At 46.3% G+C, this 144179-nt stretch overlaps 1 protein-coding gene and 1 long non-coding RNA gene across 3 annotated transcripts; both read left to right on the forward strand.

The window, feature by feature from the left end:
• Nucleotides 1-28501: 28501 nt before the first annotated feature.
• LOC147702982 (uncharacterized) lies at nt 28502-120869 on the forward strand. 2 transcript variants are annotated; one of them, XR_015297266.1, is made up of 3 exons: nt 28518-28614; nt 29477-29646; nt 120413-120869. It is a non-coding gene; the product is annotated as an uncharacterized LOC147702982 (long non-coding RNA). The 2 variants fall into 2 exon arrangements; XR_015297267.1 differs by lacking the exon at nt 29477-29646 and having other exon boundaries at nt 28502-28614.
• LOC147702983 (uncharacterized) lies at nt 37738-39453 on the forward strand. The gene has a single exon (XM_086928856.1). It carries the CDS (start codon nt 37738-37740, stop codon nt 39451-39453), a length of 1716 nt encoding a protein of 571 aa, XP_086784982.1.
• Nucleotides 120870-144179: the final 23310 nt, after the last annotated feature.

Here is a 144179-nt window from a genome sequence, read left to right on the forward strand (position 1 = left end):
TCAGTTCTTCTTTTTTCCGCGCCAGCTAGCGCAGATCCGGAAGAAGCTCTACCCCCAGTCACTTTTTGACTGAAAACTTTTTGATCTTTTTGATCCTCTATTTAGTCGATTCTCGACTATCGGTGCCAGGGATGCCCGTGTTCAAGCCTTGCTCGAAGTGCGGCCGACTCATGTCGGTCACGGACCCCCATCGCCGGTGCCTGAAGTGCTTAGGCCTCGACCACGACGATCGAACCTGCTCCGACTGCCGGGCCCTGACGTCGAAGGCTAGGCAGGAGCGGTCCCGCAAGCGTCTCGAGCTGAGGCAGTCGGCCCCGCGCCGCTCCAGGTCCCGGTCCCGGTCCCACGGGAGGTCGAGGGACAGGTCGCGAGATCGGAGTCATCGACGTTCCGGGAGTGGACACCGATCGTCTGGTTCCAAGTCCTCAGGTAAGAGGCATGAGAGGTCGGAGCGACGCCATCGGTCCTCCGACCCGCCCCGTCGCTCGCACGATGCGACCGGGGACTCGGGCGACACCGCCCACGCGGCTCCGCGGGAGTCGCAAGCGTCGCCGCCTGCCCCACACCTTCGGGTCCCTGGGCACGGCGCGTCGCAGGAGGAGGTCGAGAGGTACCTCATGGCCATGAGGGCCCTCCCTCCTCAGTCGGTTCCCGTGGCGCCTTCGGGCCGATCGGCTCCGTCTGGAGGTCCTTCCGGGTCGAGCGCTTCGGCCCCGACGACGTCGGGTGCTTCGGGCCCGGCGCCGCTGGCGACTTCGGTCCCGGCGCCGCACGACCTCGCTGGATCCGGCTCCGGATCCGGGACCTCGCCGGTCGACCTTACGACCTCGCCGGCGCCGTCCCTTCAGGTGTCGTCCCCGGCGGCCGATGTGGTTGCCGCCCCCAATGTTTCCTACGGTCCTACTCAGGAGTCGGAGGGGCGCCGCTGGGCGCCGATTCCGTCGGCCTTTGGAGACTTCTATCTCCACGAGGAGGCCCTGGCTGTTAATCCTGGTCTCCAGGAGCCAGGTGACGAGGAGCAATGGGAGGGGTCCGAGGACCCTCTGGCACGTGATTGCCAGTCGCATCAGGACTGGACATATGAGCTTGGGGAGGCCAGTGGTATTGACACCTCGCCAGACACTGGATTTACGTCGCCCCCGACTGTGGCTTCGGAGGCGGGTTCTGCTTACAGTGTAGTGTTGACGAAGGCAGCTAAGGCCTTAAACCTTCAGCTCCCCGTCGCGGCCGTGAGGACTAATCTCCTCACTGAGGTCCTCAAACAGCAGTCCGGCTCCGCGGAGCCCCTCCTGCCGTTCAATGAGGCCTTGTGTGACGTTCTTCTGGGCACTTGGTCCAAGCCCGCCACAGGCCCCCCTGTGGACAGAAACGTGGCCAGACGCTACCGCCCGGCACCGGGCGACCCTTGCTTTTTGTCCACCCACCCCACCCCCGAGAGTCTGGTCATCCAGGCCTCCAACTCCCAAACCGCATTCCCGTCGGCCCCGCCCGACAGGGAATCCAAGAGATATGAGCAGTTCGGGAAGAAGGTCTTCTCGTCTGTGAGCCTGGGGCTACGGTCAGTGAACACCAACTGTCTCTTGGGCCGCTACACCCACACTCTGTGGGACACGGTTGCGGAGGTGCTGCCACAATGCCCTGAGGAGGTCAGGGCTAAACTCAGCCAAACCCTTGCGGACGGCCGAGATGCGGCACGTTTTTCTATCTGGTGTGGGCTGGATACCACGGACTCACTGGGCAGGGCGATGGCAATGACGGTGGCGGTTCGACGCCACGCCTGGTTGAGGTCCGCCAACTTCTAGGCCGATGTCCAGGCCACCCTCCTGGACATGCCGTTTGATGGCCGTCGCCTCTTCGGTGACAAGGCAGACCATGCGCTGGAACGTTTCAAGGACTCCAGGGCCACGGCCAAGTCCTTGGGCCTTACGGCCCCACGCCAGCAATCGGGTGCCTTTCGCTCCTTTCGTGGCCACGGAAGGGGCGCCCCACCACGGACCGCCAGCCACACGCCGCAACATGTCCAGCAGCGCGGTGGCGGACGTGGGAACCGCTGTGGCGGTGGTCGGGGTCAGCGGCGAGGCCAGTCCACACCTCCCTCTGCAGCCCCCGCCTCAAAACCTTCCTAGTCCGAGTTTTCAGGCCCATGTGACGCCTGTGGGAGGCAGGGTTCGCCATCACCTCTCCCACTGGCATACAGTCACTTCGGACAGGTGGGTGCTGCAAATTGTCCGAAGGGGTTTCTCCCTCCCCTTCGAGTCTTCCCCTCCATCCATGCCACCTCAATACCACCGTGTGTCGGGGGATCACTTGCAACTTCTGCAAGAGGAAGTTTCGGCCCTCTTGGCCAAGAGGGCCATCGAGCGCGTTCCTGGGCCAGAAGTAGGACGTGGTTGTTACTCCCACTACTTTCTGGTGCCCAAGAAGGGCAAATGGGGGCCTACGCCCTATCTTGGATCTGCGGAACGTCAACGGCTTCCTCCGGACGGAGAAGTTCAAGATGCTCACTTTGGCTCAGGTCCTGGCTGCCCTGGACCCAGGAGACTGAATGGTAGCGTTGGACTTGCAGGACGCCTATTTCCACATCCCCGTCCTGCCGGCCCACCGGCGTTACCTGCGGTTCACGGTAGGCCTAGAGCACTTTCAGTTTACCGTGCTCCCCTTCGGCCTTACCAGCGCCCCACGGGTGTTCACGAAGGTGATGGCGGTGGTCGCAGCCCATCTGCGCAGGCATGGGGTATCGGTCTTCCCCTACCTCGACGACTGGTTGTTGAAGGCGGGCTCGCCCCAGACAGTCGTCAGCCACCTCCAGACTACGGCCGACCTCCTGCACTTGCTGGGGTTCTCCATCAATGTGCCGAAGTCACACCTGTGTCCCTCTCAGAAGCTCCTTTTCATCGGAGCGGTTCTCGACTCGGCGCAGTTTCGGGTTTACCCACCTGAGCAGCGGGTTCGGGATATTCAGGCTCTGATTCCTGTCTTCAGACCGTTATCCCGGGTCTCGGTCAGGTTGACGCTGCGGCTTCTGGGACTGATGGCCTCCTGCATCCTTCTGGTGCGTCACGCCAGGTGGCGGATGCGGGCTCTGCAGTGGGACCTGAAGTTTCAGTGGGCCCAGCATCAGGGCAACCTGTCCGATCATGTCCTGATCTCGGAGGGCACTGCGAGACAGCTGCAGTGGTGGATTTGGAACCGCGATTGGGTCAGCGCCAAATTCCTCTCCCTTCCCCAACCGGAGCACGTGGTTGTGATGGACGCGTCCCTCCAGGGCTGGGGAGGCCACATGGGAGAGGCGGAGATCAGAGGCCTCTGGTCTCCGGCGGAGTCCCGGCTCCACATCAACCTTCTGGAGCTGCGGGCGATTCGTCTTGCACTGAAGGCATTTCTCCCCTCTGTCAGGGGGAGCGTGGTGCAAGTGTTCACCGACAACACCACCGCCATGTGGTACTGCAACAAACAGGGCGGTGTGGGGTCGTGGACCCTTTGCCAGGAGGCTCTGCGCCTCTGGCAGTGGCTGGAACATCAGGGCGTGACCCTGGTGGTTCAACACCTGGCAGGCTCTCTGAATGCCAGGGCGGACGAACTCAGCCGCCGGTGCATGATGGATGACGAATGGCGTCTGAACTCGGACGTGGCGCAAGGTCTCTTTCGACAGTGGGGAGAGCCTTGGTTAGATCTATTCGCCACAGAAGAGAACGCGCAATGTCAGCAGTTCTGCGCGTTGGAGTTTCCAAGGCGGCACTCGCTCGGAGACGCTTTTCGTCGCGAGTGGAGCTGCGGTCTGTTGTACGGCTTTCCGCCTATACCACTTCTGCCCAGAGTGCTGAAGAAGATCAGGCGCGACCGGGCCCAGGTCGTCCTTGTGGCTCCGGACTGGGCACGAAGATACTGGTATCCCGAGCTACTCAGCATGTCAGTCGATCCCCCGATTCGTCTGCCTCTTCGGGAGGACCTTCTGTTGCAGCAGCAGGGGACGGTCCTGCACCCGAACCTGTCCAGTCTCCACCTACAAGCTTGGAGATTGAGCGGCGGCAGTTGAGGCCATTTGACTTGCCTCCCGAAGTCTGTGACATCATTCTGGCAGCCAGGCGTCCCTCCACAAAGTCGGTATACGCCTGCCGGTGGAACAGATTTGTGGCATGGTGCGCAGCAAAGGCTGTGGATCCCCTCTCTGCACCCCTTTCGGAAGTGCTGCTCTTTCTTCTTTCCCTTGCCCAGCAGGGCTCTGCTCTGGGCACTCTTAAAGGGTACCTTTCTGCTCTTTCAGCCTTCTTGAGGCTACCAGATCAGCCTTCTTTATTCAAGTCCCCTATTGTGAGTAGATTTCTGAAGGGCATCACGCACATGTTTCCTCCTGTTCCCTTCGTGATGCCCCAGTGGGACTTGAATCTGGTTCTCACCTATCTGATGTGTGCTCCCTTTGAGCCACTTCATAACTGCCCTCTTCGTCTCCTTACTCTTAAGACGGCCTTCCTGGTTGCCATCACCTCTGCCAGGAGGGTGAGTGAGCTCCAGGCTCTTTCTTCTTCTCCACCTTTTCTCTCTGTTCATCCTGATAAGGTGGTGTTGCGTACACGACCTTCCTTTCTGCCCAAGGTTGTCACGGCCTTCCACATCGGGCAGTCCATCACTTTGCCCACCTTCTTTCCGCCTCCGCATCCCTCGAAAGAGGAGGAGAGGCTCCACCGTCTGGATCCAAAACGTGCGCTCTCCTACTACCTAGATCGCACTCGCCAATTCCGGGTGGATGACCAACTCTTCGTTGGTTACGTGGGCGCGAAGAAGGGAAAGGCTGTACACAAGAGGACCATCTCCAGGTGGATCATCTTGTGTATCCAAGCATGTTACTCCATGGCGAGGAAGGAGCCCCCGGCTGGATTGCGGGCTCACTCCACTCGGGCCACGGCAACGACAACTGCCCTGGGCCGCGGTGTCCCCCTGCAGGACATCTGTCAGGCAGCCACGTGGGCCTCGCTGCACACGTTCGCAAGACACTACTGCCTGGACAGTCAAGTCCGGAGGGATGGCTTCTTTGGCCGTTCCGTCCTCCAGGACTTTCTGGTGTGATATTGGTTCGCAGACCCACCACCGGGGTTGGTATTGCTGGGGTATCTATTCTAAGGTAAGGAATCTATCACTAACGTGTCTCTTTCAGATGCACAAGTTACTACTTGTGTAACGATATATCTGTAAGAGACATTAGTTAGTGATAGATTCCTTACCGCCCACCCATCCTCCCCGTTCTGCGAACCGATATTTAGGGTTAAGGTCATCCCCTTTCAGGGCCCTAGTTTCATGGCACCAGTGTTAGTTCTATCATGGCTCTGCGTATCTGGCGCGGAAAAGCTGTGTTATCAGAACTGACATCAGCGCGCATGGGCGCCGTCTAAATACTCAGACGACGTCATCCCGGCGCTCACGACGCCGACGACGGACGCGGAGCCGCAGACGACGCCTACCAGCGCGCAGGGGTATTGCTACGCAAAAATTTCCGGATCCAGTCTGACGCCTGGGGATATTCTAAGGTAAGGAATCTATCACTAACTAATGTCTCTTACAGATATATCGTTACACAAGTAGTAACTTGTGCATCAATACCTGAAAAAACAACATAAGAAACATTATAATCCAAGATTCATAGATCTATTCTACGTAATGGTCATCCATTATTTCGGTGGAAAGATAAATGGACAGGAACTTTTAGGATTAGATCCAAGTTTGTAGGAGTAAGAGTAAGAACGAAGATACTAATGCATTCATTATCTCTTGGTTTACCCCAGTATTGGAACTTTCATAGATTCCCATGCTTTGTATCATTCCCCGTCGTCGGAATGGGAGCCTCAGTAAATAAAAAATATCATAACCATAGGTACAAAAGAGAAAACCAGGTCTAGGCCTCATCTCATTTTGTAGCATATCACCCTCTTTGTGTAAAAGAGCCCAAACTTTCTGCAACAACCAATCAGAATAGCCTCACCCCATAGAACCTTCCTGAGAGAGCCTCAGAGACTCAGATTTTTCTACCGTACATTGTGCTAGGGAGTCTCCTTTGAGCTTTGCTCAGTTTCTTTCTTTTCAACTTAAATTCTTCTACAAATTACTTCAAAATTATGATGTCGGACAAGGAGAAAAAGGCTTTGTTCAGGGCCTGTGCTGCCTGTGCTAAAAAGAGGCTTTTTGTGGAGGACAAGCATGATGACTGTATCTATTGCCTGTATCCAGACCACAAGGCCACAGATTGCAAGATCTGTAGAACTTTTTTTACAAAAACATTGAGAGACAGGGAGGGCCGTTTATTGACTTGGTCCAGCAAAATACACCTCCTCAAACCTTAGGACAGGACATGATGACCATGTCATCCTCTCTAGTATCGGATTTGCAACTGATGTTGCAAGATTATAGAAAAAAGTTTCCAACTCAACCTATAACACAACAGGAGCGCCCTTCTTCACCTGTTAGACCTCCTGCTCCGGCAATCATTGCGACAACGGTGGTCCCACGGGGTGTGCAACCGGAACCCAGAGAGGAAACTCAGGAGGTGGTGGATGATGTTTCTTCTGATGACAATGTTCAGGAAGATCCTACGCATGATCCAGATCTGGATTATGATGATAGTGGCCTTCAAGATCCAGATGTGACAGGGCAGGATACTGCTACCTCTCCGCCAGCTGACATTGTCGGATTGCATAACCTCATGGAGAGGGCATCTACAAGATTTAGTCTGCCGATCACGACTGTGCAGTCAGACTGCTTCCTGTATCACTTTAACCCCTTCGGTGCTCATGATGAGCTCAGCTCGTCATGAGGCACAGTGGAGCTGGGCTTATGATGAGCTGAGCTCGTCATAAAAAAAGGAGAATAGCAATTTCCAGCACAGGATGGGAATTGCCTTAGCAGCCAAGGTGTTAAGGAACCATACAAGAGGTCGGTCCGATCTATACCTATAATTGAGCATGTATGGTCAGAGGTGGTTAAAGTTATGCAAAATCCGGCGACAGTCATTCCTTTTCTTCCCCGGCTAGAGAAAATATATAAGGCGTGGGAAGGCAGCCCAGCATGTCTTCTGGGACAACCTAAGCCGGATTCTGTCATTTCTCAAGCGGCACAAAGCAAATCAAAAAATCCTTCAACGCCCCTTACTACGCCTCCGGACAAGGAAGGGAGGCGCTTGGACAATGTAGGCAAAAGATTCTCCTCTATGGCCAGCATCCTTGTCCGTGCTGCCAATACTCTTGCCATCCTGGGCAGGTATGATCGCCAGACCTATCTCCGTATGTGGAACAGCTTCCAGAATCAACAAGGGATGAGGCCAGGAAGGTATTGATGGAAGGAGAGAGATCTTCATCAGAGGTAATAGAATGTGCTATGGACATAGCGTCTACTACTTTTCGAGCTCTGGCTGGATCAGCTGTGCTCCGATGTCAAGGCTGGTTGCGGGCGACCTGGAATCGTCAGGAGGTCCAGAACAAGATCTTGGACTTACCATTCGATGGAGAAATGCTTTTCGGAAAGCATGTGGATGAGGCCCTTCGATGCATTAAAAAGGATACGGACACAGCAAAGCCCTTGGGTTCTTTGAATTACCGTAAGGTTCAGTTTAGAGGTGCGAGGGGAAGAGGTTTCTCCTCTTACAGGGGTGACAACCAACAAAGATATTCATCACAGTTCTCCCAATCGTACAAACCTCAGTATTCCAATTAACGTCAGGGCCAATCAGCGTCTTTCTCTCGTCAACCGCAGAGAGGACGCCAAAGTCGTCAAGGACGTGACAACTCCAATAGCGGCCTCGTGGCTCTTTCTACTGTTCCTACCCCTCCAATGACATCAGTGGGGTACAGGATATCTCATTGTCTAGACAGCTGGAGAATTATTACATCAGACCGGTGGGTCCTGAATATTGTCAAGAGTGGCCATACGTTGGAGTTTCAACATCTACCTCCCACCAGAGCTCCAGGTGCCAGTCAATCGAAACACCTGGGACTGCTATGTCTCAAAGCCCACCAGCTTTACATCAAGGGGGCAATAGAACCTGTACTTCTCTCCCAGAGAGGAAAAGGGTTTTATTCCAAGCTCTTCCTGGTTCGCAAAATGACGGAAACTTAGCGCCCCATATTAGATCTACGGGAGCTCAACACCTATCTCATCAAACTGTCCTTCAGGATGGTCACTCTCCAGGATATGCTTTGTCTTTTAAATCCAGGGGATTACATGGCGACTCTGGATTTGGAGGATGCTTATTTCCATGTGCCGATCCACCCAGCTCATAGGCAATACTTGCGCTTCACAGTAGGCAAGAGCCATTTCCAATTCAAGGTACTTCCTTTCAGTCTACGGTCTGCACCAAGGATATTTACGAAAGTATTGGCCCCAGTGGCTGCTTTCCTCAGGAAACAATCTCTGGAAGTTTTTCCCTACCTGGACGACTGGCTAGTCAAAGCTCCATCTTTCCAAGAAACTTCTAAGGCCATTACGACCTGCATACAATTGTTCAATCTCCTGGGCAACAAGAACAAGTCAGCAAGTCAGTTCTTCGACCGTCCAGGTCAGAAAAGTTTCTAGGGGCCATTCTGGACACGAAACACTGCAAGGCTTACCCAACAGACAATCGTCAAAACAAATTGATGCTCTCGGCTCGCCAATTACTCAAAAAGAAATCTCTGTCAGTACAGCTCTACAAGTCCCTGCTCGGATCCATCTCATCCTGCATACCATTAATTCCGCATTGCAGGCTGCGAATGCGTTCTCTGCAAGAGCAGCTCGTCAAACAATGGTACCAAGCAGAAGGCTCTTCCGACGACAAGATTTCAGTAACACCAGAGATGAGAAAGGCATGCAACTGGTGGTTAGTGAGGAACAACATCGCCAAGGGCTTGACTTTCATGCTTCCTCCGTCTCCCATGGTTCCCAACACGGACGCCTCTTTAGAAGGCTGGGGAGCGGTGCTCCAGGAACTACAAGTCAGTGGACACTGGGGTCCAGGTCAACGCCAGTGCCACATCAACCTGTTAGAGCTCAAAGCCATTCGATTAGCTTTACAGGCTTTTCTGCCACGAATTCGGAATCATTCAGTGCTGGTCCGGACGGACAACACGACGGCCATGCACTATATCAACAAGCAGGGGGGAACAAGATCTCAAACTCTATCCAAGGAAGCTCAACTGATTTGGGATTGGGCGATCCATCACTAGATTGATCTACTAGCAGAACACCTTGCAGGTTGGCTCAATATAACAGCGGATGCACTAAGTCGTCAGAAATCGACCAATCACGAATGGGAGTTAGACCAGACCATTCTGAAAGAGGTGTTTTCGGTCTGGGGGACCCCGACCATAGACCTGTTTGCGACTCCGGAGAACACCAAATGCCGGTTCTATGCAAGCAGGGATCACCATCCGGGAACCCTTGCTTTTAGCTGGTAGTATTTAGGTCCCCCTTACCTGCATTCTAATTGGAAATCACCGCATTTTTCGCGGGCCCGGTTCCGGGTGGTGGGGTAAGAACGGGCGCCATCTTGGAGTGGTGTGTACTCCGAGGAACACCAGCAGTGAGCGGTCTAGCGCTCCTGACGTCCAGAGGGACACCTATTTAAAGCTCCCTCCTACGCGCAGCGGACGTGCCTTCGCTGTGCCTGAGTCATGCCAGAGTCCTGCCCGTCTGCGCCCATCAGCGTTTCGGCAGCGGTTGCAGCGGCGGGGGGACTGGAGCTGTCGGACTAATTATACCGGGCACTATCATGGTCTGCTACACATCTTCGATGCTGCGGTCTTTACAAAAGGTATCGTGTGCTTGCTACAAGGTGTTTCCTGGCCGCCATAGGGGCAAGAGGAGACGCCCGGGTTGCGGCTGGTCGCCAGGCAATGCTCCACGGACACTCCCCAATCGGGGTACGGACACTGTGAAGCATCTCTGTATGCTGTTAAACACCAGGTCAGTGCGTAGTCACGCTGTAACGGGGAGGACCCGGACCCACCTGGCTTACCTATTTTACCTCTTTCCAACCAGCACACAAGAGCCTGGAGAAACACTGATATCCTCGGAGACATGGAGCCCGAAGAGAGTGGGGAGCCCTGTTTCTTTAATTGGGCGGAGCTGGATCAGGACTACGTCACCGGGCACGCCCCCGTATCCCAGGTAAAGGCAGCCCCAGAAAGCACACAGGTGTGTGTTACACCCGGAGGCGACGGAGGTGAGAGCGACGGAGAAGTGGACGAGTGCGGAGCAGAGAAGAGATCGGAGAAGAAGACGGAGGAGAGGCGGGAGCAGAGGAGCAGTGACGAGAGCGGAGCGGAGTCAGGAGGAGGAGTGGAGACCGGAGCAGGAGAGTGACCATCGGAGGAAGGAGGCGGAGTGGAGACCGGAGCAGGAGAACGATCATCGGAGGACGGAGGTGGAGAGAAACCATCAGAGGAAGGAGGCGGCGGCCGGAGAAGAGGACGGAGAGAGGAGAGGCGGAATCGGAAGACCCAGAGGAGACGAGCCCAACAAGCCAGGAGGCCAACCGGAAGGCGCATCGTCCAGCCACACTTCGCGGGAAGTGTGGCTACCAGAGGTACGATCAAGGTTTTCAAGTTGGGCTGGTTTTAAGTGGTCTAAACCCCCATAATGGCACCTTACGCCTCCCATGCACTACCCTTCCTTCACCGCCCCTAGCACTGCGGACCATAGTTGAAACTTCGTGCACGTGTGTTCCCTCACTCCCTTCCCTGTGCCACTTGGCAGAGCTACATACTAAAACGGTGCTATCTTTTCTGTCTTTCGAGCGACCTGACTACACGACATCGTGGAGGAAGAGACCCGAACCACAAGTCCCAGAAGACACCGGGACGACCGCCGGACCGCCATAGAGAAACGCCAGCACAGACTGACGGAGGAGTCCGAAAGCTCCCTGCCCTACTACCGAAAAACGATACACAGGTAACGGACATTCAAATTAATAAAGCCTGCCCTACCTAAAGTTCCTGTGTCAGTAAGTCTGTTTGAAGGGACCTTAACAGAGCATACACCGGCCCTAGCGAGCAGGGGCGACCCCGAGGTGCTACACACGCCCAGGAGCTTTTTGACCTCCTGACCACGGAAAAACCGGTGTGCCTGATGCTAACAGAGACCTGGTTAGGAGTCTCCTCCAATCCCGATATTGCTATGGCGATCCCTCCAGAATACAATATTTATAGGCAAGATAGACTGGAAGGGAGGGGTGGAGGTGTAGCACTCGTGGTGGAGAAATCTGTTGTATGTTCAATCATTCCCACGGAGGCTATCAAGGGGTCTGAATCCCTTGCCTTTTCCTTATCATTGGCGCCGCATCAGTCGGTGAAAGGGCTGCTAGTGTATAGACCCCCCGGTCCAGTTGGTTCTTTTTTCGATGAACTTCAGTCTGTTATGTCAACGCTGGTCCTGAGAGCTGACCACTGTATCTTGGCTGGAGATCTCAATTTTCACATGGATGAGGCTTCGGACCCAAATGTGATCAAACTGTCCGATAGTACGGCCCCCCTGGGCCTGGCCCCCTATCTTTTTGAACCAACGCACGATAAAGGCCATACTTTGGATCAGGTCTTCTCTACGTCTCCCATAGAGGTGACGGCTCTTTTGCCGGTCCTTTGGACTGATCATCGGTTGGTCAATTTTCATATACTGGGGAATAATAAGAAACCCCTGAGCAGTGCCCTCAGACAGCAAGGATTAGCGTTGAGGGCATTTCATCAGGTGACCCCAGAAATGTTGGCGCAGGCTCTGTGCGAACATCCATGCCCTTTCACGGGGGTTTTAGATAGGGACTTGGAGTCTCTGCAGGCCTGGCTTGTGGACAGGCTGAATGATTTGGCCCCTTTGAGGGCTCCTCGCTCGCTATCTAAGCGGGTTTCTGCTCCCTGGTTTACTGAAGCGTTGCTTGCATCTCCTAGGCAGTGCAAGGTGGCTGAAAGGGCCTGGCGGGCTCAGTACGACCCTGCAGCCAGACGTGATTATAGATTCATGGTCAAGGCCTATCACCGGGATATCCTCCTTCAGAAGAAGAGTTACTTTGCTAGGAGGATTGAGGCTGCCTCTAATTCCTGCAAAGAGATCTTCACGATTGTTAGGGAATTCATTGCCCCGCGGTCGAATGCGACCCAGACCGCCCCCATCGAGACATGGGCGTCGAACCTCGCCAGCTTTTTCACTACCAAGATCAAGCTGATTCAGGAATCTTTTCCATCGAGGCCGGCTGTTGTCTCCCCGTGCTCTGAGGACGGACCAGTCCCATCGGTCCCCCTAGTGCCAGTCCTGACAGACTTCCCGCCTATTCCAGCTCCTTCGTCATTGACACTCATGGCCAATCTTAAATCGGGTTCGCCGCTTGACCCGTGCCCAGCCAAATTTCTGGCGAAGATGGCGGCAGTGGTAAATCCGCTGGTGAATCCCCTTCTGAATCTCTCTTTGAGCCAGGGGGTGGTCCCACCGGCCTGGAAACAGGCTATGGTCATTCCCCTCATTAAGAAGCCTGGTTTAGATCCCGATGTTTTGGCCAATTATAGGCCTATTTCTCTCCTTCCCATTGGCTAAGATCGTGGAGAAGCACGTGCACACGGTGCTTTCCAATTTTCTGGAATCATACAATCTACTTCATTCTACTCAATCGGGCTTTCGCCCCAATCTAAGCACTGAGACGGCGCTGCTGGAGGTGTCTGAGGCCATCAAGGAGACGCTGGATTCGGGTGGCAGAGTCATGCTGATAATGCTTGACCTGTCGGCGACCTTTGACACCTTCCCCCATGAGGGCTTGCTCGTCAGACTTTATGAGATCGGTCTGAGGGGGACGGTGCTCAGCTGGTTTAGATCATTTTTGTCTGGCCGCCGACAAATGGTCTGGGCCTCTGGCAGCTCTGCTGGGATGCCGCCTTTGGGAGTCGGAGTCCCGCAGGGCTCTGTGTTGAGCCCGACTCTCTTTAACATCTTTATGACCCCTCTGGCGGCATTGGCTGAGTCTTTTGGGGCCCAGATCGTATCCTATGCCGACGACACCCAGCTGCTCTTTACCTGTCGGAAAGGAGAGGATTTCGATGGAGAGAGTATCCGTGAGTGCCTTGGGGCTGTTTTCGAATGGCTCCAACTGAACAGCCTCAAGTGCAACTCAGACAAATCGGAGGTACTCTTCTTCGGTTGTCAACCCGATCCAGAATGGCAGGTATGGTGGCCCGCTGATATGTCTCAGTTGGCTAAGAATTTGGGGATCAAAATTGACAATGGCTTGACTTTAGGATCTCAGATCCTTGCCCTCACTGGCACCTGTTTTGGTCTCCTCCGTATGCTTCAGAAGTTCCTTCCTTTGCTATCTGAGGACCATAGGAGGACCACGGTACAGGCCTTAATTGGCTTAAGATTGGACTACTCCAACGTCCTATACCTTGGCCTGCCGGAGTACCTCCTGCAACGGATGCAGGTGATCCAGAATGCGGCAGCGCGTGCCATTTTTGGCCTGCATAGGCGAGCCAGAGTTTCTGGCTTGTTGCAGTCGCTCCATTGGCTGCCTATCCGGAAGCGGATAGTTTTCAAAGCCCTAACTCTTGCACACAGGGCCCTCTATGCCGGGGGGGCTAAATACCTTCAAAGGAGGCTCGCTTTCTATCGTCCGTCACGATCTCTGAGATCAGAGTCGATGTTTCTTGCCATTGTTCCTCGTGTGAAGAAGGCCCGTATTGGAGGTCGCTCCTTTGTGTCTCGGGCTCCACAACTCTGGACCTCTCTGCCCCTGACACTGCGCAGTACTTATTGGCCTTCAGGAAGGGCTTGAAAACTTGGCTTTTTACTTCTTAGACTTCCTTTATTCTGCTGACTCAGTTTTCTTTATCTTTGTGTTGTGTTTGTCTTTTTCAGGCTGTCAATAAAGCGCCGGGACACTCTTTTGAGTAGCCGAGCGCTATAAAAGACCCAATTAACATAACATAGCATTACATAACATAACATACTTGGGGAACGCGCTTTCGATTGCCTGGTACGGCGCATTCTTTTACGCTTTTCCAACGATACCCCTAATTCCGACGTTAATCAGGAAAATCAAGGCAGGACCGTGCAAAATGATCTTGATTGCACCGGCGTGGCCCCGGCAGTTCTGGTACACGGAGCTCCTATTGCTCTCTCAGGATCATCCAATTTGCCTGCAACTGGTTCCTTCCCTGTCGTCGAGGTCTCAGGGTCAAGTGCTCCATCGGGATCCGAGCTCGCTTCACTTAACAGCGTGGCTCCTGAATACAGGGAGTTCCGACATCTGAACCTTCCCAAGGAGTGTAGGGACGTGTTGTCTCAGGCTCGAGCTCCAAGCTCTAACAAGACTTATAAGGCAAAATGGAAGAGATTCTATCTATGGTGTCTGAAGCAACATCTCCATCCTTACACTTCATCTCCAATCAGATTTTACCGTATATCCTGTTACTGGCTAAATCTGGGTTGGCTCATTCTTCTGTGAAAGTTCATCCGGCAGCCATCTCAAGATTCAGACGGACATCTTCAGGTCCTTCTCTTTGGTCCGCTAGGATTGTCAAGCAGTTTTTAAAAGGCCTGTTTCGGATGTATCCCCCAGTCCGTCCTCCGCCTCCAATTTGGCAGCATAATTTGGTGTTAGCTCAGCTAATGAAAGCTCCATTTGAACGCATCCACAAGGCGGACCTTAAATACCTATCATGGAAGCTGGCTCTTCTGTTGGCTCTGACACCTCCCAGGAGAGTTAGTGAGCTTCAGGCGCTGTCAATAGTGGAACCTTTTCTGCAGTTCAAGCGGGATGTCTTAATCCTTCGGACGAATCCAAAGTTCATCCCAAAGGTTCCATCTGAATTCCATCTGAATGAACCTTTGATTTTGAAGTCATTATTTCCACGACCTACTACTCCAGCAGAAAGATCCTTGCATTCTTTGGACGTTCAAAGGTGTTTAAAGTTCTATTAGGAGCGCACAAAATCTTTTAGGAAATCATCACAACTGTTTGTGTCTTACAGTTCTTTGCGGAAGGGATTTCCGCTAACCAAGAGCAACATTTCCCAATTGCTCTCCAGTGCTATTCAGTTCTGCCACCAAGGAGCGGGCAAACCACTTGCAACAAAAGTTTGTGCACATTCCACAAGATCAGTGGCATCTTCAGTGGCTCTGTTTTCTGGAGTCCCTATTAAAGACATCTGCAGGGCAGCGACGTGGAGCAGTACACATACCTTCACGAAGCACTATTGCTGAGAGTCTACAGTGAAGGATGACGCTGCTGTTGGACAAGCAGTCCTCAGGAATCTTTTTCAATGAGAGGTGAGCTTTCCCTACAATCCCTCCTTCTTGTATGGCACATTTTGTATCTATTATCGTGTTCTTTCTAGGATAACATTTTATGATTTGTTTCCTATGAGTATAAATATATTGTCATGTCATAAGATTCATGTAACAAAATGTGCTTTTATGGCTTACTGCTAGCTACTCTGATACAAAGCATGGGAATCTATGAAAGTTCCAATACTGGGGTAAGAAAACAAGTTACTTACCTTTAACATTGGTTCCCCAGTATTGGAAACTTTCATAGATTCCCATGCCCCCACCCTCCTCCCCTGGGAAAGCTCGGCTTTTTTACTGAAGTAGTGGCTGTTTGCACAATGGCTATGAAAATTGGAGGCTCTGAGGCTCTCTCAGGAAGTTTCTATGGGGTGAGGCTATTCTGATTGGTTGTTGTGGAAAGTTTGGGCTCTTTTACACAAAGAGGGTGATATGCTACAAAATTAGATGAGGCCTGGGCCTGGTTTTCTCTTTTGTACCTATGTTTATGATATTTTTTATTTACCGAGGCTCCCATTTCGACGACAGGGAATGATACAAAGCATGGGAATCTATGAAAGTTACCAACACTGGGTAACCAAAGTTACAGGTAAGTAACTTGTTTTCTTTCCCCTCACTGTACCTACCAACTGAATATGTCAGGCCAAAGTCACAGAGGAAGAGAAGGATTCCTCGTGTTTCTGACCCCCTGCTAATAGGCAAAATGAAAACAGCATAGAATTGCTCTAGTAATAGATTCCTTTGTGTGTCCTTCATTGGATTCTGAATAAACTCCAAGGACAACAAACGGAATGTCTTGTCCTTGTGTAGATCAACCTCAATCAAGAAACAGAATTTAGGAAAGTATCAAGGACAAGTAATACAAAAAATAACAGAAGATGGAGGGGTTCTCCTCACCCCAATGTATTGTTAACCAAATGTATAATTATCCGAATGGTATTGCCAGCCCATTGAAGCCTAATTATTACACACTCTTTCACAAGGATTGAGTCTCAGCTAAGACACTACTATCTGCTGCTGAATAACACCGCAAAAGTTGCAGAGTAAAGACTCCACCCCGAGATCAGCTGATCTCGAACTTTGAATGCCAATGCGTTCTTAACACTAAATCAAATGTTCAACAGCAGCTTATACTGATCCCATATCAAAAAGTAAACAACATCACAGAAGGGACTCTAGCACTTGTAATCCCATATCAAGTGTGTAAGAGTACACTGTTACCAGAGAACACACAGAACGGTGCAAGAAACCTAACCGCACCGAAGCCTCACTCCGCAGCTCCGCTTCCACACGCTGCTCGAAAATAATCTGCAGTGAGGGGACCGCGGACATCCCTCCTATGGTTCCGGCCAGTCCTGCCGCCAATAGCAATCGGGAAGAAACAGGAAGTACAATGCAGGAACCATGGGTGATATAGTTTTAAGACCCTCATCTGGGTTTCGTTTCTTCGTATTTTTTACAAGAACCGAATGACAGTGTGAAGCCCAGGAGGTAAGGCACGTAACAGTCAGCGGTGGATTCTCCGTTGGGGCGGTGGAGCGTTGTCCCACTAATAATTATTAAACCAGGGCCAGTGGCGTCACTCACGTCACAGCCGAGCGGCACACACTCGACTGTCAGCAAATAATAAGTAGCAATGCAGCACGACGGCAGTGCGCATGTTGGGTTTGGCCAGCTGCCTTCCCAAGCCAGGAACCCAACATGCGCATAAAGTTTTTTTGCGGCATGCACATCAGTGTCTAGGGCTTGCCCAAAATAGCAGACCCCAATAGTCACCAAATGAGCCGCAAGTTTTCCTGCTCACCCCAATCCTGGCACTGCTCTCTATAGGAGAGCAGCTTCTGTATTGGCTGCTGCATGTAGAGCACGGTTCGGGGTTTGATAGTCTAGTCTCGCACAGCAGGAGGCAGCAGCAGCCGCAGGCAGGCCTTACTTGGCACTGCGGGGTTGGGAGGGCCCGGCCCAATGTATCAATGGCCAATCAGTGGAATGGCTTATTGTTAAACTATGAAGTGATTGGTCTTTCGGTTTTTGCTGGGCAAATCGGACAGTAACCTTTACTAGTCTGCACAAGAAGAGAGAGAGTAAGTGATTTAGCACATAGTAGACATTTGTCCGGTGGCTGTGGCAGCATCATCGACGTCCTGGATAGGTGTCCCTCCTCTCTCCTTCATAAACTTCAAGTTAGTCATCCACCCCTGCATTTTAAAACATTCACTGACTCCCTGTCACAAAAATAATCCATTATGAGATTGCTTGTGTGGCAAATATTGAGCGATTTTCAAGCAGGGCCTTGCTTTTGTGTTGTCCTTAATTAAAAGTTATGATATGAAAGGGGTACGTCGTGGCACAAAACCTTCAGGACCTGCAGGACCTCTTTGCGGCTGAGCTTGTCTGACTGCCCTTTTTAGATCGAGCCTAGACAGCGCATTCACTGTCGCAAGACCTGTAGTAAATACAATATCGAGGGTAATTTCTCCTGCCGCTTGCCATTGGTTAACTGTGGCATTGCTCTTGTTAGCTGGCCTATTATTGGCTGTTGTTGCGATACGTCAGTTCCATTTATCCTGGAAGCAGCACTATCTAACTACAGTATGAGCACGATGGACTGGGGATCTCAAGTACCCCCTCACGTTTCAAATGCAAGAAAAATACACACCAAATGAGAATCTTTGGTTTACAGGAATAGATCATGTGCCTGTTCATCCAAGGGGTGGTAACCGGGAACTCACACTGAGAAAAAAGGAGGCTGGATGGATATGTAAATTACGGAGTATAGAGCTAGGTCATAACAATGATGATGAGATGCATTATATTTTGTCAAGACCATGTGCTTCACACGTTCTGATACCTGCTGCTTATAACCATCTTGTCCAAAAGAGGCTTTTGTACTGAGACTGTTTAATTCTGTGTTAGAAGAACCCTGATTTATTTTGTGGAATATGTAACAAATGTTATAACTGAACTAGACAACTGTTTTCTGTAGACCTCCATCAGTTGGGCCCATGATGACATTCTGACCAAATTTGGCTTCTGTACTAAGACTGCTTGATTTGGTATTAGGAACACTGGATTTATTGTGTAAAAAAATCTTTGTTTTACGTTATAATTAAATCTGATATTTGTTTTCTTTAGACCTGATCGTGCTTACCAGCTAGGTCCAGTACTACTGATTATATTCCGCTCACTGCAATGCATACATCTTCGATTCCAAAATTATCTTTATATACTTCTCATTATGTTTGTATAATGATATTTAGCACAAATTGTTGCCACTTCTGTCCCTATGGTTGCTCACAAACAAGGATCCTTGGCAAAATATATTGCACCTGTTCAGATTACCTTCTATGTACTTATTTTTTTAGTATTTCTATTTTTCTTATATCTGTTTTTCTCAAGGCAATTCCCCCAATATCCTTACGAACCTGGGTTGAAATGTCGGCTATAGTGGACATTCTCTGTCCCTACCGTTTGGCTGTAACTAGTAAGCGAAAACATGAATCTCATGTCGTTTCGGGTATCGGAGTGACATATGGCTCCCTTAACTTAGGGCGTATATTTATTTCTATTCAATTTCCCTGTAATTATATTATATTTTCGTACTTCGTTTGACATTGGACAATGGTATTGCATACATCTATGCAAAGATAGTAATGACATGATCAAAACTCTATATCTGTCTATCAGACAAGTACATTTTTTTATCTGTTTCAAATCTCATAAACTTTTGACCATTTACATTTTACCTATCGCCTTGTCTCATTGCATTGGGCTTTTGGCCTGGTCAGTTTATGGCTCATATATCAGACATAATAAGACTATATCGGATATTCCAAGATGGCCGCGTTTTTTTAAGGATTTAGTCACGTGACTATGTTTGTTGACATAAGTTCACAGTCACTCATGACCTTTAGGCTTTGGGATATATACCCATTTCCTTGCTCTATTTATCTCATTATATTAGGTTTTACTTTTAATTTGCAATATTGACTTTCGATGAAGGCTCTACTCCGTGTATGTGGCTTATGTCATATTTTCCCAAAACGATCTTTTTGGAATGGTCACATCTGTGCTTTTTATTCACGTGACTTGCAGCCTTTGGCCACCTTAACTTTGTTTTTCATCTTGCCTCACTTTGTCGACGGTGGACGTCCAGCTTGATTGATCTATGGCTTATATATTGGACATTAAAAGACCATCTCAGATATTCCAGAGATGGCAGCGCGCATTTATGAATCTAGTCACGTGACTTCGCTTGTTGACATGAGGCCATGGTTATCCACGGCCTTCGGGATTTAGGATATATGCTTAATTCCCTGTTCTACTCATCTCATCACATCACTTTTGCTCTCTATTTTGTGGTTTCTGTACATTATTAACTCATGCATTTGTATACAGGCTTCATTTTACACTTTTGTCTTTTGTCATAATTCCCAAATCCACTAGTTAACAAGGCCGCCTCTGCTGCATTTCAAATACACGTTATCCCAGCCTCGAACGTCCTTTACAGGTGTGCTCAATCACCTTTAAACATAAGCGCGCTATTTAAAGTTGGTACCTTCAATGTCTCAAGTAGCTGCTGGACGGACCCCAGTACCTTTTGGCGCCTGTGACGACCGTTCTTTGGCCGTGATTATCCAGTTACCGTAAGCAATGTTATTTGGCAGTGATTTCCCCTACACTGGGAGCGAGGTTTGTTGTCGCAACTCTCTTTGCATATTTACTAGGTCTGTCCAGTACGGAGCCGAGTATTTTTGGCATCCGTGAAGACTGTGTCTTTAGTTGCGATTATTCAGTTTCGGTAAGCGATGCTATCTGTTAGTGATTGCCGTTAGATTGGGAGCCTTGGTTGTTGTAGTAATTTTTTTAGCCCACTATGTAAACTCGTCCAGGTTTGTATGTTCATTTCTACGAGTATTGGGGTGGGGGGAACTGGGTTAGTTACTTGGAGAAGGGGGTTAGTGTTACCTTCTTTGATCATAACTCGAGATTCGCATCTTTAATTATATTCTTTCACGTGCTCTGGAGATATTTGCATATGTACAACTTGAGTTTCGTATCTGAAGCTATACTTTTTCATTCGCTCTGGAGACTTTTCTCCCTATTGATTCCCTTATACTCATACCAGGCCTTCTTTATCTTTCTTTGTCCATTAGAGTCCAATGGTGTTGCCTGATGGGGCATTCACTTTCCATGTCTAATGTAACTCAAGTATTACTTGTCTAGGTAAGATTTTATTTGTTTAAATAGTGCACAGTTTTTTTTAATATGCTTCCTGTGCCTTATAGCATATCTACTTAGAAACTCCGTTTCCATATTTGTAACGGGGGCCTCACACCGTAGTCTTGAATCTAGTATAATGAGGATCACATGATTTATGTGATACTCATCTTATATATGTGTTTTTTCTTCTTGCTCCTACATCAGAATTCTTCATAATCAGTCGTAACTTCACAAGCCTTCATTTTTCTGTGACATCACCATTGGACTAATCGACTGGATCATTGTGCATCTGCCACCTCATTCCTGCCTATATATTGTAAGTAAGATCCTGGGGTGGCCTTTTGTTGTCGTATTCTATGTTCAACATTGATCTATCTCCTATAGATAGATCAAGGTTGAACATAGTGTCTAAATCGGATAATAGAGAAGAGTTACTATAAAAAAAACAAATTTAAGACAGTAGAAACCGCCTTTTTGATTTGGCGATCTATTAAAAAGAAATTTTGGATTAGTACCAACTTAAATCGGTATATCCCTCTGCAGAATTGTTCTATTCTTCCAGGAATATTTAATGACGGGGTAATGCATAAATGGAACATTCTAGGTATCAGGAAACTAGGAGATTTATTCATAGATAACAATTTTGTTTCTTTTGATCATTTATTGAATACCTATCAAGTACCCCGTGCTGATTTTTTTAAGTATCTTCAGGTACGCAGCTTTTGTTTATATAAAATTTCAAATTCCTTAATTTTTTTTTAGGGAGTATTGATTTCTTGAAGCAATTAAAAAGCGACAAAGAATAGGACCTCTATATCAATTAATTTTGGAACAAAGGGAGGATGATTTGGAGGCCATAACGATTAAATGGCAGAACAAAATGAATACCCATAGTGTAAATATAGAGAGAAGCTTAGTAATTGCCTAAAATGTTTTACTGAATGGTTCACTCATCAGCCAGCATTATATGTCTGTATTTGGGCTGTATTATACACCAGGGAAGCTAGTAAAATGGAGCTCTGGGCGTGGGACAATGTGCAGCCGCTGTAATTTACATGGGGCTGATGCTGTACACATGTTTTTTGACTGCCTGAAACTGGTGCGATTTATTGCAGAGATAGAGCATTTTTTTGCAGTAGAACTGCTTATTCAAGTTAAACTAACAGCATCAATGGTAATTTTAAGATGGGATGAAAATGCGGCAAATGTAACCTCTGATACAGATATAGGATTTATGTTTGTCTGTATGTCTGCATACCGCTTCTGCATAACATCATGCTGGCTTGATGTAGAACCACCTAACTTCATTATGTGGCGAACTAAGCTGTTGTCAATGTATTATTTAGAAGCTGCATTGTATAAAATGAAAGGTATTACTAAGAAAACATTTGGGCGTAAATTATGGTCTCCAATCGCAAAATGGACTGGAAAGTGAGAGGTCTTAACATTTAATTCCTTGATATTGCATGAATAAGCACCAAGAAGAGTAGTACTCTCTTAAGCTCGCTCTGTTTTGGTTTTTGTTGAGTATTGTATTGTTACTTTATGTACTGCTGCCAATTGAAAATTCAATAAAAAAAATTAAAAAAAATAAAACGTTGATCTATCTCCTTATGCCTATACCTGTTTTTTTTAGTTTTTTTTATAGATTTGGACCTATATGTTTACAAGACCTCACGTGAAGTTAGACCATTTTTCCATCTTCTAAGAGTTATTTACTTATTTATTGGCGCCCTGAGAGCATTGGACTTCCTCTCTCATAGTAAGGATAGGTCTTTGGGATTATGGATTTTAATAATTGTTTGTTATATGTTTGCTCTCTAATTCCGTTCTTCCTTCTTTATAGATTTATGTGGAGGACTCCAAGATGAGCCATTATGTGTTTTTTTAGCCCACTATGTAAACTCGTCCAGGTTTGTATGTTCATTTCTACGAGTATTGGGGTGGGGGAACTGGGTTAGTTACTTGGAGAAGGGGGTTAGTGTTACCTTCTTTGATCATAACTCGAGATTCGCATCTTTAATTATATTCTTTCACGTGCTCTGGAGATATTTGCATATGTACAACTTGAGTTTCGTATCTGAAGCTATACTTTTTCATTCGCTCTGGAGACTTTTCTCCCTATTGATTCCCTTATACTCATACCAGGCCTTCTTTATCTTTCTTTGTCCATTAGAGTCCAATGGTGTTGCCTGATGGGGCATTCACTTTCCATGTCTAATGTAACTCAAGTATTACTTGTCTAGGTAAGATTTTATTTGTTTAAATAGTGCACAGTTTTTTTTAATATGCTTCCTGTGCCTTATAGCATATCTACTTAGAAACCCCGTTTCCATATTTGTAATGGGGGCCTCACACCGTAGTCTTGAATCTAGTATAATGAGGATCACATGATTTATGTGATACTCATCTTATATATGTGTTTTTTCTTCTTGCTCCTACATCAGAATTCTTCATAATCAGTCGTAACTTCACAAGCCTTCATTTTTCTGTGACATCACCATTGGACTAATCGACTGGATCATTGTGCATCTGCCACCTCATTCCTGCCTATATATTGTAAGTAAGATCCTGGAGTGGCCTTTTGTTGTTGTATTCTATGTTCAACATTGATCTATCTCCTATAGATAGATCAAGGTTGAACATAGTGTCTAAATCGGATAATAGAGAAGAGTTACTATAAAAAAAAAAAATTTAAGACAGTAGAAACCGCCTTTTTGATTTGGCGATCTATTAAAAAGAAATTTTGGATTAGTACCAACTTAAATCGGTATATCCCTCTACAGAATTGTTTTATTCTTCCAGGGATATTTAATGACGGGGTAATGCATAAATGGAACATTCTAGGTATCAGGAAACTAGGAGATTTATTCATAGATAACAATTTTGTTTCTTTTGATCATTTATTGAATACCTATCAAGTACCCCGTGCTGATTTTTTTAAGTATCTTCAGGTACGCAGCTTTTGTTTATATAAAATTTCAAATTCCTTAATTTTTTTATAGGGAGTATTGATTTCTTGAAGCAATTAAAAAGCGACAAAGAATAGGACCTCTATATCAATTAATTTTGGAACAAAGGGAGGATGATTTGGAGGCCATAACGATTAAATGGCAGAACAAAATGAATACCCATAGTGTAAATATAGAGAGAAGCTTAGTAATTGCCTAAAATGTTTTACTGAATGGTTCACTCATCAGCCAGCATTATATGTCTGTATTTGGGCTGTATTATACACCAGGGAAGCTAGTAAAATGGAGCTCTGGGCGTGGGACAATGTGCAGCCGCTGTAATTTACATGGGGCTGATGCTGTACACATGTTTTTTGACTGCCTGAAACTGGTGCGATTTATTGCAGAGATAGAGCATTTTTTTGCAGTAGAACTGCTTATTCAAGTTAAACTAACAGCATCAATGGTAATTTTAAGATGGGATGAAAATGCGGCAAATGTAACCTCTGATACGGATATAGGATTTATGTTTGTCTGTATGTCTGCATACCGCTTCTGCATAGCATCATGCTGGCTTGATGTAGAACCACCTAACTTCATTATGTGGCGAACTAAGCTGTTGTCAATGTATTATTTAGAAGCTGCATTGTATAAAATGAAAGGTATTACTAAGAAAACATTTGGGCGTAAATTATGGTCTCCAATCGTAAAATGGACTGGAAAGTGAGAGGTCTTAACATTTAATTCCTTGATATTGCATGAATAAGCACCAAGAAGAGTAGTACTCTCTTAAGCTCGCTCTGTTTTGGTTTTTGTTGAGTATTGTATTGTTACTTTATGTACTGCTGCCAATTGAAAATTCAATAAAAAAATTTAAAAAAAATAAAACGTTGATCTATCTCCTTATGCATATACCTGTTTTTTTTATTTTTTTTTATAGATTTGGACCTATATGTTTACAAGACCTCACGTGAAGTTAGACCATTTTTCCATCTTCTAAGAGTTATTTACTTATTTATTGGCGCCCTGAGAGCATTGGACTTCCTCTCTCATAGTAAGGATAGGTCTTTGGGATTATGGATTTTAATAATTGTTTGTTATATGTTTGCTCTCTAATTCCGTTCTTCCTTCTTTATAGATTTATGTGGAGGACTCCAAGATGAGCCATTATGTGTTTTCATTACAGTCTCGATAGAAATATGATGCACAACATTTAAATTGGTAGGTATTTCGTAGTTGGTCCATGAGATTTTTCGTTCTTGGGTGCTGTTACTGAACGCCATTTCTTGAGCTTGTCGTATATTGGGCCTTGCCATTGCCTACTACACATCTGTTTTTGCTTGCTTTCTTTTTCTTATCTCTGCTACCCTTCTTAGTGCATATATCTTGCCCGCAGATAGTTCGTGAGACACATAAAGGTAATATTCACAATAAATTACTTTCTAATGAAGCAACAAAATGTTTTAGAAATTAGACCTACTGACCTTTGACCTCTGTAGTACATAGCTCCTCAATGTACTGTTGATGAAACTCTAACAAATGAAGTATGTTTATTAGCATATTTTGTCTGATTATAAATGGATTGTGTATCCTTGTTTTTAACTGTATGTCTGTTACAATGTTGAGTACAGTGGTGGACATTCTTTTAAATGTATGTCTATATGTTTGTATTTGAACAGCCCTGAAGAAGTCCCAAGTTGGGACGAAACGCGTCGGCTGAACTGTATTTTCTACCTCACAACAGAATAAAGAAATTGAAACTGAGGAGCCTTTCTTTGATGTTATTACTAGGAGTTATTTCATATTCACTAATGATATTCTGTGGTGCACCTGTGCTTTTGTTAAAACATAAATAATATATATACACGTCTTATTCCTAAAACTCCCATTTGGTGTTTTTATTTGATAAAATGCAATTAGTGTTAGTCCTTTAGATGTGCCAAGGCAAACTTTCAGTGGGGACCAGACTGCGTGGGACCCTCATCCAGATAGTTCGCATGCGGTGCCAAGGTTGACCTGTCCATAAGAGCTTGGCGGGTGTGATAGATGAACTTAGCAAAATTGGCCATATTTTTCACTGTGTCCAGCAAATATAACTGAAGAACAGCCTCATTTGCCGTCCGCGTGCCCAGTTGTAGGAGAATGGGCCTTAGATGGATTTGGCGGACTGGCAACAGGGCAGGACAGCATAGTAAGATGTGAGCCAGCGATTGACGCTTGTAATAGCAGAGACGGCACTCCATAACGGCTGATCTTACTTTCACTGAAGGATACAGATATTTTAGAGGCAGCAAATGTAGTCTGGCTGCAAGAATCCTTTGCAGGGCTTGCCTCCCCACCGGCTGTGTAAGATGTGGATAAAGGACATATAATGTATGAGGGGAGCTTTGGGTATCATGGAAGCCTCTAGTTGCCAGAGTTTTGATGTCCAATATATGAGAGCATGATCTTACTTTCCTTTTTTACTGATGTTTTGATAGTGGTATACTTAATTATATTCTCTATGGCTAGTTTCAAGAGTTCTTTGGCTGAGGCAAGACCAGTTGACCACGGGTTGCCCGGTTGTTGGAATATTTTGTTTATAACAGTCTACATTTAATTCTCTGGAGCCACGGTGGTTAAATAAAAATATTTTACCAAACTCGCCAGTTCTTCCAAAGGTTGTCAATTAAGGTTGAATTCCAGGCGAATTAAAGTATTCCTCGTGCATGCTGGAAGACAGATTAACTTTTTGTAAGCTGCACAGTGGATCTTTTCAAGGTCCTGTCAAATTTGCCTCGGAACGCCTGTATCACATAATTGAGGGAAGGTAATAATTTTGCCCTTAGGACTCGTTGAATGGCCGTAGTTGTTGGACTTTCTAAAATGGCATGTACTAAGTATGATAGGGAAATTAAATTATCTAAGGTGGAACCTCCTGAACGGAACCTGGTCTGGTAGAAAGGGAGCAGATCTTCCTTGCTGACACAGTCGCTAGTTCCATCAGAAAAGTGCTTGCATAAGCCTTGCCCTCAATGTCCAATAAGGTGATCATACGGTAGTTCCTAGGGTCCGTGCTTGGCCCTTTTTTGTAAATTGGATGTAGTAGTGATCCCCTCCAGGAATCTGGGACATCCTCCAAAAGCCTACACTCGGGATACAACTGTGTCAAATTCTCAGCCCAGAAGTTGATGTCTTCCCTAAAGAAGGAGCCAGGCAGGCCATTAGGTCCAGGAGCTCCATTATGGCATATTTCTTTCAGAATAGTTTGTATTGCCTGTTTTTCTGAGGGGGTGGCAACAGCCAAAAGATCCATAGAGTGAGGGAGGGCTCAACAAGAATCGTGAGAGTGAAAGTGTTCACTTTGAAGCTACGTAGGGGGTGGTGGCCTAATAAAAAATATGAATAAGCTGGTCAGTAGGCCAGCATTTATTTTTAATTTTAACCAGTTCATAGTTAGACTCTCTGCTCCCTTCTCATGGGACGAGCATGTGTCTTATTATCAACTGTCCGAGTTGCCTTTAGGGTTGTAGTGCAATTTGCTGTTAGGTTGCAAAATAACAATTGTGGGCCGTTATAATATGTGGTTTCTTTACCTCAGAGTTGTCCTAAAATTGTGCATGTCTGTAAAGTATCCAGCAGGGCCTTTAAATCCCGTAAGCACAAAGTAGTTTACGATCCACAGAAAAAGGAAAGGCTGGCTTTTTACCTCGCAGAAAGGAGATGTGCTGTTTTAATGCTGTTTTTATTTGTCATCGAGGCTGTGGGAATTACACACCATAATTAAACAAAGAGTGGCGTGCCCTGGGAGGTGGCAGAGGGGGAAGGGCACTACACAGGCCAAAAGTCGCGGGCCACGGGAGTTGGTGGCAGGGGAAGAGCACCGCATGGACAAAGAGTGGAGTGTCATGGGTGGTGGTAGAGGAGCCACGGCACGGGAAGATACATAGCAAGAGCAGGTGCAGAAGACAGGAGCTCAGCTTGTAGTGTAGGGAAGGGCAGCATAAAGAAAAAGAGTTCTGCCAAATAACAGATAAGCCCTGAAAATGTAAGGAAACTGTACTTGGCTGGTGCTCCGCTGCCTTCAAAGGAACTGATGTATGGGATGTAGGACCCAATTAGGAGCCAGGAACTTAAAGCAACGGAGGACTTAACCAATGGCAACCAGCAGGCGTGATTACTTTCCTGATTCTGTTTACAGCATTTCTTCTAGACAGCGCATGCGCGCTGCCTAAGCTTGCCCTCAAACACAAGTGCCCACATCAAATGCACAGGTTCTTTGTCTCAAGGCCAAGCGCTACTATGTACTGTCATCAGTCCTTGGTAAAGGCATCGGAAACACAAGCATTGGCAGTATGTGGCCAGATAATTAGGTCTTGTGCATTGTGCTATCAACATATCCTCAGGTTGTGCCATCCTTTGCCCAGGTAGTGCGATTGTATCCCCAGGTTTAGGTACTCTTTCATTTAATTATTTTGGGGGTATTGCTTCGTGAACCCAACTCTGAAGTGCAGGGAAGGAATGTGCACAGGCCAAAATATGTTGCTAGGGAATAAGAGTTATAGGAGCACCAACAAATGTTTAGACATGGTTGGTGATACATTTTCTGGAATTATCTCTAGAATATGGCCCACAATAGTGTTCCCGAGCACCAAGGACTTACTCAATTCACCAGCATAAGAGAACCTGGTTGACCCCAACCTCGTGGAGCCCACTGATCATTTCATGATAAAGAAGTGTATTAGGTAACAACCAGTCCTGTGAGACTCACAGGAGTAATTAGTGGACCCCAAGCTTAGACACACTCAAGAATTCACACTAAGAATGTATTTTGTGTTTTATTAGAATCAAATGCCTATCCTAGTTCACACAATATGAATAGTAGTTACTATGAAAAGGTACAAGAAAGCAATGATATTTGTCAATAGGCAAAACAACAGAAAATACTGTATGTGTCAAGGTTTGAGGCATTAGGTAGTGCGCTGACTGACATCACACAAAATACCAGGAAGTGCCTCAAAAGACTACAAATTCCAGCATGTTTGGGGACGCACATAGTGCGTGCGCCTTGAGTCACGCAAAAGCAGGAAATAAAAGACTGCTCTAACTTTGCCCTCTTGCCGATAATTCCTATGTAGTCCCGTCAGTGTTCGTCTTCTTCGTCAGCCCGCTGGTTGCGGTAAGAGTACCGTTTTCTTTTGATTATCCCCAGCATTCTGATCCTCGAGGGGGATTTTGTTTATGTTTGTAGCCTCGTTTGGTTTCTCGCAGCCTCCCTGTTGGTGAGACGGCAAAGGCTGTCTCTTGCAGGGTACGGCTGTTCTGGTTCCAGAGAGCTCACTCGACTGAGTGAGTCCATCTCACCCGTTGGCAGAGACTGGCTGGCTGCTGTCTCGTGCGGGGGAGATTTTTTGCCTTATATTAGCGCTTCCCCGTTGGATGAGACCTACTTTTCCATGGTCTCTTGCGAGTAGCCTTATTGCTTGATCACTGTCCTTTGACTATAATTCTGGGCATTGGAGTTTTGCCGTCCACACGTTGGATGTGTGCGTACATTGCCATATTGCTTACCAGCTCAGAACTGCAGCATCTTCTTTTGTGTACTATTTAATTGAATTAAACTCGAACATTTTTTCAGGCTCTGTTAAGGATCATTACCATTGCCTGTTGTTATTTGTGTTTAATCTTGGTTGTTCTCTATATATTTTCTATCCCAGGAGAGAGGTGGAAACTAGATTGTCAGATCAGTCGGGACTAAACAAACTCCAGAAACACACAGAGATTCAAGGGTAGATAGGGAGCTTATGCAAATGTATAATGGTTCTTGAGGTTAGTAGAGGTATCTTTTGTTCTCCATCAGAGTTGCAAGAACCAGATATTCACCCTACCCTCTTCTGGCAGCAAAAGAATACGTATTTTTCCTTTACAGGTAGGAAGTGTAGTCTATAGTATTTCTGGTAGAGGGAGACACGGGATATAGGAAAGACTGTTACATGAAAAGGTACTTACAGTGTGTTCCTTTCTTTTCGTGTCTTACACAGATCGCCCTCCCTGCTGTTCGCATCCTTTCCTTCCCTCACTTGATTATCCCAACAGTCGGTATATATATATATATAGTTCAGGCTTGGGGCTGTCGAGTGGTGGACCCCATTTGAGCATCAGCACATCCCGAAGATTTTGGAACGAGGAGCCTGACAGTATGAATATGACAGTAATTCAGGATTTCTCTATTTGGTTTCCCAACCCCTTCTTCTCCCAGCTAACTAAGCTTATTTTAGCATCAAAAGTGTCCTCTTTCAGTTTCGCAGAAGGCTCAATGACTAATTTGGCCTCAAGCAAACAAATAATACTAGATGCCTTTTCTATAGCCTACAGCAAGGACATGTGTTTACAGCTATTGTGCAATCCTCAGCCTAGAACCAGCCCCTCAATCGTAGTTCCTCTCTGGCTAACAAGTTTTCAATGCAGCTTATATACTCTGCCTTGAACATTGTTGAATATTTTAAAATAAACAATCACACTAGAAGCCCCCCTGGCCTTTTGCCTACTTATGTTCTGTGAAACATTGTTTAGTGTTGAGGAACAATAACTAATCAATCAAGATATCACATTCTATGACACTGTGTTGATATTTTTAGAATAATTAAAAGAAAATCAGGATATTAGACTATGCTAGAACAAAACATTAACTAATTTATTCGTGCTAGCAGAATTATGCCTTTGCATTAAAACAAATATATTAACAACAACGACAAATGTGTGTGTGTATAAGGAAAAGAGTACACCTGTATAAATACATTTGTATAATGCAAACAAAGATCACCTAAATGAAGAATATATGAAGATTATCCCAGTTGGCAGAACTAACATCAATATAGCGGCAACACTAGAGGGGGTAGACAATTATCAAGGATTGGGCGGTTGGGAATACTTAGAAAAATAACATCAATGCATTCAGTAATGTGTACAAAGGTAAAAATAGGTCAGGGGCTGGTCTAATGTGAGGTGATTGTGGCAGGAAGTGGGGGAGGTAGAGAGAACATGTGTGAGAAATGAACACCCACACTTTTAAGATCATGAAAAATGTCTGTTGTTTTACTCATGTGCCTAATTCCAGCAGAAAATAATTCTCTTTGATAGGTTCCTTGTTCAGTGTAGAGTTTTGTTTCCACCCTGTTTTTTAAGTATATTTTGTAAATATAAATTGTGTGCAGCTGAGCTCGTTCTCTGAACAGAAGGCTAGATGGAGCTCTCCTAGATAGCAATATCATTAAATACCTCTGCAGGGTCTTACTTCACTTTTTCCTTGCCGCTATATTTCTCCGTGTCTTCCACCGCAACTCATGTAGTGTAAACATAATAAATACATGTGTCTGGGGCTCGAGACTCTAGAGATTAAAGACCTCTATTTTTCAAACATCGCTTGGCCATTCTGAATATTACAACACTCATATGTCCCATGTGGCAGCTGGAAATAATGGAAACATGTTATTAGTACATAGAAATGAGAGTATTTTGTCGAAAAACGTAAAAATAGTAACAATTTGCAATCTGTAATTGTGACGTTTCGTTTGAACAGTTTAGTCCTCTTTTTTTAAATTAGAATATGATGAAAGAGATACTCTGAAAAATAAATGCTTGCCATAGTAATTTCAATTTTACTGATTATGAGTGATCAGGTATTATCTAATGGAAGATGGAAAGAGAAGAATGCCCAACTTTCTCATTAATACACACAATAATCAGTCACCTATGAAAATAAAAGACAGTAAAATCCACATCGCAGTCTCTCTCACACACCCACGCTATAACTACTGTAATTAAATGCATGATTGAACTGATGCAAGCTTAAGAACTGGGTGCCATATTTACGATGAAAGTACCCCAGTGCATGCCGCAAGACATTTGGCTGCACCAAACTGAGTCACTTTGAAAGCACGGGGATGCAATATATTTACAACAATATGCTGCATCCCTGTGCTTTCCCTTGCTCAGCCGCCATGCGCCAGCACAGGCACCTTTGCACCACTGTTCAAGGATGTCTGCGTCCTGGGGAGATTGTTTTTGTGCAGGAAGGAACACCTTCCTGCACAAACACAATCAATTGAGGTGATTTCCTTTTTCCATGCATGCTGTAGAATGCCGCCCGCATTGAAAGAGAAAAAAACTAGGGTAAATGTAAACATTTCTCCTCGTTGGGGCTTGCATTCTGTTGTATTTTTAGGTTTACGATTTAAGTCTGGAAATGCATCAGAATACATGGCTGTTCCGTGGGAACACCCACATCAACACCCATGTCATGCCCCTTACACGCAAAGTGTTGTGTGAGAAGGGGCGATATTTACAAGCACACGTTAAGCCACGCAACGTGACGCACTGGCGGCGCAAGGAGCTTGTAAATAAGTCCCTGAGTCTGCGCACTATATTTCCCATGGCACCCAGACCTTCAGGTATAGCCTGTGGGCCTGCAAAACTAGGAAAGCAGATTGGGGTACCACCAGCCCACCAGTGGGATATTTTCATGTTGGCAAGACCTTACAGAGACTGCATCAGACCAGCTAGAAACTTTACCAGGGTGTTTTAATGTGGGGCCCCTGACGTGTTTGTTATAAGTCAAGGAATATAAGTATTGTCCATCTACAAACCTTTATTAGTTATTACTCAAGTGAATAAAAATGACAAGAGACAAGATCTAGAGTATTAGCAGAGAGGAACGATATAGAACTGAGCGCTGTACCAACGTTGTACAAAAAAGAGACGACTGAAATCCAACATTATTGGTCTGTGTTGGTGGAAACCTATTGAACCCAGCACAGCACCCCATGGCTGTGTGAAGTTAATGTGGCCCTCAATATGTCAGCAGTCCAAGTTCATGGGTACATTAGCCGGTTTAACCGGCACCGAACATTCCTGGGGAACTAACAGCTAAATCACTGGCTGCTTTACATTAATGCAGGTAATACTTGTTACTCAAGATGTTCACAAGAATGAGTTGCAGTAATTATATGAATGTGAGGTATAGTGTTAGGAATGATCATTCTTTTTTGCAATGCCCTCCACACGCTAATGCATTACTAAAGATATAATAGTAGTAATAAATATTTAAACGGCATATATAAGAATTATAAATATATAACATCACTGTAATCCTGCTAGCTTTCATACCTAAAGAAATGGTAAAATAACCCAAGTTATGTTACCCTACCAAGGAATAAGAGACAAAAGTTATTGATCAGGACAGTAGAAATCAACAACAGAACCACGTGCTCTCCTTCGATTTCCTGTTCCTGCCTCTTGCTACCCTTACCCTTGCACAGGGCTGTGATGAGTTGGCGTACATCGCTGTTGGAAACATGGCAGTAGTGTGGTTGCAATCACTACTCCAGCCGATGCTGTTGTGGTTGAAAAGTTGGCTGCCTAAGATTCCTCAACTAACTTATTACTGCTCAAAACAGATCCTACAAAATTGGATTACTTGTATACTACTTCTTTAAAAACAAAAGTGAGGGAAGATTTAAATGATGATCGAGAAAATGGAAATCGCGTGATAAGAAAACCACTATTTAGAAATTATATTGAATATTAGCGTGCTCTCTTTGGATTCATGTTCTGTGTTATGTGATGTGGGACTAAATGTTGAGTTATAAGTGAGTGGGTGTTAGTTAAACAACTGAGTAGGTTAATACTAGATATAGGTGAATAGCGATTTTTGTTATTAACTATGAGAGGATAGGCATTTTTTTACCAACTTCTACAAGTTAAAAGGGAATTCCAAATAGTAAGAACAATGTTTTTCTGATGGCATGGTACAAAATATTTATGATTTGCACAAAAATAGTAAGGTTCAAAATATGAACGAACTAGGGTATAATTTCTATATTCCTTTATGTGCATGTTATCCTTTTCTTTGTGCACACAAACTTAAAAACAGCCAGAAAGGCAGGTACAAGAGGACTGCTATACAGGATCAGGCAACCCCAGTACAACAATGAAGTCACAACCATATGAAACAAACACTGAAGGACCAGGAGAAACATACATAGGAGAGCTCACAAACGTGCACTGTTACAGTAGTGAATAAGAGATATAATTTTTATTTTTTTTATTTATTTTGGAGATTTATAGAGCGCATGGCTGCCCGAGAGCGTCCCAGCGCTGACAGAATCCACTAAGATCTCCAAGGGAGGGGCCGAAGGGAAAACAAGGGATCAAGGGAACAGCCATGTCTTCAGGGATTTGCGGAATGTTAGGAGATTAGGTTGGGCCCGGAGGTCCGGTGGAAGAGTATTCCACATCTTGGATGCCTGAAATGAGAATTGTCGACCTCCGAAACGTGATTTTTTGATCTTGGGTATTTTGGTCAGGTGGGCATTGGTAGAGCGTAGGGTTCTGGTTGTCGTGTGGGGAGTTACGAGATTTTTCAGAACCAGGGGGGCTTTTCCGTGCAGGATTTTGTGGGTTAGGCACATGGCCTTGAAATGCACCCTTTGTTCCACCGGGAGCCAATGCAGTTCTTTGAGTGCAGGTTTGGCAGAGCAGCGTTTTTTGGTACCAGTGAGAATTCTGGCGGCCGCATTTTGCACCACCTGAAGCTTAGAGATGACTTTCTTTGGGGATCCAAGATATAAGGCATTGCCGTAGTCCAATCTGGACAATATGAGGCCCTGGATGACCAATTTTCTTGACTGGAATGGTAGGAGTGGAAGAATTTTGCGGATGGAGCGGAGCAAGCCAAAGCAAGTTCCTGCAGTTTTTTTGGCCTGGGTGTTGAGAGTAAGTTTGTCATCCAGCCAAATCCCCAAGCTTTTGATATCAGTTTTGGGGATTGGTGGTGGGCCCATGCTGGGCGGCCATAGAGACTCCGGGCGAAAAAGGGACTGGTTGCCTAGTACCATTAGCTCCGTTTTTTCCCCATTGAGCTTTAAATGGGAGTTGCTCATCCAGCTGACTATATTCTCCAGGCAGGAATACAGATCGATGGAGGGGGGTTCTGACTGGCTCAGAGAAACGACCAGCTGTGTGTCGTCCGCGTAGGTCAGGAGTTTGATGCCGTAGGGGACGACGATTTGTTCCAGAGGTACAAATAAACATAAACATTCACACACAGATAGTCACACATGCGGAAGTCAGCATCTGGGACATATGATTACAGATTCAAGAGAACACAGGACATCATTGTTTTTACAGATACTACTGCCAAATGTATGTCATACAGCCACACAAAGGTAAGAAGTAGTCAGGGCACAAGTAGTTAGATTGAGTTTTTCCATCAAGCGCTCAGTAGACAGGCACGTAGATCGTCTATGGCACGCTGTCAAGAGTGAGTTGAAGTCCATGGTCAAAGACCCAAAATGTTGGCTACGGGCCCCCTCACTCCTGGTTGTGCCATAGAGTCCTAAAGCTTCCCTTAGCGATCCCGAAGAACACCGGGATGGGATTAAGAAGGCAGCAATTTCAGTTTACCTTGAGGGCTCGCTATGATCTAGTTCTAAAGATCCTCTGAGGAGAATAGAGTAGAAGCAGCAGCAGAATCTGACTGAAACTTTCAAAATGACAAGATGGTGGCACCAGCACAGTGTTATTCAGCATCTTAGGCCTTGTCACCTCTGTGCTTATGTCATGTGTGCTCTGTGAAGAAACTTGAAAATAATGTTGTTTATCGCTGTAAGTGGTTGTCTAGCGATGCAGGAAATTCTGCTACAGCAAGTATGTGCACAAGCTTGCAACTTAGCCTTTTTAGTTATGCTACAGTGCAGTTATTTAAACCTCTTGACCTCCCCCATGTACCTTCAAAGGCCTTCTGTCGAAAGCTTAGCTCTTGCTGTTAAAATGTGTTTGTTATCTGCATATTGTAGCTTCAAATCTTGCCTAGGATGGCTCAGCCTTTCGTCATTCCAATGTTGATAAAATAATCGGCAATAGGATTTGTAATAAATTTGTGCACATATGTACTACACAAAGCACTTTGGCAGAAACTACATTTTATTAATATTGAAAGCCTGCAATCATACCTCGTTTGGATCTCCCACAGAGTATCCACTTGAATCTATGCATAATTATCGACTCAATGGCCATGGCATACTCATAACACCTAGAAACACCCCTGGGTTTCTCCATGTGTACTTCGATGCCATCTGCATCAGTTAGACCACGACTTTGTACCCTGGGCTGTCGTTTCATCAGCTTCAGTATGAGAAGACTGCCAAGGCCATTTGGCAAACCTTTAACACCACCTTGCTTCAGCATAATTATAAAATCCACAACAAGCTCTGACTGTAATTGCCCTTGGTTCTTCCTGAGGCCTTTTCTAATTTAGCTTCACATAGTGGGACTCCAGCTATGAGTCCACTTAGACTGTGAAGTTGTTCATCTTAAATTAGGGTTTTAAATCATGAGCTTTAATGTGCCTATCGTGGTTAGATTTTCAGCTCACTACCATGATTGGTAAATAACTACAGGTTGGCCAGTTCCCTAATTGACCTTATGGCTATCCCTGACAGTTAAGTGGATTGTGAGCTTTGGAGATACAGCCTCTCTCGTTTGAGGTAGAGTATATTTCCATATTTCCCCACAATACTGATCTCAAATATTGCTCTCTTTAGGATATTGTGACCAAAATATTTACTAATATAATATTGTAAGCATAAGTATACATATTTAAGTAAGATTTACTATACCTAACTCCACATATGTGCACCTAGATTATTGATATACGTAGATGTAGAGTGAAGAACAATAAATATATACTTACGTATGTATACTTACCTTCACCATATTGTGGTAGTCAATATTTTAGTTATAATGTTGAGGCAGGACAATTTTAGTAACTTGATATTACGACATAAAGTGGATTCCATTTCCTTGCATCCTGAATTCTGCAATCAAAGTTTTCCTGCCTCTGGACTATGGTGAGCAACTATATTTTCTGAAGTACCATAAGAAACTGAATGCATATTGCCTTGGCAAGATTCCTTTTTGGCACTTTGAGGTACATTCTATAAGGGCCAAATTCTCCTGTATTAGGGTTGTCTTTCATAGATTCACATGCCTGAATCATTCCCTGTCGTCGGAGTGGGAGTCCCACGGTACATAAAAAAGCAATAATATGCCATAATATATATAGCAAATATCATACGTACCAAACCAGGAAGTAAAGTAGCACCAGCTACAGTAGAAAAAACCTTCACACTCGTGACTATCCTAGTCATTATGTGTTAGTCCAAACTGCAGCCAATCAGGCGACAGTACCCACCAGAATGTTCTCCCCAGAGGCTCAGGCTCTCAGATTTTCTACCGCATGTCGTGTGAAGGGAGTCTCCCTGAGCTCTGCTCAGTTTTCTTCAAGATTAGTTAGTTTCTTCAAGTTTTTTAGATGACTACTTCTAAATCCCTGTTCAGGGCCTGTGATTCTTGTGGGAAGCTTAGGCTATTCAAAGAAGATCCCCACAAAAAATGTTTATATTGCCTTTATCCTGACCATAAGGCAAAGGAGTGCAAGATCTGCCGGACCTTCCCCCCTAAGACCATCAAGGACAGAGAAGGGCGAATTCTGTTGTGGCTTAACAGACTCAAGGACAAGGAGGACCCTTTGTCTGATGTAGGAAGCATTGCCTCTGGTTCTTCACTAATTTCCATTAAGAGGAAGGCTGAAACTGAAGTTTCATCTCCAAGGGCGAAGGTGGCAAAGAAGGCCCAATCCTCTCTGGATTCTTCTGGGCCTAGTGTTTCAAAAAAGACTCTTCCAACTGTTAAGATGGATAGTACGCCCTCTAAGAAGTCTGGGAAATCTGCAGTTCCCAAGAAATCTTCACAGTCTGTCCCTCCTCAGTTGCCACCTTTGACAATTTCAACATCAAAAAAGGATTGTGTTTCCTCTCATGTGGCCACGTCTACCACCTGCACGATGACTTTCTCCTCACCTAAGCTATCTCTAGTGATGTCTTCGGCCTCATCGCCTACGCTGGTCCATGTGCAGATCAGGCCTATCTCGTCGTCGAATATAGTCCCGTCGACGATGGCTAAGGTTCCGTCGACGAGCTCCTCGTCTACGAATCTAATGTCGAAGGTTGGCTCCCCGTCGACGATGAAAATTGTGCCGTCGACGATGCTCTCGTCGACGAAGCTCTCGCCGACGACGTTGCCGTCGACGATGAAATCCTCGTCGACGATAAAATCCACGTCGACGAAGCTACCGTCGACGACCTTGACGACGTCCCCGTCGACGAAGTTATCGTCGACGACCTCGTCGACGAAGATATCATCTAAAAAGTCGTCGTCGACGAAGATAGATCAATCGTTGACGATGGTACAGTCGACGAAGCAAAAAATTCAGCAGCAAAAAGCAGGTTCGTCGGCGACGGAGGTGATCCCATCGACGCCACCACTGTCAAGCTGCACTGCCTTACAAGTCTGGTCAGCACAGCCATCTGGGATACCGTTGCCATCACCTGCAACTACAGCTACGCTGTTAAAGAAACGGGCTACTAATGAGGCGATTCCTTCTACGCTGGTAGTGCCAGAGAAGCTTTTGGATTCTGATGAGGAAGGATCCTATGAGGATGAGAACTTTGGATCGGCCAGAAGCCCGTCTGACCTCCAAATTAAGATTCAAGACGGGGATACGGAGGAAGATATGCAAGAAACGGAGCCCTTATCACATGGGGGCAGGCCTGCTCCCGGCATGCAAATGCCTGAGGAATTATTTCGCAATCTACAATACATGCTCAGCGACTACTATAGGCGTTTTCCACCTTCGGAGTCAGGTGACTCTCATGTATCTACGCCAAGACCTAAAACAGCGACGCCGCTTTCAAAGCAGGCACAGCCAGTTGTTTCTGTGACGTTGGAGGAAGGACGTCCAGCATTGTCTGCGTCACAAGTCACAGCTCCTCAAACAGAGGATGAAGAGTACTCAGATATTGAGGAGCAGGAAGAAGGAGAATTAGACAATAGGCCAGAATCGTCGGAGTATGAGGATTACAATGCCAACACACCCTCTCCGGCAGAGCCTACAACATCAGAGTCACCTCCTGTGGACATTGCCTCATTCCACAAGATCATGGATAGAGCAACAAGGAGGTTCCTGATAACTATGGAGTCAAAACAAGAAGACTGCTTCTTGTATGACTTCAAGTCTTCGCCACAAAAACAGAGTTGGACCATTCCAATCATAGATTTCATATGGAAGGAAGGACTGAAGATCATGTCCAAACCAAATTCTTTGCCAGCAGTGCTCCCGAGAGTGGATAAAAAATATAGGGCGCCAAATTCATCTCCAGCGTGCCTCATTGGACAAGCGAAAGCAGACTCTGTGGTAGCACAGGCAGCGCAAAAGAGATCTACTAACCCAACATCTCAGGTCTCTGTTCCGCCAGATAAAGACGGGAGACGTCTAGATTCAATCGGGAAAAAAGTTTCTACAATTGCAGCTACAACTATTAGAGCTACTAACTCTCTAGCCATATTAGGGAGATACGATTGGCAGATATGGTCGGACATCTCGCCGTATGTGGACAAACTTCCCGAGCCAGATCGGGCTGAAGCAAAGAAAATCCTTCAGGAAGGAGAGTGCGTCTCATCTGAGATGATTGATGCTGCAGTGGACGTTGCTGCCACAGGTTTTCGTCAGCTAGCGGGTGCAGCTGTTCTCAGGAGGCAAGGATGGTTGAAGGCAACATCCTTTCGACAGGAGGTCCAAACAAGGATTATAGATATGGCATATGATGGAGAGTATTTATTTGGAAACCATGTAGACGATGCTCTGGAAGCCATCAAGAAGGATACTGAGACAGCACGTTCGCTGGGCACTTTACAATACAGGAAGTCTTCCTTTCGTGGAGCAAGAGGAAGAGGGAATTTCTCTAATAGAGGAGGCTATAACCAACAGCGTTCCTATACTTCCGCCCAGGGAAACCAAAGATACCAGCCCTATCGTCAACAGACTTACGGACAGAGAAAAGGAAATTTTTCTCAGTCTCGAGGAAAATCCAACCATCGCGGAAGAGACAATAAAAAGTGAGAAACGCATCCTGCCGCCACTTTGTCCCAACCCGAACCAAATTGGAGGAAAAATATCCCAAAATTACTTAAATTGGTCCAAGATTACCACAGACAAATGGGTTCTGGATGTGGTAGCCAGAGGTCACATTTTGGAATTCGTAAAAACTCCTCCAAACTCCCCCCCAAGAGGACCACATCCAGCACATCTCAAGGAGCTGTTTGCCCAGATCAACACTATGATTCGAAAAGGAGCAATAGAAAGGGTACCTCATCATCAGAAAGGAAAAGGCTTCTACTCAAGATTTTTCCTTATTTGCAAGAAGTCGGGGGAATGGCGACCCATCCTCGACCTGCGTGCCCTAACAAATTCCTCAAAAAACTGTCATTCAGGATGCTGACACTTCAATAAATCCTCCATTTTCTTTCGGCGGGAGAGTATATGGCAACACTAGACCTTCAGGATGCATACTTCCATGTTCCAATTTTTCCCAGGCACCGGAAGTTTCTAAGGTTCAGAGTGGCTGGCAGGGACTTCCAGTTCAAAGTTCTTCCCTTTGGACTGCGCTCAGCCCCCGAAGTGTTCACAAAGATACTGGCCCCGGTGGCAGCCCACCTTCGGTTGCAGTCAATACAGATATATCCATATCTAGACGATTGCCTTATCAAGGCCAGTTCTTTCAACATGGTAAAAACTCACATTCAAAAAACTCTGTCACTGATGCAAAGCCTGGGTTTCTCAGTGAACTTTGAGAAATCGCACCTAAGGCCAGCAAGGAGAAAGACTTTCTTGGGAGCGACACTGGACACCAAGCTCGCCCAAGTATTTATCTCAAAGGAGAGACAGGAAAAGATACAGCGGCTGGCTGCTGCACTGTTGTTAAAAAGGTGCGTTTCAGTACGCATGTTCAAGTCCTTCATAGGGATGATTTCTTCCTGTATTCTTCTCACCCCCAACTGTCGTCTTCGGATGAGGCCCTTGCAAGAGGAGCTCAGTCGCTAGTGGATACAGGTGTCGGGGTCCTTCGAGGATATCATAAAAATAACACCACGAATGCGAGAAGTGATCCAATGGTGGAGTCAAGGTTGCAACATACAAGTGGGATGCTCTTTCCTCACGGAAGTGCCCAGGTTCATAGTGACGACAGACGCTTCAATGACAGGCTGGGGTGCACACCTCCAAGGCATGACGGTCAGCGGGAACATAAACAGGCTAGAATTGCACGCCATCTTTCTAGCCCTGAAGTCCTTTCAGGCGACCCTAGAAGGTGCCACAGTCTTGGTTCGGACAGACAACACCACCTGCATGCATTACCTAAACAAGCAGGGAGGCACAAGATCAGCCCGGCTGTCGCACCAGGCACAAGAGATTTGGAGTTGGGCCCTGACTCACAATATCCATCTGTCAGCTGTCCATGTCCCGGGAATCGCGAATGTGTTAGCGGACTCTCTCAGCAGATCCACAGGTTGCACTCTCGAGTGGGAACTACATCAACCATCTCTAGACCGCATCTTTCAGACATGGGGCATCCGGATCTGGACTTGTTTGCGACGCACCAGAACCGGAAATGCCCATACTTTGCAAGCTGGGTTCCCCACAAGGACTTGTGCGGGGATGCCCTTTCGATGAGTTGGTATCAAATATTCGCTTACGCTTTTCCACCGATACCACTGATCCCGAAAGTCATCAAGAATATGAAAAAGCAACCATGCCGGTTGATACTGATTGCTCCACGATGGCCCCGGCAATACTGGTTCACCGAGCTGCTCCTTCTCTCGGAATGCAACCCTATCCAACTTCCTCGCATTCACAATCTTCTCTCTACCCACAAGGGCAGGGTGTACCATCCGGACCCGAACTCGCTGAAATTGTCGGCTTGGCTCCTCAGCACATGGAATTTGCACACTTAAACATTCCGCAGGATTGCCAGGAGGTCCTGGCGAAGGCCAAAGCTCCATCTACGATCAAGACCTACAAACTTAAGTGGAGGCGTTTCTGTGCATGGTGCCAGTCTAATGGTCTTCATCCCATTCATGCCAAGCCAGAGCAAATTCTACCCTTCTTTTTGCACTTGGCCAGATTGGGTTTGGCGAATTCTACTCTTAAGGTCTTCCTGGCTGCCATTTCCAGATTTCGTCAGGATGGATCAAATTCTTTGTTTTCCGTGCAGATTATACAGCAATTTTTCAAAGGATTGTTTCGTATGTTTCCGCCTGTGTGGAAACCTCCTCCTACATGGGATCTGAATGTCGTACTAACTCAGCTCATGCGTCACCCTTTTGAGCCGATCCATAAGGTGGGCCTGAAATTTTTAACATGGAAAGTGTCATTGTTACTGGCTTTAACATCTGCTGGAAGAGTTAGCGATATTCAGGCATTCACATCTAGATCGCCTTTCATCCAATTTACCACTGACTCAGTAGTACTACGTACTAATCCAACGTACATGCCAAAAGTGCCTTTGGATTTTCATCTGAATGAGCCGGTTGTCCTCAAGACATTCTTTCCAACCCCACAGTCTCCGGCTGAACGAGCACTGCATTCGTTGGATATTAGGAGATGCCTCAAGTTTTACCTATCAAGAACCTCTGCCATCCGCAAGACAGACCAGCTGCTCGTGGCTTATGGGCGGCAGCGCCAGGGCTGTGCAGTTTCAAAACAGACCATTGCTAGATGGGTCTCCTCTACAATTGGACTTTGTCATCAGCAGGCCGATAGACCCTTACAGGCCTTGCCAAGAGCACATTCTACAAGGGCGGTTAGCTCTTCCACTGCCCTTTTTGCTGGTGTGCCTCTTCGACAGATCTGCAGAGCTGCTACGTGGTCTAGCAGGCACACCTTTACTAGACACTACTGTCTAGATTCAGCAGACGACGCAGATGCTTCGGTTGGAAGAGCAGTGCTGCGCAATCTTTTCAAATAAGGTGAGCCTCTGTTTCCACCTCCTCCTCTATGCTCTTTAGACGGTATTTCAGATGTTGATGATTATTGTTATACATGTATACTGTATATATATATTTGATACTCTGACGTCTATGAGCGTTATGCTGGGAGTACTGCTTACTATTCTGATTCAGGCATGTGAATCTATGAAAGACACTCCTAATACTGGAGAAGAACAATAGTTACTTACCTGTAAACAGGTGGTTCTCCAGTATTGGTGTCTTTCATAGATTCACATGCAACCCGCCCGCCTCCCCCCAGAGACTCACTCAGGCATTATGGCGTTTCACTCCTGTGCGAGAAAATCTGAGAGCCTGAGCCTCTGGGGAGAACATTCTGGTGGGTACTGTCCCCTGATTGGCTGCAGTTTGGACTAACACATAATGACTAGGATAGTCACGGGTGTGAAGGTTTTTTCTACTGTAGCTGGTGCTACTTTACTTCCTGGTTTGGTACTTCTGATATTTGCTATATATAATATGACATATTATTGCTTTTTTATGTACCGTGGGACTCCCACTCCGACGACGGGGAATGATTCAGGCATATGAATCTATGAAAGATACCAATACTGGAGAACCACCTGTTTACAGGTAAGTAACTATTGTTCTTACTCCTTGATGTACAATATAAGAATATTGTAAGACACAGAGGAGATCCACAACCATATAGAAGAAGGAGACCAAAGGCCAAGTTCCTGTATAAGGTTATGGATCTCCAAAGGTGGCTTGCAATATCCTTGTCATGTACGCCAGGGGGTACTTTATGTTGTGTTATGTTAAAATATTTATAAAGCACATGGCTGCCCCAGCAGCGGGGCGTCCCAGCTCTAACTGTCTAGTATAGTGGGAGACAAAGGTAGCTTAGTGATTGGAGAAAAGTCGAGTCTTCACTGTCCTTTTAAAAACTCAATGGTCAGAAATGCTACAGATAGAAAGAGGTAGAGAGTTCCAAAGGGCAGGCCCCAGTGTCTTAAATAAATGTCCACCTGCCCTGGCCCTGCGTACCCGAGGCACTTGGGCTAGATGTAGCTTAGCGCAAGGCTGGGGTGGGTACATAAGGAGAAAACATAGCACTAGAACTAAACAAAAGAGACTGTCAGTGGTCTATGCTATAACTAGAGGCAGAATAGAAAGACTATGTGTTTGATATGATGTATGTGTCACCATCACCAGGAAATGAATCCCATCAGCCCACCCATATGGTGGAGCATCGTCATCTGCGACTCTTGTAGATAATGGTCTAGATAAGGAGACACACCTGTTGATATCGTGTGTTATTCTCCAATTTTCCAAGACCACCAGTGATGGATCCAACCAAAGGTACCAAAGAATGGGTGAAATGGTATGGGATATTAATTGCAGTGAGAAAAATGTGTAAACAAAAAACAAGTGTATAACTTAAAATTGGCTACCATGATAACAGGGAATAATTTTATTAGGGCAAAATCATGGTGTCAATGTTAAAAACGAGTGTATTGACAATTTGATGTAATAACTGCCAAAGGAAGATAGTATTGTGGTCAACATGTTTCTGCCATTTCAAGGGGACATTCCCCTACAGGCTTTCGTCAGGACCTTTTAATACACTACTGCAATAAAGTGTGCAAAACAAAACAAAGTATTTACACAAACAAAATGATACCGGATATCTTACAGTAAGCGACAAACTCCTGCGTCTTTATGTCCGGTTCAACAGCTCTTATGGATTCTTTCCCAATAATTCTTGGGAGTGAGCCTCACCTCTCCTGGCCACTGCTCAGGAAGTGGAGGCACCACTCTCTCCGTCGGTACTTCTGGCCTCGTCCTAAGCCAAGGGGGGAGGGGAAAACATAGCACTCACATTCCCCGGACACAGGCCCACAAAGATCTTATGGATAATACAGAGAGCTTTCAAATAAATTCTCTGTGCCATTGGCAGCCAGTGTAGCCGGTGGAGAAGGTCGGAGATGTGACAATGCTTGGGGAGTGCAAACAAAGCGCGGGCTGCTGCGTTCTGGGCAAGTTGGAGCCTTTGTATCACTGATTTGTTGGAGCCTAAAAGTAACAAGGTGCAATAGTCCAGTCTAGTCATGACAGTTGACTGGACGATCAACTGCCAGGTAGGGGGATCGAAAAGTCATAGGATAGGCCACATAGTAACCTGAAACAGGTGCCTGCCACTGATTTAGCATGTGCCTCAAAAGAAAGGGCACTATCTACACCTACTCCCAGGTTCTTGACCACTGATTTAGGCTGGGGGGTTAACCAAGTGCAGGGGCCACCACTGGCTACCCCAGACATGGTCACACCATCACCTTTCCCACAAAGCACTTTAAACCTTGATGCATGGCTCAATAATATGAAAGAATGAGTATGTTTACAAACATAAAGTATAAAAAAACCTCTAGTGCAAAATGAAACACATCAAAAACCTGTTAGATATTTGTTGCAAACATATATTAGTAACAGTTCAATGCAAGTCAGATTAAAAAAAACAGCTGCAATTGCTCACAATGTGTAGACATTTGCAGAAAGAGTCCAGATTTTCTCTATCTAAGGAGTGTAAAAAATTATCATATTCTTTCTGTTTGTCATTTTAAGCCATTACAATAGGGCAAAAGTAAGAAAAACAATGTTCCATTTGTTGCTTTGAATAGCCACTTTAAATATGTTCAGTGACCTGACCTGCCTTTTATCTCTGCAGCTAGTTCTCGACTTCAGGACTCAAAAGTAATACCCTTACAATAGTAGAGTTCTGACATCTTCTCTTTATAATCCACAACTTGGTTAGTCACAATTTGAGGATTATAAAGAAATGATTGACTACTGTTTATACAGATATTACAGATTCCCATGTATTATACACTCATTAGGCACCACTGTGCCCCTGGTGTGTGCCCTCCATACCCAATAAAGCAGTCTCTTCACAAGAGGCTCTGGTTCAATCAATGGGGATGTGAACCCTGACAGTAATCAAACATAACAAGTTTATATAACAATAGGATTTTAAGGTTTTCCCCACAGTAATGAGTCCTTTGTATTATATTGGGGCAGTTTGTGCGTAAAGTACCATGCACGTTTTTGCACCAAAGATCATCAGGCTAAAACTGTGCTGTTTTTCCCACATGTTGTGGATTCTAAAGACACGCAGCGTTTGTGGATTCATCTGTTGGGAAACGGGAAAGCTACAAAAACGTAGCAATTTTCTTTTTTCTAAAAATAGGGAGAAACTTCTGTGCAAGAAATTGTGAGAGTTTCTAGCCAAAAAAAAATTATCAAAAGAATCAGTGCTAAGATCACTCTCTCCTCAGCATTCAGCAACAAGCAATTTGATTTAAAAATTATTTTCTTCACTGCAGATTTTGCAGTTTTTAAGCTGTAGTCAATGTTTTCTATTTTTGTGGTTTTTCCTACATGTAGTTTGTGGGGGAAAGAGGTACCCATGAATGATCCCCTTAAGCTGTAGAACACTGAAAAGTAGACAGAATTCTGAATTAAGGAAGGGGTCATAAGTGTAAATCTCTGATGGTTTTTCCAAAGAAAATTATCATTGAAATCAAAAACTAAAGAAAAAAGTATGTAGGAAAAATAGAAACAGGTGACATTTAATCTGTAGTTTTTTGGTCCGATAGCCAATCTACAAAAGTAATAAACCATTGTGTCAGTCTGAAATTCCAGTTACAAGTATATATAGTGTTTATGTATTATTAATAGACATGCGATACTTGGAGCAATCAACTGAGCTGCAGAATACCATGATTTTTTATTGTGTGCCGGCCAAGCATCAATTTTTTTTTTGTTCGATCTGTTTATTACATTTTCACATTGAATAATACAGTTAACAAAATTATTATTGCCATATATAGTCCCAGTAGATAGTCCACAAGATAGACTGTCCAACATAACATTGCCATGGCAGGACAACCCATCCACCATCAGTTCAAACTTAGTACAGTAGATATCCTACCTCATATTTCACGTACAAATAAACTCTTACTACATGACAGCTTATCTTGGTTGCAATGCAGTATGATCATATTACACATGCATAAATTGGTTGCTTGTACACGTTTCACACGTTGTACACGAGGGGCAAGGAAGCAAACCAGGATCCCCATATGAGTGAGTAGGAAGGGAGAATCGACTCTTACTAATTTGATTTGAATTTGATTTTATTCTCATTATTAGGAGAAAAAGCATTATGAAGGAAACAAAAATTATACATCTGTTTTATCGACTTAAAAGCCGCTTTTGGTTCTGTACCCAGAAATATCCTTTGGACTAAGTTAACGAAGTGGGGTATATCAGTAACTCTTTCAAAAATGGTTTAATTATTTTACTCCAATACCTGGGTTCAGGTCAAAATTGGCGATGGTAGACACACTACCCGCCGCCTTGAAACGAATGTCGGCCTAAAACAAGGATGTGTGCTCGCCCCTTGCCTTTTTAATTTATTTCTGTCTGATCTCCCATTCCATTTTAATGATGTAAACTCGCATTCCCCTGCTGTAATGGGTAAAGAAATTAAATACCTACAGTATGCTGATGATACCTTTTTTAATTAGCCAAATTTATTAGCCTTTATATTCGTGTTGTTCCAGCTGGACTCCCCGTTCCACCGCGAGCAGTCTGCGCCCGATTGTTGTGGAGGGAGCCCATCGGTGTGACACACTGCAACACCCCTCTACTTTCGGTTGGAGGAGGTGAGCGGTCCAGCGCTCACGCCCACCTCACCTTAAAACCAGACCCTCATGACAACGCGCAGCGGACACGCGCAGCGGACACGCGGACGCGCGCAGCGGGCGCATGCGGCGCGCCAAAGGCAAGCCCGTCTGCGCCCGTCCGCGCCAGTCTGGGCCTAGGGGATACCCCCCCTGCCGGCCTACAGTCTACTAGGATATATTCCCCCCAAACACTCATCTCTCTATGTGGCCATAATCCTCCATTCGAACACCGCTTAGCTCCCGATGTTTGGTCCACCTCATTACAATCCCCCCGACTGTCTCAGCCTACACCGGCCACAGTGTCCGCCGCTAGCCTAGGTCCGGCTACTCTGCAACGTAGTGGTTCCCCTGACCCGTCTGGTTATGACAGAGATACTCTACTTTCTTGAAACAATTAAGCCAGATATACTGTTACTATCTGAAACATGGCTTACAGCCGATACCACCCCTGACATTCTGGCCGCCATTCCTGACGGCTATTATATCCTTCAGGCGAACCGGCAGCAGGGTAAGATGGGTGGTGGGGCTGCTGCTATAATTTCTCATGCTCATAAAGTTAAATCTCTCAGCATGCGCCCCATACAATCGGTGGATTACATAATTTTTAAATTTGACCTAGAAAGCTTCCCCCTCACTGTCGCTGTTTTTTATCGCCCCCCAGGACAGAAGCCCAGCTTTCTGCCCTCTTTTGGTGACATAGCTGCTGAACTGGCCATCAACCATGCGAGGACTCTTATTATAGGCGATTTCAACTATTGGCCCCAATCTCTACAGGAAAGTACCTCCTCTAGGGAGTTCATCGATCTTTTAACTAGCTTGAACTTTCTTCAATACGTTCATGTTCCCACCCATAATAAGGGCCATATTCTTGACCAGCTTTGGGCTCAAAACCAGGAAGTGTTAAACCTTCAGGTTTCTCCATGTGCTTGGTCAGACCACTCTTTCATCTCTTTCCTCGTACCTAAAGCCCCCTCTATTACATGCTGCCCCACTAAGTGCCCGCTTACTCGGAATTGGGGTAAGGTAGACGTCTCCTCACTTTGTCTTTCATTGGCCTCCACCACTCCCTCCTTTTTGGACGAGGCAGGTTTCCCCCTGTCCGTCCACACCCAGGCTGACAGAATCCATACCTGGGTTACAGACGCCCGAGACATTCTTGCTCCCTTGAAGAAACTCAGGTTCAAGCGCAAGCATGATGCTCAACGCTGGTTTAATTATGGCTGAGATACCCGCCACCCCCTCTCAACACAATCCCCAAAGGAGGGAAACCGGAAACAGTTCTTGAAGTTTTTGGAAGTGGGAGGGAGTGACCCTCCCGGCCGTATTTATTAAAACAAAAAATTAAAACATTTAAACATTAATGTACAATTTCATACCACATTGCGATGTTTGGCTAACCTTAACAGATTCTCTAATACAGAGGTTCTCCTAGCCGAACTAACATCCTACAAAAACATTTACTTGAAATATTGAAATTGTACATCCTAACGTTTAAGGGCCAACGGCAAGGTCGTAACCGGTGTCAAGATCCCTAACCAGACATACCCCCCCCACTTGGGAGGGGCGACAGCACTGAGGCGTACTCAAGTGCAACTACTACCAATTTCCCTTGACTTGACGGGGGCACTTATCAACTCGACGCCAGTTAAAGGTCGTTCGAAGACTCGTGTGAGGTATCTAGAAGGTATCGTAGACCTCCCCCCAACCCCACACAACTTACCGCATCTGCCGTCGCAGATGTCACTGGCCCCGGGAAATTCCCCAGGAGGGGGCTGTAACCCCTCCTACACAGGAAGGGGCCTTGACCGCCTTTCCTCTTCTTTCGGCGACCCATCCTTAGAAGGGACCGCCTCCCCGTTGAGGGGCCAAAGGCCACCTCCCCCGAGCGCTCCCATCCGTGTTGGGTGACGCCCACTCATAGGGATCTTCCAATTAGTGCTCACCGATCATGACCTTACCGCCCGACCAAAATAAATACGACAAATGCTAACCAAACGAAACTACATTGGCCACTATGACCGAAAAAACCTGTTTATAAATGGACCTTAAATCCGAAGTTCTTTAATCACAAACTTGTAAAATTAGACCAATCTTTATTACACATTCAATATCAATATAACACTAAAACAACCTGTAAACGAAATAGAATAATTGATCAACTTTATTAAAACAACTGGCTGTCCTCAGGGGCTGGTGGGTGGGTCAAAATTGGCTCTTCGTTCCGTCTCGAGCTCACGTGCAGCGAGGAGGTGCAGCTTCAGAGCACAGGAACAAGAGGATGTCTTCTGGTCTTGCGTCCCTTTTTATCCATCTTCAGGGCGGGCGTAAACCCGCCCCTGCCTGCCCCGAGGGCGTGGCCGGCCGCGTCAGTGTCTAGGCCAGCCCACTCTAGGGCGGGAAAAAGCGCGCCCCGGCTACGCCGCTTCGGGCATACCAGCCGAGACGCGCCTCCCGCCCAAAATGGCTTCCCGGGGGGATCGAGGCACTCTGCCATACGTTCGGGGGGACCGAGTGGTCGCCCCTTTCCATATGGCTGAGATACCCGCCACCCCCTCTCAACACAATCCCCAAAGGAGGGAAACCGGAAACAGTTCTTGAAGTTTTTGGAAGTGGGAGGGAGTGACCCTCCCGGCCGTATTTATTAAAACAAAAAATTAAAACATTTAAACATTAATGTACAATTTCATACCACATTGCGATGTTTGGCTAACCTTAACAGATTCTCTAATACAGAGGTTCTCCTAGCCGAACTAACATCCTACAAAAACATTTACTTGAAATATTGAAATTGTACATCCTAACGTTTAAGGGCCAACGGCAAGGTCGTAACCGGTGTCAAGATCCCTAACCAGACATACCCCCCCCCACTTGGGAGGGGCGACAGCACTGAGGCGTACTCAAGTGCAACTACTACCAATTTCCCTTGACTTGACGGGGGCACTTATCAACTCGACGCCAGTTAAAGGTCGTTCGAAGACTCGTGTGAGGTATCTAGAAGGTATCGTAGACCTCCCCCCAACCCCACACAACTTACCGCATCTGCCGTCGCAGATGTCACTGGCCCCGGGAAATTCCCCAGGAGGGGGCTGTAACCCCTCCTACACAGGAAGGGGCCTTGACCGCCTTTCCTCTTCTTTCGGCGACCCATCCTTAGAAGGGACCGCCTCCCCGTTGAGGGGCCAAAGGCCACCTCCCCCGAGCGCTCCCATCCGTGTTGGGTGACGCCCACTCATAGGGATCTTCCAATTAGTGCTCACCGATCATGACCTTACCGCCACAGGCCGGATAGTTGACCGGCTATCCGGACCCCCCACAAAACTCCTACCTAAAGGTCATGTTTCAACGATTTTAACCATGCTAAGAAGTCTCCTAAGAGTAACTCATTCCCCACCCAAGACAAATGCACACCATCCCCCAAATACATACTGTCATCATTAATACAGCTATGAGAAATAGAATGCAATGTCCTGGAACGGAACAACCTACTCACTTTATTGTTAAGCTTTCTAACAGAATGGTTCAAAGCAGGAATAGAGATAGCCCCCCGCCACACCTTTCGTGGAATCAAATGGGACCATGCAATCGTGCACCCCGGAACTCTCCTCGCCAACCAACTTACAGTGGAAAGCATTGCCTCCAGGAGTAGTCGTCTACCGATGGTGACCAAATCATTGCCCCCAACATGCACTATAACTATAGACGGCGGTGACCTTGTCCGCCCTAACAAACCCTCGAAAAATGTTTGAAACTGGTCAATACAGAGACCGCCCCTTCCGTAGAAAGACATCCTGTACCCGTATTCCCCAGCTACGTGAATCATGTCACCTGCTTTGAATACGTCTGCGGCACGCCTCACGTATGAGTGGCCCACGACCCACACCTCCTTTTTCACAGCCGGTGATGTCTGACCGCTGGCCCGGTGTAGGGTCGACTGCATAGTCCGCCCCGCCTCGTAGGCTTGCGTAACTGAAAACCAAACAAAAACAAGAAGCGTGAGTACATTATTACAGCTTCACAACATGTGCAACCGCACGTATCTTTTATAACAATTGGAGGACCAACGCCCCACTCGTTTTACTTGTTCAACATTAAGACCCCTGGCTGTAGCTTCCGTATCCGAAAGGAATGGGTCCCAAATTCACCCGGGTTCAAGCCCGCAGCGGCAATTGACATCGCAAGCACCCGCTGAAACTGAAATTTCGTCAGTGGGGTGGCATCAGCGTGTCTTAACAAAGTCCCCCCCCATGATGCCACCCTTCGTGCTAGGTAATCCTCTAAACACTTTACCGGACATATGGAGGACCCAGGAATCCTGCGTATGATGACGCAGTCACCCATCCCATCTTGGTCAGTCTTGGACTTTACAAAGGAGACAGTCATTGTTTCTCCCCTGATCTGAACGTGTTCTTGGCACAAACCCCCCGCCACATCCAGTTTGTTCCTTGCAACTAGTTCGCTTACCCGCATTGCTCCGTGAAATGCTAGCGTAAAAGCGGCTCGGAACAGCACCGCCTCAAACTGAGATGAACATGTGGCCGGGAGTGTGGCCAACAACTGGGACAATCTATCCAAACCTATCGGGCGCCTTTCATCTACTCTGCGACCCTCAAGGCGTTGCCACCCACGCAGCGCTTTCTGTACAACGAAAGACGCTGTTGGGTCCTGAATAGCGTGTGCTCTGGCAACAAAGGAAATGGCAGCACGATGCCTCTGGGCCGTAGCCACCGATTTCCCAGCCCTACGTAAGGACATCAGGAAATTCACTACCCATTCCTCGTGACCCCAAAGTCGCTCTCTATCACTCCCCAAAAAGGCTAAATAGGCCCGAAACGCCCCTTCGTATGCCTTCCTCGTCCTTGGTGCTAGACTCTCTCCCACGAGGTGACGAAGTTCGGGGCACCGAGAGACCAGAGAGCTTCGGGAAAGGGTGCCGGCTCTGGGTCCGCTGAGGGGAGGAAACCCGAAAAAGCCTGCATTTGAAAACGAGACAGTGCGTCAGCCGCCTGATTCATCACCCCTGGAACATGTTTTGCTCTGAATAGCACGTTCAATTGCATACACAGTAAAACAATTTCCTTAAGCAGTCTTAAAATCAGTTTACAACGTGCTGCCTGACTATTGATGCACTCGACCACGGTCATATTGTCAGACCAAAATACGACAGAGTGATCTTTGAACCCATCGGGCCATGTTCTCAAGGCCACCAAGATGGGAAACAGTTCCAGGAAAGCAATATTACTCGTCAGACCATTCTCATGCCACCATGTCGGCCATCTTTGTGCCGACCATTTCGTGCCGAAGATGGCGCCAAAACCTATGCTTCCTGCCGAATCTGTCCATAGCCCCAGCTCTTCAGAAGACACGGCTGGTTCATTCCAGACGATTCTACCATTGAAATCCGCCAAAAATGCTAACCAAATACGCATGTCCTGGCGGATCTCGGCCGATAGTCTCGTGCGATGATGGCCCTCTTTAAGGCCGACCATCGCTTGGGCAATTGAACGGGAAAAGGGGCGGGCCATTGGTATTACCCTCAAGGCAAAATTCAACTGTCCCACCACCTGCTGTAATTGTTGCAGCGTAACTTTTGATGCATTTATACACATTTGCAGCGCAGCCCTGAACTTCAACACTTTCTCAGCTGGCAAACGGAAACACCCCTCAATGGAGTCCAACTCGATCCCCAGAAACTCGAGGCAAGTCGTAGGACCCACTGTTTTACCCGGCGCCAATGGCACACCAAACTGTTTCATCAACACACGAAATTCGGCCAAGGCCCGGCCACATTCAAGACCCCCGGCTGCCCCAAGAAACAGAAAATCATCAAGGTAGTGCATTACATCTTGGAAACCCGTTTTCTTTGTGAAGACCCATTGTAGAAAACTACTGAATTTCTCGAAATAAGCACAGGATATAGAGCACCCCATTGGCATACACCTATCCATGTAATAACAACCCTGAAACATGAATCCTAGGAGACGCTGGTCGTCTGGGTGTACCGGGAGCAATCGGAACGCTGACTCGATATCTGACTTCGCCATCAGCGCCCCGGGCCCCAGGCGATTCAAAATGGCTACGGCCTCATCGAAGGATGCGTACCGCACCGAACACACTTCTGGATCGATTGCCTCATTTACGGAAAGACCTCGTGGAGCTGATAAATTATGAATCAGTCGGAACTCACCGGGGTCTTTCTTGGGGACTACCCCTAAGGGAGAACAAACAAAATTCTGGACCGGGGGTACACTAAACGGGCCGGTGACCCGACCTCGAGTCACCTCTTTCCGGATCTTATCCTGTACTACGGTCGTATGCTGCAGGACGGAAAGTTGGTTTTTACACTTATCCACACCCTGAAAGTCCCCTACCGGGATGCGGAAACCATACGAAAAACCGTTCCGCAGCACCCCAGCAGAAGTACGATCCGGGTAGTCACTGAGCCAAGGAATCATCGCCAGGGTATCAATCGGAGTGGGTAAAGGCGCCCCTCGGACTATATTAGACCTGTTTGGCACCTCCTCTCCCCCCGTTATCACCCGTTCTGGCTCTGCACGAGGCCTCAGGATGGGACGACCCACAACCACTACATTCATGTTTGAATTTACACGATCCCTGGGGTCTAGTACATTTACCTCTGTTGTAATTAAAGCAGAAACCCCTTTTTCCGGTATTGCCGGTAGGTTTCGAGTGATCGTCGGCACCCGTACCTGATCGAAAGGGCGTCCCCGCATATTGCCGGGAGGATTCGCCAACATTACTTCCCACCAACGGCATTTTCAACATTCCTGACTCCCTCATTTTATCCCAAGTCAAGGCATCATAACAATCCCAGGTTAAACTTTTATTATGCTCCTTTTCCTTTCTGAACAGATTATCGTAACAGAACCAATGATTACCCTGGTGCGATGTCGAGTACCCCATGATTCGTGATTGATAGATTGGGAACTCGGAAAGCAACTCAGGTCTACGTTCCCCCAAGATTGATGTAAAGATTCCCCAAGCATTGCCCCAATTGCCGATATTCTCATTCACTTTAAAGGCGGCCATTTTTGCGCGCCAAACACTCGGATGCATGAGATCCTTCTGACTCTTTACATGCTCCACCTCATAATGATCGACAAGCAATGAAAAAATGTTCACATACTCCCCCGCCCAAATCTTTTCCTTAATTGCCAAAGGAACATGTTGCCCCAACTTTTCTCTCCGAGAGGGTGTTGACTCATCCCTCGCGATCGGCAATGGCCGCTTACCTGCACCTGACGCTGCCTCTGTGGTCGCAATCGTCCCTGGTGTCTTGTCCCCTACTGCAGCCGGCACGGGCACCTTGGCTGCTTCCCGTTTCTCACGCAATTGCTTTATCAGCGCCTGCGCATCGACAGCCGTGGCGCCCTCGTTACCTTTACCCAACCACGCTGTCAACTGTGCTGCCAGCTCGGGCGGCATATCATCCTCGGACACGGGGGTGACCACAACGGGAATCGGATTCCCCTCCTCCGGCACGGGAGTTGGAGCCTCGAGCGGGGCACTGGGACCCGGGATGTCTTCACCCGCTGCCCCCCTCCTGGGCCTCTTGTTTTTCCCTCCCGGGGCTGCTCCCGCCAAAGGACGTTTTGGACCCCTTTCCTCATTCTTGTCCACCCTCTTCTTTAGCTCGGACATCTCCTTCATGAGAACACGCAGCATCTGGTCGGTAGTCATGCGCTTTCCCACCTTCTTCGGCATTCTCCAACAAAGTAACTGCAAAACAAACAAGAACGATTAAAACGCTCAAAATTGGCTCTTCGTTCCGTCTCGAGCTCACGTGCAGCGAGGAGGTGCAGCTTCAGAGCACAGGAACAAGAGGATGTCTTCTGGTCTTGCGTCCCTTTTTATCCATCTTCAGGGCGGGCGTAAACCCGCCCCGGCCTGCCCCGAGGGCGTGGCCGGCCGCGTCAGTGTCTAGGCCAGCCCACTCTAGGGCGGGAAAAAGCGCGCCCCGGCTACGCCGCTTCGGGCATACCAGCCGAGACGCGCCTCCCGCCCAAAATGGCTTCCCGGGGGGATCGAGGCACTCTGCCATACGTTCGGGGGGACCGAGTGGTCGCCCCTTTCCAAAATCACTTCTTGACTTAAAATTATCACTTTGTCAAACTGAGGGCAAATGGAGAGCAGACTACTGCCCATTTAGAAATCTCACATTTCTTGCAGCACTCAAAGCATATAAGCTGGCCATTCTAGAGGCCAAAACCAAATATTTTTCTGAAAAAATGCTGAACGCTACTAACAAGCGGAGATATTCTCTATTGTTGACGAGTTGGCTAAACCTGATCGGATCACCATGACCCCCTCTTTTTCACAGCCCCTCTGTGATTCCCTGAATAATTATTTTGTATAGAAGATTGCCCTAATCAAGGCCAGCATTCCCTTACCTGATGCAGGTCCATATACAGCCAGTGCTTCAGAAAACAATGCCTCATTTTCCACCATTCCCCCAATTACACTGGAAATGTTCATATCCCTCCTTAGAAAGGTTCGTTCTGGCTCCCCCGCCGACTGTTGCCCTGCTCATAGTGCCCGTGAAATCTTTCTCAGTCTCCCTGAGACTCCCCTCTCACTTCTTAATAATTCTCTCTTATTAGGGATAGTTCCCAATGCATTCAAATCTGCTGTTGTCTCACCAATTCTCAAAAAACCCGGGTCTGACCCTCAGATCTTGAGCAATTTCCGCCCAATATCTTTACTCCCTTTCTTGGGTAAACTTCTGGAAGCCTATGTAACGAACTGCCTTGGTTCTTTTGTAGAAAATTCTCAGTTCCTGAATCAACATCAGGCTGGTTTTAGACCACGCCATTCGACTGAAGCCGTTCATGAAGAACTGAAGAGGGAGCGGACAATAACATCTCTCAAGCTCTGGTGCTCCTTGATCTGTCGGCAGCTTTCGACACCGTTGACCATACCATTCTTCTTCAACGGGTCGAGAGCGCCGCATCAGGGGCACCTCACTGAGTTGGCTCACTTCCTTTTTACAGGATCGTGAGCAAGGTGTTCGCCTCGGTCTTTTCACATCTGAACCCAAAAACCTGACGTGTGGTGTCCCACAGGGCTCTTCTCTTTCCCCCTTATTATTTAATCTTACATTTTTGCCCTTATTTCTAAGTTGCAAGAGCTAACTGGGGTCGTCTTCAATTACGCAGACGACCTCCAGCTAATTTTTTATATTGATTCCTCCCCTATCTCCATTGAAAGATTTCAATCTACCATGTCGTTTATTGGTAATTGGATGAATGCAAACCAACTTAATCTGAACCCTGGAAAGACCGAGATTGTACTGACCGGGCCTCCGGCCAACCCCTGGAGTTCCAACTTCTGGCCCCCCACGTTGGGCAGTACCCCATGCCCGGTGAGTTCAGTGAAGAGTCTTGGAGTTACCATCAGTGGGGACCTGACTATGAAACCACAAATTAAATCGGTTCTCTCAGCTTGCTTTTTCCATCTTCGCCGCATTAGGAAGATCAGCAGGTTCCTCACCCATGAGGCCCTGTTCAGACCACGCTTGGGCTGGTCATGCCCCGTATTGATTACGGAAATGTGCTTTATGCGGAGATTCCCCTCTATCAATCCTGCCTTCTCCAGCTGATCCAGAACCAAGCGGCCAGGCTGGTTTTTCGCCAGCCCAGAACAAGCTCAGCAAGGCCCCTCCTGAAGCGATTGCACTGGCTCCCTGTGATCCAGCGCTGCCTCTTCAAGTTGGGCTGCCTTACTCATCAAGCCCTCGCTCAGCAAGGCCCGGCATTCATCTCATGCCGCCTTGATCGATACATTCCATCTCGAGCCCTTCGTTCCTCGAGCTCCAACTTGTTATCGGCATGTCCGTTTAAACGGAAAAGATTGGGCGGACTGAGATTTTCCTCCCAAGCGCCCCTTTTTTGGAACTCTTTGCCCCCAGGCCTCCGTCTCATCCCCTCTTATCTCAAATTCAGAAAGGCTCTGAAAACTTGGTTATTTTCTCAAGCCTTTGTTTAGCTTTTCTTTCTTCCGCTCAGGTTTCCAACTAGCAGTTTCTTCCTCTGCCATTCAAAGCGCCAAGAAGCCGTTGGTGTACGTGCGCTTAATAAATTTATTTTTTCATTTCATTCAACCATGATAGGCCTAAAAAGATTAATAAACTCATTTAATACATATGTAACTCAAAATGGCTTAACTATTAACACAAAAAAACAAAAATAATGTTAATAGGGAAAGGCAAACTAGGGGTAAAGGATTTGAATATTAATGGTTTGTCTATTGATTGTGTAATATCCTATAAATACTTGGGAATTACATTTGATGATGGACTGACGTTTAGACGGCATTTTGATAATATGGAGGCAAAAGGTACTTCACTTGCCTTCGCTTTTCGAAAACTGAGAGATAAGTTAATATGTCCCAATTATGACCACCTGCTTAAAGTCATGAAAGCAAAACGTATTCCCTCCCTGGACTATGGGCCCATAATTTAAGGGTAGAGATGTGAAAGTGCTGGAGGACATAGTGGGAAGAACATATAAATAAGTTTTTAGGATACCTAGGCAGATTCCACGTGCCAATTTAAGATTGGAATATGGTCTAAGGAATCAGCTCTTGGTGCGTCAATGTTCATTTTTAAAAACATTATTGGTCTTGTCTCGAGCCGTGGAGGGCAAGCTGGCCAATATGTGCTGCCGTGAGATTTCAAAAGGCAAATATTGCAGAAGCTGGCAGGAGTATTTAGCTGAGTGTCTCCTAAATTTTGAATGTCCTGATTTTGAGGATGAAACCAGGAGTAAAATGTGTTTTAAAAAATTTATTAATTCAACTGTTGCTTTGTTGTCTGAAGTTCTCGATAAAGATGAGTAGAGGAAAAAAACTCACTTTTGGTCTATTGCCAATTCTTTTGATAAAATGATTGCCCAACCTTATTTACACTTTCATCAAAAACCCTTAATCAAAAAGAAATTTATGTTATTAAGGTTTGGAATATATCCAATCAAGGATGGAATCCCTAAATGGGAGTCTAAATGGGCTTCAAATATTTGTAGGCTTTGTGGGCAGCATGATGAAACCTTGCTGCATATGGTAACATTATGCCCAAAAATGTTGCAGGAACGGAAAATAATTCTAAAACCTATTTTTAAGGAAAATGGAGTTAGAACCTGTAGATCCGCATTAATATTTTGCTTAAGCGGTGTCAATGTCTATATTATACTTAATTTTGTTCAATTCATTTTTAGAGTGGAAAAGAAATTTTGTAAGGCTGATACCCAAAGCATATGTTAAACTTGTTATGGCTGTGAAATGATGATGTAGCTGTTTTTAGTGAGTTGATAGATTATTTTTATGGCACTTTTTAACCATGTTATATTTGCTTGATTTTAGAATATTTTTTTTAATAATGTCCTGCTTAATATGTTTACTATTTTTATTGATTTGTGAATGTGCGCTCTATTCCCAAAAGTTGCAATTCATTATAGATTGTGTTAAAAAACTTAAATAACAATTCTTTGCTATTAGCACAAGGCACTTTAGCTGTGACAGTGAAAGACTTAATGCACCTTTTACGTTTTAGCTGATAGCACAAGCCACTTTAGTATTGACTCTGTTTTACTAGTGTATTTTAGTCAGTTAGTAATGATTCTGTCCCCCTATTGTATTTTAGCTGGTTTCAGTTTTAGATATTTGTGATACAGTTCTTTTGCTCCATAGCTTACTGCCCTTAAATATGTTTTGCTAGCCAATTGCACTTAATGCAGTGTTCACTTTTTTCTACTGAATATTTGCTGCTAGCCTATTGCACTTAATGCACGGTTTACTTTTTGACGATAACATAAGTCACTTTAGCATTGATTTTGCAATACGACAGTTACACACAATTTGTAAAAATGTTCTTTTATGATTCTTCTTTTTTTTCTACTGTTAACTGTTATTGATCTTTCGCTGCTAGCACATTGCACTTTAGCTTCGGCCTCGTAAGCACATTGCATTTTTTTGGAACTTGTATACCTGCTACTAAACCTGTGAAAATATTGGTAGCACTATAATCCCTAACTGGAAAATGTTAATCAATTATGGACAATTTTTGTTTATGGACTGTATTCGTAAATGTTCAATTAGTTATTGTGTTTGTTTTGTTTTTGTTTTCTCCTTTTATTGTAATGGTTTTAATTAATCAACAAATAAAATACTACGCTAGAGTGAGTAAAACCAGGGGGACGTTATCATGAATCAGTGCAGAATTTACTGTTCATACAATCGTGCATTGGCATAGTGTAAACCCATTACATAAACGACACTCTGAGGTATAGGAGGCAATCTATAGAGTTCAGTGCACGAGGCAAGCCATAATGCAATACAGATGAAAATCAATGGGAGATAGCGGTAGGGGTATCAGAAGGGTCTGCTGGATTTAAAACCCCTGCAGTGCGCACACCATTGCATTCCATGCCTTGGAAATAGGAAACTTCCGAAGACCCAACGTATCTTCCCTGAGTAACGATATCACCTCAGCTTTGACCCAATTCAACATAGAGTGAAACCACGCATTCAACAGCTGGGGTTCCTTTGCCTTCCACCAATTGCAAGTAATACGCCGCTTGGCTACTACTAGGCCTAGATCCAGAAACCTAGAAGAGGCTTTATGTGTTTTGCTTTGGGAAAAAATCCCTGTTATGCAGACCTCCCATGTCCACGTTAACTCCCTATCTGTACTGGTAACCAAGGCACGGATCACCCCAACCGGCCAAGCATCAATTTATTAGGTAAAATCTAATGAATGAAAATTGGTTAGGAACGAAAGCTTTGGTCCCAAGAATCTGAGTTTCAGTGGTTATTTGTGTGATATTTAATTTGGAGTTACCAACAATATCATCAAATTCAGAGGGTGTTTTGCTAACAAATATCATCTTTACATACTTTGTGTTTAAAGTTACAAATATGGACTCGAATAAATATAGAGGACCACAGTATTGTCATAAAATAGTTACGTATTAGGACATTTTAAGTATTATACGTTATGTTAACTTAAACTATTATACATTATATTACCTTTGAAATTAATATTACATTTAAAAAACATAAAATCAAATATAACACAAAAAGTATGACTTACAGCATAAAAATGCAGACTTTAAAATAATCCCAAAAATAAAAAGAATAATATTTAAAAATTGAAATGAATTAAAGAAAATATAATTATATACATCAACACTAGATATTACATTTTTCTAAAAAACAAAAAATTTAAAAACGAACAAAATGTGACTATAATTAGACTTGAAGGGGTCAAAATGTCTACTACTCCAACATAACCAACATTTGGGAAATTGTTGGAATTTAAAGTGGTCAAATTTACCATTACAACTGCAATGTACGAAAAAGTAGTGGAAGTGTTGCACTTTGAAGGGGTTACATTTATTATTGCCACTTCAGCTTTAACAAGAGTAGAGAAAGTGTTGTTCTTTGGAGTGTTCATATTTACTCTTTACACTACAACATGAGCAACAATAGGGAAAGTGTTGGACTTTGGAAGGGTTAAATATACTATTCCTACTTCAATATAAGCAAGAGTATAGAAATTGTTGAACTTTGGATGAATCAGGTTTACCATTTCTACTCCGACATAAGCAGCAGTAGAGAGAGTGCTTGACTTTGGAGGGGTCAGATTTAAATTCGCACTCCAACTGGAACAATTGTAGGAAAAGTGGGGATTACTTTGTAGATGCCAGACTTATTATTACCACACAAATGTAATCAGCAACAAGGAAAGTAAACAACTTTGAAAGGGTTAAATTTACTATTTCAACTCCAACCTCAGCAACAATATAGTAAGTGTTGTTCCTAGGAGGGATCAGATTACTATTCCTACTCCTACATAAGCAACAGTAGGGAAAGTCCGAGACTTTGGAGGGGTCGGATTTACTATTCCCATTCCAAGAGAAGCAATGTTTAGGAAGGTGTAGGATTTTGAAGTAGCCATAACTACTATTCCCACACAAGTTTACTCAATAGTAGGGAAAATGTTTAAACTTGGGAAAGCTCATATTTACTTTACTCAATCCTAATATATATATATATATTTCCTCCAAAAACGCTCCTGCTGCTTGAAAGAGCACTCCGCACTCAGGTAAGTGACAAACACTTTATTGCCACGATGAACATTGAATTTTGCTCGTAATTCTGCTCCCCAGCCAGGCTGGGGAGCAGAATTACGAGCAAAATTCAATGTTCATCGTGGCAATAAAGTGTTTGTCACTTACCTGAGTGCGGAGTGCTCTTTCAAGCAGCAGGAGCGTTTTTGGAGGAAATATATATATATATATATATATATATATATATACTAGCAGCCCATCCCAACCTTGTCCGGGAGCAACAGGCAACAGGCTTCATAGACTCCGGCCCGCCCCGACATTGTCCAGCAGCCCGGGCCCACGCCTGTCCCAACCCCCGCCTGCCCCAACATGGGTCCCCTTACCTCAGCCGCCGCTCCTCCCGCCTGTCGGCTGCTGATATACTGCTTTAAATATGTCTGTTCTTCTTTGCAGAGGTGTACAGCTGACTAATTCGTTCTAAAGAGTGTACATTGGCTGGGAAAGCTTACATCATAGCTAATCTTTTTGGCCTAGAGGTGTGTTAATGATTGCTGTTTCACCATAAAAACACGGGATCATTCTCTTTTCTCCTGTAGCCCAGTCCCCCACCCAGCCCGTCCCCCGCCTGCCCGACATGGGTCCCCTTACCCCAGCCGCCGCTCCTCCCGCCTGTCAGCTGCTCGCACCGCCGCTGGCCTGTCCGCTGCTCCTCACGTCACCGATCCTCCCCCGCGCCATGTCCGCCGCTCCCTTACCTCAGCCGCCGCTCCTCCAGCCAGTCCGCTGCTCGCACCGCCGCTGGCCTGTCCGCTGCTCCTCACATCACCGCTCCTCCCCCGCGCCATGTCCACGGCTCCTCGTCACGCTCCTGGACGCCGCTCCTCCCCGCGCTCCTGACGTGAGCACGCACGTCGCGGCCGGCGCTACTTCGGAGGGACTACTTTTTTTTTTACTGTTACTTTTTTAAATAACGTTTTTTATTTTTATTTATATAGCCTATAACCATCTACACACCCTGACGATTCCAACGGTGTATCGGGTGTGTGGATTGGCGCTGTGGTTCCCGAGTTTACCCGCCTCAAAGGCTGAAAGATCTTCCTTTATTACAGTAGTATAGATATATATATATATATATGTGTGTGTATATATATATATATATATATATATATATAGATATATATATATATATATATATATATATATATATATATATATATATATATATATATATATATTCAAGCTCCTATCGCTTCCATAAAGAAAACGTTAACGCACTCCAGGGGTAAGTGGCAAGGTTTAATTTCAGCCCACAAACAAGTGTAACAGATGCGTTTCGGACACGGAGTCCTTCGTCAATGTTTACAATCTTGACCGTCTGACAGCATAATATATACGTCATCCACATGTAACTGACAATGGACAATTACGAAAACACATGCGAATATATCGGCCATTTTAGAGGAGGTTAGTAACACATATTTCACAATACCTCCGATGTTATATTTCAATCATAAAAGCCGCTATTGCCTGTGCATGTTTGTAGATATTGCCGTGTATCGGCAGATCATCAGCATTTTACCCAGGCGCCATCGAACTGCCTATTGTGTAATATTATCAGCAAAAGAGCACAAATAATTTAGCATATATATGCGACAACCACATCAGTGGCTACAGATTTTGCAGATCATGGGCAGAGTAGATTTTACTGTGCATGATGCACAGTGAACCAATAAACTGAAAAGAAAATAAAATAAATAATGCCGTGTATCGGCTTCCTATTTAGAAAAAGGGGGTGGTGATGAACAGAGTGTCTGAGTTAAACAGACCACTCTTACCCAGTCCAAAGATCAGGGCTTGATCCATCACCATTATTTATCTCACTGCCCCATCCCAGCTCAGAACCTGGCTATATGCAAATCAGTCTGTCCCTGGCCCAGTGCATCATGGGAACAGGGCAGACTAAACTACCAAGCCAATTCTTCACCAGAAAGGAGACAAGCTACCGGGGACCGGTTTCTGGCATTTCAGCCTTCTTCGGCCCGGCTTGCTTGAATCCTGATGGAGCAGTGAGAAAGGGACTCATGTCTGAGTATACCCTGCCACACCTATAGTGGCCAAAAACGATTTAGAAAAAGGGGGTGGTGATGAACAGAGTGTCTGAGTTAAACAGACCACTCTTACCCAGTCCAAAGATCAGGGCTTGATCCATCACCATTATTTATCTCACTGCCCCATCCCAGCTCAGAACCTGGCTATATGCAAATCAGTCTGTCCCTGGCCCAGTGCATCATGGGAACAGGGCAGACTAAACTACCAAGCCAATTCTTCACCAGAAAGGAGACAAGCTACCGGGGACCGGTTTCTGGCATTTCAGCCTTCTTCGGCCCGGCTTGCTTGAATCCTGATGGAGCAGTGAGAAAGGGACTCATGTCTGAGTATACCCTGCCACACCTATAGTGGCCAAAAACGATTTAGAAAAAGGGGGTGGTGATGAACAGAGTGTCTAAGTTAAACAGACCACTCTTACCCAGTCCAAAGATCAGGGCTTGATCCATCACCATTATTTATCTCACTGCCCCATCCCAGCTCAGAACCTGGCTATATGCAAATCAGTCTGTCCCTGGCCCAGTGCATCATGGGAACAGGGCAGACTAAACTACCAAGCCAATTCTTCACCAGAAAGGAGACAAGCTACCGGGGACCGGTTTCTGGCATTTCAGCCTTCTTCGGCCCGGCTTGCTTGAATCCTGATGGAGCAGTGAGAAAGGGACTCATGTCTGAGTATACCCTGCCACACCTATAGTGGCCAAAAACGATTTAGAAAAAGGGGGTGGTGATGAACAGAGTGTCTGAGTTAAACAGACCACTCTTACCCAGTCCAAAGATCAGGGCTTGATCCATCACCATTATTTATCTCACTGCCCCATCCCAGCTCAGGACCTGGCTATATGCAAATCAGTCTGTCCCTGGCCCAGTGCATCATGGGAACAGGGCAGACTAAACTACCAAGCCAATTCTTCACCAGAAAGGAGACAAGCTACCGGGGACCGGTTTCTGGCATTTCAGCCTTCTTCGGCCCGGCTTGCTTGAATCCTGATGGAGCAGTGAGAAAGGGACTCATGTCTGAGTATACCCTGCCACACCTATAGTGGCCAAAAACGATTTAGAAAAAGGGGGTGGTGATGAACAGAGTGTCTGAGTTAAACAGACCACTCTTACCCAGTCCAAAGATCAGGGCTTGATCCATCACCATTATTTATCTCACTGCCCCATCCCAGCTCAGAACCTGGCTATATGCAAATCAGTCTGTCCCTGGCCCAGTGCATCATGGGAACAGGGCAGACTAAACTACCAAGCCAATTCTTCACCAGAAAGGAGACAAGCTACCGGGGACCGGTTTCTGGCATTTCAGTCTTCTTCGGCCCGGCTTGCTTGAATCCTGATGGAGCAGTGAGAAAGGGACTCATGTCTGAGTATACCCTGCCACACCTATAGTGGCCAAAAACGATTTAGAAAAAGGGGGTGGTGATGAACAGAGTGTCTGAGTTAAACAGACCACTCTTACCCAGTCCAAAGATCAGGGCTTGATCCATCACCATTATTTATCTCACTGCCCCATCCCAGCTCAGAACCTGGCTATATGCAAATCAGTCTGTCCCTGGCCCAGTGCATCATGGGAACAGGGCAGACTAAACTACCAAGCCAATTCTTCACCAGAAAGGAGACAAGCTACCGGGGACCGGTTTCTGGCATTTCAGCCTTCTTCGGCCCGGCTTGCTTGAATCCTGATGGAGCAGTGAGAAAGGGACTCATGTCTGAGTATACCCTGCCACACCTATAGTGGCCAAAAACGATTTAGAAAAAGGGGGTGGTGATGAACAGAGTGTCTGAGTTAAACAGACCACTCTTACCCAGTCCAAAGATCAGGGCTTGATCCATCACCATTATTTATCTCACTGCCCCATCCCAGCTCAGAACCTGGCTATATGCAAATCAGTCTGTCCCTGGCCCAGTGCATCATGGGAACAGGGCAGACTAAACTACCAAGCCAATTCTTCACCAGAAAGGAGACAAGCTACCGGGGACCGGTTTCTGGCATTTCAGCCTTCTTCGGCCCGGCTTGCTTGAATCCTGATGGAGCAGTGAGAAAGGGACTCATGTCTGAGTATACCCTGCCACACCTATAGTGGCCAAAAACGATTTAGAAAAAGGGGGTGGTGATGAACAGAGTGTCTGAGTTAAACAGACCACTCTTACCCAGTCCAAAGATCAGGGCTTGATCCATCACCATTATTTATCTCACTGCCCCATCCCAGCTCAGAACCTGGCTATATGCAAATCAGTCTGTCCCTGGCCCAGTGCATCATGGGAACAGGGCAGACTAAACTACCAAGCCAATTCTTCACCAGAAAGGAGACAAGCTACCGGGGACCGGTTTCTGGCATTTCAGCCTTCTTCGGCCCGGCTTGCTTGAATCCTGATGGAGCAGTGAGAAAGGGACTCATGTCTGAGTATACCCTGCCACACCTATAGTGGCCAAAAACGATTTAGAAAAAGGGGGTGGTGATGAACAGAGTGTCTGAGTTAAACAGACCACTCTTACCCAGTCCAAAGATCAGGGCTTGATCCATCACCATTATTTATCTCACTGCCCCATCCCAGCTCAGAACCTGGCTATATGCAAATCAGTCTGTCCCTGGCCCAGTGCATCATGGGAACAGGGCAGACTAAACTACCAAGCCAATTCTTCACCAGAAAGGAGACAAGCTACCGGGGACCGGTTTCTGGCATTTCAGCCTTCTTCGGCCCGGCTTGCTTGAATCCTGATGGAGCAGTGAGAAAGGGACTCATGTCTGAGTATACCCTGCCACACCTATAGTGGCCAAAAACGATTTAGAAAAAGGGGGTGGTGATGAACAGAGTGTCTGAGTTAAACAGACCACTCTTACCCAGTCCAAAGATCAGGGCTTGATCCATCACCATTATTTATCTCACTGCCCCATCCCAGCTCAGAACCTGGCTATATGCAAATCAGTCTGTCCCTGGCCCAGTGCATCATGGGAACAGGGCAGACTAAACTACCAAGCCAATTCTTCACCAGAAAGGAGACAAGCTACCGGGGACCGGTTTCTGGCATTTCAGCCTTCTTCGGCCCGGCTTGCTTGAATCCTGATGGAGCAGTGAGAAAGGGACTCATGTCTGAGTATACCCTGCCACACCTATAGTGGCCAAAAACGATTTAGAAAAAGGGGGTGGTGATGAACAGAGTGTCTGAGTTAAACAGACCACTCTTACCCAGTCCAAAGATCAGGGCTTGATCCATCACCATTATTTATCTCACTGCCCCATCCCAGCTCAGAACCTGGCTATATGCAAATCAGTCTGTCCCTGGCCCAGTGCATCATGGGAACAGGGCAGACTAAACTACCAAGCCAATTCTTCACCAGAAAGGAGACAAGCTACCGGGGACCGGTTTCTGGCATTTCAGCCTTCTTCGGCCCGGCTTGCTTGAATCCTGATGGAGCAGTGAGAAAGGGACTTCCTGCCACCACTCCCTACAGGGCTAGAGCGGGGGGATTAAAATTCACAATTTCATGAATTCTTACATCTCATAGTTCAGTACAAATTTGAGGGGATAAATGTTAACCATTTCATCACGATTCATTACAAATTTGAGATCCAATTCATCACCTCACATATTACATCAGATAAAATCAAATCAAATCAAATCAATTTAGCATCAATTTGGCAAAGACCATCTTCAGGAAATAAATTTACCAACACTACAGTTTAGTTTATATACATTCCTCATTTCGTAAATTTGTTTCTTATCTCCCTAGATGAACAGTGAGTTCTTCCCCACTATTAAGACCTAGCGGGTGTTTTGTCTGCATATCAATAATAGAACGAGACTCAAGTCTACGGAGACTAAGTAGTCTATCCCCCCCTCTGGGGTTTTGGGGTATGTGATCCAAACCAAAGTATTGCAACAGCTCCCTGTTACTTTGGTGTACCTTGGCAAAATGTCGAGCTACAGGATATGCAATATCTTTATTCATAATTGCTCTCTGATGTTCTAAGATACGCATTTTCACATTTTTGATCGCACTCCCGATATATTGGAGTCCACAGGGGCAGGTAAGACAATAAACAACATAAGGGGTTGTACATGTAATGAACTCCGTGATGGGCCTCGCTTGGGACATCCCTGGGATCTTATATGAGAATACCTGTTTGCTGTTATCACAGGCACGACATTTCCCACAAAGCAAAAATCCCTTCATGTCCTTGAGTGTCCCACTCACTTTTGGTTTCACTGGTGTTAGATGATTGTGAACAATTTTGTCCTTAATGGATCTCAATTTATTTTCTAAAAGTTATTAAAGGTTTCAAAGGAACATCATTCCCAATTATGGGATCAGCGCGGAGAATATGCCAGTTTTTTTAGAGTAACTTTCTTAAGTATTGGCCTGATCCGAAAAAGTCGTAATCATGCGGAACTTGTTTTTAATCTCAGAAGATTGGTCTTTCTTGTCCTTGCTCTCTTAATAGATGTTTCCTAGGAATTCTGGCTACCTTCCTATAGGTCTTTTCCAATTCTGCCTGATTGTATCCCCTTATGCGGAATCTCATGACGCACTCTTCTGCTGCTTTTACTAAATCAGAATCTTGTGAGCAGTTGCGCCTCAACCTGAGAAGTTCCCCATAGGGTAGGCTTCGAATCAGGCTGGGAGGGTGGCTACTTTTGGCATGGAGTATACTATTCCTGGCCGTGGGTTTTCTGTATAAGGCTGTCTCCAACCTCTCCCTATTCACGAAGACCCTTAAGACTAGATAGTGTACCTCTGAAGTGCTGATGTCAGTAGTGAATTTCAAGTTAAGACTATTGCTATTCAAGTCCATAATAAGTGCTTCAGCCTGTGTGGGGGAACCCCTCCACACTAAGAAGAGATCGTCGATATATCGACGCCATACCACGATGTGTTCTGCCCACTTGATGTTCGGTCCCGCTAGGGCCACCTGCTCCTCCCACCAGCCAACAAAGAGGTTCGCGTAGCTGGGGGCGAAGCAGGTTCCCATCGCAGTCCCTGAGATTTGTCTAAATAGCTCATTCTCGAACAAAAATATATTATTCATAAGACAAAACTCTAAAAGCTCAATCAACATGGTACTATGTTCTATGTACTTAGCAGGTCTTTTATTAAGGAAATACCTGACTACCTCTATCCCTTGTGTGTGCTAGCGATGTAATATGTGAGGCCATCAACAGTGCATTGTAAGAGGCGTGAATTATAGTTAGCTCAACTAACTAGAACTGCTGAATTTCACTGGTTTTGTACAAGTGAAACCTGAGGCTAACTATACCATCCCTGTAATCTTTGTTTTTATCAAAGAATTTCTAAAGAATTTTTTTTATTCAGTTCCCGAACTATAACGTCTCTGTAGCCTTCGTTTTCTCAGAGAATTTCAAAGGTTTTTTAAATGCTAATTCCTAACTATAACGTCCCTATAACCTTTGTTTTTTTTCAAGTGAATTTCAATGGTTTTTTTAACTAGTAGTTGTGTTTGTAGTGTGGTGGAGGCCTCTGACCAGCTGTCAGCAAACTTAGTGTCTGGGACTTACTGGAGGTAACAGACGGGGTTCCTGGTCCCCAAGGACCCTCTCAGCATTCAAGAGACTTCATCCCCCAACCAGCAGTGTGCCAAGCGGTGCGTTTGCAGAGTGGTGGAAAAAGGGGGCATGGCCTCTGACAACCTCTCAGCAATCCCGCTGTGTGGGAGTTACTGAAGGTAACAGGAGGGGTAGTTGGCCCCCAAGGACCCTACGCAGCCAAGGGGGCTTCATCCCCCAATCAGCGGAGCACCAGGAGGTGTGTTTGCAGAGGGGTGGAGAAAGGGGTGGAGCCTCCAAATACCTCTCAGCAATCCCACTGTGTGGGACTTACTGGAGGTAACAGCAGGTCTTGTGGTCTTCCAAGGACCATCAGCAGCCAATGGCCCCCAAGGACCCTCAGCAGCCACGGGGACTTCATTCCCCAACCAGCAGCTCACCAGGGGGTATATTTGCAGATTGGTGGAGGAAGGGGCGGGGCTTCCAGTGAGTTGTTGAGCATTTTTTTAAATGTTATTTTTTATTGGAAAGGGGGGCTGCTTTTTGGCCCCGGGGACCCTATGGCCACTAGTCTGGATTATCTTGTCCCACCCAGGGCACCCACACACTTTGTTGTGGACCGTGGGGGGAGTCTGAAGACCCCCACAGTCCCTGCCCTCTCCCTTCGTCCTGCAGAAGCCGGCATTGCTTTTGGACAGAGCGAGCTGCTGAACATGCAACTCCCTCTGTCCAAAAGCAATCCTGCTCCGCTTTCAGCAAGCAAGAACATTTTTAAGGCTCTCCCTTGCTGAAAGCAGAGCATTTGCTATGGCTTGTGGGAGTGATGAAGCTGCCGCCAAGCCATCGCAAACAGCTATGTCTTGGGACATAGCAGAAGCCGGCCCTGGTGGAGCGTCGATCCCCAGGGACATTATTGGCTCCAGGAGGTGGCATTTGCCCAAGGGAGGTGGTGGTCACCTGGTCTGCAGGTGAGGGGGGGGGGGGTGGCATGGCCCCTGGCTTTTTTCAAAATTAAAGTCCTGGGGACAGCCGCGGCCGGCAGTGGGATTACCTGCAGGTCGGTGGCGTGGGGAGGGGGAGGGGCAGGGTGGGGGGTAGTAATGTATGGATTACGGAGTTTTACAGGTAAGTAAGCATTTAAATAAATAAAACAAATTTCGTTCAGTGCACTGCATCCCAAAATGCGATGCAGTGCGCGCGACGAAATTCATTTTATTTATTTAAATGTTTACCTATAGTCTTGGTCAGGGGGTGGTATATGGATCTTTAGGCTCAATTTTTATTTGAAATAAAATAAAAAATGGCGGGGTACTCGTGCAGTACTTGTATGCGGCAATTTTTAGAGCCTTGTTTGCAAGTGCACTTTTTTTTCTTTTTCTTCAAGTTCGCCAAGCAAACCTCTCCTGATTTTAGGTATTAAATTTGCCGCTTTCTTTTCCCGGGTCATGTGTGTCATCCGGTGCTATACTTTTGTAATATATTAATAAACATATTGTATGTATATTTATTTGAAATGTAGGGTCGAGGCGCAAACGTTGATTACATACTCCGTCCAACTGCCATTTCAGTAGTTTTTCTCCGTTCATTTTATTATACTTGTATATTTTCTCTGTGATCGATGAGATTTTGTGCCACAGATACCAGGGTGTTTGTCCATGGTCTCCGATCTTATTAGACTTGGTCACACGTATAGCTAGAAACTAATTTGAAGGACTTAAGGCACAGCCATTACAACACGTGTTGGTCAACAAAAAAACATTATTAAGATTATGCATTTATCATGTGTGGTAAATGCATACTAGTTGTAAAAGCATGTGTGGAAAAGCGATATGGTGCTAATGGTTTTGTGGTGATGATCACGCGTGCTTATGAACCGGGTCTGGGCGTGGTGGAGTCTAGGGTACCAGGCGGAGCGGCACGCAGCTGCACTCATACAATATAGAAGTAATATAGGATAGGACATGTCACTGACCATGTGATGAGTGATGTAATATGCAACGTCATCAGCAGTGCATTGCGGGCGCGTGCGTTATAGTTAGCTGAACTAACTATAAAAGGGGAATTTCAATGGTTTTGTATGAGAGAAATGTCGCGCTAACTATACCATGGGTGAAACCTATGGTTTTTTCAGTGAATTTCTAAGGTTTTTTAAATGCTAATTCCTCACTATAACGTGGCAGAAACCTATGTTTTTTTCAGTGAATATATATATATATATATATATATATATATATATATATATATATATAGCTCCAAACATCCTCCAGGACTCCGCCTGTTACAGATCTGCAGCACTCACGGGGGTGGTTTTTCAAAAGGGATTTATTATAAAACCTTTAGCACATCAAGGACGCGTTTCGGCGTTTAGCCTTCGTCAATTTGCTTCACAGTTGGCGCCTCGGCCAGTCGTAATATTTATGCATCACATGGTTACAGACATGAACATAGACAGAGGACTTTCGATTTTTCTTTCAACACACCTCCATTTTGTAGGGTGCAAATTTGCCTACGAGACGCGATAAATATATATATATATATATATTAGTGAAACATAAAATAATTTTTCAGAAACATAAAGAATTTTATTTTGAATATTTTATTATTCATATAAATAATTAAAAAATAAAAACACAAACTTACCTATAAAATTAAATGCAAAATTATACTTAAAAATAATATCAATTAGAAAATAAAAAACTATATGTAATAAACTTTCAAATCTATCACCATAAAATTCCAACAAACAAAAAATCAAATGAAACTAATAGTAGAAAAAATACACTTTATTTTAAAACATAACACTATAACATTATTTGTTATGCAATAAAGTAACAATTAATATACAAATGATTAAATACAATCAAATAATACCAAAACCAATTCCCTTAGTATCAGTTAACAGTTACAAAAATAATGACTACAATGACCTATTATTGAATTAAAAAATAATTTCCATGACTATTATCAAATTAACAAACGAAATGTAGTCAATTAAAAGAATAAATATTTATAAAACGTGCCACCATTTTCCCCTACAAATCCAAAAACCTTCCAAAAAGCACATTGAAATTAAAGAAAACTAAAATGCATTACCAAATCAAAACAGTAAACTAAAAATAAATAAACATATTTAACTATAGTAAAATACCAACTTATTACCCTAAATCAACAAAACAATTACAAAACAAGATTATGTTATGTTATGTCATATAGATTTGTGTGGCGCAGCTTATCATCCATGGGGGTATCCAGGCAGTGGAGCAGGAGTGAAGGCCCAGGGGAGTTTCTAGTGGAACAACCAGGTCTTCAGCTTCTTGAGGAAGTTGAAGAGTGGGGTGGAGTGGCGGTCCTAATGTGTAGAGGGAGTTCTTTTCCAGCTTTTGGCAATGATGAAGAATTGATTCTGCAAATGCGGGGAGTTTGTGTGAGGGAGAGAGAGGTGGGGTGCAAGGTTGGTAGAGTTGGAGATGTTCTTTGAGGTAGGGTGGTCCTGCATTGTGGAGGGCTTTGTAGGGGTGGATGGGAAACATGAATTTGTGAATGCGGGGAGTTTGTGTGAGGGAGAGAGAGGTGGAGTGCAAAGTTGGTGGAGTTCGAGTTGTTCGATGAGGTAGGCTGGTCCTGCATTGTGGAGGGCTTTGTAGGGGTGGATGGAAAACATGAATCTGCAGCATTTTTGGTTGTGTAGCCAGTGCAGTTCTGAGAGGTATGGACTAATGTGCGCGCTTCTGGGGAAGTGTAGGGATAAGTCTGTAAGCGGTGTTCTGGATGGTTTGGAGATTTTGCGTGAGTTGGTTGGAGATGCTGACTTACAGTGCATTTCTGTAGTCGAGTCTGCTGGTGATGAGGGCCTAGGTGACAGGGCATCTTGTGTGCGTGGGGAGCCACTTGAAGATTTTGCTAAGCATTCTGAGGATATGGCAGCAGGATGCATTCATGGCGTAGACCAGTTTGTTCATCGAGAGCTTGTTGCCAGGGATGATACAGAGGTCTCTGGTGTGGTCTGTGGGAGTAGGCGCAGGAACAAGGTCAGGATTTCCAGGAGGAGTTTAGATTCATGCAGATCAAAATATACACTTTATTTTAAAACATAACACTATAAAATTAATTGTTATGCAATAAAGTAACAATTAATATACAAATTATTAAATACAATCAAATAATACCAAAACCAATTCCCCTAGTATCAGTTAACAGTTACAAAAATAATGACTACAATGACCTATTATAGAATTACAAAATAATTTCCATGACTATTATCAAATTAACAAACGAAATGTAGTTAATTAAAAGAATAAATATTTATAAAACGTGCCACCATTTTCCCCTACAAATCCAAAAACCTTCCAAAAAGCACATTGAAATTAAATAAAAGTAAAATGCATTACCAAATCAAAACAGTAAACTAAAAATAAATAAACGTATTTAACTTTAGTAAAATACCAACTTATTACCCTAAATCAACAAAACAATTACAAAACAAGATTATGTTATGTTATGTCATATAGATTTGTGTGGCGCAGCTTATCATCCATGGGGGTATCCAGGCAGTGGAGCAGGAGTGAAGGCCTAGGGGAGTTTCTAGTTGAACAACCAGGTCTACAGCTTCTTGAGGAAGTTGAGGAGTGGGGTGGAGTGGCAGTCCTAATGTGTAGAGGGAGTTCCTTTCCAGCTTTTGGCAATGATGAAGAATTGATTCTGCGAATGCAGGGAGTTTATGTGAGGGAGAGAGAGGTGGAGTGCAAGGTTGGTAGAGTTGGAGTTGTTCGTTGAGGTAGGCTGGTCCTGCATTATGGAGGGCTTTGTAGGGGTGGATGAGAAACATGAATTTGCAGCATTTCTGGTTGTGTAGCCAGTGCAGTTCTGAGAGGTAGAGACTAATGTGCGTGCTTCTGGGGAAGTGTAGTGATAAGTCTGGTAGCGGTGTTCTGGATGGTTTGAAGATTTTGCGTGTGTTGGTTGGAGATGCTGACTTAGAGTGCATTGCTGTAGTCGAGCCTGCTGGTGATGAAGGCCTAGGTGACTGGGCATCTTGTGTGCGTGGGGAGCCACTTGAAGATTTTGCTAAGCATTCTGAGGATATGGCAACAGGATGCATTCATGGCGTAGAGCAGTTTGTTCATCGAGAGCTTGTTGCCAGGGATGATGCAGAGGTCTCTGGTGTGGTCTGTGGAAGTAGGCGTGGGAACAAGGTCAGGATTTCCAGGAGGAGTTTAGATTCACGCAGATCAAAATCTCTGTTTTAGCCTTGTTGAGTTTAGGGTAGTTCTCTTGTATCCAGCTGGCAATGTCGACATGCAGGTGGTAAAGCTTTTTCTGGTGGTGTTGTTCGTGTTGGTAAGGGGGCGGATGAGCTGAGTGTCATCAGAGTAGGAGACAATGTTGATGCTGCAGGTTCTTATGATGCTGGCGAGATTTGCCATGTAAATGTTAAACAGACTTGGAATGAGGAGGGAGCGGTGGGGAACACAAGAAGCGTGTCTGAAAAAGTGAAAGAGGAGAACCTGGCTTGTTGGGTCCTGTTGGAGGGGAAGGAGGCGATCCAACTTTGGGCAGGTCCTTGGATTCCTGATTCCTGAATTTTGCCGATAAGGGTGCTATGGGAGACAATGTTGCGCGCTGCCGAGAGGTCAAGCAGCATAAGTGCAGCATTATATATTTGTATTATTATATAAAATACTTTATTTTTAAACACAATTCTTAACTTCAATTTCCTGTCCTATGATATTTTTGACACCATATTTGCTTCAATCAATATTCTTGACATAAGAAAATGGAATACTGTGTTTTCCTTCTTCCAAACTGACTTACACTTGGAAGCCAAAAATTGAGAAAAATGTAACCCTTCTCCTGATAAAAACAGCACATCACATGTTTGGGTAGGCCTGTCACTTGCAACACAGAATGCATTGTGTAAACATCAAAATGGTTTCTTGCATTTTCAACCTTTCTGGGGATGTTGGTAGCTGAGGTATTTGGGCCCAGGGTCAGATGTCACCCAGACAAATCTACTAATTGCACACATTTATGAAAACTAGACAGCTGGGTGACTCCAGAGTGGTGTGACTTATTTGGATCCCACCACCTATTGTTACCCAGATTACCGTCAAAACTTCAAACTTGGGGTAGCATGACAGATTTTACTCTCATTTCCCAGAGGAAAATGTCTGGATTCTGCTGAGATCAACAGAAGTCCTTCTACCTAGTGTTTTTACATTTTTCGCCATTAAAATGGTATGCAACGTGGGTGGGTCTATTCCCCCCAAACAGAAAAACTCAGAAATGCAATGTACCAAACAACTGCTGGTTGGCTTATCATACTGGAGAAAAACCTGTCAAAAAGTGGACTATATTCAGTCAATCTAGTGTTGATACAATGTTAAAAATTTTTTGTCAATTCCCGTCATGTTTTAGGCCAGCACAAACTTTTTGTGAATTCTTTTCATTTGTTTTTAGCTAAGCCATACTGGGATCAGTTTTTTCCAGAGATGTGGGAATGCAGTGTGCCATGACTTTTGTCATTGGCTGGATGTGCCCGAGATCTCTGGCAAATAATTATGGGCAATCTGGTTAAGACATTGAGCTGAGATTCACACAAGCCCATCACTCTGATTTCCCCAGGGTCTCTAGTTTTCAGAAATGCCCCAGGTTGGTAGGGTTCCCTAGGGCCAACCTAGAGCACGAATTCTGCAGCTATCTGCTGAAAGTGAATGGATATGGGCATTCCTTTGAGCACAGATTTGAGATAAGAGCTAGCTTAGAGGGGTAAAACCCCCCCATTCTGTCTTCCTCTGTGGCAGATATACTGTCAGATGCTCAGGCATATGGCCAAATATCAAGATTTTACAGATACTACTGCATTACTTTTCGAGATAAGTAGCTCTAATTTTATTGGACCTCTCTGCCGCGTTTGACACGGTGCCGCACCAACGCCTCCTCACTAGACTTGCGGACATTGGGGTTACTAGCCTTGCTTTGGACTGGCTGCGCTCCTTTCTCTCGTCTCGATCGCAACAGGTTTGGCTCCCTCCTTTTTCATCTTCGGCTAAGCCCCTCATGACTGGGGTCCCTCAGGGCTCCACCTTGATCCCTCTTCTCTTTAATGTATACCTGACCCCCTTGATTGAGCTTGCCGAACAACTGGGGGCCAAAATCATCGCCTATGCCGATGATACGCAGCTGTTGTTCCCCTGGCCCAGTGCTGTCTTAGATACCGAGCGGATTCAGATTTGTTTATCCGCGGTTTTCAACTGGTTAGCCTCCGCGCAACTGAAGTGCAACGAGGATAAGACGGAAATACTGCTCTATGGTCAATTCCCCCCTAACTTTAGAGAAGCACTTTTGCCGGCCGGATTCCCGATGCCCGGTTCAGTCAATGTCCTCGCCAAGAACCTAGGGGTTTGGTTTGGGGAAGACCTCCGGTTTGAGGGGCATATCAAGAACCTGGCAGGAGGCTGTTTCGGGACTCTTAAGGCGTTGCGGAAGTTTTTCCCCTATCTGCCTGCCTCAGCAAGAGAGTCAGTTGCGAGAGCTTTAATTCTCTCGCGACTTGACTATGCCAATGGCCTGCTGAGTGGATCCCCGGCTTATATGGTGAGACGTCTCCAGGTGATCCAAAACGCAACCGTCAGACTGTTGGGCAATATCCCCAGTCGGGTTAGCGCAAGGAATCACCTGCAGAGTCTGCACTGGCTGCCAGTTTCCCAGAGGATTACTTTTAAAATTTTGACCCTGGCCCACAAAGCTATCAATGGACAAGGTCCCGCCTACCTGATGAAACGATTTAGGCGCTACTCTCCTAAGCGACTTCTGCGCTCGGCCGCTCAACATCTGCTTCAGGTGCCGCCCTTCCGGCTTTCTCGGCTGGGAGGGCAATCAGTGGCGGTGAAGGCCGCTTTGGCTTGGAATGAGCTCCCTCTATCCTTGCGAGCTACTGTGAATTTTATTTCTTTTAAAAAAGGGTTGAAAACCCATCTGTTTCGACAAGCCTTTTAGGTTTCTGTTCTGTGTAGGGTTGGCTGTTTATTCTGTTTTTTTTTCTTCTTCGCGCCAGGATACTCCGGCAGTAATGGAGCGCGTTATAAAACAGCATATAATAATAATATAATAATAATAGCTGCACACATGTTTGTGAATAGCCCTTTGTAGTTAGTTTTGTAGTACTCGTGTAGTGCTACAAACAGGGCCACCTTTAGGGAAGTGCGACTGGTGCGGCCGCACTGGACACTGGCCTGTGGAGGGGGCGCATATCTCAGTGGAGGGTGTTTTATTTAGCAATACCTTATGATTGTAGAGATGAGAGTCACTTGTGCCCTGTGAAAGTGAGAGAATTAGAGGAGGCAATCATGGGGTGGGCGCCAGAAATTATTGTCGCACCGGGCGCCACCAGTGCTAAAGCTGGCCCTGGCTACAAACATAGTACAAAGTGCAGTTTATGAATCAGGCTGGCATTTGATCCTCTATGGGCTTTATTACGAGTTCCTCGTAATATCCTCAGGCTTGTTTAATATCCTATTTACATATAGTTCAACATTACGAGTTTGACAGTATTTAATGAGTATCGGATTAATTAAATTAATCAACATATCTTAAACTTCGGCACATAAACCTGTCAAAATTTAACAGGGGAAAATATTCGGAATTTACAGTATCATGCAGATTTTGGTGAGTTGAACACCAGAACCCGTATGTTATTCTACATGAACTCATAATAGGTGTCATATATCGCTCCCGATCAATAATGTTCCCCGTAGTATCATTATTTATGAGGGGTGATAAATTATGCCTTAGTTCGTATTTAAAATGAAAAGCCTGTTTTATATATAATATGAACCACTATTATTTATCAACTTGCAACAGCACAGAGTCTCGGATCAGGAGCAGGGGCATGACTTACTCACTATGCAGACCTAGTAAGTAACTTTTTATTGTTTAGGTTAATTAAAACCATTACAAAAAAAATACATTAAATCAATCTCCACAAGTAGAAATAAAAAAGAAAATGTAAAAGCAAGAAATTTTAGTTAAAAAGTAACATTACTAAAATCAATAAACGTGATTGGCAAATTGTTCATAGCAGCTGGTATACAGACCTGACGGCCCCCACATAAGCAGTATAGTCTGCCAGGCCAGTAGGGACAGCCTTTAGGTAATTGACACTTATTTATTTATTTATTGATTTATAAAGCTTTATATAGCGCGAACTTGATCGCGAAGGATATCAGTAATTTTGGGTGAAGAAGCCATATAAGAAACAAAATATAATAGATAAAGTGATTCTATAGAGATACAGACTTTAAAGACACTTCATACTTCATTACAATACAATACAATAAATAAATACAGCAGCAAGAGTGTGGGGCTTTTAAAAGGCGTGGAGCCGCCTGCAGAGTAATGACCCCCTGACTCTTTTTCTGACGTCCCTGTCTCACAGAATTTTTAGCCTGAACTCAGATTAAGATTAGGTAGTATATTTAAAAGAGTATGCCGGAAAGGTGGCACCGACTCTTTTTATTGGAAATCTTTTTGACTCTAATTTTTTTCACTTAAACGTCATAAAGTGGCTAATCTGATTCCTCTCGCATTTGACTCACTTAGACAGTAGCCTGATGACCTCATAAAATGATACACACGCTCTTCCTGAAAAAAAGTTTCATTATTTTCATAAAAATGCCCAGCTGGTTTATAGGTCTGTGTTGAAAGGGTTTTTGATTTAAATGACATTTGTTTGTTGTCATTTTTAAAAGATAAAGTGTTGCTGCTCCTGAAATAGAACTGAGCAATAAATAAACGCTCTGCAGGAAATTGCATCATGAGGTGGCTGCCCTGTAAGAGCATTACTCATGGCATGAGATAATGGCGCCCACATCTGATTTGTGGAGTCATATTCCAGCCCCACATGATCCTCGTCACTTCTCAGTTATTCGTGTAGTCGCTGGAGAAATCCCCTGGCCTGTCAACTACCGTTTTGTGAGTATGTTTTCAGCCTGTTCTAAGTCGCTCAAAGTACAGAACTGCGAGAAATGAAACAAACCTAAGTCCAGTCTGAGCCGGAAATGTGTGTTTCCAGTGTTATATCTAAAATAATCCTGTAGCCCATAAGGGAATGCTATGAAAGTTAACCGATTCCCTCTTATCCCCACTATATTTAAAAGTTACACCTTTGTGCTATGTTATCTGTATTTATGTAGGATATTTCTGGCCTTTGTTTGTCCTAGCAATGCCTCCCGAAGTCCATGATTTCATTTGCTTAAGGTCTGGCAGTTCTGGTGCAAGAAGGTCAGAGCGACGGGCAAATGTTGGGATTATGCTTTGCCCAGAGCAACATTGCTTATTTAAAAACCATTTCTAAAACATGACACCCTCTTCTGCTGATTTGTGGTGGTTCCCTAGGTCAGCTGTCGGATGTGGCCTTAATGAAGCTTCAGCCTACAGGTGAGGGCTCTCACTGTCAGGTGTCATTTTGTCCATTCTTCATAACATGGGTGAGATCAGTGCTGTATTTAGTGATTAGTAAAGGCTCAAAGCAGGGCACAAGAAGTATTTTCTGTTTATGCTTATTTTCTCAGTCTCAGCCATAGGTCATTGCCGTATTTTTCTTCAGTGGTGGCTCCTACGCAATACTGAAGGAGTGTTGCCCCACTGGCTCAGAGCTAACAGCTGTAAAATATAAATATATACATTTTATTAGCATTTTATTTTCAACTGCTGGTTGAGCCAGTGTGTGTGGGGATGGGTGGGGCCAGGCCATGGCAACGGGGTGGAGTTATGTGCAGTGCAATTTAAGGGACATGGTCAGGTGAAGAGAGTGAGCAGGTTGGTTAAGTTAACCATGGAGATGGTGATATAGTTATGGTTAAACCTTCAGAAGGCATTAAAAGCAATGTTTTGGGCACATCGCACAACTGTTAATTCTATAACAGGAAAGTCTCCCTTTGTGATGAACACATGCAGGTTTCAGGGGGAAAAGTTGATGCCAGCTTGGTTGTATGACAATAAATCCTGCGAAAATCAAGATATGCTGAAGAACGACCATAGAAAGTGTAGGATTTCAGAAGAGGCTTAGATCAAAGTCATGCCAGGTAGGGTAAGTCAATGTCAGTCTAAATTTAAAGAGCCATATAAGGTACATTTGGTAAGTAGAAATTGAATAATGGGAAGGCATGGAATTTAAGATGAGTGACACAGTTCCAAAAGTGTTCTGTTTGTAGAGAATCAGAAGGGGATTAGAAAGAAGGATTTAGTGGGTGGTCATTTCCGTATGATTATGTTCAGTTTATTGGAACATAAATGTTGATCTTGATTCACTGATTCTCCACCAACCTTCAATCGTTTTTCCACATGCCTCCACACTGCACAATCCAGCACCCATTTTTTATTTGATTATCTAACCGTAGTCACCAAAATCTTTATTTCAGATGCTTACTTTTTTAGAGTGTGTCCTAAGTGTCCTTCATGGGCTAAGGCCATTAACCTTGACCTAAAGTCAAAACGAGGCACGTACCTTTCACTTCTCATCATCATGTATTCATTGCACATGGATAGCTTATCTAAAACTTTATGACACCATTGAACACACTCCCCAAGGGTAGTCTCCCTTCGGTCCCCTTTCTGTATAAATAATACTATATCCAGGAAAGTGTTGTCTTCCTTCGTAGCCATCAGCCAAACCTTGCTAGATATTGTCTCCCCAAAAGCCACAATGGCATCTTCCACCTCTGCTAATATCTCTTCAGATTCAAAGTCGCAATCTTCTCCTGGCACGTCCGGCAACCGAGATAGGGAGTCAGCAAAGTGTTTTTCCAACCTGTGACATATTTGACATCATAATTGCTCAACTAAATTTTTTTAGCTAAATATGCTAGTCTGGCCAAACAGTTGTTTGTTCCAACTGGTCTTAACTCTGTCAGCAGTGATTTTGGTCGGTCCTTAATGTGGTGGCTTTCTAGTGCCTTATGGGAGCAGTTGTACAGGGGATTAGCTGTGGGGCACAACTAATGCACTTACACACTTGGTGACTGTATCGGAGATTAACCCAGAGTGGTTCACTCCCATTTATTAACTCCCAGCGGGACACGCCTGGCCGGCGGCTGGCCTGCTGATACATCCGGTGTGTAATGGCAGCAGCAAAGCCGCTGACCTACTACACTTAACACAATTTTGTTTTGCCAAATATATGTTCTAAAATGATCTGGAGCCAATGCAGTAGCTATTGCTTCCTGTTGTAGCAGTGAATAATTCTTCTTAGCTCCAGATACAGAGCGAGAACAAAATTCTATTGTGTTGACTGATTTGCCATGTTGCTGGGCAAGCACAGCTCCAATGCCGACAGCACTGGTATCCTTTGTAACAATAGTTTTTGTACCAATATGAAATAGATCCCATGCTGCAACATTAGTGGTCTGCCTTTACATCTTGAAAAGCTCTTTATTGATGTTCATCCCACTAAAACTCGTTGCTTTCACTTTCCTGACCAGTACCCTCAAAGTCTCACTTTTATGCACAAAACAATCACAAACTTGGAATGGAATAACATTTCACATGGCCCATAAATTACCGACATTGGCCATTATCATCCAGTACCACTGCATTGACTTTGGCACTCACTAGATAGGTTTTGGTCTGACTTCATCTCCTGAAATTATATATCCTAAATAGTCTACTTGTTTCACAAACGTGTACTTGTTCTAGCGAAAAGCAAGATCTGTGGTCGCAGTTCTGCCCAAGACCTGCTGTAATGCATCAGTGTGATATTCCACAGAATCCCGGAAAAAAGAAAACAAAATGTTTTAATCTAGCCATGAAATTTAACATTAGCTTCTGAAAAACACTGGCTACCTAGAAGAGTCAAACGTCAGCCCTGTAAATTGATACACTCATTCTTTTGTAATAAATGCTTTTGATTCCCCATTAACATTTTAACCGCTGTTAAGCAATCCTTACATTTAATTTGAAGAAGCGGTTTCCACTATACATTAAAATATTATGTTGTTGATATTGGGAAACTGGAAACAATCGGTAATAACATTTTAATTGAGGCTGCTGTGGTGATTGCGCCGCCCCCGATGCCAGTTGCGGCAGCAACGGTCCAGGAAAGGTTTAAAATGGCCTCGAACCTGTGACGTATCGCGTTCTAGTCTCGGGGAAGCTCTTCTACGTCCGCTTGCCTTACCTGAGTGCTTCCGAGTCATCGCGCTCTGAGAACCTCGGCTTTATGTATCGGTTGGCAAAACTTGGCATTTTGCTCCTCCACTTGCTCCCGAAGTCAGTCTTGGTGTCACATTTACGGCTGCTCTTATAATCTCCTGGAAAACTCAAACAGGAAAATAATGCATACTTGAGCATTCAGTAACAGCGCTTTTAGCGATGACACGTGAAGCTATTTTGTCATTGTATAATTATCTGTACGTTGGCCTCACGCTGTCCGAGATCCCATTTTCTATGAGTGCTTGTGCATAACCTGTAAATCTCTGCCATAGCAGGGGATGCATCTTGCATTTAAGGAGACATTATTCAAGCACGCATATTTTGCATACCTTTTTTTAATGAAAAAGAATCCGCAAAGTAGTTAGTTACTTTACCTTAGTCCTCTTGGGTTTCTCTTTATTTTTTGGGTTATTATATTTTTCTCGTTAAGTGGGTGCTTCGCAATACTTACCTTTCATTATTCGGAATACCAAATATTCTGTATGTATAAGTGTGCCTCTGTTTTTATCTTCTATAGATGACAATAAAGTCCCTATTTTCGCAGTTATTAACTTCATAGTGGAAGAGGGGAGTTAAACAGATAGTTAAGGTCTTTAGCTACAGTTATATTATACTAGCAAATAGATTACTGTTTAAGCGTTATTCACCTAATCAACATTATATATGATTTCTTTTACACACAGGGAACACATCCGATTGCTTTACCTTTTTAGCTGGGGACGCTGTGGAACATTTCTTCTTTCTCCTCCTGTGAAAGCCTGCAAAATTTCTTAAAGAGCCAACAGATCTTTTTACTAATTACTCCCAGAGAGCCATTCTGCAGCTCTAAGTGGATCTATCACTCTTTAATTCATCCCTTCCTTATGTATATAGAGATAACTCTAATCACTAGTATATACAGTAGACCTATGTACTCTAACACTCCTATGTGACTCTTCAAGTATATCCATTCCTATCCCTTCCCGATGTATATAGAGATAACTAATCACTAGTATATGCAGTACACCTTTGTACTCTTTACCATTCCTATGTGACTCTTAGAGTATATTCATTCATATCCCTTTCCTATGTATATAGAGATAACGCTAATCACTAGTATATGCAGTAGACCTTTGTACTCTCTACCATTCCTATGTGAATCTTAGAATATATCCATTCGTATCCCTTCCTTATGTATATAGAGATAACTCTAATCACTAGTATAAGCAGTAGACCTTTGTACTCTACCATTCCTATGTGACTCTTAGAGTATATCCATTCCTATCCCTTCCCTATATATATAGAGATAACTCTAATCACTAGTATATGCAGTAGACCTTTGTACTATCTACCATTCCTATGTGACTCTTAGAGTATATCCATTCGTATCCCTTCCTTGAATGACTTTACTACCTTTACATTTGCAATGTTTTTTGTATCTCTTCCTTATGTGACTTTAGAACTTGCACATTTGCAATTTTTTTTCTCTGTTTGTATCTTTTATGTAACGCATGTAATCCTAAATCCTTATGTATCGCAACTGGTTCTTATGTAAAGCGCTCTGACACCTTCGGGTAATGTTCGCGCTATATAAAATCACATTAAATAAAAATAAATAAATAAATAAAAATAAAATGAATAAATCTGATTCGAAGTAGTCTTTACTTCACATCTGATGGCCATTGTAATCCTCCTGGCCATATATCTAATTGATATAGTATCTTTTGTCAACTGAATTTTGTAGACCTATTCATTTCCCTCGCCCATCTGATTACTTTACCTTTTGAGCTGGGGATGCTGTGGAACATTTCTTCTTTCTCCTCCTGTGAAAGCCTGCAAAAATTCTTAAAGAGCCAACAGATCTTTAGGTCGAGGGACCGTTAAGCTGCGAAGCAGCTTCCGGTCAGGAGAACTAATGTCTCTCAGTAGCTCAGTAGATCCCGCCTCCTTGCCCCGTTTCTTCTCCATTGGCTGGCTTCCTAAACGGAGGCCAGCCATTGGAGGAGAGATCCATCACTCCGATGTAGCCCCGTCCTTTTCGGATTTGGGGGCATAATTTTTGCTGTTCTTTAGACAGTGACGTCGTCCGTCACTCAGTACAGCAAAACACGCCCCCAAATCCGAAAATGGCTGTGCGTTTCTCCGAGGCATTGTCTCCTTGCCTCAGAGAAACGTGGTGGTGTTTTCGGAGCCTCCCTTCCCTGCTGCTTTGAGGAGCTGCTCGGCTCCGCTCGCCTCCCCCCTCCCTCTGCCCTCCTCCGTCGCGCTCTCGCCTCTCCCCCCCCCTCCCTCTGCTGCAGCTCTCCTCCGTCGTGCTCTGCCTCTCCCCGGCCCCCACACCTCCCTCCCGCATTCGTAATCGTACCTCTGTGGAGGGGGCACCCACGGAGCCCGGGGTAGAGGGGGTAATCTTTCTCTTGCCTTAGCCTGGTGCCAATTATGCCAGTACTGCTGAAAAAGGCAGACAGCGCAGTGTTACCGGAGCTACACACACTCCACGCACTTGTAGACTTCGGAGAATCGAAAAACCTCTACCCCTTTCGGCTAAGAACGACAGACCCTTACATCTGCACAAGGCGAATTTCTACCTTCTCCCGGCCGGTCGCTTCTGTGCTCCCTGGTAGCGGCGTGTCTGCCTCTGCTCTCACACACTCCACATTTTTTCCGGCAAGCAACACTGACCTTGGCAACTGTATTTTTTATATGGGAAAATCACTTCTCGCAGCCTCCGCTGAAACCGTTCCCACCGGGAATGTGGAATCGCAGCAGCAGAGTGAAAAAAGTTGAGCAAACTTTTTCTTCGAGCGAGCGTCGTTCTTTTCCTCTTCCTCGTCTTGTGCAGGGCTCTGTTGCAGACAGAAACACACACACCCTAGACACACACACACAATGGAAAGTTAATAAGACAGAGGTAAAGACACTGGATTTATTGAAATCAAAGTGTGCGGCTGGAGGGCGGAGGGGCGAGGGGAGGACGGGGCAGTGCTCTCTCTCTCTATGCAAAACTCAACTCTCTTGCAAAACTTTTTTTTCTTTCTTCTCCTTCTTGTTAATAAGGCGGTCAATCGTAGGGGGTGAGTGAGTCACAGGCGGCTACAGTAGCCTGGTCTCCGCTCACGCAAAGAGACTGGTTCCTGGGTGTCCCGGGGAGGCAGTCTACATACAGGCGGCGCTTATGCCTTCTGTTGTGATCCGACATGTTCACCTGTCCGAATGGATTTCAAAAGGGATGGTGAAGTGCAGGATCTCGGCGTCGGGCGACCCTCTGAACAAGTGTGCCAGGCTTGTTCTTGACCTGTGAACAAGCGCCTTGCCTCCAGCACACACGGAAGTCGGCGGAAGGGAGGATCAGACATGGTGCTTCATTGCTGGGCACCAAAGAGCGGGTACCGTGCAGCTGCTGCGGCGGTACCTGTGTGAGCCCGTGTTCTAGGGCACGGAATGAGAATCTCTGATCGGTTCTCATTCCCGGAGCTGCACTTTGATGCTTTACTTTTTAAATGTATATGTATCGGCGTTAGTACAAGAGTTTCCGTGGCTCAGCGGGGCCCCCGCTGTTTCACAGAGGCAGGGACTCTTCCCTCTGTTCTTGCTTGTGCGGGCTCTCCTGGTATTGCATTTACACCCTCTCCTCAGGCTCTGCCTAAATGCTGCTTCCCCTGCTTGTCTAGTTTGTAACCACAAAAAAATGTAAACTATTCCAAATATGTAACTCCATGGGGAGTCCTTACTCCGAGCCCGCATGTCACCCATCGGTTCGTGTTTCACCTCAAGGTGGGTCCCTTTTGCAGTGTGGGGGCTAAAACACTCAATTTACTTATTTATTGTAGGATGTTTGTAAAGCGTTTACATGCCACCAAGCAGCGACTTCTGAGCGCTGTGAAGATTGGAAGCAAAGAGCAGAAAGGACGGAAAAGGCCAGCGGAGTGGGTCGATGATATTAGTAGATGGAAGGAAAGTTTAAAAAGTTTATTATGCCAAGTGGAAACAAGAAAAGAGTGAAACCCTTTGCAAAGATCGCCTTGCAGATAGCGGGTGCAATGCCCTGTGAGCGGGACCATTTACAGGTCTCACCTGGACTGGCGGCGGTTTGTTGACTTCGTACTTCCCTCAATACAAGTTGCCATGTTTCACCCGCTGCACTCCTTTTGGGTGTGAAATCTTTAGGCCCGATAATCCATCCCAGAGACACTGCGACCGCTCAGAGAGGCGCTGGGGCTTGAACACTGCTACTACCCACTATGTGCTACAATCAGGCTGGGGACCAGTTAATGCCCCCACCACAGGCACAAGAGGGACCATCATCCTTGCACCCCCATTGGACACCCCCACACCATCATCATCAGACGGTAGACAATGTCAGCATTTTGATTTCCACCAACATGGTGAAAATCTGCTCGGAAAATCAGACAGTAATTCTAGGTACAAGCAGTTATTCCTCATTTCAGGAATACCCCCACCCCGTACTCCCATTCCCCCATCCTGTATCGCCTCTGCACATTGAGCCCTGCTACCTCAGTGAAGGTGGAGGATGCTCCGTGGCCGGGCCCACAGTCTGGGTTGGGATTGTGCAGTGCTTGTTTTTACTCAGCCCCCACTCTGCATGGCCCGGGGTACTGCGAGAACTACTGAGGCAGAAGCAGTCTGCCCGCTGCCTACCTGGGTTCCGCTGGCGCCGGCTGGAGAGGCTCGGGGTCCCGGCCACACTGCCTGATGGCAGGAGCAGAGCTTAATTTGAGCCGGGGGTCCCGGTGCTCAGGCCTGCTAGTAAATAAAGACAAATTTTGAAATGGGTCCCAAACGGACCTTAGATTGATGTCCTTAACTCTAATGGCTAACCACATCGATCAGTTTGTATGAAATGTTAAGGGTTCTCCTGTCAGTGAATTAGTTACTGATTTTGTTGTTGCATTTTTATATAGCGTGGACTCAAGCCGAAGGCATTTGAGCACATTACACAAGAACACATTCATTTCTGGGTTAGGACTTGTGCCCTGTATTTCCCCACTATTCATAGAAAGGGACCATTGCATGTGCTGTTTAGTGAAGTTGTCCCCTGTCATCTGTGTGCGTCACCATCGGACATTTCTATCTTATTAGCCGACAGACACATTTCGGGGGCCTTGGGGGGGGAGGGGGAGTCTGCGCGGACAATGAGGGAGCGGAGCAGCGGCTGCTGCAGGCACTTGTGTTGTGATCTGCTGCAAATATCGGGTATGGGAGGGGCTCGCTCAGTGTGAGTCCAGGACGGCACCCCAAGGGCTCACAATCCGGAGTGCTTTATCCTAGAACAAAGGGGGCACGCCTACTCCCCAGGATTCATCAAGCAACGGATAAAGCACCCCTTTCAGACGGAAATAAGTGTTCGCACCTAATGTGTGACCTGATGCCCCCAACCTCCCTCGGTTTCCTCAGATTTCCTAAAGTGATTCTTTTGCCATCTCACATAGCTGTCTACAGGCTCAGCATCTCAGAGTATCACCAGACCGTCCCGTTCTTCAGCCTTCATCAACACCCTATGCTGAGACTTGCAGACACAAACCACAACAAGCATTTGCAATGCAATAAGTTTCACATTTTTTGTATGTTTATTGCGCGGTGGCAAAAAACACTCCAGTGTTAGCTGCACTCTAGGGCACTCTGATGTGGGGCGCATTTGCGCGGCCAGCCTCCCCTGAAGGTCTCCTGCAGCCCCTGCCACCGTCGGGACGAGGAGGCAAACTCTGGCATCAGTGCGAGGAGACATCTTTGGGACGGGATGCCAAGGGAACAGCCCGAAGATGAACAGCGCAGAGAAAGAGAATGCCCCCAACGAGGTCAACCTGCAGGAGCCGGAGGTAGGTTCATCGCCGTGCCGGCAGAGGGCGCCTCAGGTGCCGGGTATATCCAGAAGGGGCCTGCTTTTGTATGTGCGCTCCTCTGTTTCTTCTCGGCGCTCTGTGACTTTTACTCTGAAATGTTTATAGAGGGGGAGAGGTCCACTGATGGGAAGATAAGGAGCTTTGGGCAGGACAGGGCAAAGTTCAGGTGAAAGTTCATGGAAGGCAGGAAAAGCGAAATGCAGGCTCACCGACCAACCAGCGTGCCAAGTTCGTGTGTTGTCCAACAGATGTGTGTTGCAGCTTTTGGGAGCGCATCACACCAGATTCTGTGGACTTTGAAAAGTGATGTGTAAGAAAGCACATTTTTTGTCGTAGTTCAAGCGCTGTTTCTATGTCTCGGCGGGGGTTGTTATTTTCTTCCAAATCCCAGAATAAATAGCTAGCAGTATAATATTTGTTTCCACCGTCAATTTGAACGTTTGACAAGATGGCAGTGTGATAAATTCCACCTTTTGTAAATATATGCCCTGATGCAAGTTTTACAAAGGTAGTAACCCACAGCAGCTAAATTTTTAATTTTATTCCCTTGAAAAGTTAATGTTCTCCTTAACTTTCCATTGACTCCCGATCCAGTTTCCAACAATGAAGAACCACAGTCGAGTTTAGGAGTTACTGTGGGAATGTAAAACACACTGTTCACACCAAAGCCGACTCACCTGGTCACGGACGAAGGCTTAGGGTACCATGCAGTTTATGTGACTAGGTCCTCTGCCGTGAACTCTTCCTGGTTCTACAATACCTTTCATAGCTCCTAAAAAAACATCAAGCCATACTCTTAACTTGGCTTGGCACTGCACCAAAAGCAGCTGGAACTGGGAGCAGTGCTTAATTTGTAAAATAATGAGTGCTAGGGCTCTCCTCAGGAGGCCACTACAGCTTGCACCACCCTGGCTGTGCTTGCTCCCCTGCCCCCTGGCTGTGCTTGCTCCCCTGCCCCCTGGCTGTGCTTGCTCCCCTGCCCCCTGACTGTGCTTGCTCCCCTGCCCCCTGGCTGTGCTTGCTCCCCTGCCCCCCTGGCTGTGCTTGCTCTCCTGCCCCCCTGGCTGTGCTTGCTCTCCTGCCCCCTGGCTGTGCTTGCTCCCCTGCCCCCTGGCTGTGTCATCAGCCGGGAGTATTTAAACTGGCCCGGTGAAGCTATTCGTCCCCCATCCTTCCTGCCGTGATGTCTTGGCTCTTGCAGACCTGCTGACAGTCTTATACCGGTAAGCCTACTTAGGGAACATGTTGCTTTGTTTTGCTTGATGCCTGGATTTTCTAGTCTTTGATGAATTGTGTCGGGTATAATGTCTCTTGCCTGAGCGGCTACCATGTGTATGTATTTCCAAGGGGGAGATGGGCTATACTTTAACTCAGGAACACTGCCTTGATTTCATACATGATGGGTGAGACTCGAGGCTTAATGAGGAGGGCCTAGCCATATGGTCATTACATATATCTATCAGTGATGGCATTATGCCTTTAGTTAGCAGAAGCTTGGATCATAAGTGGCTCTGCCTGTGTATGGCTCTGCCTGTGTGTGGCTCTGCCTGTGTGTTGCTCTGCCTGTGTGTGGCTCTGTCTATGTGTGGCTTTGTCTGTGTGTGGCTCTGTCTGTGTGTGGCTCTGTCTGTGTGTTGCTCTGTCTCTGTGTGTGTGGCTCTGTCTGTGTGTGTGTGTGTGTGTGGCTTTGTCTGTGTGTGTGTGTGTGGCTATGTCTGTGTGTGTGTGCATGTGTGTTTTGCTCTGTGTGTGTGTGTGTGTTTGGCTCTGTGTGTGTGGCTGTGTGTGTCTGTGTGTAGCTCCGTGTGTGTGTGGCTGTATGTGTGTGTGGCTCTGTGTGTGTGTGTGGTTCTGTGTGTGTGGTTCTGTGTGTGTGTGGCTGTGTGTGTGGCTCTGTGTGTGTGTGTGGCTCTGTGTGTGTGTGTGTGTGTGTGGCTCTGTGTGTGTGCCCTGTGTGGATAGATTTTTTTGTAGGTGGCTCTATGTGTGGGTGGCTCTGTCTGTGTGAGGGTGGCTCTGTGTAGGTGGCTCTATGTGAATGACTCTGTGTAGGTGGCTCTATGTGTGTGTGGGTGGCTCTATGTGTATGTGGGTGGCTTTGTGTGGGTGGCTCTGTGTGGGTATAAATGCAATAGGTCATGCATTTGCGAGCGATTAAGCTATTGGCATTGTAAATGACAATGCCATTTATTTAACGATTAAGCTATTGTCATTGTAAATGACAATGCCATATATTTATGATTTTAAAAAGAAAGTCATGAGCAATGCCAATAGCTCTACCTTTAATAATGCAGAGACCATTGCATTGTAAATGCTTGTTTTACTAGTTACTCCCAGAGAGCCATTCTGCAGCTGTAAGTTATGTTATGTTATGTTAGAACTGTATTTCTTGAGCGCACGGCTACCCAGATCGGGTGTCCCGGCGCTTTGGCAGAGAGTCCTGAACACAACCAAGAAAAACCCAGCGGCAGAGACACTGTAGGCCCACTGGTTAGGCGGAGAAAAGGAGCGTCTTGAGCTCCTTTCTAAAGGCCAGAAGATTATTAGCCTTGCGGAGTGATAGAGGGAGCTCATTCCACAACCTGGCCGCCATAAACTGGAAAGACCGGCCTCCCATCCGCACGCGTTTGATCACTGGTATCTCCACTTTAGCCAGGTCAGCAGATCTCAAACTCCTCCGGGGAACGTAGAGAACAATCCGCTTCCTGAGGTAAGCTGGGCCAATGCAATGGAGGGCTTTAAACGCCAACGTGAGGACCTTGAAACGAATTCTGCTGGGGATAGACAGCCAATGCAGCCTGCCGCGCAGTAGAGAGGCACTGGCTCTCCGTGGAAGGCCAAAGATGGCTCTGGCCGCCGAGTTTTGGACAACTTGCAATCTGGATACCAGATATTTAGGCAGACCAGAGAAAAGTGCGTTAGCGTAATCTAAACGCGAACCCACGAGTGCTTGCACGATGTTCTTGCGATATTGAAGGGAAAGCAGTGGGAGAAATTTCCTCACCATCTTCAAGATACCGAAACATTTCCCCGCCAGGCCCGTGATGTGGGGACGAAAAGAAAGACTGTCGTCAAATACCACACCCAGATTTTTTACTTGGGCAGATGGTTTCTCAGGGGGGAACATGTCGGAAGGCCACCACGATTTCCAGCCAGGGTCCTCAGCGCAGCCAAAAAAGAGCAACTCGGACTTATCCGAGTTACATTTCAGGTTCTGGTGCTGAAACCATGAAAAAACAGCACTCAGGCAGTCTCTGATTCTGTCGCCATTAAAAACCTCTCCCTTCCTGCAGGTGAACAGGAGCTGGGTGTCGTCAGCGTATGAAATGACCCGGGCTCCAAATGCCTCCGCGACCTTCGCCAAAGGGGCCACATAGATGTTAAATATGGTGGGGCTCAGGATGGATCCTTGAGGCACCCCCACCTCTAGCGAAGGCATTTCCGCGGAGAGCGGAGGAGCCCAGATCACCTGCCGACGGTCGGTTAAGAAGGATTGAAACCAGTCCAACACCGTCCCCCGCAGACCTACCTCCCGGAGTCTTCGGAGGAGGCCGGCGTGTGGGACGGTGTCGAATGCCGCCGACAGGTCCAGCAAGACCAACATGGCCTTTCCCCCAAGATCAAGCGTTTCCCTGATGGCGTCGGTCACCTCCACAAGAGCTGTCTCCGTACTGTAATTAGCACGGAAACCAGATTGGGAGTCATGCAGCAGTTTGTTATTCTCTATAAAGGTGGTAAGAGTATGCTGAACATGTTTCTCCGCAACCTTCGCCAGGGCAGGGAGGAGGGAGATTGGTCTATAGTTGGCCCACTGTAAAGGGTCGAGCAGAGGTTTCTTAATGAGCGGGAGAATAAGAGCATGCTTCCATTCTTTAGGGACCACTCCAGAACTCAGAGACATGTTGAGCAAGGGGTTCAGCAAGTTGTTAATAGCTGGTGCCACCGAGCTCAGGCAAGTGGATCTATCACTTTTTAATTCATCCCTTCCTTATGTATATAGAGATAACTCTAATCACTAGTATATGCAGTAGACCTTTGTACTCTAACACTCCTATGTGACTCTTCGAGTATATCCATTCCTATCCCTTCCCGATGTATATAGAGATAACTAATCACTAGTATATGCAGTATACCTTTGTACTCTTTACCATTCCTATGTGACTCTTAGAGTATATCCATTCATATCCCTTTCCTATGTATATAGAGATAACTCTAATCACTAGTATATGCAGTAGACCTTTGTACTCTCTACCATTCCTATGTGAATCTTAGAGTATATCCATTCGTATCCCTTCCTTGAATGGCTTTACTACCTTTACATTTGCAATGTTTTTTGTATCTCTTCTTTGTGTGACTTTAGAACTTGTACATTTGCATTTTTTTTCTCTGTTTGTATCTTTTATGTAACACATGTAATCCTAAATCCTTATGTATCGCAACTGGTTCTTATGTAAAGCGCTCTGACACCTTCGGGTAATGTTCGCGCTATAGAAAATCGCATTAAATAAAAATAAATAAAAATAAAATAAATAAATCTGATTCTAAGTAGTCTTTACTTCACATCTGAGGGCCATTGTAATCCTCCTGGCCATATATCTAATTGATATAGTATCTTTTGTCAACTGATTTTTTGTAGACCTATTCATTTCCCTCGCCCAATCTATCTTCACTCACACTCTCCTATTTGTGAAGTAGTTCCTCCAGACCCACATCTTTAATCGCATCTCTTGATTCATTCCCCTGCTCATGGGTCTTATTATGATTTATAGTTCCTATTGAAGTATCTCTCCCAATATGGGTGGACTGGACATGGCAAAATAAACTTCAGCAGACATTTCACAATCTTGGAGCTTTGTCTGTACCCACATGTAGCCTACATCAATATACACAACGAAATACCTCTAATTCCAACAATCGGTTATTCATTTTGCCTCAGTGGTTATCTCAATTGACCCTGGGCTACCATTTATTTATGGAATAATTCAATATTTTTTAAGTGTAAAGAAGAGGTTACAATCACATGTTCTTACTCTCTGCACTTGAGGAACACCTTAACTTTATTCATATATTTCCCTAGGGCACAGGCTATATCTAAATTCCCCATTTCCACCAAAAGGTTAACAGCTTGCATTCTGTTCATTATTTTATAATTTTTAAAAATCTGACATAAAAACTCCTTACGTATATATAAAAACCTCATACAATCTAATAAAATGTGTAAAATATCGCAGGTGGTACCTAATGTACAAGTGCATTTACCATTGCATCCTATCGTAAGGTTTTGAACCCCGTTATTCGCATAGCATGGATTTATCCCAATTCGCATTTTTAAAACTTCCCGCCTTAAACTATAGCCTGGTAGCCGGTCCACATAAGGGAAATGTTGGTCAATCTCATAAAGCCAATGTCATGTGGGCCACCGAGGTTTTTTGTAAAAGGTACTCCCAATCATATATACGGGGCATATCGGACCCTAAAAGCCTTAGTTCTTTCCTACCTATTGTCATATGGCCTTGCAGCAGACCTACCGTCAGATCGAGCACCCCGTATGCATCACTTATTGATGCTCTGGTCTCTTTTGCCCAGGGTTACTCGCTAGTGGTAACTTCCTCTTTGGCCCTTTGGGAGATTTTAAAAACCTCCCCTGCTCCCAATCGCTGCCAGAAGCGTACGAGGGCCATACAAGCAGATATAGCCCAAGAGGTTATTCCCAGCTCTAGTCTTGCTGCCTGTACCATAGATGATTTAGGCAGCAGGAATACGCTTTTTAATATATTTCCCTCCTCTTTATCCCAGGAGGTCTTGCCACTTAGGTAAAGGACCTCGGCTCCATACAAGAATTGCGGGCACCATTGCTTGGTAGGCTTTTATGACCAGCCTGTCCTACATCTCTCCATAGGTACTATTGAATCTTTTTAGGCCTTTCACAGAAGCCAATGCTCTCATTTTTAAAGCTTGCAGATGTGTATACCATTTCAGGGTACCAGTAAATAATACACATTTGTTATTGACAACAGTGGTCAGTCCTATGTTCTCATCGTATAATTGGGGCTTTATTATATTCAGTACTCAATTATTTCTTAGTTCAGGTCCTAGAGAGGTCAGGGGCTTATTAGTGAAGTCTAATGCAGAGCATCAACTATTCAGCTCTAGTGTGCCTGATATGAAGCAATGTCTTCGAGTTAAGTAGGTCTCAACCTCTCTTTTTGTAAGCCAACGCGTTTCGACCTTCAGTTGATTGGATCAAAGGCAATCTTTCAAGCGAAGGTCTTCATCAGGGCGGGGCTTTGAGGTGGTAGGACTTTGAATGCCGTTTTGTGGCTCACATGGAGGAATAACATGGTATTACTATGTTCCTTTGTGTGGCATTTCAGTCAGGGCGAAATTCATCAAGTCGTAGGTTGCTGTCACTTTCTTTTGAGGGCTCTTCTTTTGCAGAGTGCGGCTCCCGGTCTGCGGTGCATTGAGGATTTGGCCGCTCAGTCCTTTATAACTCTTTGTCAATGATGTGTTATGTTGCTTTGGCATTGAATTCCCGGTCCGCAATTCACATGTAGCCTTCAACATCAATGCTTGCTCCTTGATATCCTTTCGGTTGAAAATTCTTTGGTTTCAATTTGATGCTGTCCAATTTGTTGACAAACGTGTCCATTAGGATAATCATAAACAACGAGCCAGAGTCCACAATCAATGTAAGCTCCTTGTTACCTCCTTAGCTATTGTCTTGAAAAGAGCTTTAAGTGTGTTTTTCCTTTCAAGGTGATTTTGGTTTTCTGCTTCTGCTCCATTACCTTCCAATACCTTTCACATTGAATACTCCTCAGTTGTTGTCATCAGTTTGTTCTTCCACAACTAAAACACACCTTTGCCACCAGCCCTTCACACCCTGGCAAAATGTCCTCTTTTCCACAATTGCAAAATTCCTTTCTCACAGAAAAGCAGTTCTTAGAGTCACCCAGTGAAAATTACTTCCTCGCCTAAGACAAGGCTTCACCTCTGTTTACAGTTTGGTGTTGACTGCGGTTTTGGATTTCTTAATGTAGATTTTGCTTGAGTTGACAACAGTAAGACATTGGATTATAAGTTCAGAGTGGTGGAAGCCCCACTCAAATAAAATACACAATCTTTGTCAGGGTGAACCACAAAAATCACTAAATCAAACTATGTTTAGCCCTCTTGTAGCTTGGCAAAAATAAATCAAGCTTTACTTAAAGGAAATGTGCACAATATCATTGTATTGCATAAACAGTAATACAGTGAAATCATAACACGATTAAAATTCCAAACCAATTAAGGAAAATAGAGTACATTTTAATACCTAAAATTATACCATAATGACAAGCATACAATAAGAAGCACAAAGCATTACTCGCGGTTATCTGGTCACACTAGACGGGGGAAAGTCACAAGTTCAGCCCGACCGCTATGGAGCATTGGTCGGTCTCTGGTCCCTGTGTTAGTCCCGCTGAAGTGTTACTTTCTCAAAGTCTGCTTGATGAGTACTGTTCACACTGGCAGGGCCGCGAGGAAGAGGCTACTAGAGCAAGGAGCAGGTCGAGTGTTGCAGAAGGTCACAGCTGCAGCATGAAGTGCCTGTCATCGCTGGAGCTTTGCAGCCGTTGATCGTCATGTATGGTAGTTCTCCTGTTGAATGTCAATGTAGACTGTCAATGTTGGCACAAGGAGCAGGCTTCACTGGAGCTCTGCGTTTTTGCACGTGAAGGGCTCTCTTCTTGGTGTGAAGGGGTAACTTTGCAGTAACAAGGAGCCCAAAACATCTGTAACTTCACTTTCGTCTTTAGAAGGCACTCTCTGTGATGCTTGCTAAGGGTTAAGGGCTTGGGGATCACCTTTTGGGTATTAGGAGTCAATCCAGCAGAGGTCAACAGAAGGGCTCCAGCAGGTTCTGGCAGGTCTAGTAGGTGCTGGTCAGCTGGGCAGTTGCACAGAAGCCTATGGAAGCTTGTTGTGTCTGTGTCTCACACAGTGGTCAATCAATTGACTCTTGGAGTCATTCTGGGCAGCCTGAGTTCAAGGCAAGCAGGCCCAATCTTCCGTCTTCATTTAGCAGGGCAGTCCATCTTCCTTAGACAGAAGGGCTGTCCTTCGTCTGAATCTTTCACAGGTAAAGTAGTGCTTTGATGAGAGATTCTTTAAGACCCACTTTTATACATTTGCCGGTCTTTATGTGTGGGAATTTCCTGGCCTACCACCAAAACTGGTTCCGGATAGTTCATCTCCCTCCCTTGGTCCTGGCTCCAAATTGTGTAGGGTGACAAAGGCAAGGGCAAGCCTGGTGTCAGGTTCCTTTTTATGTGCTGCAGGAAGAGCCCTTCTAGTTGTAATCAGTGCAGGGTACATCTGCCCAGACATCCTGTCTGGAAGGCCCACTCCCAGCCACACCTAGGCTTCTTTTGTCTCACTGTCGAGAAGCAATTCAAAACCCACAACAGCAGACCCATTCACAGTCAGGGAGGCGGAGGTCATCACCTATTACAGGCTCAGGAGGGAGTCCATTGTCCAACTCCTGCACCAGATTGTATCAAGGCTACAGACACCATCCCAGAGATGCACCAACATACCTCTGCAAGCCAAGCTGATGCAGTACATCATAACCTGTCATCCGGCTCATTCCGAACCACCACAGCCAGAGTGGAAGAAATATCTCAGCCATCCTTTTCTGTTTTCCTCCCCTCCATCCTCAATGCCATCATAAGCCTTACACACCAGCACCCCATGTTACCCAACACACAGCAGAAACCATGTAAAATATTGTTGTTAATGCAATGTTTTTGTTTTAAAATCACCCTCACTTTTCACGTCACGCTTGTTGTCATTTACCTGTGTGAGCACCTGAATACTATTGCTTTGAAAATAAATTAGTCATACATTGACCTACATGTTCCTCTGTATATTACTAATCGCTCATTAAAATATTAACTCTTTGTCTTCAATCTTAACATAGTGTACCCCATGAGGTCACTTTCTCTTGGACTTTTTGGCCAGATTAGAACAATTATTTCCCTAAAACATATAAACCTGCAAGTCACACATGTTAAGACCTGCTAATCCACTGTAGGCCTCACATACAAGAGACCTGCAATGCTGGAGCTTCAATTTCCATGACACTCTGTTCCCATACTGGTTGAAATGTATATGAGTCATTCAGGACATATAACAGAATGTACTAAGATGTGGGCCCATCAACAATCATGACCACTGACTGGTTGTTCCCCTCCTTTCTTTTTGTTTAAATCATTTTTGCTAACCATTTTTTGTTTTTGTTTGCTTTGCACATCATTCAGTAAAACCGTACAATCAGAACAGCATTCGTGTAACAGACAGAAAAAGAATAGGTACACTGTGACTGAGTACAACAAATCAGTGCAGAGACAGGATTACGTTATTCCTAACCAATCTTGTGACAACATCTCAAGGAGGACAATAGAATGTTGCTAGATCTATACACCAGATAGAATGCCAAGTGGTTTTAGGAACAGTGCAGTTCAAACATAACCAGGGGCATAGGATGTAACAAAATGAGGACAAAAAAAGTGAAGGAAGGGTAGGGTAGAGTCATCTGAGACCTGCCGCCCTATCTAAATTCATTAGAGGACCTCAGACACCTCCAAGTCTCAATGGTGGTAGTGGTGCATGGCGCTGGGGTGGTGGTTGTCTGAATGTTAGCGGTGTTGCACATTTACATCAACAATGAGGGGGAGGGGTTCCCTGAGTGGTGAGCCTTCTCAATGGTATCGGAGATCCCATGTCTGTGCCTGCCCCTGAGAGTCTAGAGACCATCTCATCCCATTGGAGTGCCGGGGGGATCTTTACCCTAAGGGGGGTAAAGATCCTTCGCTCCCGAAAAACTACAGACCCATATCACTGATTAATATAGACTGCAAGATCTTAGCTATGATACTCTCTGCCCGCCTTCAGAAGGTCCTTCCCCAATTAGTTCATCCGTCCCAAGCAGGGTTCCTTAAAAATAGGTTGTCCAGCGACAACACGAGGATTTTAGCACATGTATTAGAAAAGGCGAAATTAATAGACACACCCACAGTAGCTATAACGTTGGATGCCGAAAAAGCCTTCGACAAGGTAGATTGGTCCTTCCTCGAAGCAGTCCTACATAAATTCAACCTAGGTGACACCTTTACGAGATTGGTAATGTCCTTATACTGCTGCCCCTCAGCAAGGGTTCGAGCGGGTGGTTCTTTTTCCTCCTCCTTTTGTCTAAAGCAGGGCACGAGACAGGGATGCCCCCTATCTCCCTCATTGTTCTTACTAGCGATCGAACCGTTCTTGTATCACATAAGGAACGACGCTAATATAGCGGGCATTACATTTGGGGATTGTACGGTTAAATTAACAGCATACGCGGATGATGTGCTTGTCTTATCTGAGAGAGCTGATGAAGCAATTCCTGCACTTATGGCTGACATCGATGAATTCTCCAAGGTATCTGGCTACAAGCTCAATAAAGAAAAAACGGAGGTTAAACTCCTGAACAACATAGGGGACAAAGGTATCATTGGGGACTCTGGTCTTACCTGGCAGCCTCACTGTTTTAAATATCTGGGGTTGGACTTCGACAAAGATCTGGTTTCCACTCTGAAGATAAATGAGGAACTAACTTTAAAGAAGATAGCTACACTATTGGAAGGGTGGTCTCCGAAGTTCATCTCCTGGTGGGGCAGAGCGGAGACGCTCAAGATGATGACTACTCCGTTGGTCAACTATCTAGCTAGCATGCTCCCTATGTCGTTTTCGGACAATTTTATTACTAGAGTAGACAAACTGTTTGGTAACTTCCTGTGGCGTGGCAAGAAAGCCAGGATTGCACTAAAAAAGCTGCAATTAGCGAAAGATAAAGGCGGCCTGGGCCTGCCCTCTTTCAGGAATTACCAGACAGCATTCCTCTGCAAACAAGGTGCCCAATGGTTGACAAATTCCCCTCTCTATACTCCGATATGGATCAATATTGAGGAATCCTTAGTAAATCATGCCCCTCTTGCATCCTTCCTCACTATGGACCTAAAACATTTACCACACTCCAAATATATAATCCTGAATACTAGACGGGCGTTACTTAGACTAGACCTCACACACAAAACAAGGTTAACATTCACTAGGTCGTCTTTCTTGTCCTTGTGGGGAAACCCCTATCTTAAGCATAACGTAGATAGACTGGGCTGGGAATCATGGTCCGGGAAGGGCATTAACTTAGCAAAGGATTTGTATGATGATAAAGGTCCAATCCCGTTCTCGACCTTGCAACAGAAATATGACCTTACTCCGATGGAATTTTATGAATTCTTGAAAATCAAAGCTGCTCTGACCGCTCGTAACTTCTCTCCCTACACCCCTTGGTTAATACTCCATCTCCCTCGATTTATGTATGCGGGTCACTTTGTCTCTAGGGTTTATAAATTGTTATTACCTCTACCCACGAAAGCTCATAAAAAGGTGGAATTGAAATGGGAGGCTGAACCGAACCCAACGGGAATATGTTTTGATTGGGAAATAATCCATAAGGCTGCTCTTACCCATAAAGTATCTCCCATCCTATTCCAGACAAAATATATGCTTATAAACCGGGCGTTCTGGACTCCGGATAGACTCTTTAAATGTAAATTAAGAGACTCATCAACATGCTGGAACTGCCAGTCAGGTCCAGGGGATCTTGCTCACATGTTGTTTTACTGTCCTGCTCTAGGAGCTTATTGGGATAGAATATTCGACTGCATCTCTTTCGTTTTCAAGATCAAACCTGCACGGTCCTTCGTATATGTGATCTTAGGAGCCCTTGACCCGCAGCTGTCAAATGATCAAGACCGCCTGCTCCTGGACTTAATGCTTACATTGGCCTGTAAGGTGGTTCTGTGCAAGTGGAAAAGTGCGCATGAGGTGCACTTCAAAATCTGGCAGGAGTGGTTATCATTCCTGAGGGGTGCTAGCAATCCGGCACTTCAGGCATCTACATGGAGGCCATCAAATAAGAAGCTGTGGAAATCATTGGACGCCTCCTCTTTTCACTATAAGCCTCCCTGAGGCAGTTGCTGTTGTACTGTCACGTTCCCCCTGCAGTATTTGAGAAATGCTCTATTTGTTCTCCTAAGGGCCCTTGCCTCTGTATCCATGCACTGAGCGTTATATATGTACTTGTACCTCAACTTAGCAAGCAATGTCTTACTTTATTTTCATATTCTTTGCTTTTGTGTAATTGTACATCGCTAAATGTATCAGTCATCTCTGTAACAGAAGAATTATTGTACTGTGTTTCTTTTACTTTCTTCTACTTCAATAAAAATGATTTGGAGTGCCGGGGGGATGATGCATATGCCAAGTAGGTCCTCCATGTGCAATACTACTACACCCTCGCCCAATTGAGTAAGGAACTACGCCAGGCAAGGGGATGCAGCAGCAGAGGAGACTTCCTGCGCTGCGAGGCCTCCGGGTGGTTATGCACTATACAAGTGGAATTTTTCATTTCATTTCATTTCATTTCATTTCACCGCTTGGTAAACAAGCACTTGGCTGTTATGAGACCGAGATCTATAAACCATGTGATGGCTCTGTATTTCTTGTTTCTACTAAAGAGGTGCAACACAAGGGCTTCCCAGGTCTGGGGGACAGTGCGGGAGGTGCAGCTCACAAGGGTAGTGGTCACTGTGGTCCAGTAGTCAGTCATGACTGGACAACCCCAAAGCATGTGTATTAGGTCGGCATTTAGTTGTCGGCACCTGGGACAAGCTGCATCTACTCGGAGGAAGTATCTGTTAATGTGGGCTGGGGTGAGGTAGGCCTGGTGGTGTATGAAAAATTGTATCTGTCGAAATCTCTGACTCCGGGGGATGAGAGTCGGGCCGCCACGGGCAGCCAACCATTCCCTATCTGTGAACTCTCTACCCAGCGCTCCCTCCCAACGAATTCGGAGTCGGGTGAGATCTATTTCAGTGTGTTGTCCGAGCGAAGATGCGAAACACCGCGTGAGGTGTTTCCCTCTCCCCATCATGTATAGGTACTGCAGTGTGTGATATAAGGGTGGTTCCTGGGCAAGCATTCCCCATCTAGCTGTTAACGTAGCTATGAGTGCTCTGTGTAGTAGAAATTGCCCAGGATGCACATTCTCCCCTGTTATGAGTTCCTGGAATGGGATGAGAACTCCCTCCTGGAAGAGGTCTCTGACATCCTGTATCCCCTCCGAGGACCAATGTTGTAACTCCACCGCCGTCGTATAGGTGTCACCCTGCGAAGTAACCAAGAGTGGGATGGCGGGCGCGTATGGGATGGTGAACCTAGTGAGAAAAAGGCACCTCCGGAAGCATGTGCATGCGACATTGAGGAGAAAAACATCTGGGGCCCTTAGAGTAAAGCAAGGGTGGATAATCTGAAGGAGGATTGGCAACGATAAGGAAGGCTGCATAGAGGCCGTGTCTTGCAAATAGCGGGAGGACATCCATCCGGCGACCCACTGCAGTTGGGAGGCGAGATAATAATGCTCGTAATTGGGTACCGCAAGTCCACCCATCTCAGTGGGCAGATAAAGCTTTCCCATGGATACTCTATGACGTGAGGCTCCCCACATAAAATCTCGCACAATTACTTCCCATTGTTTAAAGAAAGGAGGCGAGATGATGAGGGGTAGAGAGGCAAAATAATATAAGAGACGGAGGAGGACCACCATCTTAACCAGGGCGATTCTACCCGAAATGGCCAAGGGGAGTGTAGTCCCCGCGGCGGTGGTGGCTTGCTGCGACTTCGATGGCCGTTCCCCTCATGGCGGCGCTGGGACCACAGGAGCGGCACTCCAACAAAGGATCAAAAGAACCGATGAGCCGTTCCCCTCACGGCGGCGACTGCATCAACAACAGGTAATTAAGGCCAAGGGGAGGGTTTTCCAGAACCCCATCTGAGATCGAATCGCCGTGGTTGGCTAGACAACGTTGCCGTCGAAGAGATCAGCCTTGGCGCGGTAGACCTGGACTCCTAGGTAACGAAAGGGATCGGTGCACCAGGCTACCAGTGCCCCCCCCCCCCCCAAGTCTGTAGCCCGGATCAGGGGTGTCCCCTAAGAATGGAGAGAGTATAGACTTCGTCGGGTTGACCCACAGCCCGGAAGCATATGAAAAATGACTAAGGACTTGGTCAAGGGAGGGGGAATGTCATGAAAATCTCTGGCGTATAGTAATAGGTCATCCGCATAAAGCGAAATGGTATGCACGCCCAGCTCAATCCCCATATCTACGTGAGCCCGGATGTGAGCCGCCAGCGGCTCCACTGCTAACACAAATAGTAACGGGGACAACGGGCACCCCTGCCGCATCCCTCTCCGTACTTGAACCGGATCTGAGAGATATGGGCCTGTTCTAACTCGAACTGATGGATTACAATATAACAACCGTAATAAGCCAAGGAAGTAGGGGCCAATCCCAAAGCGCGTCAGGGCAGCAAAGAGGAAATTCCAGGCCTTCTCTAGGTCTAAGATCATGCAACCAGAACGCGGCCAGACGGTTGGGGCATATTCCGCCACTCAGAAGTAGCAGCATAAGTTCAGGGCTGTGTTACACTGTGGGACGAATCCATTCTGTTCAGAATGTACCAAATCAGGGACTAGGAAGGCTAACCTTAGCCAGGATCTTATAATCCGAGTTCAAGATAGCAATCGGTCGGTAGGAGCCAGGAGATGTGGGGTCCTTACCAGGCTTCAACAAAGACACCACATTAGCCGTACGCACGGAAGGAGGCAGAGATTCTCCAAGATTGCCTCCAGGAACACTGAGTGTAATTGTGGTACCAAATGCTCCGCGCAATTTTTAAAAACTCTGTGGGGAGTCCGTCCGGTCCTGGAGTCTTACCCGAGGACAAAGCACGTAAGGCGTCCAGTATTTTGCCCTCTGTTATAGGAGCGTCCAGCTCTAGGGTCTAATCTAATGATAGAGTAGGTAACTCCACCGTGTCCAGAAAGGAGCTCACATCATGAGTGTTACCTGTCAGGGCGGTGTTGTATAGGCGGTTATAATGGTCTGTCATCAGTGTGTGAATGCCTTCCTGAGTGTTGTGTTCTCGACCAAGGTCGTCAAGGAGGAAATGTATGGGGCGCTGGGGGTGTTCTTGTCTAATCAGATAAGCCAGTAGTCTACCGGCTTTGTCTGCGGCAGAGTGAGAGCGGATCAAATGTGCCAAATAGTTATGGCAGCGTAGGCGGTCTAAAAGTGTCTCTCGTTCGGTATGGGCAGCGTTGAGGTGCCGTTGTTGTGCCGGGTCGGTGATGACCTGCGACTTGAGCTGAAGTAGTCGGTCCTCAATGGCAGTTAGGATGGTGTCTAACTGCCTGCAAATGCTCCAAGTCTTGCCCAAGAAGTAGCCCCTAATTAGCACTTTAAAGGCCTCCCATTCAGTGAGGACCGATTCTGTGGAACTTGTGTAAGTGCAAAATAAGTGGCCACTGCGGACTCCAGTGAGTTCCGGAAAAGGGGGTCCTCCAAGGCTGCCATCTGTAGGCGCCAGGTCGGAACCGGAGGTGGAGATGCCCTCCAGGCCAGGTGCATCAGCAAGGGGTTATGGTCAGAGTGTGTCCGACCAAGATAATCCGTCGCTTGTATCAAAGGGAGGAGTGCTGCGGATGCAAGTATGCGGTCAAGCCGCACATGCAGCTTATGAACTGGGAAATAGAAGGAGTACATTCTGGAGTGAGGGTGTCGCTCCCTCCAAACATCCTCCAGGGCCCAATCACTCATCCATGTGCTTAAGAGGCGAGCATTGGAGGAGGCCACAGTATTAGTGAGAGGGGGAAAGGAATGATCAAGGGAGACTTCCAGCACCGCGTTAAACCCCCACCCCACCCCAGAAGCCACGGGATGTCATTCCATAGAAGTAAAATCTCTGAGCGGTCACTCAGGAAGGTGCCCGGGGCAACATTAGGGGCGTATAGGGAACCCAGTAAAATCAGTTGGCCGTTTAGCTTGCCACTTGCCAGGATGTACCGCCCCATTGGATCTGCCAGAACCTCCTTTTCCTCCCATGGGAGCCCTGCCTTAACCCAGATCATTGCCCCTCTAGCCATGGATGAAAAATGAGTGCTATATGTTTGCCAACGCTGGCGCAAACGGGAGGCTTCCAAAGCTGTCAGATGCGTCTCTTGTAGAAATGCATACTCGTCCTGTGACGCTGTAGATAGGCATAGATGGCATATCGCTCGGAGGGTGTCTGGATGCCCTTGACATTCCATGTAAGGACATTAAGGTCCGTCATCGAGGCAGTTAAGATTAGTGTGCCCAGTCCGGGTGATGTGTGGCCCACTATGCGGGGGGGCTCCCTTGGACAGGGAAGGTGGGGAGGAGGCAGGTCTGCAGGGCTGGTGACTCAAACAGGGGGAGAAAAGAAATAAGGTGAAGACGTATGTAACCTCTTCACTGGAAAGGAGCTGTACCCCAACATGAGGAACTACCCAAACAATCACGCCAAATCATGGCTATGGAACTGTCATCGTCGTTCGACTGTGGGGGGGAAAGGAGAGTGTGACCAACGAATGAAAGTAGACAGCGCAAATCCTTCCCCATCATAGTATCATGATAACGCAGGATATGGGACATCACAGAACAAAAATTAATGGGTGGTTACTTACATACAGGCCACAAATCAGCATAATGACAGGATGTCGAGGGAGAGAAGGAGACCTGTGAAGGGAAGCAAGCAGGCATAATATGGCTCTTTCAAACACCTCTAAGAAAGTATGCTAAGAAGAGGGGTGGAAAAGGAGAGAGAGGAGGCATCGCACGAAATGCAATTAGAAAACAGGTTTGGCTAGTATCCATACAATAGTCAGTCCTTGATGTGGATTAAATATCAGATAATGCCATCCACAGTGTTGGACTTGGCCCTTAGGGCAGGTTCACCCCTAGACTTTTTGCCTTATGTGTGACCCTGTGTCAGTGATTTTTTGGGTCTCTGCGCACTTTCCCCTGAGTCCCAGAGTGAAAGTGCGTGCGTGTAGTATGGCTGGCCTGCCCTCCCATAGGAATGCATGGGGAATGTGTGTGTCCCTGGTAGTTCCTGATGCGTGGGGAGTGCAGGCTCGAGTTTAGTATGTGTAAACTCGTGAGAGTGAATGCTGCGAGATGGTGTCTGCGGCATGTATGTGTCTAGAAGGGAAGTGCTACTTCTGGACATTGAGATATGTGTGCAGTGAGGGTGCTGGAGCGTGATTGGCTGGAGCTGGCTGGCATGCCAGGCTCCAGGAAGTCTGGATGGGTCTGCCCGGTGGTGAGTGGGAGATTAGCATGAGTGATGTGTGGGAGGAGTGTACCTGTGTCCTGGATGGGCTGGGTTTTCCCCACACAATGCTGGCTCCGCCCCCCCTGTGGTGTGTCTAACGACCCTAGCCTCCCCAGTGAAAGAAGTGGGTGGTTGGGCCATCAAGAGTGCTCCAGAACCAGCTGCGACTGGTTTTCCCCCCACCCTGCACCCTGAAACAAAGGATTTGTTAGTATAAGAAGGGGCTGTGTCCCCTTGGAAAATGTTCTGCTTTTGGATCCTGCCAGAGGGGGCTATTGCTGCTGCTGGGGCCAGGAGGACCGCCACTTGGGGTGTCTCCCTGCCTGGAGACCCAGTGTGCTGGCTCTGGCCCAGCCTTGCCCCCCTGCCTGCCTCCAGCCCCTGCTGGAGCCTTGTCCTGTCCTCCAGTGCTGGGGAGCACTGAGGACTCCTTGCCTGCAGCCTGAGAGCGCTGCTCTTTGCCCTTCAGCGCTGGGGAGCGCTGAAATCCCTGCCTAGCGCTTGGAAGCGCGTGATTTTGCCCCTAGCGCTGTGAGCGCTGTATTCTGTCCTGGAGGCGCTTGGGAGCGCCTGCCCTTCGTTACTAGCGCTGCTAGCACTGGGTGTGCACAGCTGGTGCCCACCCAGCATCTGACTGCCCTGTGTGGCGAGTTGGCGGCGCGGGTGCCACCCCGCTCATTGCCGCTTTCATTGTGCCCAGGTCCGTGATTTATTGCCACGAGGAAGCCACTCCACGGATGGGAGCCCGCCTGCCTGCCTAAAAGCGAGCCGCCGCGCTGCCCGCGGCGACCCGGAAGTGGTGAGGCGGCCGACCAATCACAGCGCGGCCCCGGAGAGGCCGACCGGAAGTCCCGCCCCGCTGCCGCGACCCGGAAGTCAGGCAGGCCGGGGGCAAGACAGAGAGGCAACCGGAAGCGGACGGGAGGCCACCCCGCGCTCCGGTGAAGAGAGAAGCCGGCGTCTTCCCGTTTCCTCCCCAGGCTCCCAAAGTGAGGGAGAGCCCAGGGAGAAGTGTCCAGAGAGCCCCGAGGAGCGGGAGCTCTCGAGGAGCAGAGCCTGCCGCGTCGTGCCTGGAGCCCCGGGACGAGAGGAGAGGAGCCCCGCCCGCGGCCCAACTGATCAGCCGGTGAGTGCGAGGGCGGGTTCGGTGTGTCCTGCGAGCGGCCCCATTGAGGGAGGGCCGCTCCACTGAGAGGAGCCCGTTCTGTGTTCTGTGAGCCCGAGAGGCTCTGGGGGCATTTTCTTGTGTCCTGAGTCCCCCGTGAGGGACTCCCAGACCCCGCAGTTGCTACCGAGCCCCGAGAGGCTCGTGGCCCCCCCCTTGGCTCTAGGTCCCCCGTGAGGGACCCCCACAGCCCAGTGAGGCTGCACCTTTTTGGTTTTGAGCCCTGAGAGGCTCGAGGTGGCAGATTGCTTTGTGAGCCCAGAGAGGCTCTGAGAGGGTCATTCGCTTTGAGAGTCCAGTGAGGCTCCGCAGTGCCACAGTGGTGGTTCTTGAGCCCAGAGAGGCTCCAACGTTGCCCTAACTTTCCCTGCACCAGTTGCCCAGCACTTTGTGGGCAACTGCTACGTTTAGGCCCTGACATTGGGACACAGGGACTGTCACAGGTGGTGACTGATTTAAGTTTTGCGCAATGTTATTGCTACACCTCTGAATGTTAATGCATCATGTGTTTTGTTTTTACACCCCTACAGGTATTGTGATGTGTAGGTGGTTGTTTTCTCCCTAGTACAGGTGGTGCTAGTGAGGTCCTGTTACCAGTGATTACTGGTTGTGTGCTCTATGTTTATATTGTGTGCTACACTGATTTTACTTTCTAAAGTGCTATTTCTGAAAGTATTGCTTCTAAAAGTGCTGATACCCTTGACAGTGGTCCAAGTGGCCCTGTCCTGTACAAATATCCCTTGTAAATTCCGCCCGTGCCTGTTGGCACAGGGTAACAAGATGTGTGTTTTATCTAATGTGTTTTGGTAATACAAAGGCTATTTTTACATATAACCTTGTGTGGAGTTTCCTTTGTGGTGGGCCTTGGGTGTTGTTGCTGGGGTGCGTGCGCAAATACTTAACTTACATCGCCTCCAAGTTTAGCCTTGCTGCTCGCGCCACGTTACCTAGAGGGCGAGTAGGGGTTATCTTGGCGTGTAACTCCCTTGCCCTGACTTGGGAGTGGTGGTCTCTGACTGACCTTGGCGAGAGCCCTGGCCAGCAGGGGATCCCATTTCCAACACACAGTTTGTGGGGTGACACCTCGAAGTGGGGTGAAATCTGCATCCAAGGACCATTCCTATGTAGATCCGGGGGCTCCGGATCTGAGTGGAGAGGTAGCAGAACCGGCCACAGATGGAGATCTGGAGGGCCGGAGGGCCGCCATCACCCGCAGGGCCCCCTGACGTTCCAATCTGCTTTGGTCAGGGCTGGGGCCGGACACTGTATGTCTTGTGTTCCTGGTCCTGCACCCCCTGCGTCGCTTTACACGAGGACGGTCACGGAGCCGGGATTCATCAGATGACTTGGGCACCGACGCTAGACCCAGCTCCTCAAGCCAGTCCCAAACCTCAGCTGAGGAGTCAAAGTACTTTGTAGAGCCATCCTTAATGATGTGCAAACGGGCCAGGAAGAGCAGGGAGTAGCGAAGGTCTAAGTTGCGGAGCTGTTTTTTGACGGCAGTGAAGGTGGGCCATCTCCTTGGCACCTGAGCCGCGTAATCAGGAAAGAGAGAAACTGTAACATTTTGGACTTTTGGGCCGGGATGTTTACCTAGCTCGTAATATGGCGTTTCTGTCCCTAAAGTTCATGGCTTGGAATAGGAAGGGACGAGGACGCACCCCAGGAAAGGGCAGGTGAGCAGGTATGCGGTGAGCTCGCTCCACCACGGAGTATGAGGAGAGTGTTCCGGGGGGCATGAGCTTCTCCATCCAGGTCTCTGCGAAGGTCTCCGGGGTTTGCCCCTTCCAGAAGATTAACAACACGTACATTGTTGCGGCGTGAGCGGCCCTCCGCCTCATCCACTTTTTCCTCCAGGGTGCAAACTCGATCCAACAGAACCTGGAGCGCGGAAGAGCAATTCTGAGACCGAGGTTGGAGAACCGCCAGTGTGGTTTCCGCATCACGAAGCCGGTCGGAAAGTTTGTGGTGGTAGGCCCGAAGGAGGGTGAAATCTGAGGTGATGGTGTCCATGCGTACCTCCAAAGATGTGCGGGTCTGATCCAAGGCGTTGGCGATGCGCTCCACTGCAGCCAATACCAAGTCCAGTTTGGTAGCATTATCAGGTGGGTTAATCACAGCCGCCGACCCCGGAGTCGTGAGTAATGTCCCAACCTGGCCCCCAGGGGGGCCGCGAGAGGGGTTGTTACGTAAGCGGCCCATGACAATCTCTCTCTTCATAGGGAGTAGGGCTGGGCCACCAGGATGCTACTATGGTCCCAACACAGAAGCCTCGTCCGCGTTCGCGAGGAGCCCCTCCGGGATACAGTCTCCCGCCAGCACACGGCTCTTCCCGCAATGGTCCCAGAAGAAGAGCAGTCTGGCGAAGAGCTCGGGCGTCTGTGTCCACCTGGCGACACCCAGCCGATGGGTAGCGATGCGCGGCGGTCAAGACTTCCCATGGTCTAGCCCCGTCGTCACCATCTTCACCCGTGATATGGGGCCCTCCGATGGCGTTACACAGAGAGGGCAGCGAGGGAGTGCAGTGCTCCAATAGGGCGACCAGCGCTGGTCTCCGCCACCTTCCCGCTCCTGTTCAGCTGCACTTCTCAAAGGCCGCGCAGTATGGACATAGCCCCCGCCTAGGTGGAGACCCCTAGGTCCGTCCGACCCCTAGCCCGCATGGCCGCCACACCACAAACTCCACCTCCCTCTCCCGGGCAGCAGCCGCCGCAGGGGCCCCAGGTCCGACTGGCCCCCGCAGCACAGTCTAGTAGGGGGCCCTAGGTCTGACCGACCCCGTGACCCCCCACCGTCATCAAGAAGCACCGCGCTGTGCCCCTCACTGGCCCACCTCGGCCAGAAGGCTCCCCAGATCAGCACAAGGCCCTGGGTTCAGGCTCCTCCTGCAGTTAGCTTCCGGGCAGACAGAAGGTAAGGGTCTCCCCCGCCTCACCGGGGCAGGGTGCGGTTGTCCCAGGCAACCACCGCCGGGGCCCCAGGCCCGACCAGTCCCCACGGCTCTGTTTAGCCGGGGGCCCTAGGTCCGATCAAACTCCGTGGTCCCCACCGTCGCCAGGAAGCACCGCGCTGCGCCCCTAACTGGCCCACCTCGGCCGTAATGCCCCACAGGCACTGTCCAGCCGGGGGCCCTAGGTCCGACCGACCCCCGTGGCCCTCCACCATCACCAGGAAGCTCAGCGCTGCGCCCCTCGTGGGCCTACCTCGGCCGGAAGTCCCGTTGACCGGCCCGAGGCCCGGGCTTAGGCTCCTCCTGCAGACAGTTTCCGGGCAGAGGCTCAACAGAAGCCTGGGGTCTCCTCCGCCTTAGCAGGGTAGGATGCGGTCATCCCAGGCAGGCACACCTGCAGTAGTACCGCTTAGCAGGAGGGCCGTGGGCCCGACAGACCCCTGCGGCCCCCAAAAGGCACCCCATGTGGGCCTACCTCTGCCGGAAGGCCCGCAAAATCTCCGCAGCACTGGGCCAGTGAACTCCCGCAGCGAGCCTCCCGCGATAGTGCCAGGACAGGATGCAGCAGCACCAGGTAGGCCCAGGATCACCACGGCATCACCCTGGCATGAAGGCAGCAGCTCGCGGCCACACAGTCAGGCCCGGGCCTCCACCCACACCGAAGGCCTCTGCTTGCAGGGCCGCTGTGGAAGGAATACAGGGCTCAGGAATCCCTCCACAGGCAGCGCGACTCCAGGTACCCCCAGCAGGTAAGCACCGGGGCCGGATGGAGCCCCGTGACAGCAAGATGCGCAGGATAATCTGGGGATTAGGCACGGAGCGTTAGTAGAACGCGCCCGCCATCTTAGGCTGCTGGCCACGCCCCCCTAGTTGTTCCCCTCCTTTCTTTTCAGCTGATCAAGGATATGGTCTGCAGCCATGAGTCATGACCCCATATGACCTGCCCCTGGGAGAGGCCCAGCAGAGCAACAATCATGCACATTGAAGGACCCGGTTCAACGTCACGCTTTCGCTGTCTCAACATGTCTGGGGGAGGTTGCTCCACACCCCCTAAAGTGTGTAAGACCATACTTCAGTGCTGCATTTTGCACAACATATGTGTGCGGACCAATGTCCCATGGGACAGAGGAAATGAGAACCATACAGGCCCAGAGGATGATGACGTGGCTGTTTGCATAATAGATGCCCTTGTTCATTTAGTTTTTGATCTTAAAGCGCCAGAACCTCCGGGTAGTTGTGCGCTGTACAAATCGCAAAAATAAATGAATAAATAAATAAATACTAACGCCACAATGTACATACAATTGCTGGGACACAGTGGAGAGACCAAATAGGACAGACTTTTTTGCAGATGCATGAGTTACATCAGTGAACACAAATACATGAACTTCGTAAAAACAGTGTGCTAAAATTCTAATAAATGTATGAACATTACCATTGCGCAAGCAATCTTACTTCATAGTCAGTGTAAACATCACAACACTCACATCATGCATGATAGTAATTGGCCCATAATAGGTTCAAGTAAGCCCTCAATATAGCTACATATGCATGCCAATAGCAAACAAATACTGCCTTGGAATAAATTAGACTTAATTTGGCTACCCAAGCTCGCCTCGTGGTCACCAAAATATGGACAAAGATGTGAGGCAAACACTAATATGCATTGACATTGTGCATGTGCCACACATAATCTTCCAGAACCAGGCTCATACAGCATATGTGTTTCCCAACGGCATGATATGATGGTTGTTGGTTATCACTCTAGGGCAACTGTTGGTTTCCACATATCAACATGTGTCATATATGCTTAGCCACATCCATTACACATCTAGACAATGTGTCCCTGGATGCCACATATACTATAGTCTGGCTGAACCAGCCAGCGTATGTCAATCTCTGAGTGGGTAATGCATCCATAACACATCCTAGGATAGCAGTGGAGCCAGATGTGGTCTTATGTACCAAATGCTGAGATCTTTGGTGGCACAAGCTTCTAACCCATATCTACGAGGCCACAAAAAATACCCTGTGTGGCTCATCATGGCCTCATAGCTATGGAATAATTCAAGGAATCTCAATAGACCGGCTTATTGAACTCTGTGCCATGGGGGAGTTGCAGGGGTATTGAGAGGATCCACTCTCTACATTCACCTGCAAGGGGATCTCTAAACCCCTTTAAAAGTGCAGGCGGGTTGCTGCATGCACAGTGAAACAAAGAGCAGCTGTAAAGCATTGGATCCATTTTACACGTGAATGCACTGCCCCCAGGCCAGTGCAAGTTGGCGTCTACCCTGGTGTTAGTGCATTCAATGTAATAGGGCACACTTTCCCTGTTTACGCACGCCGCACATGTTTGTAAGTTACGCTGCACACGCTTGAAGTTGCACCATACTGTAAACAGAGAAAGTGTGCACTATGCATAACTGGGCACCAGTAATACAACAAGTCACACAAATGTGCACTGTCAACATACACACGCAACACATCCCAAGTCTACAAGCATGTCAGTTAAGAATATATGAACATCAAAAGGGACCCCTGGGAGCGTTTACCTGCATTGCACTAATCAATACACTATACAACATTCAAAGGGCTAGTCACATCAATGAAAAAATTACACAGTGGTCCACAGCAGGATGGATTCTACTCAGTCTCATTCGTAAGCCAGCCATCAACGTCAAAGCCTTAGAAACAATGCATTGTGCAATGCCATGTGTTGTGTGTAACTTGAGCCTTGGCTAGTTCCCTAACAATGTCTCAGTAATAAACAAAATATTTAGTAGTAAACGTGACACTATCATAGGAAACGTGACACCATAGTTGTAAACGTGACATAATAGTAATAAACGTGACACCATAATTGTAAACATGACACAATAGTAGGAAACATGACTCCATAGTAGTGAAAGTGACATTAGAATAGTTAACATAACACTCTAGTACGATAGGTAATGCTTTAGCATTAGTAGGAAAGGTGGTGCATTTGCTGAAAATATGACGCTTTGGTAGGAGAAGTCCTGCTTTACCTGAAATGTGATGCTTAAGTAAGAAAGGTGACTCTTTAGTAGGAAAGGTGATGTATTTCTAGGAAACATAACCCTTTTTTATGAAAAGTCCAGCATTACCTGAAAACTTGATGCTTGAGTAGGAAAGATGACACTCTAGTAGGAAAGCTGACACGTGTCGGAAACATGACTCTTTATAGGAAAAGTCCTACTTAACCTGAAAATGTGATGCTTGAGTAGGAAAGGTCATGCTTTAATGACGTATAGGTTGGAAATGTGTCCCAAGAAACAATGCAATGGCTCAGCCATGCTGCAAACCAAGTTCCTTTCACTTTACTTACAGTCTTTTTGACTGTGCTGGCTAGGCGAGGTGTTGTGTGTTTGCTTGCGAATATCTGTGCTGTTGATTGGTCTTGTTGGTGTCTCTGTTATTCCTGTTGTGTCCCCAAACTGTCATTGTTTCCTTGTCATTGTAATTTGTGTTGTTTTGTGTAGTGTATTGTGAGCTGTTTGTCCAACTCAAACACCGGTGGGCTGATGTTATATGCTGGGACCCAGATCTCCTGGACCACCTGGGGATAGAAGTTGATGGGGCTACCTGTAAGTCCTTATATACCATGAGCTTGTAGTTGTATGGCTTTCGCAAAATACTTTGGGCCTCACTTACAAAACATTGTTGCAGGGCTGTGCCAGAAGTCATTTTGCTCCGCTGCCCTACGCCCATTCGATGAGGCAGGAATGCATCATATTTACAAGATATGGTGCATTCCTGTCCTTTCAGCCAGTGATGATGCACACTTTACAGCTGAGTGCCAATGCACTCACCCTTGCACCATGGTGCAAGGGTGTCTGTGTTGTTGGCATGATTGTTTTTGTGCAGGAATGGGCACCTATCTGCCCCAAGACAATCACAAGATACATTGTTCTCGTTCTAATTGTGCTGCATAAGGCAGCACAAGGGAAAATTGGAAAAAAAAGAGGAGAAATGTTAACATTTTTCCTTGTTACGTCTGCTCTGGGGAGGCATACATTTTTGGCGCTGCCCCAGGTAACGTGATGTTGTAAATTTGAGACAGTGCCAATTTCCTTGGGTCTTGAGGGGCTTGGCTTGGTTCCAATAGTCATGGCCACACACTAGAGGAGTTCCGAGCTTGCACAACGGCCTAAGCCCATAATTGGCCCATAAATCCAGACCTGCACTAAATACAATGGTGTTGGTAGCCTATCACGTGGATGCTCTCCCCTAGGGCTGGTCAAGGGAACCGTCTGCGAATGTGATGCATAGTCAACTTAAGAGCTGTGTGGGCTCATGCAGGGCGGTGCCTCGGGCCCCGATGATGAAGGGGCTGCAGCGGTGAGCAGAGTAACCCCACGGTGAAGAGCTGAACCAGCAGGGCGGAGGGGCAATAGAGGCAGCCTAAATTTAGATTAGAGGCCTAGAAGCAGTTGACAGGAGGCAGTGGAGACAGGAGACTGACCTGAGCTCCGTGGCTGCACGATTTTGCTGCCGACCGTTGACTCTCCGGTGGTACAAAGAAGGTGAGAAGTGCTGACAGAAATTCCGGCCTGTGCAGCCTCGGACCCCAGTGGCGGGGGGGCTGCGGCGGTGAGCAGAAGAGCCACTTGGGGAAGAGCAGATGAAACGCACGGTGAAGAGCTGAACCAGCAGGGCGGAGTGGCAAAAGAGGCAGCACAAATTTAGATTGGAGGCCTAGAAGCAGTTGACGAGAGGCAGTGGGGACAGGAGACTGACCTGATCTCTGTATCTGCCCGACTTTGCTGTGTGATCGGTGACTCTCCGGTGGAGCAAAGGTGAGAAGTGCCGCCAGAAATGCCCGCCTGTGCAGTTTTGGACTCACAGGTAGAAAGAGCAGCAGAGTCAGTCTAAGCACTGATTTGAGGGGCAGTGGGGCCACACAATCCCAGCGATAAGTAGAGGCCACAGAGGCATGGAAGGCAGAAGACTGGTGAGGAAACAGGGGAGTAGCAAGAGTGGCAAGGGTGCTCCTGTGTGCATTGAACCTGCTGTCCTCTGGCTCGATGTCCAAAGATCCAATACTGACTGTGTCTACAGAGGGCCACCAACAACAGAGGTGAGAGTGGCCCGCAAGTGGTGTAGAGTATCATCCTGGGCCACGGAGTGCTCTTTACGCAGGCTGCTTCCAAAGTGGCCTAGAGCAGAGGTGGCGTAAATACATCTGGTGCGCCGAGAGGGGCGTACTGATTGAAGGTGACCTGTGGACCTGAGCTGGGAGTCGTGGAGGAGGTGTTTTCTGAGGGTCGCTTCGGGGGATAATTTGCTTTACACTGAAGTCCGGCTGGCTGACGGCACTTCCCCTCTAGACTCCGTGATGATATGGTGGAACCAAAAGGCTTACTCACCACTCACACTAACAAAATGGATAAATATGCCATCTCAAAACAGACAACCGCAGCTTTGGACCAACAGACGACCAAATGGGGGCAGCAGAGCTCACGGTGGGCGCCATTACCGCAGCTATTACCAATCTAAAGGGCACTATTGAGACAAAATTGGATTCAGTTACCACAGATGTCAATCTCCTTAGAGCAGATATCTGCAAAATCTCTGAGAAGGTCACCACGACGGAAACAAACATAACTAAGCTGCAACAGATGACCAAACAATTGGAGGAACAAGCCCAACACCTCAAGCAACAACAAGGTGCCATGACTGTGAAACTAGAAGATCAGGAGGTGTGAGCGCGCAGGAACAATATAAGCATGTGGGAGGTCCCTGAGGGGTTGGAGGGCCCCAGTGTCAACCTATTCCTGGAAGACATGATCCTAAATCATCTATGCCCTAGGCCAGTGTTGAACTTCTTTGCCATTTAACGCACGCACAGGGCACCCATTCCAAAGCTGAGGCCTGTAGCCCCAGCCCGAACGATCATAGCCAGGATCCTGAACTATTGTGTTGTGACAGAGACACCATACTCCAGACGGCTCATTCCCACAGTGACTTAAAATACAAAAACGCTACAGTGCGCTTCTTCCCAATTGCAGCACCGACGCAGGAGCTTTAAAGTAGTGAACCGTGAGACCCGAACCAAAGACCTTAAATATATGATGCTTTATCCAGCACGGCTGCGAGTAATGGCAGAGGGGAAATCCTGGTACTTCAACACACCGGAGGAGTCCTGAGAGTGGCTGGAGGGATGGCGCGTGGTGGTCGAAGGTCACTGAGGGACAGGCGACCTGGGAGGCTTCCTGACCATCAAGGGATCGACAAAGAAGATGAATATAGACGTCGGATTTGAAATCTGGCCCTCAAATGAAGGTGAGTGGTGGGACATAAACTGTCAAGTGACCCTGTGTTTGACTATGGACCATTGAAACTGAGGTGGTGATTACACTGAACTTTGTTTGTATCCTTTACTGCTCACAAAGATGAGTGACTTGATGCCTGGGGAGTGGAGGGTGAAGCACTGAGACGGTAGTGCACAGGAAAATTGATGGGTGTCAGAGAGGGGCTGGGTTCAGAAAGTATTTCAGGGCCTGACTGAAGGCACTGTCTCACCCTAGCACAACACATGTTTGAAATGGGGTGACAGGCACTTTGCATGTTGGAGAGGTGTTTGGTTCTAATCCTATTGCACAGGGTAGCAGGTTGGGGGGGTTCTGAAAAAGGATAGTGGACAGTCATGTTTGACTGTGTTCTGAAGTTTGTTGTAGTTATTTGCTCAAGCTCGAAGATGGCAGCCTCTTTTGCTTCAGTGCAGAGAGAGGGGGGCAGAAGGTCCTCTGGCACTTCCTAGCAAGGACTCACGCCTTTGTGTCCCACCCCCTTCAACTCATGTCCCATCAGTCCTACGGTGATGGGGTCCACCCAAGGTGGTTACGAAATCAAAGGAGGACCCCGCACAGACTAATAGGGGACTGGGGGGATAACAGATTTAAAAAGGACAAGGGCGTCCCCACAAAAAAAGGACAATGTAGGAGTGTATCTCACTTCTATTAAGTGCACTCTAAAGTGAGTATTTCATTCCAAAAGCAGCATGCCAACAATACGGCGGGAAAGGTAAAGTTACAAAAATTGAATCTCAACTTCTACAAGCGTATGTTAACTGGAGAGGAAAATTCTGTGTATTGATCTTCCTGTGTCTCTACAGATGCCCAATCTTTAGAAAAAAGCCTATTTCTTAACTATATAGTCAGCTCAAACATTAGCAAAAAAGGCAAAGGCAAAGGCAAAGGCGATCCAAACGCCGTCCAGCAGGTCCACGTACTGCCCAGGTATGTGCGAGTGTTGTCCCACGTAGAGGGAGGAATCCGGCAGCTTTCACTGGTCAGCTGAGGGCGGGGCGATGAGGGAGAGCGGCCCAGGTGTTGCGGGCGGAGCTGAGCTGTGACTCTTGGGAAACTGAGTCCAGCCCCTCCTGCTCGCAGCCCTCACAGCCCTTAGCCCTGGTCTGTCCCAACAACGGCAGCTCCCAAGTTCCAGGCGCCCCTTGGCGAAGCGGGACCCGCGCAGCGGGTTCCGCGAGGCGTGAGGTCAGAGGCAAAGGCAAAGGCGATCCAAACGCCGTCCAGCAGGTCCACGTAGTGCCCAGGTATGTGCGAGTGTTGTCCCACGTAGAGGGAGGAATCCGGCAGCTTTCACTGGTCAGCTGAGGGCGGGGCGATGAGGGAGAGCGGCCCAGGTGTTGCGGGCGGAGCTGAGCTGTGACTCTTGGGAAACTGAGTCCAGCCCCTCCTGCTCGCAGCCCTCACAGCCCTTAGCCCTGGTCTGTCCCAACAACGGCAGCTCCCAAGTTCCAGGCGCCCCTTGGCGAAGCGGGACCCGCGCAGCGGGTTCCGCGAGGCGTGAGGTCAGAGGCAAAGGCAAAGGCGATCCAAACGCCGTCCAGCAGGTCCACGTACTGCCCAGGTATGTGCGAGTGTTGTATATAGTCAGCTCAAACATTAGCATTAAAATCTGCGATATTTAATGAATAACACAACATACAAGTATTTAAAAAAAGAATTTAAAAAAGAGATGTTTTCCACACCATGAGTTTCGTAAATCTCTGTTGTACATTTATTACACTTCAAAATAAAAATTGATCATTATACAATATACAATTTTTTAAGAAAACATGTTATACATTTGCATAAAAACATTTAAAAAACACAAAGAATCACAAGTCGACGCGGCGTTTCGGTATTCTGTTTGTCTACCTTCTTCAGGACTGATTCTAGATAGATTTAAAAAGATTTGAAAAACACAGAGTTACTCTTCTTACATTGGTGCAGATTGCTCATAGTTCACAACTATAGATAGTCACAACTATAGTGGCTATAACATCGTTTTTTAGGCATCTCTTGTGCAAAGGGCATCATTTTCTAACACAACATCTTGGGTTTACATTGTTGTTAATTCTTTACACTCGTGTAGATTCGAAATACTCCTCCCATTCTGGTAGTATATTAACCCTTGTTTCTGTGTATCCCTACGCTTGAACAAAACTAATGGTGTTTACCTTTCCCTTGGACTATATAGTTCAATGCTTATGAGACTCAATTTGAGACCTCTATTTATGGATATAATAAAGGAATTATCAGTCTAATGCATACCTTAAATCAGGTGGAGTAAGTCTCCCCACCAGACATTGTTTGCTTCGTTTCAGAACCCTGTTGCCTTCAAATTCATGGGCCTGTTTTCGGATTCTGTTTGTGCGATGTGATATCACTAGATAAGATAAGTACATAGATACTATGTTTTCAATTTGTCTCAACATTATGGATTTGTCGCGACAACCATTCTTACAAACTATAATGGAGATAGATTATGTTTCGTACCTCCGAAAAACAATGAGAATATTTTTTCTATATACCTGATTTGCAAAATAAATGTGCTTGGTCTTGGACTACCAAATGTGCCCTTCCAGTAGACTATGTTGTGCTGACCAGTCCCCCCACCCCACACGATACACTAAATCCTGTCTGGGAGGTGGTCACACCACATTGTGACAGGAAACCTATTGTGTTACCTTTCCCTGCTCAGGCTTGGCCCAGCAGCAGGGGGCAGAATCGTGTCTGGGGTCAGTAGCAGCCCTAGGTTCTAGTGTTATGCTCTGTAAGATCAGTCCCGGAGCATCCTGCAGGTGCCCTACCGTGGATGGAATCATATCTCCAAAACCGGATACGGTGTGGGGGTATGATTCCAACATGTTTGATACCAAACATGCCCAGGTTTGTTTCAGCCAGTTTAGAGATGGTCCTCGTGTAATGACGCTTGGCCTCTCTATGTATCGTAATGGCTGATGCACATCCAACCCGCGAGAATGGACTCCAAAAGTTGTAGGGGTGTCCTGCTCATGCAGGGGTACCCTCACATTTAGAACAGAGCACCCTGCCTTCAAGGACTGAAAGGCCTGCTAGAGGGGTGACTTATAGGTCTCAAGTGCAGCGAATTTTAGATATATGGATACATATCTTCTGGGAGTGGTGCGTGCACCAACACACACAGGCTGCAATGGCAGTCCTGTAGTGGTAGTTTGGAGGGTCCCTCCTGGGTGTCATAATACATGCTGCAGCCCATAGGGGCCCCTGGGATACCCATGCCCTAGGCACCTTAGAACCATTTACTAGGGACTTTTCCGGGTGCCCCTGTAGCCAAATAGTTGGATAGCATCACCAATTTTGGGAGGAAGCACAGTGACTGGGATCCTAATTAACAGTACCCCTGTCTGTCACACTAGTCAGAAAACAGTTAAACACCAGCAAAAAGAAGGAGTAACCATGAAAGAAGATCCTACTTTCCTACAGCCGTCCAGTCTTTGAGTGGAGGCTGTTGGTACCGGACATCAGCATGTACTACTGTGCTGCTCAACTGATCACAATAAAAAAACTGGGTATTTGCTTACCACCACAAGCCCTCTTTCGAGCAGATTGCTTTGGGATGGGCAGTAGAGGTTACCCTGCAGCGCTCGACCGCAGTAACCAAGAACAGCAACCTCCATTTCTTACTCAGACAGTGATCCGGGAGTGGCGAGAGGTTATCAAATTCCAGGGTTGGGAGGGAAAGTTGACTGATAGAACCCCCCACGGGACAGCGACTTGTTAAAGGAGCTGTCGAATCTAAAGGGATTCAAACAGTGGGGACTTTTGGGTATCGACTGCCTGGGTGATGTCTGGAGGGGCTGGGCAATGATGTCCTTAGATGACATGAGAGTGGAATACATGATGTCGGAAACCAAATGGTGTAGATACTTATTAGTGGGACACGCTCTGCGCAGGCATCTGCTTGAGTGGGAGCTACTACCTGAATATACACCCCTAGAAGATAGGTTACTGATGGACCCTATGATAGCTAAAGTCACCTCCCTCACATACAAGAAGCTTATGAACAATTCACCGGATCCCCTGAGAGAGTTGTGGGAGACTAATGTCTGGCTGCTGGAGGAGGATGACTTAAGGGAGGCGCTCCAGGGCATGTTTTTGCCTCATCCAGCTACGGGTCTTTCACAGATCCTACTCCTCAAGAACACTCATGTATATGCTGGGCAACTGTGATTTGGAACAATGTATCAGGGGCTGTGGGGAGGTGAACTCCTCTTTTCACATTCTTTATACCTGCCTCTACATCCAACACTATTGGAGGGAGGTTACATGAGTTATGGGCGAGGTCACAGGGCTGGAAGTCCCGGAGGAATCGCAGTGGCTTATCCTTTTTGTAACATGCATCTCTTTATTGATTTAGAGGTAGCTAGCCACACTCTCTCTATGTCTCAACTACATGGCACAGTGTCAATCTTTGATGAAGTGTGTGGCCTAGTGTATTTGCCATAACAGTGAAGGATGAGGCAATACATGTACATACTACGCATTCATAATTGCACATTGGCGGAACATGCTACATGACAACCCCCAGGGATTACCTAGATGGACCACGAGTACCATTCCATATGTACCCAACATAAATGTGCAGAATCTGTCTTAATATGCACATGGGTCATCATTATAAGACTAGACACTGCCATTTTCATATACCTACAAGGCCAAGACTTGAGTACTTACGTATTGTAACTTTAGGCAGTGGACATGCTGCTTGGGATGTTTGGTTGTGATTAATTCCGTAGATGTCTCATATGTGCCTAGACATGACACTTGTGCAGCTAATTGTAATTCATGCAAGTAATTGATGGAAAACTTGACAATTTCTGATATATATGTCCTTCCTCCCAACAGACAATTCAACCCCTCAGCAGGAATGCCAGTACTGAATCGGAAAAAGAGAGATACTGCCACATCAGGCATGTGTCCAAGGGCTTCCAGAGGATGGGACGGTAGTACAAGAAGACAAGGGCAGCAAGGGCCTGTATATCACCACCTCAGGCCCGACAGGACAGGACAAGGCAAGCACCAGGCCTGAAGTGGCCCTCTCACATGAACTTGGTGCCATTGCAGGATGTTCTAGATCACCGTTTTCTAAGGAAAATGGCCAGCAAGGGGTTTTGTTGTTTTCTTATTTCTCAGCACTGTTAGGACCTGTTTTAAATAATCAAAGTACCTAAACCTGAGATTAATCAGTGGCTGTCCTGTGTTATTGATTTTTAGGAAAAGTCCCACAAAGTCAGAACAAAAAGTGTTACCACACTAACACCATATATACAATAAATGATCAATAAAATACGAAAAACCAGGATTTTGTGTTGTCTGAAAGTTATTATTTGTTTTCAAGACAGAAAAATATATTTATATACAAAAAAATGAGCATTCATGTAGAATAGGGTACATACATGGATATTATTTAGATATTCAAGGTATTAGTTATTTCCCCTTTGACATATCCAAATATTAAGTCCAGACTGCTTAGGCTCAATAGTTCATTGATTTCAACTTAAAATCAGAAGAAAATCAAAAGATGACATAAAACAAAAAGTGCAGAGTTGGACTAAAATAGTCGACGTTTCGGTCTTTTTTGAAGTTTTCATAAGACCATCATCAGGACAAAACTAGTTGTATATACAATTGATGACCCTTTTTACTTAGTTAGAAAGCACGTCAATTTAAATTCAAGACGGCAGCAGCACTTTCAATTGTGGCGTAGATGTGGGGCAAAGAAGTAAATCTTGTATGCCCAGATTTCACTCGTATTGAATACAGGAGTGCAGTCTACAATTTCTGACGGAATGTCCAAATTCGATCAATTACAAATCACTTGTATATATATATTTTTTTTATATATATATATATATATATATTATTTTTTTCAATCTCGCGCCAAAAAACGTCAAACGAATCCGGTTGAGGCTTAAGCAGTGACACCACAGGCAATGACCCCTACTCTGGGTCAGCCTACGGACTTTGAGAGGCAAGCCCTGAAGGACAATGCAGACACGATATTGAGGCTGGCAGGGCTTGAACTACAGATGAAAACACGGTTGCAGATGGTAAAAACACTACAGCAATCAATGGACAAAATTGCTGAGCCCATTAGGCCCTCTGTCCATCGTTCTAAACCCTTCCAAATTTTTTTATATTCCATACTGTATCTAGTTTTAACATAGATTAGGATAGGTTTTAGATTAGTGATAGAGTAAGTAAGTATTGGTGCTTTTACAGATTTTTATATTTATGTGTTGTTAGGTGTGGATATGGGGGGTAGGTGGTTAAGTAGATGGGAGGTTAATGTTTAGTATGTGTATCATTTTCTTTAATACAAAATAATATATATTTGTTTAGGTTTTAATGTTTAGGTAGTTTGTGTATAGGTGTAGTTTATTTTTTAATGTTTAGGTAGTTTGTGTATAGGTGTAGTTTATGTTTGTGTCATGTGCAAATGTGTATTAAGAGGGGTGGGGATTGATGTTTAACTTGTCTGTTGTGGTAATAGTGTAGAGTAGTATAATTTAAGGTTGAGAAGGTTATGTTAGTATTACGTTAGGATTGGTTAATTGATTTAGCATTGGCCAGGGTAGGAAGAGTGTAGGTAGGAATAGCTGGTGTAGTTTAGTCAGTTTAGGATATTATTTTTGAATGGTGCTTTAAAAAAAAATCTTTTCTTATTGACTGCACGGCAGCTGTCATGCATGCTTTGTTTGGGTAGAGCCATGTTGTAGGATTTCCTGGCAGCATTTAATGTATAATGTGTAATTAGGTGAGGCTCTTAAGGAATGGATCATGACAAGTTTGCAATGGAGTCACTTAAGAGATCAACAAACATAGTTGATCTCTGTAAGCGGCACTCTTACTGTAAATGGATAGACAGACAGAAACAGGTATTCACCTACTGATGCACTGCACGCATTATTCATACGAAATGCATTTGAGGGAAGGTGATGTCAAACACAAAAAGACATTGTCAGTAATCAAGGATTCTTTGAGTCACACACTGATGCACTGATCACACACTGATGCAGGCCCCTTACACTCTCTCCCTTGCACCATTTGCTTGTCACAGCAGTGTTGTTAACTGGCTAGTGGTGAAATGTGCTCACCACCAGGGCTTTGACTTCACTCGCCATTAACATTGACTGCATGCTGCTTGTTTCACATTATGTGTGTGACCTTGAGTAACTACTTGCTAGTCTTAGTACACAAAGGGTTCACCAAATATTTTTCCCTCTGCCTGTGTAGCTTTACCTATATCTCAATGACACACATGTCCCTTTGTGGACTAGTTGGTGTCTTTGGCTCACAAAATCCAATATGTTGTATTTACTCCAGACCCCAACAGACATACAACACACATGTTGAACTCAGTGCATTTATTCACATGTGCAAAATTGTTTGGAATTACAGGCACAGTTCTTTCAGAAACAATCCCAACGGTTTTTTTGAGCCATTAGATGTCAGTCACAGTCCATGGGGGGGGGGGGGGGGGGCACACTGCACAGGACATGTGAAGTAAAGGAGTGTTTCAGTGAGGAAAAGTATGAACGAATTGCCAATAAGTAAGGTAGGCCACATTGACATTCCAAAAATAGGTGAGATCAACAGGCGTGACAGAAAATTGAGGAGAGTACCATTTGAGAAGTACACTGGGATGTTCATCATGTGTGGGCAAAGGGGAAACTGTCAATTTGTGTAAGAGAAATGCTACTGGACAGATTTACGTTGAAAAGAGCAGAAGTCTACATCTTCCCGATGGCGTCTCCTCCATTAAGGTGGAGGAGCATCGCCCACTGCTTTGAGGAAGTGTAACTAAAGAAAAAAATTAAATTATAATAGCTCAATGTTATTATCATTTTATTTGTTCCTGCTGCTTTGCTGCGGGGCAGGCGGGGCTGCTCTGCTCTCCGAGCAGGACATGTGAGGAGTGGTTTGCCCACTTCAAGTGCACATGAATTTTTGGCCCCGTTCCCCCTCCCTCCTGCCTTCGCACCCTACCCCGCCACTCCCGATCCCTTACGGCTGCCACTGCATCTTTCTCCTCCGATGTGTGTGGTGTTTTTCCGTGATGGGGATGTTATAGGTGACAGAGGCAAAGGAGGTACACACACATCAGGGGCTGAAGATGTGGAGCCCCTGTCTGCAGCATCCTTTCCCTGTGGCAACAAGTGTGGCAGCAATGTACTGAGATAAGCCTGCTGGTTTGCCAGCACAGCAGTAACATCACAGTGGAAGGCATCCATGGTTTCAATGTATGTTTCCTGCTTATGTTCCATGGACTCCTGGATGATGTGGATGGCCCCCAGCTGTTTGGCAACCTCACTTGTGCCACTTCGGCAGGCCAGTTAATCATGCCTCAGCCTCATGACACCAGCAATGTTAGCTAGGAACTGGTCGAGCCCACAGAGCGGAGGGTAGGTGCATCTTATAGCGACCATGTGTCCTAATTTGGACTGAGACACCTATGGACCGCATCTAGGGTGCCAGCCACAGTGCCCATCCCCACCTGCACCACATCTACCATCTACCGTTTGGCTCCCACAGAACAATGTTTGAATTTTACTTGAGGGTCTTCAGAGTCCAGGCCCTTGGGTGGGCTGGCAGGTGGTGGTTGTTGGGTAATGGGTGGATCCTCTGGAGACCCTGTAACGCTGTTGGCCCTTCCCAGAACCAAGATGGTGTTTCAAAGGAGGCCAGAGTTTGCCAGATAGTCTCTTGGTCAAGAGGTTGGCAGGCTGTCATCCTCAGCCAGATTGTCAACCCAGACAGGCAGCTGGCTGTGAATTGTAGGTACTTCCTCTGCAATGGGATAGAGAAATGTTAATGGTGTTCTATATTAGATGTTTACATGAGTGATCTGAATGGCAATCTGACTTGCTAATATTTGACTTTCAATACAATATTGATGCATTATATGTCTGTTACACAGAGGTATAGAGTCCAAGTTTCAGATGGCAGTCTCTCTGCATACTTCATTCAACCACTTGTGACAAGGCTGACCTTTTGTCTCATGACACATATTGCAACTCAGTTATACACGTCACTGGGCCTACCATTCCTGGACATATAGGAAGATGTCAGGTCCACATCTACCAAAGTGATTTGCAGTCTTTTTCATGATTCATACGCTGTTTCTGTTTTGACATATTAACACCACAACTGGTCACATTCCGCCTGATCCTCAGGGTGCCTGCATTCCCTGTGGCCAATATTCAGCCCACTGCGCCTCTGCAGGTGATGATGGTCTGGTCATGAATTAGTTATGATCCCTCCATCTGGCTTTCAAACTATACACTAGGGCACTTGGTGTACTGTCTAGTATTTACATTGTGCATTCATGTGGGCAAGGGTTGATTTTGTAACACATATCCTGCACACTTCTACACATCCACCAACTTTGTTACACTAAGGAATGTGTGAGGGCACGTACTCACCATGTATTTCTTAATTGTGGATACTCATTTGCTTGATTGAATACATATTTTACTTCCTCTTTGTGGACAGTGGGCACTGTGTACCAGATCAGATATCGTGACAGGACCGAGGGGATGGGTCCTGTCACAATAGGTAGGTTGCTAGCACTGACACTCAGCACCGTTGATACTTGTCAGAGTTGGGTATCTGCATAGTACATCATATCCTGTGAGTCAGGAAGGCCTTCCCTGCCCTCCTCATTTTATTCAAGTGATTCAACTTAATGCCAATCAGTGATGTAACACAGATCATACATTGACTCTCATGTGATTACAACACCATCAATATGTGATAATATCCAGTGGACTGACATGGCTGTCAGTTATTGATGCAATGGCTCAAGCTGTACCTTACCAGGTAGTAGCGCTGAAATTGATGACATGTATCTACCCAAGTTTTCAACATAACTGGGCACATCCACCTCAGTCTCAAACCATCGATGTCTCCTCATTCAGCCACAGTGGCAGTTCAACCTACTCAGCCAGCACTTACAATGCACTGCACAACCAGGGGCCCACCATGGCCACACGTCATCTTTGATTTCAACACACATGGTCCTCTGGTGTGCATCACTTGCATTTACTCTGACTCAGTCAGATTTAGTAAATGGCATGAGTTCTGGTAGTCTCTACCATGGCAACTGACACATGTGTGGTCTCACCATGCACATCAGGACTGCTATGTGCAATGTATCATCATACCAGGTAGTGTACACGTGGCTCCTGGCATTTTCTTATGTGTTGATGCTTCACATACCCCACTCCTCATAGGGTAGCTGTTTCTCCTCTGACTAGTCCATGCCATTTGTTTGCTTTACAGTGCAGATTAATTTTGTGCTTCGGCCCAAGTAACAGTGGCCTCATGGTGCAAGATGGCCTGCATTGTCACCAGCAGGTTGTGTAGGGTTCATGTGTGAAGTGTCGTTCCAGTCCATGGGGCATAGGCATACATATTTACATGCAACTGACACCTGAGGTATATCACTTTTTGTGGCACACCGGCAGAGCAGGCTGCAGACCCATATCTATAAAGCCACACAAAGCCACTTTGCATGGCTTTTCATGGCCTTGTTGATATGGAGTAAGGCAAGAGAGAGCAAGTCGCTGCATTGCCTTACTCTGCACCTGGGGGGTGTACCATGGACGCTGCGGTTGGTTTTCCCTTGGATTTTGATGTATTTCCATATTTACAAGGATATGTACACCAGGGAGTGCATGAAAAAAACCTCCAGGGGTAGGGTAAAAGTTTTTTTTAGAAGAAAAATGCCCCTTCCTGCATAAATACCACCTGATTTCAAAACAGCCACCCTTGCGCCATGGTGCAAGGGTACCTGCATTGGTGCTAGGCAGCCATTTGCATGCCAGCAGAGTTTGAGAGGACATGAATGCATCATATCTCATAGATATAGCATATTCCTACCCTTTTCTTTTGACACAGGGCAGCGCAGCAAATTGACATGCATCGTTGCCCTGCGTCAAATTGTAGCCTGTAAGTGCCTCATTTGTGCAATCAATTACACGTGCCACTATACAAAGTTGGAACAGGACTGGTGCTGCACTTCATCTGAGCCTTTTAATGGGACATGATCCAGATTCCTGCACTTTGAAACTGCACACAGCACAGTGGAGTGCTGGGACGCAGCTGGGTGAACTGCACGACATGATATTTTTCCCCACATTGTCCCTTGTTAATATTTACTCTGCAGCTGTGGTTGTTCCTTGTGTGCTCTGCTGTCGTATCCTAGTACTCTAGACACCAACTTAGCTGGGATGACAGCTCCCACCCGCTTCTCCAAGACATCCAGCTCCTCCTGGGGCGCTGGGCTCCCTAATCTGGTCTGCATTGCTGTCTTCAAGTTATTGACAAGTTTCTCCTTCATCCAGTGTTTATAATCATGCCAGCCCTTCTTGCAGTCAGTGACAGTCCTCTTCACTTGTCCTACACTTTTCATCTTCTCCATGATAGACTGCCAAATGGCCTTATTCCTCCCTAGTGGCAATTTGGAGGTGACTAAGAGCTGATGTTGATGCTCCTTCACCTCTATGATCAAGATGTCATTCTCTTTTTCACTGAAGTTGGAATTCTTCTTCCCCTGGAAGTCTGTCTAGACATCCTGGCTAGTATAACTGGGGGTTTTGTCCTTGCTTCTGCAGCCTGATCTCTGATCCAGGGCTGCCTTCTGTAAAGTGTGCCATTTGTCCCCCTGGTGTGTCAGTTTTTGTACTTTTTTGACACATTCCGCACTCATAAGTGATGTAGGGTCAAGTCAAGTCAAGTCAAAAACTTTATTCGGAAACATGTAAATCATGTCCATAAAAGTACATAACAATACATACACTACATGTTAAAAGAAAAAAATACACTTGACAATCGCAATCCGCTAAAAATACAGTAAGATACATATACATGTCAGATGGCACACTTTTTTTTTTTTTTAAAAACGGTTCAAATAAATAAATTACTTTAAAATTGTTGACTTAAAAAATCATGCTTTTCCTAGAGCTAATGGCCCTGAGTATATAACTAGCCGTATAAAAACAGATGTCAGGGTGATGCAAATTAAAAAGTAACTTCATTGCCGCTTTAATAGTTCTTGCTCCAAATTTAATAAATATAGGTTTTAAAAAGAATTTACGATATTCACTGTACAGGTTACATACAAGTAGAAAGTGCTCTGTGCTTTGTTCTGAAAAGTTGTCACACCGACATGGACCTATAGGGCGCATCTTAATCTCAGGAAATGCAACCAATAGGTGGGCCGTACCCATCCTCATCCTGGTGAGGACAAACCGATGTTGCCCTTTGGTCACCTGGGGGAGGTAGGGATGTAGGCCCACACATTCGTTCAATTGATTATAACGTATACAGGTGGAAAGTTTGAGATCATCCATAGCTCGTCTTTCTGCACAATGATTTAAAAAGATTGATTTCAGACTCTCTTTAGAGAGATCCGAGGCAGAACAGTGATCTAGTGTAACGTTTAACCCAAACACACTGGAAAAGGATTCAATTGTGTACTTAATCCATGGGATTTTGAGGAAAAAGTCTAGACGTAGACAATCCTCAATGATAGCCCTGTTAAATGAGGTTTCGTCTTTCATCCAGACCGAGCGCCATAACATCAGAGGTCTCAACAGTAATAGATCATTTAGATGTTGTAATCCTAATTCTTTGTGGACCAGACTATTAGCGGTGGATGTCGGGAGACACAGTAATTTTTTCAGAAAAATATTCTCTTCTACCTGTAAAGGTTCTACCCTGGATACCCCCCAGACCCCTGCTCCGTAAAGAGCAGCCGAGAGGCACCTGGCTTCAAAGATCTTAAGCATTACCTTGGGCCTTCTACTACCTAGTTTACTTGCGAAAGCAAATATTCCATTGGCGCTCCTAATCATTTTATCACGCACCACCTTGTGCTCAACATCCCAGCGCCCATTTTTAGAAAAGGTAACCCCCAGGTAACAGAAATTTTCCACACACTGCACCACCTGGCCATCAATGTGATACCTATAGGGCCTTTTAGTTTTAACATTGCTAGCTCCACACTCCATCACACATGTCTTGCTCTTGTTGATGACCAACTTTCTTTTTTCTATAAAGGCCACAAATTTGTCCATCAAGAGCTGTAGACCCCGAGGGGTCCTAGAGAGCAACACAGCGTCGTCCGCATAGAGTAACACGGGGATGGTACTTGTGTTTACTCTAGGGGCGTCCGCTGGTGCTTTCTTGAGGATCGAGTCTACTTCATTGATAAAAAGAGTGAAAAGCAGGGGTGCCAGGACGCACCCTTGCCTAATACCTCTCCTGACCCGGAATTTATCTGTACATTCGCCCGAAGGCCCATACCGGACACTCGAGCTGAGTCTCTCGTACAGGCGGGCCAGGAAATATATAATTTCCCTAGGTGCTCCCATTTCTAGCAAGGTAGTCCATAGTATGGCGTGATCCACCAGATCGAAAGCGCTGCTCAAATCAGCGAAACAAAGGTAGAGTGACCCATTTTTTGCACGGGTGTATTTCCCTATCAGGAGTTCCAGGTTTAAACATTGTTCAATGCAACCTCTTCCTTTCCTAAACCCGTATTGGCAGTCTGTCATTATCTGATTAGACTCTGCCCACTCTTCTAATCGGGCGAGGAGTACACGGCTCATAATCTTGACGGACGAATCCAGCAATGAAATTGGCCAGTAATTTTTGACGTTTCCTCGGTCCCCTTTCTTGTGAATCGGAACTATTATTGATTCAGACCAAGTGCAAGGAATAGTACAGTGAACAGCAGCATTAAAAACTTTGACTAGTACTGGCCCCCAAGTCTCAGGTGCAAATTTGTATACGTCAACTGGGACACCATCGGGTCCCTGGGCCTTTCCACCCTTACTAGCCCGGATACTAGGACCTCCTGTAAGGTGATATCTATGTTAAGTACTGGCCAGGAGCAACTTATCGGCAACACTTCAGTTTTAGGATTAAAAATGCCAGAAAAATGCTGTACCCATGATTCCTTACCAACGTTTGAGGTCAACACGGGGAGTTTGTCATCTTTTAAAAAGGGGCTGTTAACTGCAGCCCAAAAAAGAGTACAGTTATTTGAAACAGCCGCTTGATCAAAACGCTCCCAAGCTTCCTCACGTAATTCAGCTTTCCTTTGCTTAAGAGCTGAATTATAGTCAGATCTAAGCTTAGCTACAACTGTTTTATCTCTAGGTTTAATGGTTAATGCCTTTTTTAGAGTTTTCAGTGCCACAGTACAGGCATTATTGAACCAACCCCTTGCTTTATTTTTAGAGTTTCCAGCAGCCCTAGTAAACTTGTCACTAATAAAAACATTGATTCTTGTAAAGTAAAAAATACAGGCCTTCATATTTGAATTCTCATCAGTAATTAATGTAATGTCATTTAAACAGCCAGAGATAATACAATTTGAGGTTACTTCAGCCTTATCCCCAGCCCACCTTATTCTGAATCCGTTCGGCCTATGTACTTCAATGTTTGTGATAGGGCTACTATCTGGGGTTATGCAAGCATCCCAAAACCTAGTTTCAATAACAAGACAGTTATGATCACTAATCATGTGGTCTACAACCTTGACACCAGAACTAAAAATAGCTAGTTCGGAAGACATGCAAATAAAATCAATTACAGTGTTCGCCCCTCTCCCTACAAAAGTTGGCAGGCTATCACCCTTCTCATCCTGCTCAATCTCTATAATCTCCATATCGTGGGCCAGTAGGAAAGAGTTCAGGGTTTCTCCATATGTATTGTGTTGGAAATGTATGGTTGACTCTCCAACACGGTTCAATGTGCCACATAACTTTTGATTAGAGAGTGGGCAAACAGGAATATTAAAATCTCCAACATATATAAACTCAAAAACTGTATTGGTCAATTTGCGTCACTTTATGTCCTGTAAGTGGTTAAGTGAAATTATGAGTAAAGATTGCATAATGATGCTGTTTTGGTATAAAAGTTGCCTTGGTGGTAGAAGTAATGGCTTCAAGTATTCCTGCCTCAACTGTGGTTTCACTCGATGTGGCATCCAATTATCACCACGGAGAGTAATGTAAGGTTATCTGTACAATGGTTTCTGGCCTTGCGTTGCTTCTGAAGAAGCATCTTTTTCCGACAAAGATTCTTTTTTTTAAAATTATTTTTTTCTAAAAACCTTTATTTATGTAGATGGTTGCATACAAATACGGGCCTACAACTCAGAGGCCGGCCACAGAACAAACTGGAAAGCACCAATGTCAATAAAAAGTATGGAGTGGTTACGCAATACTACACAATGCTGCGAGTCCGTAATGCTAACTGAGTGTAACCCCCCGGCACAGGATCACAGAGGGTTAATTTTATGTTAAAGAATAAAGGATCGGTTGTATAATAAGCGTCCTGGTGCACATGGCGGGGAACAGAACCAACAACATTATAATAGGGAATCCCTAGATCTGTCATCAGAATAGTCCGAAGCGTTCAAGCCATAGATGCCCTTGCAATTCTTCTTCGGTCAGTGTCCACTCGCAACCTCATGTGCCCAAAAACAAGCAGAACATCACTCTCATGATAATCAAGTTATCAGCGAGATGGATAAAGTTGCAATCATTATACAGCCCAACCCGGAGAGTAAAAGAAAGCGAAAATATTAGAAAAAAGGAAAAGGGGACTCCACGTTACTGTACCCGCCCCACGGCGATAATGGCAATCAACAGTCCAGACAGCAAACGTTCTTAGGGGCGGGGCGGCTAAGTCAGGATAAGCAGAACCTGAAAGTACCATATTAGATAGGAATACCCAAACCTCCCCCCTCAGGCACTCACCCCGCGGGAATCACGCACAGTCATGGAGACCCAAGAAAAGGACACAAAAGAGTGTGGCTCACTGGTTAGAGGCGGCAGACCCGAGAGCAGAGGACGGCCTGGGACCAGGGTTCGATTCCCGGCACGGCAGGTTTCTGGACCAGGGTCAGCGGACTCGATAATTCTCTCGCCTCGGTGCCCACTCTGATCAGCGATCACACTCGGCAACTCTGGGCATTAGCTTGCCTCATCTTCACTAATGGCCCCACCAGACCGCCGGGGATGCCTGGTCTCACCCTGGAGATACCCATTAAGGGACCATCTCTCAGGGAAGCCAGGAAGGGTTTCGCAGCGGTCGAAGCGCCTTGGGACCCTAAGGGTAAGTAGTGCGCTATATAAATGCCTATACATACATACATACATACATAGAAAAAAGTAACTATCTAATAGACCCCAATCCACCTGCCCCACCCTGCACCCCTGCAGAAGGCTATGGCCTACCCCTCCCAGCAGCATGCCTGTCGCCCTAAAAATTAACCCGAAATATAGAATGAGATAATATAGGGAAAGGGAAAGAAAACAGATAAAAAAAAGGCGAAAAAGGAAAGCCAGGGGGGAGGATATCATGTAACAAGGCACACGGCTCCCACCCCCCGCCCATACAAACAATTAGTGCAGCCCAAAACGAAACTGGCATGTTTTCAGGTAGCCATACATAGTAAGGATTCGACAAATTTTCTCAATTTGGGGCAGTCGATAACTCCGTGCACCGAACAGCAGTCCTCCGGATTAAAAACCGGGCTAACCCCAGTCCTTTCTTAGCTATCGCCACAATGTATGTCGAAATAGCGGGCATAAAACAAAGCGGAGAGAAAAGGCCGTGGAGCAGCCGCCGAACGGCCAATGGAAGCAACCCATGGGATCTCCTCCGCCGACGGTAATGCAAAAGCTGTTTACAGCAGTCATGTACATCAGTGTCAATGATCCCCAGCAAATCTTTCCACATGCGAACCAAGACATCGCTACCCCCACCAAAATGCAGGAAACAAACAGCTACCACCTCGGGCCCATCTGCACCTCTGAGATACGGCCCGGGAGCAATTGCGGTCACCACATTGTCTTGCACACAAGAATCCCGGGCCAAGGTCACTTGCCAAATCTTCAGCGCTCGTAGTACGTCACCAATCGTGGGTTCACGCTCCCCAGTGCAGGCCCCATCACAGTACAGAGGTACAGCATCGACTTCCCGGGGCGTTCCACCGCACACGGCATCAGCCGCCATTTTGCGATTACAGCGCCGTCTTTCCGGAACCAACTCCTGGGGCGGGCTCACAAGCAGGGCCCCCGCGGGATCCCCCTCAAGCATCCAAACAGCAACCTCGATGCAGAAATGAGGGCCACCAAAAGAGGGGGACCCGCCGGCGCCACCGCTCCGCCGGAGCCACTCTCCGCCCCCGAGCGATGAAATTCGGAATGGCCGGGCAAGGCAACATGGGGGGGAGCCACCAACCCGGCGTCCCCCACACACAACTTGCCGCACCTCACCTCTGGATCACCGGACGGTAAGCCCAGGCGCATTCAGTTGCCGCCGGCTTTTTCGCACAACGGCCTCCTCCGGCCGGCCTCCATCCTCCACCCGAGGCCGCCACCGACACCGTCTCGCCGGCTACTCGGTGAAGGCAAGGTCCCGGTCTCCAAACCACGGAGGCCGCACTTCCTGGGAGGACGCCGCTGCGGACCCACTGAGCGCCGGAGCCACCAGGACGGGAGGTAAGTATCAGCAGACCTTCATCTATAAAATGTTATCGTTTTTGGGCAGGGAGGCCGGCGGAGCCGAGCTACCGTGCGGCCATCACGATGTCGAGCTTGGCTCCTCCCCCCCCCCCCCCCCCGACAAAGATTCTTGAATTAATTTACAACACAGTCTTCTGTGTCTGGATGGTAGTTAGAACTGTGCTGAAAACAGAGAAAAGTGTGGGAGTAGAGAGCAGATGAGAACTTGAGAGAAAAGAGGGTGTACTCGGGTAAGGGTTAGAGATAAGAGGGCCTGAGATAGAGGTTTAAGTTGTCTAGTCTGCTCAAGGGATACACGCGCACAACAAACTGAGCCCTTGGGAGTAAAAAGACTGTCCCTTCCTTACTTCACTAAACCAGAGGAAATCCAAAGAGGCAGGAGACAACCAGGTAAGAGGTGCTGTGGAGGGCCACAGTTGACAGTACGAACTGTAGGAGAGACAAAGTGCCTGGGTCGAGGATTTCGCTGAGGCAAGAGAATTGCTCAGGACCTTACTGGTGCCAGATGGGCCTACTCAAAGATTTCTATGGTTAGGGGTGTTAGGACAATCAGCAATGGCCCAGGACATTTCTGCAGGATTGCCAGGGCACTGAGAGCAAGGTAGAGTGGACCAAATAGCCCCTCTCAACCGCAGAACCTTATGGCAGCTGGTACCTTTCCGGCTGCTGCAAACAGGGCCGGCGGCACCTGATGCTACAATCATTTTTGGCACCCCCACAACCCTTGACAGATTTCTCAGATTCTCTCACTTCCAACTGGCAAAAGTGCCCCTTATCTCTCCAGTCATAAGTTATTGCTAAACACAGCACCCCCCCCCCTGTGGTCAGCGCCCCTCCACAAGTCTGCGCCCAGTGCGGCCGCACCAATCACACTGCTCCAAATCCGGCCCTGGGTGCAAAGAGCTGCTCAAGCTAACTCCTTTAGAAAAGCATTCAAGGATTGGCAAGTGGAAAGCTTGCCAATTAAAAAAGAATAATAAGGATGCGAGTCATGCAACATTTCAGCTTACACTCACTCTTAGATATTTCTCTTACCAGTTGGACTTGAGATAGAAATGAGTCTTTCTGGGGCCAGCTCTTGCCTAGAGCAGCGTGACGAGGGCTAGGATGTCTAAGCTCCATCCATGGATGGAGCTACAAAGAGGCATCTCTAATCTTACCCTGACCATGATTAGAGAATGCGTTCAGTATATTTTGAGGATACAGGGCACAGGACGTTTCCTGTTATGCTCCAGGATTTTTAGCCCATCCCAAGACTGATTTCTGGCGTGCAAGACGACTGATACACAAAGTTGATCTTTGTGGCTAGCAGTTTGCAGGATTCGGAGAAACCACCTCTGCAAAACACCACCACAATACCCTATAGACGTCCCATGTCAGCCAAACCTTGCCAATGTAAGCAGATTAGCTCGCATGGCCCCTGCAAGGATCTCTACAATACAACACTGGTATTCATGCACCATAAATTACAGATAGTTCACACAAGCATGTTCAGCCTCTGCAGTGGTCCGTGGCAGGAACAGAAACCATTAAAGATGGATAAGGTACACAATGAGGCTAAGTGCTCTGTTTCATCCTGATTCGGTGGGTTTTCCATCAGATGTTTTTGAGGTTTTTTGCTGCAGAGCCAAAGGAAATTTAAAGTGGGAACAGAGGCCAAAACATAACTCCTATTCTTTTGAACAAAGTCAAGAGGAAGGAGGAGAGAGCAGACGAGAACTTGAGAGCAAAGAAGTGAGTAGTCGGGTAAAGGTTAGAGATAAGAGGGCCTGAGATAGAGGTTGGAGTTGTGTTCACTAAGCCAGAGGGACTCCAAAGAGGCAGGAGACCACCTCTTTATGCCCTTGTTAAAGTGTCACAGCCAGACCACTCATGCAAACATCACTCTAATAGACACCTCACGGTGTAGGAACACAGATGAAAATCCAGTTACGGTGGGGGGCGGGAGATGGGAACTAGATAATTCAAGATGAGGGTTAGAGATAAGAGGGCCTGAGATAGAGGTTGGAGTTGTGTTCACTAAGCCAGAGGGACTCCAAAGAGCCAGGAGACCACCTCTGTATCCCCTTGTTAAAGTGTCACAGCCAGACAACTCATGCAAATATCACTCTATTAGACACCTCACGGTGTAGGTACACAGATGAAAATCCAGTTACGGTGGGGGGCGGGAGATGGGAACTAGTTAATTCAAGAAATGGGCAACGTTTCTATTCTGCACATATAGTTGAGCATGACAAACTGAACCAAAGATGCAGACCTATTTCCAATTTCCCAAGGCAATGTGGAAACCCCCGCCTGCCTCCCCTCTTTCGAATTCATGCTCCAGAATTCCCACAGGGTGGGACCTTCTGGAGCACGAGATTGCCATAACGTGAAGCTCTCTCACGGCCACCAGGTAAGAGATGCTGTGGATGGTCAAAGTTTTTTTTTTAACAGATCTCAAATTGTATTTAATTGTAAACTGTGCAGGGAGTTTAGGGTCCCTCTCTCTGAGCTGAGTGCAAACTATTGGCACCACTCCACCCGCATCTGAGGCGAATACAATTGTGCACCATTGTACATTTTAATAAGTGAGTTCCACACATGAACAGTGGAGTAGACGAGTCATGTATCCCGCATCATCTCGTAGGCGCCTGAGTTAGTAAGCGAGGCAATGTGTATGGGGCAGCAGCATCCTTTTTATCTGGAGGTGAGGCAAATCATGTGGGCCATGCACCCAACTGTATGCGTGCGAGGCCTGTAGGACCCTGTAAGAAAGTTCGAGGTTCGGAGCACCCAAACCCCCTGCGGAGTACGGCAGCATGAGAGTATCCAAGGCAACTCTAGAGGACTTACCCGCCCATGCAAGCTTAGTCAGTAGAGATCGAAGTTCACAAAACAGGTGCTGGGGCACCACTATAGAGATATTGACAAAAAGAAAGAGCAGGCGAGGGAGCGCTACCATCTTCATTAATGAAACCCTACCAGCTAAGGACAATGGGAGCCAAATCTATCTATCTATATGTGAGGACAAGCATTCTGGGGACCCCTCAGTGGAACGTTTCCCCCCTTATCTCTCCCCGTCTCCTCTTCTGTTTTCACAGACTGTGTCCGAAGATTACTGGCCCTTTAAGCCGGTGGGCTTCCTGGATCACGTGACTAGGTCACATGATCCCGACAACTTGAAATCGGAGGACTCTGAAGGGAGTCGTTGTTCAAGTGGACCGACCGTTGAAACACGCCGGGAGAAGACGCTGGTGAAAACCTTCATCGTGACGCCAACGGACGAAGAACGGAGCCACAGAGAAAAGCAGGAAGACTCTTTGCCCTCAGAGACGTGCCGAAGTGAAGGAGCACCAGACGAGGACACAGACGGGCAGCCAGACCCTACCTGGCAAAAAGCAGCAGTGAGCCATGGCCCTGAGGGACATGGCTTAACAAGGTACGGGGGCGGTTTGGCTAGGTCTGGGGCCGCGCACTGGAGGGATCCAGAGGGGAGGGAGTTACGGGAGGTGGGGAACCCGGAGCCCATTCATCCTAGAATAAACGCGCGAAAAGGACACACTGGTGGTGGTAGTGGTGAAAACCCCCCTCCCTACACTTCCCCGGCTTCCCGCGAGCAATTAGTCAGAAGTGAAACTTTCCCCTGACGTTTTTTTTTCCTCTTTCATACCCTTCCCTGCTGTTGGCGGTCTTCTCTTCCAAATGGGACATGCTCCACAAGCCTGTGAATCACTGGAACACCTAAACATCATTCAGTTACCAGGAAGAAACCTGGTCAACACTACAACTCCCAGAATTCCTTACAGCAAAGACTGTTGTTTCTGTTTTCTGACCCACTAGATTTTTACTTCTCCATAAAAGACTGACTTGCCAAAAGCCTTATTTGTCAGCCAATAAAAAGACAACCCTTTAAAGAAACCTAGTTGTCCTGGTCTGCTTCTCCACCGCGCTACACGTGGTGTCAGAAGTGGGATTTAGGTCGCCTCAAAAATGGAAAATCTGATCCAGCAGCTAATACGAGGGCAGGAGAAGCTGGAGTGGGCGGTAGAAAAGCAAATGACATCTGCTCAAGCAGACCGGGAAATTCTGAAGGATAGTCTAGCGAACCAGGCTGACCAACTGCTAAAAGTAGCTGATGACCGCCGAGAATCGACCCCACAGTTGCAAAGCCATGCAGGAACTGGCCCAAATGTTTCCCAACAAAAATATGTAACAGGAGAGGATCCGGATGCGTTCCTCCTTAATTTTGAAAGAGCAGCACGGGCGTCAGGTTGGCCCGAAGCCAAGTGGCCTTTTTTCTTAGCCCAACTTCTGACTGGAGAAGCCCAGGCTTCATACCAATTGGCCAACCCTCACGGCAACACACCATACCCCGAGATCAAAGAGCTAGTACTAGATCACATGGGTATGGATGCAGAGGCATATAGGGTGAAATTCAGAAAAGAAAGAGGCTCCGCATCAGACAGCCCAAAAACCTTATGTTTTAAGTTAAAAGCTGCAGCCGATAAATGGCTAAGACCTCAAACACACTCAAAAGACGAAATAATGGCAATGATCTACTTGGAGCAATTCCTGGAAGCACTCCCGTATCCTATTCAGAGGTGGCTTAAACAACATCACCCTCTTAGCCCTGAACAAGCAGTAGAGATGGCCACAACGTTCTATAGAGCACAACCTAGGGCTTTGCCTTGCGACACTGACAAAACCTCGAAGCCAATGGTTTTATAGGAAAACAGGAGAAGAAGTCAGTCAAACCTGCCCCAGAAGGAGCGAAACCCAGACAATTCAAGTTAGAACCTCCTCCACTCCGTAACCCACAGTGTTTTGAATGCGGCGAGTGGGACCATATTGCAAGAAATTGTCCCAGGAAGAAACCCCAGGAAGAGCCTATGGATATAGGATGCATACCCCAATCCATCTTGTACTCTGCCAAAATGGGACCTAGTTTTCACGTAAGTGTACAAGTAGGAGGGACACCAGTTAGCGCGTTGCTTGACTCAGGATATAAACAATCCGTGGTTCTTCAGTCTTTGGTATCTCCGTTTAAGGGGGTAGTAAAAGAAACAGTGCCTATACGATGTGAACATGGGGACGTTAAGGCTTATCCTGTGAAGCTTCCAAAGGGGCAGACCTTAGAAGTTAGGCTTGGGGTTGTGCCTACTCTACCAGAACAGATGATCATAGGGCAGGAAAACCCATCCTTTTTACTCCTTCTAGAAGAGAAGCTTCAGAGGTCCCTCTCCTCCACTTCCGCACCATCAACCCTTCTAACGCAGGCCCCATGGATCATTGATAAAAGCTTTAGGTATGCACAGAAGAATGACCCTACCCTCTAGTCCGCTTGGGAGCATGCTCAGCAGTCTCCTCAGCCAGCCGAGTTACCTATCCTTCTTTTCAAGTGAAAAATGACCTGTTGTATAGGTTAGGAAAGCAGGGAGATAACCCTCAGTTGGTAGTTCCTCAAGTGTTCCGAGAACAGGTCCTTTTCTTTGCTCATTCGCATCTGTTGGCTGGACACAGGGGGGGCTCAAAAGACCATTCAGATGTTACAACAACATTTCTACTGGCCTGGAATCTTTTTACATGCCACCCGGTTCTGTCAAGAGTGCAAGGTGTGCCAAAGGAAAAATCCGTATAAACCACCGGCCGTTCCTTTACAGTCTCTCCCAGTTGTGAGTAATCCGTTCGAAAGGGTTGGTATGGACCTTATTGGGCCTCTTCCCCGCACCAAGAAAGGAAATGTGTACGCTTTGGTCGTGGTTGATTATGCCACAAGGTATCCGGAAGCCTTCCCTTTGCGAATCCCTACAACCCAGAACATCTCAGAAAAGTTGTTGGAAATGTTTTCCCGGGTTGGGTTCCCCAGGGAAATACTGACAGATCAGGGGACTCCCTTTGTTTCAAAATTAATGGGTCAGAAATGCAAAAGCCTTGACATCTCCCAAATTAAAACTTCCATCTACCATCCCCAGACGGATGGACTTTGTGAGCGATACACCACCACTCTTAAGTTGATATTAAAAAAACTCCTAACAGTGGAAGGTAAAGAATGGGATGTGTTGCTTCCCTTGGCTCTGTATGTGGTGAGAAGTCAGGTCCAGTCTAGATTAGGCTGTTCCCCGTTCCAACTTCTAAATGGGAGGGAGCCAAGGAGTCTCTTAGAGATCACTAAGGAAGTGTGGGAGCAAGAGAAGGAGGAAGAAACTAAATCCTTTCTTGATTATACAAGAAGCCTACACTCCCAACTACATAAACTAAGGGAGTTTGCTGATGATAATATAGAAAAATCACAAGTCAAGCAGCAAGTGTTGTACAATAAAGGGAAAAAATGGCGACAACTCTCTGTAGGGGACTGGGTTTTAGTCCTCCTGCCTTCCGCTATAGGAAAGACCAAAACATGTTGGCAGGGGCCCTTTAAAATCACAGAAAAAGTTGGACTAACCTCATATAGGGTACAAGTCACCCCAAGAAAGAATCTGCTCTATCATATAAATCTCCTTAAAAAGTGGCTTGGTACCCATCCCCAAGATGTACACAATATAGAAGGACTATCACCAACCATGACTACTGTAAGGCAGCTAGTTGTCAATCCAGAATTGACGGCGGAGAAGGGGAAGACCCTTCAGGAAACTCTAGCACCTTTTATACATCTCTTCTCTTATTTGCCAGGCAGAACCTGTTGCGCAGAACATGCTATCAACACCCAACCTGAAAAGATAGTAAAGCTAAAATCTTATAGGATACCAGCTGCGAGAAGACAGGCTATAGAACACAGTGCTGGGAACTCTATCTCTAAATGTGACTCATATCCCATCCCCAGGGTGGACGAACTCATAGAAAAATTAGGGGAGGCACAGTACATAACTACCCTCGACCTTACCAAGGGTTATTGGCAGATACCCCCTGAGCCAGAAGACCAAAAGAAGACCGCCTTCGCCACACCCAATGGCTTATACGAATTTACGGTCTTACCTTTTGGGTTGCACGGGGCGCCTGCCACGTTCCAGCGACTGATGAACCAAGTTTTGCGACAACACCATGATTATTCCTCAGCATACCTGGACAATATAGTCATATTTAGCCCTGATTGGGATACTCATCTTGAGCATTGTACCCAGGTCTTAACATCCCTTCAGAATGCTGGGTTGCATATCAATGCGAAAAAATCAAGAGCAGGCTTCCGAAAAGTAAAATACATGGGCTATCTCTTGGGAAACGAAGTCATAGAACCCCAGTCGGAAAAGTAAAGGCTACAGTTGAAGCCCCTTTTCCTTCTACACAGAAAGAAGTATGAGCATTCTTAGGGCTTCTTGGTAAAACGAAAATAATTTTCCATCATGGCGAGCCTGGCGCACTCCATGATGAAGCTTACTGGAGTGATAACTTGGGTGTCGTTGTGAACATTTTGTACAATGCATGGTTCCTGTGAAATCAAACATACAGCTGTTTAAATCAGTATATTGAATCAAGTGTGCTATATTGTTTGTCATAAAGGTACCTTTGTGCACGATTCACCAGAGACACAGACTAGAATATACATATAAAGAGAGTTACAAAAGCCAGTCAGAGCCCAGTGATGGCCCTCCCTAATATCCACTATATATTCTAGGCCAGATCCAATGTGAACTGAGACTTCCACTTTATATAAACTACACCGATCAAACTAGAGTTGACGCAGGTGTGCCACTGACTCTATTGCCACCGATTCTCTAGGCAGTTAGAGCAATATTACGGCCTCCTCTAATTGTCCTTTCAAGACTCTAGGCTTAATTTAGAACCAAACCTGTAAAACCAACAAAACTCTTGTTGTCGTAGGTTTTTAACGATCTCTAAATTAGTAGCGGACTGAGATAGACCTATTAATGGAGCATAGTAAACATCGCTGAGTTAATCCCTGTAATAGGCTTTTTCTTAAAACACTGTATATCGAGCCCAACAGGAATTTAGATCCATCTAATAGTTCCTGCCGCGACAGCCCTGAACTTAAGTAGTTCATTCTTGGAGTCATCAGCATTTTATATGTAACATTGAACTATGTCTTTAAAAGCATTTCATAAGAGTTGCGGTCACTGTAAATTTCAAACAACAGTTACAGTCCTGACCTTTTGCATTGCATGTGGCCCTGTGCTGTCGCTGCCCTAATACAGCTCATTTTGTTTGGGGCACGCATGCGCGGTACGCAGGACTCTACCGTGCGCACATGTGTGTTTCGATCTCAATGTAGTGATTGCTTTTGACACGTGTTCTACCATGCATTGGGAGGCCTTGCGTCACAAGCATTTTAGTGGCGAGGCGGGCGTCCTAACATTCCGACCCCCCATTGGATTATTGGATAATGAGTGCGCGCCACTCCAATCAAGGATACTATAAATAGAGACACTGCCCTGCCGTCAGGTACCTTCCCTTCGGCTCGGAGCACGACAGGGGGTACCGACGGACAGGTAAGGAATTAGATTAACAGGTCCCTATGTTTCTTATTTTGTTACTTTATCATCAATTTTAACTGCATCCTATAGAGCTTACTATAACATCAGAATGAAGCCAGTAGAACTTAACATCTGCTTGTTACAACTTGTAATTGAATATCATAGGAGAAGTTCTCTCCCCTGATTTTTCTTTAATGACTTTCAATGAGTTTGAAGCAACCATACTTTGTTTTTTTTAACTATGTATGCACAGATTTGTGAAAACCTGCCTAAACTAAGGTCATACTGTTTAAACTGTGTATGCTTTTGAAGAATAGCCATCTAGATCAGTTTTGGGTGGCTATCATATCTAATTTGTTAGAATCCTTTTTAAATCATCCCCTTATCAGGCAGAAAGAGTGTTTGTAGGGGCCTACCTGCTTTCCAGCATAGTGTTTGAATGTTCAAGATCTTATATTTAATTTAGGTTTAATTTAATTTTATTTGAAAGAAAAGTAGAATTAAGGGACCATGTTTTATGATCACATCACTTATGTTCCCTTGTTTTACTTACAAATAGAGCGGGCCTCAACCACCGAGCAGTTGCTGGGTGAGGTGAGGCATACTCCCACAGAAAGTTGGGTGAGTAACTTTAAATTAGTAAATCAAGCTTATCCACAGATGGAGCCACTTATAGGGCTAGTATTGTCGATTATTTTTCAGAATCGACATCAGACTTGTCTTCTTGCTCAGAAGGCTGTGTTCTTCGCTTATCAGTTTAACTTTCCTTTTTGTTTTAGGAGAAATAAGAGTACATACTTACCTACCGTCCAACGCACACGTGATCCAGTTCTGGTAGGGTGGTCCTGTACCACTGATGCACTTGTTCCTATTACATATTTGTATATAAAAAGTTGTTCATGCAGCAGCACATTTCATCTATTAGGTCCTGAAGAAAGCCGGGTAATTTTCCCATAGCGGCTGAAACATGTCGACCTCACGTATTGCCATGAGATAGTACATTTGTTCCATACTATCAGGTTGTTTTATCTATGACATTTGGACGATCTCTAATAAACATATTTTTCGCCCTCATAGTCATTTTTAGCTTCCCTTTCATATAGCACTGCACACCACCAGCACACACATATTTTGAAAAGCTCTTTGGCCGAGTTGATCAGGAGTAAGAGGTCAAGTATCCAACACTGTTAGCCTATGAGCAACATTGGCTGCATAGACTCTACTCCATTGTTTTCCAGATGATGAGGCTCCGCCAAAGTGGTGGGCTGATGGAATTCATACTCATGCCAAGTGCTAGGCAAGTTATCTGAGTTTGGGGAACACTCCTGAGCTATTAGAGTTTTAGTTTGACTAAGTAGACTGACTATCTCCCTTGTGTTATATTTGTCCCAAACCTCACCTGAAGGTACTGAACACCCTATCCTTTTCATAGGTCGTAAACTGTTTCCTAGGGAGCAGAAGTACCCCATAATTGAGAGAGTGCCTGGCCATTAAATGGGCGGTGGACAAACTCAGGTATTATTTGGAGGGTACTCACTTCATTCTTTTTACTGATCACACGCCATTGCTTTGAATGAGCCGCCATAAGGGAAACAATCCACGCATACTTAGATGGTTCCTTTCCCTTCAACCGTACTTTTTTGAGGTAATCCACCAAAAAGGTGTAGACAATGGAAATGCTGACTTTCTTTCCCGTTTTCCCTTGTTCCCCGAACGTTAACAAATTGAGGTAGGGGTGTGTGAGGACCAGCATTCTGAGGACCCCTCAGTTGAACGTTTCCCCCCTTATCTCACCCTGTCTCCTCTTCTGTTTTCACAGACTGTGTCCGAAGAATACTGGCCCTTTAAGCCGGTGGGCTTCCCGGATCACGTGACTAGGTCACATGATCCCGACAACTTCAAATCGAGGAGTCTGAAGGGAGTCGTGGTTCAAGTGGACCGACCGTTGAAACACGCCGGGAGAAGACGCTGGTGAAAACCTTCATCATGACGCCAACGGACAAAGAACGGAGCCACAGAGAAAAGCAGGAAGACTCTTCGCCCTCGGAGACGCGCCGAAGTGAAGGAGCACTGGACGAGGACACAGACGGGCAGCCAGGCCCTACCTGGCAACGCGTAGCAGCGAGCCACGGCCCCGGAGGGACGTGGCTAAACAAGGTACAGGGGCGGTTTGACTTGGTCTGGGGCCGCGCACTGGAGGGATCCAGAGGGGAGGGAGTTACGGTAGGTGGGGAACCCGGAGCCTATTCGTCCTAGAATAAGCACGCGAAAAGGACACACTGGTGGCGGTAGTGGTGAAAACCCCCTCCCTACACTTCCCCGGCTTCCCGCGAGCAATTAGTCAGAAGTGAAACATTACCCTGACGTTTTTTTTCCCTCTTTCATACCCTTCCCTGCAGTTGGCGGTCTTCTCTTCCAACTGGGACATGCTCCACAAGCCTGCGAATCACTGATAACACCTAAACATCATTCAGTTACCAGGAAGAAACCGGGCCAACACTACAACTCCCATAATTCCATTCAGCAAAGACTGTTGTTTCTGTTTTCTGACCCACTATATTTTTACTTATCCATCAAAGACTGACTGGCCAAAAGCTTTATTTGTCAGCCATTAAAAAGACAACCCTTTAAAGAAACTTAGTTGTCCTGGTCTGC

This window comes from Lissotriton vulgaris, chromosome 7 (assembly GCF_964263255.1).
Source record: "Lissotriton vulgaris chromosome 7, aLisVul1.2, whole genome shotgun sequence".
Lineage (NCBI taxonomy): Eukaryota > Metazoa > Chordata > Amphibia > Caudata > Salamandridae > Lissotriton > Lissotriton vulgaris.

Excerpts from the sequence above, each read along its gene's own strand:
- LOC147702983 (XM_086928856.1), top strand. The coding sequence starts at position 37,738 with ATGGTACAGTCGACGAAGCAAAAAATTCAGCAGCAAAAAGCAGGTTCG.